The sequence below is a fragment of the Dromiciops gliroides genome, chromosome 2 (genome assembly GCF_019393635.1).
Source record: "Dromiciops gliroides isolate mDroGli1 chromosome 2, mDroGli1.pri, whole genome shotgun sequence".
NCBI classification, from domain to species: Eukaryota; Metazoa; Chordata; class Mammalia; order Microbiotheria; family Microbiotheriidae; genus Dromiciops; species Dromiciops gliroides.
The window spans coordinates 373,551,483-373,690,336 of NC_057862.1; the positions used below are offsets into that span (position 1 = coordinate 373,551,483).

The window sequence follows — 138,854 nt, forward strand, 5'->3', positions numbered from 1 at the left end:
CAAATCTGAGTTCAAATCTGAGTTCAAATAATACTTGTGTGGCCCCAGACAGGTCATTTAATATCTGTCTGCCTCAGTTTCTTCTTCTATAAAATAGAGATATTAATAACATCTCCTGTGGTGAGATGAAACACAAAGACCTCAACCCCCAGAGAATCTTTCAACTTTCCCAAGAGAAAAACAACTCTGTTTCCCAGCTCAGGAATGTGGGTGTGGCCTAACACCAAGGACCCTGGTTCTGCAAGGAACAAAGATGATATATTGATATGGAAGGGTGCTATTCAAACTCCAGTTGTTTTGCTCCTCCCAGTTGTTTTGCTCTTCCCAGTCACTTCACATTCCCCTAACAGTTGTTTTCACAGCTTTTGTTTGTAAACATACAAACCCCCCAGCTCTTCTCTTACTCAGTTGAGGCAGTCTCCATAGTGATTCTGTCTCCCAGCCATATATTCCTCTCTCCTAATAAATCTTTTTATTTTACAAGATTCACTATGACCGTCCAAATCTTTGGGTAAGCTGCCCCCCCCCCAATCCATGTCACAAGTCCCCTCAACACTACCTCCCAGGGTCATTTTGAGGCTCCAATGAGAACCAGGGAGAGATTTTTGTGTCGGAGGCCTCTTTGACAATCTGGTGAAGCCTACGGGAATATAGTTATCAAAATACTTTTTAAAACTGTCATGGGGCTAAAACAGGGCCTGCGAGCCCCCTTTCTGGGCACCCACTAGCTGCACACTAGGGTGCCTCCTCCTCATGAGAAGAAAATAAAGAGACTTTGTCACCTCAAAAAAAAAAAAAAAGCAGTCATACTTTTACTCCTGATCTGATAAAGTCCTTTTTCATTTTTGCTCTAGTCAGTTTTAATTTTTTGGTTAAGTCTGTTCCATCTAGGCTCAAGGATTCATGGCACTGTGTCTACGGATCGCCTCTGGACCCTCTGGACCTCACAGCTCCACCTAGCCGCCCCAAGGGTGTAATTCTTTAAAGAGGAATTCCTAAGAACCCCAACCCCTACCCCTAACCCCGTACCCCATTTTCCACCATAACAAAACCAAGTTTCTGGACTCTGGATTAAGAATCCTTTAAAGAGAAAATACATAGGGGGCAGCTAGGTGGATCAGTGGATAAAGCACCCGGCCCTGATTCAGGAGTACCTGAGTTCAAATTCGACCTCAGCCACTTGACACATACTAGCTGTATGACCCTGGGGAAGTCACTTTAACCCTCATTGCCCCTCCAAAAAAAAAATGCTTAGATTAGAATCATTTAATAATTAAATTATTTCTACCAGATGTGCATAAATCATAAAATACAATTTTTCCCCTTTAATACCTGCATTTCTTCATTTGAGAACTGCCTGTTCATGTCCTTTGACTACTTTTTGGGGTGAGGGAGAGAGAAGGGAATGGCTTTTGTTTTTACTCTGTATGTCTTATATTTTAGAAATTTGATGTAGAAATGTTTTCAAAATTGTCTCCCTTTCTGACCTCAGCTATATCTCCTGCATAGAATCTTCCCTTTTTGTTTTGTTTTGTTTGGGGTTTTGTTGTTGTTGTTTTTCCTTCTGTGAGGCAATTGGGGTTAAGTGACTTGCCCAGGGTCACACAGCTAGTAAGTGTTAAGTGTCTGAGGCCAGATTTGAACTCAGGTCCTCCTGACTCCAGGGCCGGTGCTCTATCCACTGTGCCACCTAGCTGCCCAAATCTTCCTTTTTTAACAAAGGAAAATACATTTAAGCAAAATCAACCAATTAATCAATTACATACATACACCCATCCCACACTATTCATTCTTCACCATTACAATAAAAGGAAGAAGATACACTTTCTCATCTTTTTCTCTTGGGTTATTATAATCACATTGTTCTGTTTTACTGAACCTGTAGTATTTAACAAGACAGAACTAAACAAATTGACAAAAGGGAACAAAGAAAAGACTATCTTCTGTGTCTCTTTCCAGGTCTGCCCCAAGTTCTAGCACCTTTGTTTCTTTTTTTTCCCCCTGATTTCTATCCTTTTTTTCTTTTTCTTTTTCAGTGTAGTGTTCCTCTGGGTCCCCTTTCACTCCCCAAAAGTTCAATATCTGGGAGGAAGACTACCTCAGGTTTACAATGTTCTGTGGGACCGCACCCCTAAAACAATAGCTCATGGTTATTCTCATCAATCAGAGGACACAATTAGCTCCAAGCAAAATTGTTTACTGAAATGGCATAGTCAGAACAGTAATTCTACAATATCTCCCCATAAACCTGGGGCATACTGTTCCACAAATACACACAGCCTAAGTAGGAAGAATGGATATACAGAGTCCCTGAGTGCCTATATACATCTAAGAAACACAGGAGGTCAAGACACCTTGCACCTTTGTTACCACCCTCTGATGAAAAGATCCTAAGATCATACAATAATAGATATTGAATTGTAAAAGACTTTAGAGGTCATTGAGTCCCACCTCCTATTAAGGAAGTAATCTGATAATGCACAGAATTATCCTCAAGAACAAGTTATTTCACTGTGCACATAGGTAAGAGATCAGAAGGGTAAAACAGAGAATTTTCACCTCAAAGAGTAGTTTCCCACAAAGTTTTTTATTCATCCATAAGAAAAGGAAAAAGTGTGATCAATAAAAATAATTCTCAGCTTGTAGAGGGTATCTTCAAAGGAAAATAACATCAGAGATGCAGCTATCCTATCTTTCTGGAACCAAATCTGTATCCTTGCTTTATTAGCAAAGTCTTATACAGTTAAAACAAAGACTTTTGAACTTAAAATTACATTCTGCTCTCCCTCCAAAGTAAATCTTACTGTTCAATTGATAACTAGACCTTTTCTGGTCACTCCTCATTAGATAGTTGAGGAAACGGAGGCCCAGAGAGGTTGTAATTTGTCCGAAGTCATGTTGTAAAGAAGTTGCAGAACCAAGTCTCTTAAGTCCAAAGTTGGTCTTTCATTGTAATATGCTGAAGTGAAACACTCCATAATTTGGCTCAATCAACTTGATTTTATTACTTCAATTAACATATACACTCTTTTTAAAAATCATATATGGGGGCGGCTAGCGTGGCGCAGTGGATAGAGCACCGGCCCTGGAGTCAGGAGTACCTGAGTTCAAATCCGGCCTCAGACACTTAACACTCTACTAGCTATGTGACCCTGGGCAAGTCACTTAACCCCCAATTGCCTCACTAAAAAAAAAAAAAATCATATTATGTATTTATTATTTTCCAGTTACATGTAAAGATGGTTTTCAACATTTGTTTTCATAAGATTTTTAGTTCCAAATTTTTCCCCCTCCCTTCCCCCTGCCTCCCTAAGACAGAAAGTAATCTGATATAGGAGGTTACATATGTACAATCACATTAAACATATTTCTGCATTAGTCATAGTGTGAAAGAAGAATCAGAACAAAAGGAAAAAGTCCTCCAAAAAAAAAAAAAGCGAAAACAGTATGGTTCCATATCGCATTATGAATCCACAGTTCTTCTTTCTGGATGTGCAGAACATTTCCATCATGAGTTCTTTGGAATTGTCTTGGATCATTGCACTGCTGAGAAGAGCTCAAATCTATCACAGTTGATCATCACACAATGTTGCTGTTATGTGGCACAATGTTCTCCTGGTCTGCTCTCTTCACTCAGCATCAGTCCACTTAAGTCTTTCCAGGTTTTTCTGAAATTTGCCTGCTCATCATTTCTTACAGCACAACAGTATTCCATTATATTCATATAGCACAACTTGTTCAGCCATTCCCCAATTGATAGGCCATTCCCTCATTTCCAATTCTTTGCCACCACAAAGAGAGCTGCTAGAAATATTTTTGAGGGTACATGTGGGTCCCTTGTCCCTTTCCCATAATCTCTTTTGGATACAGACCTAGTAGTGGTATTACTGGGTCAAAGGGTATGCACAGTCCATAGCCTTTGGGCACAGTTCCATAATTGCTCTCCAGAATGGTTGGATCAGTTCACAACTCCACCAACAATGGATTAGTGTTCCAATTTTCCCACAGCTTCTCCAACATTTATTATTTTCCTTTTTTGTCATTTTAGCCAATCTGATAGGTGTCAGGTGGTACCTCAGAGTTGTTTTAATTTGCATCTCTCTAATCATTAGAGATTTAGAGCATTTTTTCATATGGGAATAGATTGCTTTGGTTTCTTCATCAGAAAACTGCCTGTTCATATCCTTTGACCATTTCTCAATTGGGGAATGACTTGGATTCTTATAAATTTGATTTAGTTCCCTATATATTTTAGAAATGAGGCCTTTATCAGAAGTACTGGCCATAAAAATTGTTTCCCAGCTTTCTGCCTCCCTTCTAATTTTGGATGCATTGCTTCTGTTTGTACAAAAATTTTTTAATTTAATGTCATCAACATCATCCACTTTGCATTTTATAATATACTCTATCTCTTGTTTGGTCAAAAACTGTTTTCCTTTCCAAAGATCTGAAAGGTAGACTATTCCTTCCTCTCCTAATTTACCTATGGTATCACCTCTTATGTCTAAATTGTGTATCCATTTTGACCTTATTTTAGTATAAGGTGTAAGATGTTGGTCTATGCCTAATTTCTACCATACTATCTTCCAGTTTTCCCAGCAGTTTTTGTCAAATACTGAGTTCCTATCCCAGAAGCTGGAGTCTTTGGGTTTATCAAACACTACATTACTAGTGTCGTTTACTACTGTGTTTCCTGTGCCTAGCCTATTCCATTAGATACTCCACTCTATTTCTTAGCCAGTACCAGATAGTTTTGATGACTGCTGCTTTATAGTAAAGCTCCAGGTTTGGTACTGCTAACCCACCTTCCTGTGAATTTTTTTTCATTATTTCCCTGGATATTCTTGATTTTTTGTTTTTCCAGATGAATTTTGTTATTATTTTTTCTAGCTCTATAAAATAATTTTTAGGTAGTCTGATTGCTATGGCACTGAATAAGTTGAATATTAAATTTCAAACTTGACAGTTTCTGATCATCCTCATTTGTACTTAAGCTCCATCTCCACTAAATTCCTGGGACATCAATTCATGATCAGAAGTGGTCACCTAGGCCTTGGGATGGACCGTATTTAGAGCAAACCTTACAGATCAGCATTTCACTGACATTATCAGTATCCAACCAATGGCCTAGATTATTGTGCCAATGTGCTAATACACTAATTTCACCACCTAAAGGGGATTATGACATATTTAGTACACATCTAATAGCAAGCTGGCAGAGTTGTTTTGAACAGCACAAAAAAATTTAGTTATTACAACTTACATGGTGTTAACATCTGTGTAAATCACCCTGTCAGAAAGGTTGGCATGTGTGTATACTTACTTCAAATTCAGAATTGAGTCACTCATCTAATATGTCTTCTAAGTACTGATTTATATATGTCATCTCCCCCTTTTAAATGTAAGCTTCTTGGGGGCAGGAACTATTTTGGCTTTTTCTTTGTATCCTCACTGCTTAACACTTATTAGTAAATAAATAACACTTATAAACATTCAGTAAATTGCGAGTTCATTGATCATGTCAAAATCATCCCTAGGACAAAAGGGATGCATCCTTACATTTCTTTGTCCCTGTTACCTGTATTCTGTAATTTCATTAACTGAATTGGGGTTACTCAATAGATTAGGAGCCCCCTGATCAATCCCCTGTGACATTAATATATAATGGTCAATGTCTTTTTGTTGTTGTTGTTGGGGGGGGGGATGGGATTAAGTGACTTGCCCAAGGTCACATAGCTATAACTGTCAAGTGTCTGAGGCCGGATTTGAATTCAGGTCCGCCTGAATCCAGGGCCGGTGCTTTATCCACTGTACCACCTAGTTGCCCCTCCTATCATTTAAAAAACACTATTTTCCAACTGTTAGAACTTAAGTTTATATGTGTGTGGGGATTTTCTTTTTGACTGTTACCAATAGAGCAGCTTTGAATTTTTGGTATACAAAGGGTCTTTTTTTCCTTTTTTACTATGCCTTTTGGATAGTCTAGCAATGGAATCATTGGATTTAAAAATACACTCCATTTCATGATTCCTACTACATAATACCATATTGCTCTTCATGGTGTTTTGCAGCAGTCTGTAGTCCAACCAACATCTTGGGCATTATATTTAAAAGGATTCTTGAGAGGACCTGAGGGCCTTAGAGAACCATGGAATGAGGTTCTAATGGCAAAATGGTGAGGTGTGGAATTGTATATTCTGAAGATGGGCTGTCATGGGTCTGGCTCTTGCTTTGCCCATATATAAAAACAGCCCTGGCCACAAATTAAATGATCTTGAATAGACTAACTCAGAATTTGGCACTTTTTCTCTTGGTGCCTTTTACTTGTCCCATTCTTCCTTGTTGTCTCCTATTGACCTTGTACAGAGTTGTATTGAGGAGCGTACAGAGAAGGCTCATCTCTAACTTCCAGGAGCTCATGGTCTGAAGAAAGAGACTAGAAGTATTTGATTCAGCTCAGTATTTTTTTAATTAATAAAGTATTTTATTTTTTCCCCGTTACATGTAAAGATAGTTCTCAACCTTTGCTTATACAAGCTTTACAATTTCAGATTTTTCTCCCTCCCTCCCCTCCCTCCCCCCACCCCTACACAGCAGGTAATCTGATATAGGCTATATATATATATATATATATATATATATATATATATATATATACACATATATATATATATACATATATATACACACATAATAACATTAATCCTATTTCTGCATTAGTCATGTTATAAGAGAAAAAAAATCAGAGCAATGATGGATAACCTCTAAATAGAAAAAAAACAACAGCATCAAAAACAAAAGAAATAGTATGGTTCATTTAGCATCTATATTCCGCAGTTCTTTTTTTTTTTTCCTGGATTTGGAGATCCTCTTCCATCACGAGTTCCCTGGAACTCTTCTGTGCCATTGCATTGGTGAGAAGAATATAGTCCATCACAGTAGATCAACACTCAATGTTAATGTTACTGTGTACAATGTTCTTCTGGTTCTGCTCATCTCACTCATCATCAGCCCACGCAAGACCCTCCAGGTTTCTCTGAACTCCTCCTACTCATCGTTTCTTACAGCACAATAGTATTCCATTGTATTCATATATCACAACTTGTCCAGCCATTCCCCAATTGATGGGCACCCCCTCAACTTCCAATTCCTTGCCACCACGTAAAGAGCAGCTATAAATATTTTGTACATGTGGGTCCCTTTCCCCCTTCCATGATCTCTTTGGGAAAAAGACCCAAAAGTGGTATTGCTGGGTCAAAGGGTATGCACAGCTTTATTGCCCTTTGGGCATAATTCCAAATTGCTCTCCAGAATGGTTTGGATCAGTTCACAGCTCCAACAATGGATAGTGTTCAATTTTCCCACAGCTTCTCCAACATTTATTATTTTCCTTTTTTGTCATTTTAGCCAATCTGATAGGTGTCAGGTGGTACCTCACAGTTGTTTTAATTTGCATCTCTCTAATCATTAGAGATTTAGAGCATTTTTTTCATATGGGAATAGATAGCTTTGGTTCTTTATCAGAAAACTGCCTGTTCATATCTTTGACCATTTCTCAATTGGGGAATGACTTGGGTTCTTATAAATTTGATTTAGTTCTCTATATATTTTAGAGATGAGGCCTTTATCAGAAGTACTGGCCATAAAAATTGTTTCCCAGTTTTCTGCCTCCCTTCTAATTTGGATGCATTGCTTCTGTTTGTACAAAAATTTTTTAATTTAATGTCATCAAAATCATCCACTTTGCATTTTATAATATACTCTATCTCTTGTTTGGTCAAAAAACTGTTTTCCTTTCCAAAGATCTGAAAGGTAGACTATTCCTTCCTCTCCCTAATTTACCTATGGTATCACCTCTTATGTCTAAATTGTGTATCCATTTTGACCTTATTTTAGTATAAGGTGTAAGATGTTGGTCCTATGCCTAATTTCTGCCATACTATCTTCCAGTTTTCCCAGCAGTTTTTGTCAAATACTGAGTTCCTAGCCCAGAAGCTGGTGTCTTTGGGTTTATCAAACACTACATTACTAATGTCATTTACTACTGCATTTCCTGAGCCTAGTCTATTCCACTGATCTACCACTCTATTTTTAGCCAGTACAGATAGTTTTGATGACCTGCTGCTTTATAGTAAGCTCCAGGTTTGGTACCGATAACCCACCTTCCTGTGAATTTTTTTTCATTATTTCCCTGGATATTCTTGATTTTTTGCCTTCCAAGAGAATTTTGTTATTATTCTTTCTAGCTCTATAAATAATTTTTAGGTAGTCTGATTGGTATGGCACTGAATAAGTAAATTAATTTAGGCCAGTATTATCATTTTTACTATATTAGCTCTGCCTATCCATGAGCAATTGATATCTTTCCAATTATTTAGATCTGATTTGATTTGTGTGAAGAGTGTTTGGTAGTTGTGTTCATAGAGTTCCTGGTGTTGTCTTGGCAAGTAGACTCCAAGTATTTATATTATCTACTGTTACTTAAATGGAATTTCTCTTTCTATCTCTTGCTGCTGGACTTTGTTGGTCATGTATAGAAATGCTGATGATTTATGTGGATTTATTTTATATCCTGCTACTTTGCTAAAGTTGTTAATTGTTTCAAGTAATTTTTGAGTTGATTCTTGAGTATTCCTTAAGTTTTGTTTCCTCCTTGCCTATTCTAATTCCTTTCTCTTCTCTGATTGCTAGAGCTAACATTTCTAGGACAATATTAAATAATAGGGGTGATAATGGACATCCCTGTTTCACCCCTGATCTTATTGGGAAGGCCTCTAATTTATCTCCATTGCATATAATACTGCTGACGGCTTTAAAGTAGATACTGTTTATTATTTTAAGGAAAGCCCCCCTATTCCTAACTCTCCAGTGTTTTTATTAGGAATGGGTGTTGTATTTTGTCAAAAGCTTTCTCTGCATCTATTGAGATAATCATATGATTTTGGTTGGTTTTCTTATTGATGTGGTTGATTATGTTAATAGTTTTTCTAATGTTGAACCAGCCCTGCATTCCTGGTATAAATCCCACCTGGTCATAGTGTATTATCCTGGTGATCACTTGCTGTAATCTCCTTGCTAATATCTTATTTAAGATTTTAGCATCAATATTCATTAGGGAAATTGGTCTATAATTTTTCTTTCTCTGTTTTTGCTTTGCCTGGTTTTGGTATCACCACCATATTTGTGTCACAAAATGAATTTGGTAGAACTCCTTCTTCACCTATTTTTCCAAATAATTTGTATAATATTGGAATTAATTGTTCTTTAAATGTTTGGTAAAATTCACCCATCTGGCCTTGGGAATTTTTTCTTAGGGAGTTCATTAATGGCTTGTTCAATTTCTTTTTCTAATATGGGTTTATTTAAGGATTTTATTTCTTCTTCAGTTAACCTGGGCAGTTTGTATTTTGTAAATATTCATCCATTTCATTTAGATTGTCAATTTATTGGCATACAGTTGGGCAAAATAATTCCTAATAATTGATTTAATTTCCACTTCATTGGTGGTAACATCCCCTTTTTTCATTTTTGATACTGGTAATTTGGTTTTCTTCTTTCTTTTTTTAAATCAAATTAACCAATATTGTATCTATTTTATTGGTTTTTTTCATAAAACCAGCTCTTCGTTTTATTGATTAATTCTATAGTTTTTTGCTTTCAATCTTATTAATTCTCCTTTGATTTTCAGGATCTCTAATTTAGTATCTAATTGGGGATTTCTAATTTGTTCTTTTTCTAGCTTTTTAAGTTGCATGCCCAATTCATTAATCTCCTTTCTCTTTTTATTCATGTAAGCATTTAGAGCTATAAATTTTCCCCTAAGCACTGCTTTGGCTGCATCCCATAGATTTTGGTACGTTGTCTCATTATTGTCATTTTCTTGGATATAGTTATTGATTGTTTCTATGATTTCTTGTTTGGCCCATTCATTCTTTAGAATGAAATTATTTAGTTTCCAATTGATTTTCATTCTACTTTTCCCTGGCTCTTTCTTACATGTAATTTTTATTGCATCATGATCTGAAAAGGATGCATTTACTATTTCTGCCTTTCTACATTTAACTATGATGTTTTTGTGCCCTAATACATGGTCAATTTTTGAAAATGTGCCATGTACTGCTGAGAAAAAGGTATATTCCTTTATATCCCCATTCAATTTTCTCCAGACATCTGTCATGTCTAACCTTTCTAGTAATCTATTCACCTCTTTCACTTCTTTCTTATTTATTTTTTGGCTAGATTTATCTAATTCTGAGAGGGGGAGATTCAGATCCCCCACTAGTATAGTATTACTGTCTAATTCCTCTTGTAACTCATGTAACTTCTCCTTTAAGAACTGGATGCTATACCACTTGGCACATACATATTCAATTTGATATTACTTCATTATCTATAGTACCTTTAAGCAAGATGTAATTTCCTTCCTTATCTCTTTTAATGAGATCTATTTTTGCCTGCACTTTGTCTGAGATAAGGATTTGCTACCCCTGCTTTTTTTACTTTAGCTGAAGCAAATATATTCTACTCAGCCTTTTACCTTTACTCTGTGTGTATCTCTCTGCTTCAAATGTGTTTCTTGTAAACAGCATATTGTAGATTCTGTTTTTTAATCCACTCTGCAATTCACTTCTGTTTTATAGCAGAGTTCATCCCATTCACATTCACAGTTATTAATACTGACTGTCTATTCCCCTCCATTCTATTTACCCCCTTTGTACTTTCCCCCCCTTCTTTCAACCCTATTCTCCTCACCGACGTTTACTTCTTACCCCTGCCTCCCCCAATCTGCCCTCCCTTTTTATCACCCCCCTCTTTTCTTTACCCTTTTCTCCCTTGCTTTTGTCCTCCCTTCTTATCAGTCCCCCCCTTTCCTTCCCCCTTTTGATTCTAAAGAATGGAGTTAAGTTCCTTTATCCCCAATGAAACGTATATGTTATTCCCTCTTTGAATAAAATCTAATGAGAATAGGGTTGAAAACAATGTTCACCCCTCCTTTCTTTCCCTCTATTGTAATAGGTTTTTTTTTCACCTCTTTATATGATATAATTCACCCCCTTCCACCTCCCCTTTCCTCTCCTCCCCATAGACTCCCTTTTTAACCCCTTAAAATTTTTTTTGTATCATCACATCAAAGACAATTTATATTTGTACCCTCTGTGTAAAGTCCTTCTCTCTGCCCAAATACATTTACAATTCTTAAGAGTTATGAGTATTATCTTCCCATGTAGGGATATAAACAGTTTAACCTAATAGGGTACCTTTTTTTTTCTCCCCCTCTGTTTACCTTTTTAAACTTCTCTTGAGTCTTGTACGTTGAGATCAAATTTTCCTATTCAGTTCTGGTCTTTTTCACCAGGAAAGATTGAAAGTCCCCAATGTCATTAAATGTCCATCCTTTTCCCTGAAAGAAAATGCACATTTTTGCTGGGTAATAGATTCTTGGCTGCAATCCAAGCTCTTTTGCCTCCCGGAATATCATATTCCAAGCCTTGCGGTCCTTTAATGTTGAAGCTGCCAGGTCCTGAGCAATCCTGACTGTGGCTCCATGATATTTAAATTGCTTCTTTCTGGCTGCTTGGAGTATTTTCTCCTTCACCTGATAATTCTGGAATTTGGCTACAATATTCCTTGGAGTTTTCCTTTTGGGGTCTCTTTCAGGGGGTGATCGGTGGATTCTTTCAATGATGATTTTATCTTCTGATTCTATGATATCAGGGCAGTTCTCCTTAATAATTTCCTGGAATATGGTGTCTAGATTCTTTTTTCTGGTCATGGCTTTCAGGCAGTCCAATGATTCTCAAACTGTCTCTCCTCAATCGGTTTTCCAGATCAGTTGTCTTTCCAATGAGGTATTTCACATTTTCTTCTATTTTTTCATTCTTTTGATTTTGCTTGACTGATTCCTGGTGTCTCATGGATTCCTTATCTTCCAACTGTCCAATTTTAATTTTTAAAGCATTGTTTCTTCAGTAAGATTATGCACCTTTTTTTCCATTTGGCCAAGTGAATTTTTTTAAGGCACTGTTTTTTTTTCAATGAGATTATGCACCTTTTTTTTCCATTTGGCCAGATGAATTTTTTAAGGCATTGTTTTCTTCAATGAGATTATGCACCTTTTTTTCCATTTGGCCAACTGAATTTTTTAAGGCATTGTTTTCTTCAGTGAAATTATGCACTTTTTTTTCTATTTGGCCAGTCAGTCTTTGTGCTTCCTTTTCCAAGCTGCTGATTCTTTTTTCATAGTTTTCTTGTTTTGCTTTCATTTCTCTCCCCATTTTTTCTTCTACCTCTCTCAATTGATTTTTTTTTCTTTCTTATGAGATATTTTATTTTTTCCGTTTACATGTAAAGATAGTTTCTCAACTTTTGTTTATACATGCTTTACAATTTCAGATTTTTCTCCCTCCCTCCCCTCCCTCCCCCCTCCCCTAGACAGCAGGTAATCTGATATAGGTTATATCTATATATCTCTATACATATACATATAGATATATATATACACACACACATATATATACACATAATAACATTAATCCTATTTCTGCATTAATCCTGTTACAAGAGAAAGAATCAGAGCAGTGATGCAAAACCTCAAAATAGAAAAAAAAAACACAACAGCACCCAAAACAAAAGAAATAATATGGTTCAATCAGCATCTATACTCCACAGTTCTTTCTTTCTTTTTTTTTTTTCTTGGATTTGGAGATCCTCTTCTATCATGAGTTCCCTGGAACTCTTCTGTACCATTGCATTGGTGAGAAGAATATAGTCCATCACAGTAGGTCAACACTCAATGTTGATGACACTGGTACAATGTTCTTCTGGTTCTGCTCATCTCACTCATCATCAGCTCACGTAAGACCCTCCAGGTTTCTCTGAACTCTTCCTGCTCATCATTTCTTACAGCACAATAGTATTCCATTGTATTCATATACCACAACTTGTCCAGCCATTCCCCAATTGATGGGCACCCCCTCAACTTCCAATTCCTTGCTACCACGTAAAGAGCAGCTATAAATATTTTTGTACATGTGGGTCCCTTTCCCCCTTCCATGATTTCTTTGGGCAAAAGACCTAAAAGTGGGATTGCTGGGTCAAAGGGTATGCACAGCTTTATCGCCCTTTGGGCATAATTCCAAATTGCTCTCCAGAATGGTTGGTCAATTGATTTTTAAAATCCTTTTTGAGCTCCTCCAGGAAGGCTTTTTGTTCCTGAGACCAATTCACCTTCCCTTGTGAGGCTTCACATATAGGCAATTTGAGGGTATTGTCCTCATCTGAGTTTGCCTTGGCTTCTTCCCTATTGATACAGAAGCTCTCAATGGAGAGGGCTCTTTTTTGCTTCTTACTCATTACTGCAGCTTATTTATTTATTTTTTAAGTTGAGGTCTGCTCTCGGGGCACCAGAGTCCCTGTTTTGGGCTTCTTATGCAGGGGTATAGGTGCTGTGTGACCGGCTTTTTACTCTGAGGCCTTTATGGTGTGTGGAGATCCCCCGCCCTGCACTTCCTGTCTGGGTGCACTCGGCCAGCCAGGCGCCCGCTCCTGGCGTCTGTTCCCGCCTGACCTGTTCTGTCGCCCTCCCGGCCGGTGCAGGTAGGTTTTTCCACTGTCCTTCTTGGCCACCAGATTTTTGAACCAGGTTCCAGGGGCCTCAGTTGTTTGACTGTGGCCCGCAGCTCCTGCTGACTTGCCCTGACCCCCTCGGCCCTGGGTTGCTGCCCTGCGCTGGGCCTCCCTTTTGTCCGAGTCAGACCAACCTTTTCCTGAAGTCTTCTAAATTGTCTCTGGTTGGAGGACTGTGTCTCTTTCCCTTTGCAGGTTCTGTAGTTTCAGAATCCGTCCAGAGGCTTGATTTAATGTTCTTTTTGAGGGAACAGAAGGAGAGCTCAGGTAGTTTGCTGCTTCCTCTCCACCATCTTGGCTCCGCCTCCGATTCAGCTCAGTATTAAGCACCTACTATGTGCATAGCACCAGTGGGACACTGGGTATTGAACACAAAAATGAAAAACAGTTCCTGCTATCAAGGAGTTTAAATCTCACTTGCATGGGGACAGGGACTGGACCTGCATTATCATTAGTCTAGGGAAATATCAAGAAAGGAAAATCTCTCCACCAATGCAGGTCAGCACCTTCTCTTAGTTACCTGGGGACACTGAGAGATGGAGTGACTTGTCCAGGGTCACAGAGTCAGGATGTGTCAGATAAGACTTGAATCCAGGTCTTCCTGGCTGTGAAGCCAGATCTCTATTCACTATGACATGCTACCTATCTTCCATGCAACATACAAACAGATAAGTATGCAAATGAGAATTGTGGGTGACACTAACCACTAGGGGGATCAGAAAAGGTTTCCATAGGAAGTCGCACCCAATCTGAGATTTAAAGGAAAGTTGGGTTTTTAAGAGACACAGAATAGCAAAAAAGGTGTGTTCTGGTCTTCAAACTTCAATTTGCTCTAAAATAGACAGGCAGGGAGATTGGGGTAGAAGATATAATCTCTCTCCTTTCCATAGCAGAGCCTGGAAGAACTCAATCATGGGGAACCTTCAGTGCTTCAGACCAAGAACTGTTCCAATTGGCTAAGCATCTAGCCATGCCCACTCAGCAAAAACAATAAGGGCCGGTGTTCTGGGCCCAGTGGCCAAGGGGCTCTATTCCACGCTAGCTCTGCTGTCCCTTTTCTTTGGCACTAGCCCCACATCCCCACCATGAAGCTCCTTCTCCAGCTCTTCACCATATTTGCATTCCTAATCCAGAGAAGCCCAGGTAATCCCAAACTCATTAGGGGAGAGGGGATGAGGAATTCCTCCACACTCTAGAACATAGAAAAACAACCCATTCTGACTATCCCCATGAGAAGAGATGGACCCAGAGAATGATAAATGCAGCTACCACCTCCCTCAGGCCTACTGTGTGCTTGGTCCTCCTCAGATTAGGGACACAGAGGTTTGGAAGAGGTCAGAATTGTCTTTGGTGGAATCACCCCCAAAGTGTCAAGCTGATGGCCTAGCCAACACAGACAAATACCAGTCATAGAAACCTAGGATGGGGGTGGCAGGAATGGAACTGATGGGGTAGACAGAATTCTTACCATGGAAGAAGCATCAGGACTACTGCGACTGATGGGGTGGGGAAAGGCAGAAGGTAACAAGGACTCGGAGGTTTTGAACCCGAGTCAGAGGGACACATGGTTTTTAGAGAAGATGAAGAATGATGTATTAAATCAAATTAAATTAAATGTATTTAAATGTATTGAGTCTGAGGAGCCAATGGAGTATCTTGATTGAAATGTCCCTATGAGTAGTTGTTGGAGGTATAAGACTTGGACTGGGAATAGAGATTGAAAGGTGAGAAGTGGAGGAGAATAGCAGATTTCCCAAGAAGAGAACTAAAATATTCACATTTAGAAAGCCGGAAGAAGATGAAGAATTTTAAAAGGTAGAGGGTGTGGTCAAAGAAGTGAGAAGTGAACAAGCATGTTTTAACACACAAGTCAAGAGAAGTCATTACTATTAATAAATATTCTTTCTGAAAGGCCTAACTACTTAGGGCAGATCTCCAGGATGGTGTCCCCATGACTTTGAAAAGGGGCCAGAGCTTGGGGCAAGTCTATCTTCCTTATGTCTATTCCCTTATGTCTTCCCCTCTCTTCAGCCCCCATCCCCCTGCCTACCTTTAGGTCCCCTGAACCATTCTAGTCCTGTCAATGCTGTACCCAGGACTTCAGAATTCACAGGACAAAATTAAGTCTCTCTTCCTCCCTAATCCCCACAGCAGGGCACATTCCTCATCGCCAGAGAGTAACCTTGGCCAAATGATCATTCTTTCTTCTCTGTAGGTGGCTTTTGGTCGACAAGATGCTGGGATTCTCAAGGTCACTGCAGGGTCAGATGCCAGGGTAAAGAAGTGATAAAAATGCTGTGTCAAGATTATACACGATGCTGTGTCCATCCATTGCATGATGCAGGCGATGAAGCCTATGACACTAGTAAACCTTCCCCCACTGTGTTTACTCGCTCCTTCTTGCCAACATTCCCACTATTTCGAACAACTACCACTGTATCGAGAAGAACAGTACCTTCATTTACAATCATCCGGTTACTTTAGAACAGCTCAGGCCCAATTTCTTCAATCACTTTAACCTCTATAACTTGTCCTTACTGGACTGAATGAGGACTAGAAACCATGATTCGCTCCCCACGTTCTGAATCCATTAAATAAAGCATTTGGACTCATCTCCTGTGGCTTCTCTTCATCATATTTTTCTTAGGCCAAAAGTCTTGCACTCATACACAGAAGGTTATGAGAGGTCATAGGATGATAGATTTCAAGCTAAAAGGGCCCTTGCTAGCTGATCAGAAATTCCCCTGCAGGTTTATTCAGTGATCCCTTCAGGAACACAAATGTCCCTTCATTTCTCAATCTCCAGGTTCTTATTTTAAACAATCTTAAGTTCCATGTCTTCCAGGTAGATGACCCAAGATCAGGGTACACCCTCAGTAAGTTTTCCCTTTTGGCTCTAGTGCCCACTCTCCCCCTTCTCAATGCCATTTTGTTTTCCTTGCCCCACCTCCCCAACCTTCCCTGATACCAGGAAGGGATTTTATACCAGGCATTAGCCTATAACTGTGACTATGACTCCCTGTGGTCCCCTTCCTAGGAGAATTTGCATTCTCAGCCTCCTTTCCCATTGGGGAGTGAAGGGCTTTCTATGCAATGAAATGAGACAGTGGAAAGAGCACTGTCCTTGGAATTGGAAAACTTGGGTTCAAATTCTCACTTGATCACTTAAGAGCAATGTATATCCATAGACAAACCACTTCATTTTTCAAGGGCTCATTACAATGAGGTGATTAGACTAGATAATCCCTAAGATCCTTCGCAGCTCTAACATTTTGTGAATCACAAGCCTCATTGGTTTGTTGTGGGGTTTTTTTTTGGGGGGGGAGAAGGGTAGAGAGGGCATGGAGAGGAGGAAGAGAGAACAGTCTTTCCTTTGCCAGTAGAACTGTATCACAATCATTGTAACTACCAAGACTATAAACCTGCCCCATTCTCTTTCTTCCCCCTTCTTATTCATTTTTGAAATAACAGATGCATTTTTTTTTTTGGTGAGGCAATTGGGGTTAAGTGACTTGCCCAGGGTCACACAGCTAGTAAGTGTTAAGTGTCTGAGGCCGGATTTGAACCCAGGTACTCCTGAATCCAGGGCCGGTGCTCCATCCACTGCGCCATCTAGCTGTCCCCCCCTTTTTTTTTCAGATGCATATTTTAAATATTTTTTGGAAATTCTTGGTTTTGTGCACCCAAGACAAATATCTCACTTGCTTCATCCCTGTTAGACCTCAAGCTCAGGGTTTCTTAATTTTTGTGTGTCTGTTTTGACAGTTTGGTGAAGCTGATGGACCCCTTCTCAGAATAATGTTTTTAAATATATAAAATAAAATGCACAGGATTACAATCATTTTGAAATGCTGTTATTAAAAATAATTTTTTTTTAAAGCAAAAGAGGTCATTGACCCCAGGTTAAGAACCCTTGCTCCAAAGGCATACCCACATAAAATTCATGCTTTGCCAAGAGCACAGTACCAACCTTGCACCCATCATCATGACTGACCAAGTCACCATACACTGGGGACAAAATGGGTTAGGCAAGAGAGTGAGAATGCTTTCAAAGCAATCGAAACCAGTGGAAAATACAAACCAGGACTAATAAATATCTGACTTGCTACAGGTCATCAATAGTATTGCAATTCTAGAAACCTATTAAGAGAAAGGACACAAAGAAAGAGGGCACTCAATCCTGGCAACGGTAACATGATGGCAGATGATCCCCCAATGTCACTGAGACTAATTTGGCAGATAGGGGAAGGGCAAGGGGTATTCGGTACCAGGATAATTGCAAGCTATGCCAGGCCTGAATGTAACTGTGGAGGTCATTCCACGGGCTGAAGGTGGAGGAGGAATACATAAACATCGTGTATTCTGTGTCTCTGGCCACTGGTCACAGGGAGTTATAGAGCATCACAAAGAATCCACAGTACTTTTCACTCTGTCCTCCTAAAAACTGGCCTTTGATCGTTGCCCAGATCTACCTGGAATCATGCATATTCTCAGGCAGCCCAGAAAAAGCCAAGTCTGTCTTTGGTACTCTCCTACTTCCTCATCCCAGCTTGGCTGAGTGAGTATCTGGCTTCCTCTATCATAAATCCGTTTATTCAGCACTCAAAAGAGATGGCATGGGGGCAGCTAGGTGGCTCAGTGGATAAAGCACTGGCCCTGGATTCAGGAGGACCTGAGTTCAAATCTGACCTCAGACACTTAACACTTACTAGCTGTGTGACCCTGGGCAAGTCACTTAACCCCCATTGCCCCACAAAAAAAAAAAGAGAGAGAGATGGCATGGAGCAACGGACCCTTGAATTGGCAATCAGGAGACCAGGAGACTTGGGTTCTGCTTCTGGCACTACTACTTGGTACCAGTGTTATAGGGTTGATCACTTAATTTCTCTGGACCTCGGTTCCCTTTCTTTCTTTCTTTCTTTCTTCCTTCCTTCCTTCCTTCCTTCCTTCCTTCCTTCCTTCCTTCCTTCCTTCCTTCCTTCCTTCTTTCCTTCTTTCCTTCCTTTCTTTTTTTTGTTCCCTTTCTTTAGAAAAGGAAGATGTTAGAGTTGCAAGGAATCTTAGGGCTTATCTAATCTAATCATCTCATTGTAATGAGTCCCTAAAAAATTAAATGACTTGCCTATGGGCACACTGTTCTTTTTGGGGGGTGGTGAGGCAATTGGGGTTAAGTTATTTGCCCAGGGTCACACAGCTAGTAAGTGTTAAGTGTCTAAGGCCAGATTTGAACTCAGGTACTCCTGAATCCAGGGCTGGTGCTTTATCCACTGTGCCGTCTAGCTGCCCCTACACTGCTCTTAAGTGAAAGAATGAGGATTTGAACCAAAGTCTTCGAAGGGTTTGGTAGTAATGTGGTACAGTGGATAGAGCACTAGGTTAGGAATCAGGAAGACTCATCTTCCTGAGATCAAATCCAGCCTCAGACACTTACTGGCTGTGTGACCCTGGGAGCCCTGTTTGTCTCAGTGTCCTCATCTGCAAAATGAGCCGCTCTAGTATCTTTGCCAAGAAAACTCCAAAGGGGATCATGGAGAGTCAAACACAACTGAAAAGGACTGAACAACAACTTCCAAGGGTTGGACTATATGCTCTCTAGGGATAATTCTACTTGCAACATTCTACTGTATTCTAAACCTACCAGGTCAGAATATACTCCAAACTGCAAACACTCCTTTGATATTGGGAGTACCATACTACTCTAAAGTGGATGAAAGCTTGCTAGCTAGGGATCCTAAATGCAAAGGTTGTCCTCCTTGGAACTAGAGTTTTTCTGTTCTGTGTCTGAGGGGATTCTCATTTTCAAATGACTCAAGATGGCCCTGGATGTTTGAGGCAATTGGGGTTAAATGACTTGTCCAGGGTCACGCAGTAGTGTCTCACCTCAGAACAGTCCAGTATGGTGGCTTTGGAACACATGCCAAGTTTGAGAGGCCCAGACTCCATATGGGTGGGACTTTTATGTCTTTAAGAGACCAAGAAGCTGATCCCAGGTACGGTTTTGTCATCTTTTAGGGAAAAATAATCCCTGTGGGGTTCAGGGGGAAGGGGAAGGCACAAATCCAACCCATATTATGGGGAGCAAAGGGAAGATGTATAGTAGGCATTAATAAACATTAATAAATGTTTATTGATTAATTATTCAGGAGACTTCTAGACAAGGTGGCTGCCAGAGCAGGAAATGGAGCACCTAGCTCTCAGCAAAAACCTGGAGCAGCTAGGTAGGATAGTGGATAGGCCAGGCCTGGAGTCAGGAAGATGAGTTCAAATCCAGTGTTAGACTCTTTCTAACTGTGTGATCCTAGGCAAGTCATTTAACCTCTGCCTTAGTTTCCTCATCTGTCAAATAGGGATAATGATAGCCTCTCCCTCAACAGTTGTCATGAAGATCAGATGAGCCAATAATTATAAAGCACTTGGCAAGGTGAAAGCACTATGTAAATGTTAGCTGTTATTATTTGCACTAGATCAAATAATGCTCATGCTATCTAATGATTAGAGTAAGTAATGTCTTTTACCCCAGAACTGCAAAAAAAAGTCAACCAGAAGCCCATGGCAATAGGGGACCCTAACAAGCCAGTACCAGGATAGGCAAACAAGCCCAGGCTCCTAGCCCAAGCACGAAATCTGAAAACAAGGCTGTGCTGGAGCCAGCTTATTGTTGTTAGTCCTTCGGTCTGGAAAAGAGCTGAAGATGTCATAAGTATGCTGAATTGGAGTGAGGAAGAGCTGCACAAAGTTGTCAGCCTCTTACACATGTGCCTCACTACTATAATCTTTAAGTTTAAGCCTACTTCTCTGAGCTAGCTCATATGGGCTTCAGAGAGCTGGTTGTTAAATTTTCAATGTATTTTTGTTGTTGATTGTCTAGACTTAGGAAAGTGATGGAGAAAATGCTAATAATGCATATCAAACTTTAAAAGAATGTCACGTATGCTTTTGGGGGGGGCGGGGGGCAATGAGGGTTAAGTGACTTGTCCGAGGTCACACAGCTAGTAAGTGTCAAGTGTCTGAGACCAGATTTGAACTCAGGTCCTCCTGAATCCAGGGCTGGTGCTATATCCAGTGCACCACCTAGCTGCCCCTGTGTCATGCATACTTTTGAGGGCTTTTTTTTTTGGGGGGGTTGGTTGTTAAACATTTACCAGCACAGTCTTTCCTGAAAGGTTAGGTACCTAGAGGTAGCAGGGGTGTAAGACCTGAAAAAGTTCATTAGATATCCTGAGGAGCAGCAGCATCTTGAGTGATACTGCAGTGCTCTGACCAGAACAACCCAGGCATCTAAAAGTTCCAAGGTCCCTAGCATTTTGTCCTGAGATGACATTATAAACTAATGAAAACTGGTTTGAATGGCATAGTCACAGTACCCCATGTAATGGGGGGAAATAAAAGGTTAAATAAATATATTTTAAAAGAAAAAAAAGCCAAACTACTTCCTTTCCCTCATACACTTACCAGCTGTGTGATCCTGGGAAAGTCACTTAACCTCTACCTCAGTTTCCCCAACTGTAAAATGAGAATAATAAATAATATTGCCTACCTTGTAAGGTTGTTGTGAGGATAAAATGAGATCATATTTGTTATTTTTAAAAAGTGTTTAGCTGCTATAAGAAATGACAAGGAGGATGCTTTCAGAAAATCCTGGGAAGATTTACATGAAATGATGCAAAGTGAAGTGAGCAGAACCAGGAGAACGTTGTACACAGTAACAGCAATACTGTATGATGATCAGCTGTGAATGACTTTGCTATTCTCAGCAATACAATGATCCAAAACAATTCTTAAGGATTTATGATGAAAAAGGACTATTTATTATGAGAAAGGACTGATGGAGTCTGAATGCAGATCAAAGCACATTTTTTTACTCTCTTTATTATTTTTGGTTTTGCTTTGGTTTTAGGGTTTTGGGGGTCTGTGTTTTCTTTGCAATATGGCTAATATGGAAATGTTTTTATGACAGTACATGTAAAATCTATATCAAATTGCTTGCCTTCTCAGGGAGGGGGTTTGGGAGGGAGAAAGAAAGAGAATATGGAACTCAAAATTAAAAAAAAAATCTAATGTTAATTTTTGTTTACATGTAATTGAAGAAAAATAGAATAAAAACTAAGTGTAGGGGCGGCTAGGTGGTGCAGTGGATAAAGCACTGGCCCCGGATTCTGGAGTACCTGAGTTCAAATCCGGCCTCAGACACTTGACACTTACTAGCTGTGTGACCCTGGGCAAGTCACTTAACCCCCATTGGCCCGCAAAAAACAAACAAAAAACTAAGTGTAAAAAAATGCTTAGCACAGTGCCTGGCACATAGCAGGTACTATATAAATGTTTATTCCCTTCCCTTCCCTCCCTTCCTCTTAAAACATAATTACACTCTTAAATTCTCAAAAAGTTCTACTTGTTATCCTAAATCAGTATCTAGCACTGTGGTTTACTATGTAATATGAAAATTGTTCTATTTGTTGCAAAATTCTCAAAAAATTCTAAAATTCTCAAAACATAATTACAGACACAAAAGATCCTGAAGATACAGCATTCTGAACTTCAGAGATCCAGAACGTATAATCCCTGGAGGTGAAAGTCATTCCAGGAACCCAGGAGACTCAGTAAGTTGAAGAAAGCCAATTACCCCATCCAAAAGAGCAGCAGAGAGCAGAGCTTGGCCCTGGCCCAAAGCCTCAATTAAGGAACTAAATCTGGAGGGATGAATAAATAAAAGAAAACACTGTCCAGTATAAAAGTTATCATAGATTTGGAAATCTCTGCAAAGGCAAGTTGTTGAGGACAACAACTATAGAGGCAGGATTTGAACCCACATCTTCTTACTTGAGTCATGCCCTATTCCAGGACTTCTTAAACTTTTTCCACTAGTGACCCCTTTTTGCCCAAGAAATTTTTATGCAACCCTAGGTATATAGGAATATAAAATAGGTATATATAACCTTTTGCTGTTGACAAATTTTTCATGACCCCCACATTCAGTTATGCAACCCCATATGGGGTCGTGACACACGGTTTAAGAAGTTTTGCTCTATTCCACCATACCTCATTATTTCCTGTCTTTGTACTAACGGATTAATTCAGTAGACTCCAAATTTTGACACCTAGTTGCTTGAAATAAGCTAAATAGGCTGTATTTGGTCTTTCCTGCATGGATTACAAGGCCAATCTCTTCTCAGAGAAGGAAATCTCATCAAAGAAGCTCTTTAGTATTTGGGTGATTGACGTAGCCTCTCAAGGTCGCAGCCTGCCACATCTAGAGCAAAGCTTCTTAAACTGTGTGTCACAACCCTGTACAGGGTTGCATAACTGAATGTGGGGGTCATGAAAAATTTGTCAATAATAAAAGGCTATATATACCTATTTTATATTCCTATATACCCAGGGTTGCATAAAAATTTCTTGGGCAAAAAGGGGTCACTAGTGGAAAAAGTTTAAGAAGCCCTGATCTAGACAACCTCATCTTCTAGAGGAAACTCCTCTTCTATTTGGTTTTTTCAAGGACTACCTGTTAGGGCAATGGTGGATGTCTTTCTCAAGCTTTGGCATTTGAAACTAGAAATGGGACAATAAATAGAAAATATAACAGATTTGCCAATGTTTCTATAATAAATTATTTTCATCATCTGTAATGCCAAAACCACTACATTAGGGCTCTAACATTTCAGTACCCAAAGTGTTATGCAAGCAAATGGAAATGACACTTAAGAAAATAAATTCAGGAATCACAGTTGAAATATAGCAAACTTACCTAGAGGAAATCCATGTCATAGGCAAAAATCATACTGTAATACATCTTAGGGAGAATTTGCCAAAAGAATTGGGAAAAAAATCACGGAAGATATTATTACCAAAAGAAATGACCAAGAGGTCATCATGACTATTGGGATCCATGGGTACTTCCTCATATTTATAAAGTCCTTATGAAAATTAGTGCTTGCTGGGCTAATGTGAAGAAAATTCTTTGTCAGGTATAAAGTATTATATAAATGTTATCTATTACTGTTGTTGCAATAATCAACTTCATGAGTTTATTGTAAGGAAATTTCCCTTTACAGTACTATATAAATACAGTTTACTATATTAAAAAAATGATGAGCAGGATGCTATCAGAAAAACCTGGAAAGACTTAAATGAGCTGATACAAAGTGACATGTACAGTGTGAACATATTTTCTAGTTTAAAACCCTTTTGATTAGATTTTCAAGACATCTGACAAATCCATCTACAGAAAAAGAACTGATGGTATCGGAATACATATTGAAGCATATTTTTTTTGTTAGTTCCTTTATCTGAAATTTTGTTTTTATCTGTTTTCTTGCACAACCTGGCTAATGTGGAAATGTTTTGCATGACTACACATGTATAACTTATATTGAATTTCTTGAGTTCTTAAGTAGGGGTGGGGAGGGAGGGAGGAAGAGGATTTGGAACACAAAGTTTTTTTAAAATTGATGTTAAAATTTGTTTTTATGTGTAATTTGGGAGAATAAAAATTCCAAATGTTTTTTATCAGCCTCTGCTTGAAGACCCTTTCAGTAATCTTGATGATACCCATTTTATCCACCCTATTTCTTTAGAATAGGGTGTACTCCCCCAAAGTCATAATCTAGTCATGGGTTTCATTGTACCAAAGCTCAATTTTACCCATGAGATCAAATTTACTGTCTTATGTTAGGAAATCTAGTTCCTTTTGTTGGTTGCCTAAACTGTGGTCATTTGTGTATAGATACTTGAGGTCACATGCTTCTGCTGGTTTGAGTTTTTGGATTTAGGTGGGTTTTATTTTGTTGATTTTTTTAGATTAGTTTTTTTTTATATCACCTAGGCTGGAAGTACAGTGATCCCTCATGGGCTTAGTCCCACTATTAATCATCAGGAGAGCTTTGACCTGCTCTGTTTCTGACCTGGGCTGGTACCCCCTTTCTTAGGCACCTGGTGGCCCTTGGCTCTCAAGAGCTCACCATATTGGTACTAGACTTAGTGTGGACATGTAATCAGTTTATCTCACAGCAGCTCAGAACTCCTGAGCTCAAGCAATCCACTATCCTCAGGCTCATGGGTAGGAAGAATCAAAGGCATATCCTATCACGGTAGGCCTACCAATTCTTTTCTTCAATTTTTGTCTCCTTTGAATTCGGCAGTGTCCCAGTGCAATTTCCCCCCCCCTTTTTTTTTTGTGGCTGCTCCCTATAGTACTCGCTTGGTAAATATAATATAATTGATCTTATTCTTCTCTCCCATATTTTCTAGTTTAAAACCCTTTTGATTAGATTTTCAAGACATCTGACAAATTCTTACCAGACTATCTAAAGTATACTCCATCTCTGGTTAGGAATCTGCCAACTCCATATTATAATCTGTGATCCAGAAATCCAAATTCTGTTCTCAGACATTACCTTCTTATTCATTTGTATGCTTCCCAAAGTAATTTATTTTTGTCTTCATCCCTTGCCTTCAAAAGGCAAGAATGAGGCACACACCACTTATGTCCTTATGGTCTTAAGTTTCTTGCCCAAGAAGACTTCATTGACAATACCTTTTAGGTTCCTTCTGGAAATGTCATTCTCATGTGAATTGCCGGAAGTGGGTAGTGGTTCATTTCGACATGTCTTGGAAGGTTCTATGTTATGTGTTAATGCTTCAGGAAAACCACAGACCTCTTTAATTGTTGATGTCAGGTTGATAAAATGCCTCAGTGCCCCTGAGCAGGGGAATCCATAATTCCTAATCATCTTTTCTTCTTCCTCTGGCCTTTACTGGATAATATCTCACATGACAGTGTCTTTGACTCTGTCATCCTTGGGAGGGCTGGTAGCTTCTTCCTCTTCAGAGCAATGAGCTCTCTCTGCTTCCTAAGAAAAGCTTCAAATCTAAGCTCTTATTGTACATGTGCCCCAGTCTTTTCCTTTCTCCTTTGTATAACGTTTCCATTCTCTATTATCCTGATGAGGATCAAGTCTTTCCCCTTCCCCCTCAGAACCCTTTCCTTCCTGTTGAAGCCTTGCTTCTGTTTCCTTCAGAATAAGAATAGCTGGCATTTATATATTGCCATTTGATCCTTACAGCAACACCGGGCAGTAAGTACTATTATTATCCATATTTTATAAATGAGGCAGATTGAAGCCAAGTGACTTGCCCAGGGCCACACAGCTAGAAGGTATCTGAGGCTAGAACTGAATTCAGGTTTTCATAACTCCAGACCCAGAAATCTATCCACAACATCACATAGCTGTCCTTCATTCTCCTTAAAACCTGGAGTATAGAGAGACTCCCTTTACCCTCTCTCAAGAAGAGAGATTAACCTACCCTTGGACAACAGAAAACAGTTACTTTACCATGGCAAAAATACAAACATTGCCCACCTGATGCAACTCATTCCACAATATCTTGATCTGTTATGGTTGAGATGCTCAGTCTTATTTCTTGAAATTACTTATGGGTATCACCACTTCCAACTTAAGCATGTAGCACAGTGAATTATTCACTTTTAAAAGTTCACACTTTTTTTCTAGCTGATTTCTCCCACCTCTCCAATTCTCTCTTAAATTCTTTTTCTTTTTCTTTCTTTTCTTTTCTTTTTTTTTTTTGGTGAGGCAATTGGGGTTGAGTGACTTGCCCAGGGTCACACAGCTAGTAAGTGTCAAGTGTCTGAGGCCGGATTTGAACTCAGGTCCTCCTGAATCCAGGGCCTGTGCTCTATCCACTGTGCCACCTAGCTGCCCCTTAAATTATTTTTAATTCTCTATTTGTTCCACTTACTTGCCTCACTTGTCTTGCTTTATCCTTGAGTCTTCCTCTTTGAGTTCTACTGCCAATCCTCTGTTATCTAAATCTCTGTAATCCATTGATATCCTCACTAACTGCCTTTGATCACACTTATCTGGAACCTAGACATCAAATCTGGGTGCAGAGATTGTTCTCCTTCAAATTTTCTTCAGTTTCCCCCAAATTTTGCCAAATTTCTCCTCCACAGATTTAATAATAGCTAACTAGCATTTATATAATAGTTTCAGGTTTGCAAAGTGCTTTAGACAATAAACACCTACAGTTAGGAAACTGAGGCAAACAGATTAAGTGACTTGTCCAGAATCACATAGCTAGTAATTGTTTTAGTTCAGATTTGAACTCAGGTCTTTTTAAAAATTATTTTTATTTATTGCATATTTATTGCAATATTTCCCAATTACATGTAAAATTTTTTTAACAATCTTTTGAAAAATTTTGAGTTCCAAATTGTCTTCCTCTCAGGGGCAGCTAGGTGGTGCAGTGGATAGAGCACCAGCCCTGGATTCAGGAGGACCTGAGTTCAAATCTGGCCTCAGACACTTAACAATTACTAGCTGTGTGACCCTGGGCAAGTCACTTAATCCCAGTTGCCTCACCGCCCCCCCAAAAAATTAAAAACTAAAAACAAATTGTCTTCCTCTCTTCCTGAAAGCAATTTTATATCAATCATACATGTTGAAGTCATGCAAGACAATATTTCCATATTAGCATATTCCAAAAGAAAACAAAATAAAATAAAAACAAAGAGAGTAAAAAATATGCTTTGCTTTGCATTCAGAATTCATCATTTCTCTCTCTGAAGGTGGACAGCATTTTTTATCACAGATCCTTTGAAATTGTCTTGGGTCATTGTATTGCTGAAAATAGCTAAGTCATTCACAGTTGACCATTGTATAATATTTCTGTTACTGTGCACAATGTTCTCCTGGTTCTGCTCACTTCACTTTGCATCAGTTCATATAAGTCTTCCCAGACTTTTTGGAAACCATCCTGCTCGTCATTTCTCACAGCACAACAGTATTCCTTCACAACAATAATATACCACAATTCATTCAGCCATTCCCCAATTCATGGGCATCCCCTCAGCTTCTAATTCTTTGGAACTCAGGTCTTTCTGACTCTGAGCCCAGAACTCTATCCATTGTGTCACCTAGCAGTCTGCTAGACACATAATGTTGTCTTGGTCAGAACAGTCCATAGTGTCAGAGACTCTAGATTGGATAGTGGTCCATATGTGGGACAAGGGATCATAGATTAATCCTTAGAAAATTCAAGGCCTAAACTTCTCAGTCAAATTTTGGATGATGTAGGGAATTCAGGACACAGTTCAGAAATTATTTACCCTTGCTTCTTCTCTAAAAAGAAAGCCCAGAGGTATATTAGATTCTGAATTTTGAAGAAATCATTTCTCCCACCTGATGTACCTTACTTCCAGAACTATCTACAAGTGTCCCTCTGGGCCCAGACCAAAATACAGTCCTGAAAGACCTTCAGTGAGCTGTCCATTAATCTCTCCCCCTGGGCCTTTATGACTCTGGAGCACATAGTCTTTGGAAGTCTCTGTCCATAAAAACTAGGATGAGTAGAATCTTTGACAGGTACCTGTGGGTGGTTATAACAAGTGATTGTTAAGCTTCTAGAGCTATGTATGACTGAGGGGAAAGGTCTTTACTGATAATTTGTCTTATATTCAACAGAAAATTGATACAATATATAAGAACAAGAACCATTCCCAAAAAGAAAAATATTCAAAGGATATGAATATGTACTTTTCCATTTTTTTTTTTTTAGTGAGGCAATTGGGGTTAAGTGACTTGCCCAGGGTCACACAGCTAGTAAGTGTTAAGTGTCTGAGGCCAGATTTGAACTCAGGTACTCCTGACTCCAGGGCTGGTGCTCTATCCACTGTGCCACCTAGCTGCCCCCATGAATATGTACTTTTCAAAGGAATGGCACCCACGCTACCACCAGTCATATGACAAAAAAGGCTCCAAATTAGTAAAAACAAGAGAAATTAAAGCAATTTTAGGTTCTACTTCACCCCCCCCTTCAGATTGGCAAAAATGGAACAAAAAGAAAATGGCAATGGTTGGAGGGACTGTAGGAGGACAGGCACACTCATGTACAGGCACACTCATGTAGATCCATGAAGTGTCCCAACCATTCTGAAAAGCAATTAAGACCTTTGATTTAAAACAACAACTAAACCATGCCTGTCCTTTGACCCTGAGATGCAAAAGAAACCTAAGTTCAGAAGGGAAGGAGGAAGTGAGAATGGAGGTTAGACATAGGAGCTAAACTGGAAGGGTAGTGAGGCTCATAGCCTAACCTCGATCACAAGCCCCCCAAATGGTTAGATAAGGAAACTGTAGCTAAATAAAAGGCCAGCTCACAGATTCTCATAGGCAGGGATACAATTACAAAGAAGCAACATAAAGACATCAAAGAGGGCAGCTAGGTGGCAGTGGATAGAGCACCGGCCCTGGAGTCAGGAGGACCTGAGTTCAAATCTGGCCTCAGACACTTAACACTTACTAGCTGTGTGACCCTGGGCAAGTCACTTAACCCCAATTGCCTCACTAAAAAAAAAAAAAGACATCAAAGAGATACAAGATGTGAAAAGGAGGTTGGGCAAGTGAGGAATATCAGATGCACACCTTGTATGTTGGTATATCACATTAAAGTTGGGGAAACACTGTGGAGGAGTGAAAAGTGTTTTGATCTAAAGTTGAGAATCTAGTGTCTAATCTTAGGTGTCTCATTTATTGTGTAACCTTGGGCAAGTTGATTAACCTCTCAAGGCTATGTGTTCAACTCCTTTGGGGCAGAGAATCATAGGCTCATGGGGTCAGAGAACTAGAGCTGGGAGGAATATTTTTTTTTCAGGCAATGGGGGTTAAGTGACTTGCCCAGGGTCACACAGCTAGTAAGTGTCAAGTGTCTGAGGCCAGATTTGAACTCAGGTACTCCTGAATCTAGGGTCGGTGCTTAACCACTGCGCCATCTAGCTGCCCCTGGGAGGAATCTTAGAGACCATTGAGTCTAAACCCCTTCTTTTGACACATGAGGAAACTGAGGCACTGAGAGATTTAATTTCCCTGGGTCCGTCCCACAGCTAGTGAGTATCTGAGGAGGGAATTGAACTCAAGGCCTTCCTCACTCTAAGTCCAGTGTCCTAGCCACTGTGTTTTACAGCCTTTCCAAAAGAAAAGAGAAACAGATTAGGGGTCATGTTACTGGGGCTCTAGGGCAGGTTCTGATATTAACAGGCTGTGAGACCTTGGACAAGTCAGTTATAGGATCATAGAATGTACAATTTATTTAACTCTCACAAGGAAATGAAGGCCCATAGAATTTAAGTGACTTGCCAAGGACCAGTATAACAATAACAGCTCACATTTACTTGTCACAATGTAGTTTGCAAAATTCTTTATATACACTTGATCCTTATAAACAATAACCCTATGAGGAAGGTGATATTATTATTCACATTTTCCAGGTGAAGAAATTCAAGCTCAGAGAGCTGAAGTGCTTTGTCCAGTGTAATATAATTAGCAAGTATCTAAAATTATTTGAGTCCAGGTCTCCCTGGACATATGTCTGGGGCTCTATCCACTACTCTACCATACCTACCAGTAGATTGCAGAGCCAAGATTCAAATTCAATTCCTCTGTGTAGCCAGAGGTCTTTATCTCAACTCTCACTCATCCTGGCCAGTCAGATCCTCAGAGAAGATATCTATTTCTTGCTCAAGGTCCTAGGGGTATCTCTGTGGGTTTATGAGGTTTGTCTAATGCTATCTGCCTGAGCCCCCATTCTGGTATGCATTTTTCCTAATATCAATTGCCAATGATTCCTGCTTCAATACAATCTAGCCAGTTAATGCCAATTAACTTTATTTTATTTTATTTATTTATTTATTTTTTTTAGTGAGGCAATTGGGGTTAAGTGACCTGCCCAGGGTCACACAGCTAGTAAGTGTAAAGTGTCTGAGGCCGGATTTAAACTCAGGTACTCCTGAATCCAGGGCCAGTGCTTTATCCACTGCGCCACCTAGCTGCCCCACCAATTAACTTTTACAAAGGAACATTTATTGAAAAGAGATAGCAAGAACAGAAGATAACATGCTTCCAAACAGAGGATACACACTGTCTTCTATCTCCTATCACTCACTGGGGAGAGTGGGCTCAAGCCTCAAACACTTGCCAGAAAATTCATTTCTGGATACAGCATAACTACTGGATGAGTCATTTTCTTGCTAAAGGTCATGTTGTCTTGGCTATAGGGTTGGTTCAAGTACATCACTCCTCAAGGCTGCGTTGGTATGTGGGGGTCAGCTTCCTGCACACTCCGGAAAGGACTCTGGTCACTGGACTTTTGAAATCCCAGAAATCCCTGTCTCAAAAGAAAAAAGTCTGGGGCAGCTAAGTGGCCCAGTGGATAGAGCACCAGCCCTGGAGTCAGGAGTACCTGAGTTCAAATCTGACCTCAGACACTTAACACTTACTAGCTGTGTGATGCTGGGCAAGTCACTTAACCCCAATTGTCTCACTAAAAAAGAAAGAAAGAAAGAAAGAAAGAAAGAAAGAAAGAAAGAAAGAGAGAGAGAGAGAGAGAGAGAGAGAGAGAGAGAGAGAGAAAGAAAGAAGAAAGAAAGAAAGAAAGAAAGAAAGAAAGAAAGAAAGAAAGAAAGAAAGAAAGAAAGAAAGAAAGAAAGAAAGAAAGAAAGAAAGAAAGAAAGAAAGAAAGAAAGAAAGAAGTCACAGACACAACCTTATCTAGCACTCCTTACACTCAGAGACTGTCCCAGAGAGGGGAAAAGGCATTATTACCACATCAGTCATCCAGAGGCCAGAGACTTGTCCTTAGGTCTCATGACAAACAGAAGAGAGAGTGTCTCCACTGGAGCGGCCCCATACAGTAAGTGGACAGCAAACGGTCACCAAAATATCTCTGCATGCTCTGAAAGAAAGGGCTGGACTTCTCCATTCTGGTTCATGTGAATCCCCTGTACATATTCCCAGGATTTGCCCTTCACTGCCCAGTGTCCCATTAAATGTCATTCCAAATCCTCTGTCTTCTCCATTATGACTCTGAATCTCTGCTTCCTCTTCTATTAAATGAAGGATGAGGCACTCGGGTTCTTAGGTCCATTCCATTTGAAATGTCCTTGTAAATATGCACATTCTCCTTATGGTGGGAATACAACCCCTTCCTATCTGGCACCCTGTCTGCCTTATTTACCCCCCAGTCCTCTTCTATGGGTTTTTCTCTAGAACTAGCTTTCATTTCATTTTTACAGCCTCCTGAAAGAGAAAAAGCTGCTGCCTATTAATGATGGCTCCAGGATATGGCACTTTGTAGTCATTCTTAACATGTGAAGAACTTGCAACTTGCTACCCCCTGGGCCCAACTTTCTCTCTGTGCGGGTCCAGAAGGGAACTCACTGTGCTTTCTGCTTGGTGATCTTCTAAAGAACAGGCCTTTGATAGCTATCCCCGGGAAACTTCCCCCAGGGCCAAGTTTGCCTTTGAGGAAAGTCACAGCTGCCCACATCAAAATTGCAAAAGAGGGAGATGGTGTTAGAGACCCATCCAGAGCCTGAGTCTCAGTTCCCTATTACACGACTTTGGACTATGACTTGACCAACCAAGAACCTAAGGATGAACTCAAGTGCTTAAAGGTGTGTGGTATAGTAGAAAGAATGCTGACCCTGGAAACCCCTTATCTGGGGCTTGGGTTCAAATCCTGATGCCTTACATCTCAGTTGTCTGGCTTTGGGCTGAGTTAGATGACATCAAAGATCTCTTCTAGGACGAAATCTCTGATCTGATCCTTTGAAGAGCTAACGCCCCCAGGAATGATTATATTTTAGATTTTTTACAGGGCCTGCGGGAAACTAAAAAGTCTTCCAAAGGAAAGACACATAGAAGGGTTTATTGTTACTACTCCAAAGTCCTCCACAGAATCCTCATCACCTACACCGTCCTCACACTGAAGCTTGGGTTGTCTCATATATAGGGTAGTTGAGTGGTCAGAGTGCCAGAAGAAAGAGAAGACACAAGTTTGAATTCTGCCTCGGAAACTCACTAATTGTATGATCCTGATCAAATTAGTCAACCTCTTTCTGTCTCAATATTCTTATCTATATATATTAAAAAAAAAGAGTACTTCCCTCACAGAGTTGTGGTGAGGATCTAATGAGATAATACCCGTAAAATGCTTTGCAAGCCTTAAAGCACTGTGTAAATATTAATTATTATAATTATGGAACAAGGATGATATCTGGAATTGGGTTTGCATGTTGACCTCATGCTTAAGGCCAAGCTTGACTGAGATAATGCCCTAATTCCTTCGTGGATTCCATGCCTAGAGGGTGCATCGAAGAGAATTAGTTGCTGAGAATTATGGGGAAGGGTTTTTGATGAAGGAACCTCCCCCACCTCAGTAAGACAGTGAAGAGAGGAGGAAGAGAAACTGAGGAATAGATTTGCCTCTCTTTTTCCTCTTAGGGACATATCCAGGGCCAGCTTTCCCTCAGACTTCCAATAAAGGGAGGCAAGGATCCACCTCCTCCTTTACCCTCTCCCCCTCCACCCAGTGGCACATGATTCTGAAGATCAGAATGTGCTTCCATAGGTGAGCCTGAGTCCCTGGGGGTCTTCCTATGGTCTTCTTGGATTGGAGATCCAAGCAACCCGTGATTCTGAGAGACAGTTGTTTCTAGCCTTGGCAGCTACCTCTTGAGTTCCAGAGTTGGATTCCTAAGTCAATGCAAGCCTCAATGGAAAGTAATTCCTCCCCCACAATATAGCACCCTTCTGGGCTACCTCATCTTGCCAATTCACACTGGTAGCTCAGTTCCCCAGGGAGACAACTACCCTTGGTTTAAAATATTGCCTTAGAAAAAAACAAATAAAATAAAATAAAATACTGCCTTAGGTCTACATCCCTAAAACTATATAGCTTATGAGCCTACATCAATGTGTTTACCTTCAGTCAGCCAGTAGATACAATTAACTCAAAGGAAAGATATATACTTAAATGACATATTAAGAACAACAATCACCCTGGGGTATACCCAGCTTCAATGAGGTTATGAATAGAAAAGTATGTATAAAGAGATCCAAACAAATGCATTTATTTCCTATGTGTGAACAGTGCAAAGAAGTATGTTCTTCCTCATTATGCAGCCAGATAGCAGGTATCTTTGCACTGCATCTGTTGTGGTGGACAGTGCTCCATAGAACACAACACGCTGATCTACCACAGTCTACACTGCCTCTAGCTCCTGGCTCAGATAAAATCCTCGGCTAGAATACTGCTATGCTCCTTTAGAAGAGTAGAAACTCTCTTGGACCCAATGACCATCTATAGTGTCTCCTGTTTTGCTCCCTTGTAGCCTGGGCTCTGATGGTCTTCCATCTCCCAAGCAGAAAAGTTTCGGTTTGGGATGCCAACCTCCTCAAAACAAAGATAAGGGTCATCCCAGAAAACTAATTCCCTGCAGCTGTCTTTGCTTTTTACCTTCTTACACGGGGGTGAGTTCTCCCCATCAGACTTTTGAGACAGCTAAGTGGTGTAGTGGATAGAGTGCTGGAGTCATGAAAGCCTGAGTTCAAATCCAGCTTCAGACAATTACTACCTCTGTGACCCTGAGCAAATCACTTAATCTGTTTGCCTTAGTTTCCTCATCTGTGAAATGGGGATAATAACAGCACTTACCCCCCAGGGTTGCTATGAGGATTAAATAAGATCATATTTAAAGAGCTTAGCACAGTACCTAGAACATAGTAATGTTAATTATTATTATTATTATTATTACCCTAGCCTATAGTGACCATCCAATATGCTTTCTAAATTCATACCTCTATAGACCACTATATAAACCAATCAATGGTCACTTTCCTAATGACCATGAGACAGTTCTGGTGTTGGAGATTACCCCAGTTTTTGCCTCAATATTTCTTCTTTCCTTTCATGAAGATGAAGAGGTGAAAGAAAGATACAGAGTGCAAGTCTATGCCCCAAAGACAAAGTCACTGCCTCTGATAACTGCTTAAGAATCCTTGGGCTTTCCACATACAAATATTAACACTCAAAATCTGAATGGGGCTTTGCCTCAGAGCCTTCCTTAGGAAGTGGGAATAATAATATTCGCATAACTTTTAGAAAGCTCCCCACACTCCTCATTCCCAACCCAACTTACCTCCTCAGCCACACTCTCTGACCTTCTCCATCCTTGCCGTAGTCTTGTGCCAGTCACAGGGATAGATCATCCCCCACCTTGCCACCCCACTGCCTTTTCATCCCCAAACCAAAAGGAACCTTTTGTCCATTCCTGGCAGAGATGAACCTTGGCCCAGGGTTTTTTGTTTTATCATGTAGGTGGCCAGCACTTCCAAAGATAATGCAAGTATGAACCTTACGCCTACATATACGTGATGAAAATGAGGGATTGATGTATGAAAGCTCCATTTCAATTCAACACAACAAACATTTCTCAGGCTCCTGATGTGTGCAGAGCTCTGAGCTGGAAGAGATACAGACTTTAAGATAAGTTATGGCCCCTGTCTTCATGTTAACTCATGGTCTAGTAATGGGGAAAGACACATTCACTGGTAGCTGAAATGAAAAATAAAACTTAGGCATTGGAATGATTGGAATGATGCCACCTACTGGAGACTTGCTGTGGGAAAGCTCCACCATGAGGAAAATGCCTCAGAGACATTGTGGCTTTTCCTTGGCTTCAGGAAATGACGTTTGCTCATGGGTGCTGTCTATCAAGGCTACCAGCCAATCAACTTGAGGAGCCTCCTATGGTCTGGGAGGAGACAGGAAGGAGGAAAGGGAGCCAGCGCGGAGAGCTCTGGGGCTTTGGGTTCCTGACTTGGTGGTGGTGGCAGCAGAGGACTTCACAGGAAATTTGAGGAAAGATAGGAATGCCAGGCTGTTGGAATTCTGTTCTCAATCTTTTTCTTTCTATTTTCCAATAAACCCTTAAAAACCTAAACTTGTTTTATCAGTGATTTTAGTCAGTTTCCCCCAAAACTGGGGGAACAGATTAGAATCCACATTTAGAATCTTAAATTACACGGTATCTATGGCTATGTCATGGAATATGGTTGGGTGCAGACCTGGGCCCAGGTTACTTCTGGTGACACCTTTTCCTGGCTGGTCTACTTTCCATGGAGTTCTGAGCCTGTACCTAGATACTTTGGAGGAAACACACATCTGTTCTGTTTCTGACCACTGCCTTCATTAATCTGCCTTATCTTTTGTCACCCCTCCCCATATTTCTTATCCCTTTCCCTCCTCTTTATTTATTGATAGATTGCTATACCCGATTAAGTAGACTTTTTTCTTTTCTATTTTTCCCTCTGGTTCTAAAATATCTGAACAGTTTTCCTTTATAATTTCTTGAAATATGATGTCTAAGCTCTTTTTTTGATCATGACTTTCAGGTAGTTCAATAATTTTAAAATTATCTCTCCTTGATCTACTTTCCAAGTCAATTGTTTTTCTGATGACATATTTCACATTTTTTTAAAAATTTTCAAAATTCCTCTGACTTTTATCATTTCTTGGTGTCTCATGGATTCATTAGCTTCCACTTGCCCAATTCTAATTTGTAAGAAATTATTTTCTTCACTGAGTTTTTGTACCTCTTTGTTCATTTGACCAATTTTTAAAAAAGAGTTATTTTTGGTGCCTCTTTTACCAACCTGTTCTTTTTTCCCCACAATTTTCTTGCATTGCTCTCATTTCTTTCCCCAATTTTCCCCTACTCTTCTGATTTGATTTTTAAAATCATTGTTTTGCTCTGTTTTTATCTTTCTTTTGCTCTTCTAGGAATTATTGTTGGGTTTGTGTCTAATCTGCATTTTTTTGAGGCTTTGACTGAAGCTGTTTATTATGTTTACTAATCATATCAGATTATTTTTTATCCTTGTTCACTTTTTCAGTTTATTTATTCACTTTAAATGTTAGAGGTGAGCTCTGCTCACTTGCATGTGGGGGGGGTGCCTCACTGTTCTAAGCCTCAGGCTTTCTTTATTGTTTTTATAACTAGTTCTGGGTGTCTTTAAGTTTTTTGTGCTTTCAAGATGGTATCATGTGGGGAAAGGTGTGTTCACTGCTCTCTTGGCTGACATTCTGAGCCTTACCCAGGGAGGGCCCCTGCTCAGTTTTTTGGTTTTTTGGGTTTTTTGCAGGGCAATGAAGGTTAAGTGACTTTCCCAGGGTCACACAGCTAGTAAGTGTCAAGTGTCTGAGGTCATATTTGAACTCGGGTCCTCCTGAATCCAGGGCCTGTGCTTTATCCACTGCCCCACCTAGCTGCCCTCCCCTGCTCACTTTCAACCAAAAGTGCTAGTGCTCTTCTCTCCACTCTGCTACAGCTCCCTGGAATTAAGACCCTTGCTCTCTCTTTGCACTGGAACTATATCCAGGGCCCCTGCTTTTTTATGACCACAAGTGCTCCTCTCCACCCTGGAAATGCAATTCAGAACTGGATAATGAGCAATGGAGTTGCAAAGTAGCACCTGGTCCTGTGCCGAGTGCTCTCAGAGGTTCCCTGTGATCTCTTTCCTGTTAGTTGTCTAATCCCCTTACTGTCTCTGGGCAGTGAGAGCTCCTGGAACCATTGCTACTGCTGCTGCTGCTGTCCCCACTGTAGCCTCTAAAGCCTACAGCTGCTTGCACCCCCTTCCCCATGCTATGTTCCAGGTTAGCCCTACCCCAGTGTCATAGACCTCTCCTTCCAACCTCCTAAAGTTGTCTTGGGCTGAAAAAACCTTTTGTTGGCCATGCCACTCCAGAATTCAAATTGATGTGTTATTTTAAAGTTTTCTGGAGGGGAATATTGGGAGAGTCTGGCTGGAATGCCCCCTCTACCCCTTCATCTTGGCTCTACCAAAAAGATAGATTTATTTTGAAAACAACCATTTGTCCCAGGGTCATGGCTGGTCCTCATCAGTTTCCCTTTGGTGATGAGCAGTCATCTCCCCCATTTGAGGTACACTGTATCCCTGTACTTCCACAGTCTCCCACTCTGCTATGATCCAGGGAAAATCTAACATTAGATACCACCACCACCTCAACTCAGTGCAGATGTGAGTACCTGCCTCCCTCTCCTATTGGAACTGGAGCCCCCTCAACTTCTTTTTTTCCTACTAAAGGACTTTTAGACCTCATTGAGTAGGAAGGCAAGAGACTTTATTGGGGGACAGCGGAAGGGATGAGCAGCTTTTCCCCATGCCTCCCATAGAAGCAGGTAAGGGATTACCTACTCTGCCATCCACCCCCCAGAATTCAATTCTTGCCTAAAATTAGAGTACTTTGCACCTGTTATCCATTATTATTTATATCTCTCCACTGTCCAACCCACCAAATAGTAGAGACCAAGTGAACAAGGGCCAGGAGGTGAAGGTGCCTCCATGGGAACCACACTAATGAATGGAAAACATGAAACAAAGCAAAAGGCTGATGGACCGTGAATTATCCACACTCTAGTTACAAGGTAAAGGGGTGTGAAGGGAATGGAGCAGCCATCTCAGGAAAATTAAAGGGGAGGCCCTGGGGCACTGGAGGAGACATGAAAGCCTCCAAAATTCTATAGCACATTTGGGGAGGTGGAGAGTGAACAACAGCAAGTGTTCAGCTGTGCTGAATCAGAGGCACTGAGTGGTCTTTTTTTTTTTTTTTTGGCAGGGCAATGAGTGTTAAGTGACTTGCCCAGGGTCACACAGCTAGTAAGTGTCAAGTGTCTGAGGCCGGATTTGAATTCAGGTCCTCCTGAATCCAGGACTGGTGCTTTATTCACTGCGCCACCTAGCTGCCCCCTTGAGCATTCTTTATCTTCTCTAAGCATAGGGAAAGGACACAGTAGTGTGCATTGTACTTTCTAATCTGTGCCCTCCTGAAGTCTACCATTGGTTCCTACCCCAGAATTACTCCTCAGAGTCATTCCTCAGTGGTGCTAACTCTCACGTGCCCAGGATTTTATGAAGTCATATCAAGGAAGAGGCCATCTTCTCTGGCTACACATAATCCAGGCCCTGCCCAGGGAACAGGATCAATGCCCATTTTCATACTCCTCCACTGTACACGTCATCATACACATTACAGTTAAGATGAGTGGAGCCAGGGAGTTTGGAAGGTTCTGGGGAATTATCCCAAACAGTGGAACACAGAATTCAAGATTCACATCTAACTCACAGCAAGTCATTGGCTTAATCACTGTAAGGGAATTAGATTAACCAGGAAAGGAGGCTTAGGGAGTGGTACCCAAAAGACCCTTTCAACGGTGCTCTAAAGAGAGATATATTAACCCCAAGCAGTAAATCAAGTGGAGGAAAGATTTCTGGCCTGGTGTGCTGGTCAGAAATAGTCCAAGCTAATCAAACCCATGGGAAGGTTGTTATGAGGTTTGTGGGAAGAAGGAGGAAGAGCAAGCACACTGTATTCTGTATCTCTACCCTCCCTCCCTGATCACAAGGAAGCAGGGAGGATCCCAAGTAACTCACTGTACTGTCTGCCCTGTGCCTGAAAGGCTTTGATCTCTGCCCCAGAACATCTCCCAGAGTGATCCCTTTAGGCGCCTACATCAGGGCTGCTAATGGCATAATAGGGAAGGCAGCCAGGTTTGCCCCACAGGGGGTACCCCCTTTATTCTCTATCAGGGCCCTCTTCCCTAGGGCCCTTTCTAAGGTGAAGCTCTTTCTCCTGAGTTTGACTGTTCTAGTCTTTCTGGCCATCATTTCCCTAGCTAACCTGGAAATCTCCATGGATATACTGTAACTCCAATAGCATAAAGGAAAAATGACATTGAAAGATTTCAAGATATTGATCAATGAAGTGATCAAGTAAACATATCTTTCACCATTCACTTTTTTGTTTTGTTTCAAATTCTCTCCCTCTCTCCTGCCCCTTCTCTACTCATTAAAAAGCCAAGCAATATGATAGCCATTCATACATGTGAAGTCATGCAAAATATATTTCCATGTTAGCTATGCTGCAAAAAAGAGAAGAAAAATAAAGAAACTAAAACAATATATGCTTAAATATGCACCCAGAGTTCACCAGTTCTCTCTCTGGAAATGGATATCATTTTTCATGAGTCCTTCAGAATTGTTGTGGATCATTGTAATGATCAAAGCAGCTAAGTCTTTCACAATTGATGTCATTGTAATATTGCTGTTATGGTGTACAATGTTCTCCTAGTTCTGGTCACTTTGCAGCATAAAGGTTTTTCTGAAACCCTCCCCTCTGTCATTTCCTTCACCACAACAGTATTCCATCACAATCATATACCACAACCACAACTTGTCCAGCCATTCCGCAATTGATGGGCATCCCCTCAATTTCCAATTCTTTGCTGCCACAAAAGGAGCTGCTATAAATAGTTTTGTACATATGGGTCCTTTGCTTTGATCTTTTTGGGATACAGACCTAGAAATGATATTGCTGCATCAAAGGATTTTATAGCCCTTTGGGCATAGTTCCAAATTGCTTTCTAGAATGGTCATAACTCCAGCAATAGTACATTAGTGTACCTGTTTTTCCACATACCCTTTTCTGTTGTTAACCAATCAAGTGGGTATGAGGTGGTACCTTAGAATTGTTTTAATTTGCATTTCTTTAATCAGTAGTGTTTTAGAACATTTTTCCATATGCCTATTGTTAATTTTGATTTCTTCTTCTGAGAAATGCCTGTTTATATCCTTTGACCATTTATCAATTGAAAAAGGGCTCTTATTTTTATAAATTTGGCTCGGTTCCCTCTTTGAGAAATGAGGCCTTTATTAGAGAAACTTGTTATAAAAAAGTTTCCCCCCAGTTTCCAGCTTTCCTTCTAATTTGGGGCTGCATCAGTTTTGTTTGTACAAAAACTTTTAAATCTCTTGTAATCAAAATTATCCATGTTAACTCCTGTGATTCCCCTCTATCTCTTATTTGATCTTAAATGCTTTTCTTTTTTTTAAATTTATTTTAGGGGCAGCTAGGTGGTACAGTGGATAGAGCGCCCGGTCCTGGATTTGGGAGGACCCGAGTTCAAAATCTTGCCTCGGACACTTGACACTTGCTGGCTGTGTGGCCCTGGGCAAGTCACTTAACCCCAATTGCCTCACCAAAAAAAAAATTTTTAATTATTTTTCCAATTATATGTAAAGATATTTTTTTGAGTTTCAGATTTTTCTCCTCCCCCTTCTTTCCCTCCCCCCTCCCAAGGACAACAAACAATTTGATATAGGTTATACATTGCAATCATGTTAAACATATTTCTACATTAGTCATATTGTAAGAGAAGAATCAGAACAAAAGAAAAACGCAAGAACGAATAAACAAGAACAATAACAAAAAAGTAACAACAAAAGTGAAAAGAGTATGCTTCAATCTGCATTCAGACTCCATAGTTCTTTTTCTGAATGTGGAGAGCATTTTCCACCATAAATCTTTTGGCACTGTCTTGGATCATTGCATTGCTGAGAAGAGTTAAGTCTACCACAGTTGATCATCACACAATGTTGTTGATTCTGTGTACAATGTTCTCTTGGTTCTGCTCATTTCACTTACCATTAATTCATGTAAGTCTTTCCAGGTTTTTCTGATATCCACCTGCTTATCATTTCTTACATCACAATACTAAAAATCTTTTCTTATTCATATATCTGAAAGATAATTGTTCTATGTTCCCCTAATTTTACTTATGATTTCACCCTTTATGTCTAAATCATGTGCCCATTTTGACTGTATCTTGGTATACAGTGTGGTATATAAAGGTACACTGAACAATTGGCTTGGCCTTTTGGTATTCTGCTCCCTTGAATTTCCAGATGGAAGTGCGCCAAGTGCAGGTGGGTGGGAAGGATTTGAGGAAGACGGGATTTCTCCTTTCCTCCACCAGATGGTAACTGGCAGGAGCAACAACTAGCAAACAACCTATGCTTGCCCAAGTGACCCAAGAGGAGAGTTTGTGGATTTTGAGTTCCTGGATGCCTTTCAGCCTTTGTTTCCTTTTCTGGGCAGAGGTCAGAGGCTAACGCTCCTGAGAATGCTCTCTTTCCATGCAGGTTTGAGAGGTCCCAAACAATCAAGGGTTTCTGAGTTTGATGTTCCAGCACCGGCCTCCTAGAGGAAAAAGAGGGTCCTGAACAAGGGACCAACTTGAAACGACAGCACCAAAGCTATGCTACAGGGGAACAAGAGACCTAGATCAAGCCAAGCTTGCTTTTGTCATGAGTTGCTCAGACAGGCCAGTTCCCAAGTGAATGGCGAATATTTATTCAGTAGTGTCCCCAAAGTATCTACATTCCAGGGGAAATCTAGTGAAGCTAATGGATTATTTGAATCTTCTATATTTTTTTGGCTGTTGTTCATGGTTCCCTGAGAGTCCTTTGCATCTTGGGCATTTCCTACGATGGTAAAATAGAAGCATACTTAATACTATACCTGATACCTATATTGTAGACACTGAATTCCTGTGTTGGGAGTTGGGGACACTGTTACTCACTTTTAGGGAAACCTGACCACAAGCCATATCCAAGCTTTGTTCAGTAAAATGAGCAGGGGTATGAGCCACAGAGAAATTTACCCCTTTGGGTAAGGTTCTTATTATCAAACGTGGTCTTGTGAGCCCCTCAGTCCTTGGCTGGGGGGTGGGCAGAGGTGGAGAGGAAGGGAGACAAGGAAGTCACTCCCACACATGGATTATAGAAGACAAAGTTTAATAGAGGATAACTGTAGAAGGCTATACTTTGAGTCCTAAAAATCAGTTTCAATAATACAATATGTGTGATTAGAATGCAATCATTGTGAAAAAGGGCTGGGGATGTTAGCCAATTTCAAGCTCACAGAATCAGAGTCTGGGAGCTGGAAAAGACCTCAATAGCCTGAAAATCCACCCTATACGGGCATAGAATTCTCAGTGTAGCAAACCTGACAAATGGTTATCTGCCCACTGCTTGAGCACTTTCAAAGAACAGGAAACAGCCACCTCTTCAGGCAATCATTTCCACTTTTGCACAGTGCTAATCGTTGGGGAGGTTTTCTTAATAACAAGCCTAAAACTGCCTGTTTGCAACTTTCATTCACCGATCCTGGTTTTGCCCTCTGGGGCCAAATGGAGCAAGTGGAATTCTCCAACTTTCAAAGAAAGCTAAAATGCTCTCTTGGGCTATATGGAGTGAGACTATTGATGAGAACATATCTAGAGTTTTGTGTGCATCACATTTTCAAGAAAAACACAGATAAATTGGAATATGTACAGAGGAGAGCAATGGGAAATATGCCATACAAAGATTGGTTGAAGGAACTGAGGGTGCTTAGCCTGGAAAGAGATGTGTTAGCTGTCTTTAAACATTTTAAGGGTTTCATTCAGAAGAATGATTAGCCAGCAGTTTCGAGCATAGCAAGCTGGAGATACATGATGGAGACTGCTAGCTCCTGTCATGTCTTCCAAGAGTCTTTTCCTTCAGCAACCTGAAGTGGGGTGGGCCTCTTCCATCTTCCCTCACGAAGCTTCAAGCCAAAAGTGCCCACAGTGAATTAACACTTGAAGAATCCCAATGAAGACTTGAAGTCTGAAGAGTCACTAAGGACATTTGAGGAAGCCAGATGCTTAAAAAGTAAAGGGGACTGACTGGCTGAGAACTGAAGCTGTCTTGACTCTTGGCCAACTCTGTCCCACTCCTCACACAAGGCAAGTCATTTGCCTCTACCAACAAGTTTCAAGTTCCATACCAAATTACTCTGATACAGGATAAAGAAAAAAAAAACTTCCTAAGAAGTTAGAGCTATTCAAAATGAGAACAGGTTGCCTCAGGAGCTAGTGGATTCCCCTCACCAAAGGTCTTCAAGTAAAGGCAGGATGACCACTTGTCAGATGTGGTATTGTGGGGACTGGGGATCCATTCCAACGCTTCAATTCTTCAGGTTAGGTGCTGGTTCAAAAGGTCTCCCTCCTCTCATCCTACAACTGCAGACTCTTCCTTATAGGATCAGGTGTTTGTGGCCACCTAGTGGCCAAAGCCAGGGAGGAACATTTACCACTAAGCAAGTGAAGGAAATGACCAATAAGCCACAATGAGAGTCAGGTGCAGATCCTGAACTCAAGGCAGGTCCTTCCTTTCAGCAGCACATGTAATGGGAAGACCAAATACCTGCACCTGCACAAAAAACAAAACCAAAACAAAACAAAAGGGGAAGCTAGGTGGTGCAGTGGATAAAGCAGGGGCCCTAGATTCAGGAGGACCTGAGTTCAAACACTTGACACTTGACACTTACTAGCTGTGTGACCCTGGGCAAGTCACATAACCCTCATTGCCCCACAAGAAAACAAAACAAAACAAAACAAAGTACCTGCACCTGGCAGGGTGGAAGGAGTCTAGGAATGTGGCAGGGAAGGGGTTGAGGACCCAGGTTGGCAACTTTAGTGTTACACCTGGAAGGCACCTGAGAGAGCATCTCTCCTATCATTCTCTCATTTTATTGTAAACCAAGTCCCAAAGCCCATATGTATAAAACTCGATGTTCTGTGCTGGCCTGCAAAAATGGAACTTGAGCCTGGCTTTACATTACAGACAGGGAAATGAGGCTCAGAAAAGGGAACTGACATGCCCAAGGTCACTAGCACTAGTACCAGACATGGTACTAGGTCTGATTGCTCACCCAGTGTTCTTTTCACTCACCACAGTACATTGCTTCTGTGTTCATCTCTTTGATGTGCTATGTAGGGATCCTGGAGAACTTCAAGAATATTAGCCTGGTCCCCCTCAAAATGGCACTGAAAGGGGGCAGCTAGGTAGCTCAGTGGATAGAGCACTGGCTCTGGATTCAGGAGGACCTGAGTTCAAATCCGGCCTCAGACACTTGACACTTACTAGCTGTGTGACCCTGGGCAAGTCACTTAACCACAATTGCCTCACCAAAAAAAAAATCAATGGGACAAAAAAACCCCCCAAAAAATGGCACTGAAAGGGCTGAGAAATATACTCTAATTTGGTATTTGGGGGAATAGTGGATGCTTCTCTCATAAAACTGAGTCTAAATGAACTCATCAGCAAGGACGGAAACCCCCATTTACTAAGCCCCTGTGTGAAGTACTAAGTGCTTTACAATATTACCTTATTTAATACTCACAACAACCCTAGGAGGTAGGTGCATAATAATTTTGCCCATTTTACAGTAGAATAAACTGAGACAAACAGAAGTTAAGTGACTTGCCCAGGGTCACACAACTAGTGTCTGAGATCAGATTTGAACTCAGGTCTTCCTGACTCCACATCTAGCACTCTATCCTCTGAGCCACCTAGCTAATGGGCTCAAATATTTTTTTGGGGGGGGGGGGAGGGCAGGGCAATGAAGGTTAAGTGACTTGCCCAAGGTCACACAGCTAGTAAGTGCCAAGTGTTTCAGGTCGAATTTGAACTCAGGTCCTCCTGAATCCAGGGCTGGTGCTTTATCCACTGTGCCACCTCAGCTGCCCCAACCCCCCCCCCTTTTTTTTTGGCAGGTCAATGAGGGTTAAGTGACTTTCCCAGGGTCACATAGCTAGTAAGTGCCTAGTGTCTCAGGTCGAATTTGAACTCAGGTCCTCCTGAATCCAGGCCCCGGTGCTTTATCCACTGTGCCACCTAGCTGTCCCATGGGCTCAAATCTTTAACAAGTATGTATGAATACCAATAATGCTTGTTTGGTTCGGACCTGTGATTTCATCCAGGTAGGGAATTCCTGGTAGAGAAATCTTCCCTACCAATGTAAATCAATAACTTCTCCACAATTTATATTCTTAGATACTTTCTCAGGGGCACTAGGAGGTTAATGGTTTTGTCCAGAGGCACACAGTCAAAATGTAAGAATCATGAAGACTTGGGCCCAGGTTATCCTGACTCCTAGGTCACCCTGATATCCACTATCCACCATGCTGCCTGTCATGTACTTAGTAATAGTTCACATTTATAAATCATGTTATGTTTTAGGAAATGCTTACAATTCAATAAGACATAACTAATGCAAATATTCTTGCTGTCTCCTTTTTAAAATGAAGAAACTGAGACTCTATAAGGTTAAATAACATGCCAGAGGTCACATGATTACAGAGCACGGACTCAAGGCCAGGCTAACCTGCAGATTTAGCACTGCCTGTTACTTGCTGGGAGCCCAGCACCATGAAAATGCACTGTGACAGACACAGAGTATGAGATGAGCTCCCTGCCTTCCAGAAGGGACTTAATGGTCAAGTTGGAGAGATAAAGTATATACATATATGAGAAGAAAACTACAATACAAAGTATTACATGTTAAGTGGATGGTATAGATAGTGAATTTATTCAGAGGAAGTATAGATAGGCTAAGGTGGTCAGGGAAGTGACTCCCATACTCACCCCTCATACATGCATTCCTGGTCAGCCTCTGGTTAAAACTTACTTTGGGATTGGGGGTAGAGCCAAGATGGAGGGGTAAAAGCAAGGACTCAACTGAACTCTCCCAAATTCCTCTCCGAACAACTTTAAAATAACACCTCAAAACAAATTCTGGAGCAACACAACCAAGAAAAAGATGGGATAAAACAATATTCTAGCCCAAGACAACTTAAAGGCCGGCAGGAAAACTATGGGGTGAGAGTGAAACACAGTCCAGCTCAGTCCACATCCTGACAAGTCAGCAAGCAGTCCCTGGAGGCACCTGAATTATCATTGGGGGTTTCTGGAGCTCTCAGCCCACAGATAGTAAGAGGGTCTGACGATTGGTCAGAAGGGGACCTTTGCAGGTACTGGGTGCAGGACTCTGTTGCATTGCCCATTCTGGGTCATAGTCCCAGGATAAGGAGAAACATTATAATACTAAAGTGTATGGTTGTAAAAGAGCAGGGGTCCTAGTCACAGTTCCAGGGCAGAGGAGAGTGCTTGTGGTTGCTCACAGACCAGAGCACAGACCAGGAGAGCAGTGACCATACCTCTCCTCAAATCACACCACCTTGGAATAACTAACAACTTACAGACCCCCAGAATTAACTCTGAAAACAGTAGCATGAAAAACCTGAAGCTTGGGAAAGTGTCACCTCTACCCCCAAAGCAGAACCCAACTCTAACATAAAGTTCAAAGTCAACAAACAGGCTGGGAAATGAGCAAATGATATTAAAAAAGAACCTGATCATAGAAAATTACTCTGGCTACATATACTCAAAAAGAGACAACAAAGTAAAAACTGCTACATCCAACACCTCAAAGAAAACTGTGAATTGGTCTCAGGTTTAAAAAAAAAGAATTTCTGGGGGCAGCTAGGTGGTGCAGTGGATAGAGCACCGGCCCTGGAGTCAGGAGTACCTGAGTTCAAATCCGGCCTCAGACACTTAACACTTACTAGCTGTGTGACCCTGGGCAAGTCACTTAACCCCAATTGCCTCACTAAAATTAAAAAAAAAAAATTTCTGGAAGAGCTACAAAAGGATTTTAAAAATCAAGAAAGAGCAGGGTGGCTAGGTGGCGCAGCGAATAAAGCACCAGCCCTGGAGTCAGGAGTACTTGAGTTCAAATCCGGCCTCAGACACTTAACACTTACTAGCTGTGTGACCCTGGGCAAGTCACAACCCCAATTGCCTCACTAAAAAAAAAAAAAATCAAGAAAGAGAGATAGAGAAAAAATTGGGAAGAGAAATGACAGCAATGTGAGAAAATCATGAAAAAAGAGTCAATACCTTGGTAAAGAAGACACACACAAAAAATACTGAAGAAAATAACACTTTAAAAAACAGAATAGGCCAAATGGTAAAAGAAACACAAAAATCCACTGGGAAAAAAGACTCCTTAAAATCAGAATTGGCCAAATGGAAAGGAGGTACATACCCTGCAATCGAGCCGACACGCCAGACACCCGCCAGAGGAATTTGTCCCAGTGCCTCTGAATCGGCTGCAGCACCGGCGTCTTCTGGAACCGAGCGTACAGTCAGGCTGAACGGCTGGCTGGGGGGGGGGGGTAAGTGCAGGGGTACCAGTGGACTGGGGGGAAGGACTCAACTGTCACACCCCAGCGGGGAACCACGAAGAAATCCTGAGTGGCAGGAGACCCAGGTAGGGGAGGGGAGCAGGGGAGCAGTCTCATCGGAAGCTGAGAACCACACCATAGAAAGCTTTGCTGGTTGGTTGCTTAGTAAAGTAGGCCTGAAGTTATCTCCAGACCTGAGATGAAAAAATGCTATCCATCCCCAGGTGAGATTAAAGCCTGACCCCCCCTCAACCCAAAATACCTGGGACCCTCTGAAGCTGAGAACAGGAGCGGAGCCGAGAAGCAGTCCCACCCCCAACCCCCAGGGGAGAGTTTAAAATCAAATGAAATCGAGGCCAGGCAGGCTTAGAAGAAGCCCAACCATCCCCCAGGCCACGCTGTAGCTTGAACAGTGTGTCCTGGAAGCAGCACCACACTTTGAGAAGGAGTTAAAAGCCAAGAAAGGGGGTACAAAAGCTCACAGAAGAAAATAATTCCTTAAAAATTGGAATTTGGCAAGTGAAAGCTAATGACTCCATGAGACATCATGAAACAAACAAAAAAAAAATCAAAAGAATTTTTAAAAATATAGGAAGAAAGTGAAATATCTCTTTGGAAAAACAACTGACTTGAAAAATAGATCCAGGATACATAATTTAAGAATTACCAAACAATTTGAAAATTATGATTTTTAAAAAATAGCCTATGAATCACATTTCAAGAAATTATCAAGGACAACTGCCCTGATACCCTAGAACCAGAGGGTAAAACAAAAATTGAAAGAATCTACCAATCACCTCCTGAAAGAGATCTCAAAATGAAAACTCCTAAGAATATTAAAGCCAAATTTCAGAACCCTCAGGTCAAGGAGAAAATACTGAAAATGGCCAGAAAGAAACAATTCGAATATCATAGGTAGTTTTCAGAAGAAGAAATCAAAGATCTCTATAGTCATATAAAAATGTTTTAAATCACTATTGATGAAAGAAATGCACATTAAGACAACTCTGAGGTACTACCTAACACCTATCCAATTAGCTAATATGACACAAAAAGAAAATGACAAATGCTGAAGGGGACATTGAAAAACTGGGACTCTTAATGGACTGTTGGTGAAGTTGTGAACTGATCCAACCATCTTGGAGAGCAATTTGGAGCTATACCCAAAAGGCTATAAAACTGTGCATACTATTTGACCCAGCAATACTATTACTTACTCTGTATCCTGAAGAGACACCCCCTCCCCCCAAAAAGGAAAAGGTCCATATGTACAAAAAATTTTATAGCAGCTCTTTTTGTGGTGGCAAAGAATTGGAAATTGAGGGTATGTCCATCAATTGGGGAATAGCTCAACAAGTTGTGATATATTATTGTGATAGAATACTATTTTGTGCTATAAGAAATAATGAGCAGAATGCTTTCAGAAAAACCTGGGAAGACTTACATGAACTGATGCAAAGTGAAGTGAGCAAAATCAGGAAAACAGTGTGCACAGTAACAGCTATATTGTAAGATGATCCAAGATAATTCCAAAGGACTCATGATGAAAAAATGCTATCCATCCCCAGAGAAAGAACTAATAGAGTCTGAATGCAGAGTGAAGCATATTTTTTAAAGTCTATAATTTTCTTTTTTCCCCCACAACATGATTAATATAGAAATATGTTTTGCATGACCGCACACGTATAACCTATATCAAATTCCTTGATTTCTCAATGAACAGCGAGGAGAGGGAAGGGAAAAGAATTTGGTGCTCAAATATTTTGAAAAATGAATATATGTAAATGTAAAAAATGAATACACATAAACATAAAAAATGAATACATGTAAAATTGTTTTTGCATGTAATTGAAATAAAAGGTTTAAAAAACTTATTTTCCCTGATTCCTATTTCCTCAGAATCTCACATTAAGAGACTGACAAGTAACCTAAGAACCCAGTCACATATATCAGTGGAAGCCGTTGGTTAAACTCCCTGGAAGATATGGAAAGCAATGCCTTTTCACATGGTCCTAAATGCTCTTTTGGTCCTGGAGACACTGCTTTAACACAAAGGTATGACTCTAAATCTGAATTCAAACAATCAGAAGAGATATTTTTAATTAAGGGTGAGGAGTCTTTTAGTGTCCCTTAGATCATGGGATTATAGAATTTAAATCTGGCAGAAAGCTTTATCTGGTCCAGATTATCTAAATTATCTAGTCTAAGTCCCTCATTTTACAGGTGACAAGACTGGCTCAGAGAAGTTGTTGCCTGGACTCTACTTGCCTAAGTCAGCCATAACATTCAGCCAGCATTTCTTTCCCTGATATCATCACTAGAGTTCATTTTACTAAAGACCACCTTCAAATCATGTCAACAAATAGATTTGAATAATGCTAGCCAATTAGATTTGTTTGCTATATAATGACCTAATTAGCTTTGATCAATGTATAATGCCCTGCCTCTATCAAAAGAGGATAAAAAAGCCCCTGGAAGACCACAGGAGGGCTTCTGGGGCATCTTCTGGGTCTCTCTTGGTTCTCTGAGACCACATAGGTCTCTTGGGGGGTTTTCTCCCACTGGAGCTAACTGGCATGATGAAACTCTCTCCATCCACCTGGCACCATGAGAAATTAGGGAGACGTGGTCAATCCTTTACTGGTATAATATTGATAAATTAATAATATACTTACAGAAAGCTGGTGTCTTTAGTAATTATTTAAACATTACAGTTTCTTTATGTTTAAGTGTCTTATCCAGGAAGAATACACTGGAGGATATAGCCTAAAGTATAAGTTTTAAATCCCCTTTCCACCAGATTACACATCAACATTCCTTATCTATGCTTGTTAAATGAATCTTTTCTCCAGTTTTATTTTCTTTCTTTCTTTTTTTTTTTTAAGTGAGGCAATTGGGGTTAAGTGACTTGCCCAGGGTCACACAGCTAGTAAGTGTTAAGTGTCTGAGGTCGGATTTGAACTCAGGTCCTCCTGACTCCAGGGCCGATGCTCTATCCACTGCGCCACCTAGCTGCCCCTCAGTTTTATTTTCTATAGATTTGTCAAACATTAATCTTGAATATACGGTTGGTTAGATGTTGGTTTCCTAGATGTTGGTTTCCTTGCATTGATCTCTTTCTTTATTTGGTTTTTATTTTTTTGCTACTACCTAGCTCTGATGAGAAGTACTTTATAATGTTTTAAAGTCTGAGACTATGACCACCTTCACCAACTTTCCTCTTTATCATGGTCCTTGCCTTCTTTTTTTTCCATATAAATTTCATTATGACGATCCAGTTCTATCAAAGATATCCCTTGGTAATTTGATTAGTATTGCATTTAATGTACAAACTAACTTTGGGAACCATTGTCATTTTTACTATAACCACCCAAGATCACTGAATGAACCACCATGTAGCCTTGTCCACAAACACTATCTCAACAATTGTTTAGGTCTGCCTTTATTTTGTTCATTATAGCTTTAGAATTATTCTTATGCAGTCCTGTGTATTTTTAGATATGTTACTATCTGGATACTTGATAGTTTTTGTCATTGGTTTTTTATTTTTGTGGGGTTTTTTGGTGAGACAATTGGGGTTAAGTGACTTGCCCAGGGTCACACAGCTAGTAAGTGTCTGAGGCTGAATTTGAACTCAGGTCCTCCTGAATCCAGGGCCAGTGCTCTATCCACTGCACCACCTAGCTGCCCCCTATAGTACTTGAAAGAAAGATTTCCTTACAATAAACCCATGAGATTGATTATTGCAACAACAGTTATAGATAACATTTATATAGTACCTTATACCTGACAAAGAATCCTCTTCACAATAGCCCAGCAAAGTAAGTACCATGTTTTATCATCATCACTCCATCTACATCATCATCCGCAATCTATCCTCCTCATCAATCAATCATCAATATCATGTGATGAAGTTTCTAACAAAGAAGTATGTCACTGAAACACATCCTCTGTGATGAAGTGTCTCCAAATGGTTCCCTGGATTCATTTGTATGTGGGTACATAGCTATGTGTAGATGGCCATCCAGATGGAATGGAGGCAAGGGCTGTGGACAGGCAGATGGCTGTCTGGACCTTAGAAGATGTCACAAAATGATCCCATAGGGGTCACAGGTTTGAAAGAGTTGGGACACACCAGCCTTAGATAACAATCTTAACGGGATCCCTGGAGTTGGTTCCCTTGATCTTTTCCCTTGTCCACCCGACACTGGGAACCACAGGGACTAGTTGTGCACATGGTTGTGCCAGGGAGGAGGCCGACATTCCAGTGCCAGAGGAGGAAGAAACTAAAGTGAAGTTACTTGTCCAAAGTCACACAGGTGGCAAAATACAAAGTTATCATTTGAACCCAGATCTCTTAACTTCAAATCTACTTTCTGTTACACCAAGTTGTCCCAGTAGAAATGGAGCAGTGTACCTACCAGAGAACTGCTAAGTCCTCTGACATACAGGGAGAGGACCGTGCACCTGTTGGCCTATTGGTGTTCCTTCCTCCCTGGATACCACTCCCTCACCTCAGAGACCAGAAAATGAGCCTGGGATCTCAGAGCCCACAACCACCAATAGAGAGGCAGAGAAGTCAGAACAACTATTGGGGACACATGGTCATTGGCCACCTCAGAACACCCCCCACCCCAACGGTTGTAAATCACATGCTGGCCAAATAAACATCTGATTTTATTAGTTAAAATGAGAGGGTGGCATCAAGTGAAAAAGAGGTGAAAATCAGGATGGAAAAGCTGATGAAAACTCGCCTGGATGGATGGACTATGATGTCCTACCTGAAGCTGGAAACTCAGCTCCCAGGATGGAGAACAAAGATGACTGGGGGAAATACAAGGGATCGAGGACATGACCAGCAGGCCAGAGTCCTGTCCTGTGTGAGTCTAAAAGGGAAGTATTTCTTCCCGGGGGATGTTGAGGATGATATCCATGTCTGGAGGACACCTGGTAGAAGGCCGAGGGAGGAAGGAATGAGAGAATGAGCATATTATGGTGAGAAGAACTGTAAAGTTCAGTGGTTATCCCTAGAACAAAGCTCCCACAGACAGAGGCCTCAGGAAGAGGGCCAGGTTGGGCCACTTGGGTGAGGGGCCTTCTCAAGCAGTTCCTTCAAAGAAGGCTGGCACCAAGAAAGTAGGGGGGCAACAGAGGAGAAGCTTCATCCCCAAAGGCTACATCCACTCCAAGAACTATCCAAAAAGCCCAAACCCCACACCACATGACTCCACAAATGGAACAATGACTTTAAAAGAAAATCTAAAATCTTGGGAAAAGTGGTTTGCTAGGTTTCAACATTCCCCCAGAACAGGGACAAGACTTAGATAGGATGCCCATGAAGCCATGAGGAGCATGGTGCTGCCAGTGGGATAACTAGAACACTATCAAATTCCTAAGTGCCCATGGTATGGCCTCTGCATCTCCTCCAATCTAATCCTGCCCCTTTCCTGTCCTTAGGCCTTTACTTTACGGTGCTCTCTCCTGTGCTTGGTATGAACTCCTCTCCCCAACTCCATCGGCTGGAACCTTTTCTATCCTCCATGTCTCAGATGAGGCAGCCCTTCTTCTAAGAACAATTAATCCACCCACTCCCCTTCTCTTTGGGTTCCTCAATTTTTTCTACCTCAAGATCACCTGACCAGTTAGTAGAAGAGCTGAGAATGAATCCCAAGGCTCTTGATTTCCCTTCTAGAAGTCTTGCCCCTATGTTCCACTACTTCCCTCAGGATAGTGAAGGATCCCACTCTGGGGCAGGGCTCCAGAGCAAATGTACCCCAGGTCAGATCACATACTTGGGTTTCCGAAGCAGGACATTGGCAAAGACCACCTCCCTCGAGTCCTTTCTCTGCATCCGGAGATCATCCACCTGGGCCTTCAGCTTGGGAAGTTGCCTCTTCATATGGTCAATGTGCTGAAGGGGCAGAGAAGTGGGAGGAAGGGGATAGCAGAGAAGGGGTAGAAAGGAGACTGTTTCCTTTCCAGAGGAGAGATTTAGGTCCCCCAGAAAAAGGAAATTTTTAAAAGTAGAAACAAAGGAATGTTTTTTTAAGAAGGGGCTGTCAGGGCAGCTAGGTGGCACAGCAGATAAAGCACCGGTACCTGAGTTCAAAACCGACCTCAGACACTTGACACTTACTAGCTGTGTGACCCTGGGCAAGTCACTTAACCCCCACTGCCCCGATAAAAAGGGGGGGGGCTATCACTATCAGTCTGTATTCCTGACAGTGTGAACTCCCTCAGGGCAAGAAGGTAAAAGAGTTCCCAGGTGGTCATGGATGGTGATGATCCTGACAGGTGATTGGGGAGGGGAGGTGCTGGGGGGTGGTAGCTAATGACAGATAGTAAACTTTAATGATGAATCTCCAATATACTCCCAAACATGTGTTCATTATAATTCAGAGGTGGTAAGAGTGATGAGGAATGCCCTGAGTTAGTCAGTCAGTTCCCATCATCAGAGGGCCAGGATAGGATTCTTTCCTGAAGTCCTAAGTATCGCCCCAAATCCTTCAAACATCCTAATCCAAACAGGACTCCAGTCAAGAGAATTCTTCCATTTCTAGAATGTTTCCAGTAGACCTTTCTAGGCTTATTCACTCTCTCTATAACCCTCAGCCTTGGGAAAATCAGAGCCTGGGTCATTTGGTGTATGACCCCTCCCCCAGCTAACCTGTTTTCTCTAGGATCTCACTCACCACTCTGAACTGAACCATCTGCTTCAACAGTCGCTGGTTGCTTAGGGTCTTCCTCATCAGAGCAGCTTGATAGGGAAGGATGGTGCTCTGTGGAGGTGGGAGAGATCAGCCAGATGCAAAAGCAGGTGGCAACTAAATGCCCCTCCCACAAGCAGCGGGCACGTCTCTGATGCAAGGAGGTGGGGAGGGAAGGAGAGGCCTCTGTGTCTTATAGATGCACTCCTGCCAATGGGTGAGGACCCTACTGCTCACCTTGGCCATGACATACAAGACCTTCTCTGCCTTCACCATCAGCTTCTTGGACAACGTCTGAAGCACATCCTTGCGAACTTCCTCCAGCTCCTCTAGTTCATCCTGGTGACCAAGAGGAAGAAGTCACATCCTGACCCCAGGGCCTCCCTTTGGGAGGTGCCTAGAACAGAGGGGCAGGAGAGCTCTTACCTGATTGCTATCTTTCACATCCTGGATCTGGCGCAAGAGGTTGGCAATCTGCACAGACTTAATCGGGTACTCGTGATCCATGTAGGTGTTCAGGAAATTAAGCTCCTCTTGGGCCTTATGAATCTTTGCTTTCACCTTTGTCAGCTGCTTCTGCAGTTCTGGGGAAGGGTGGAGGAAGAAGGGAGGGAGGGAAAAGGGAAGCTCCCTGCACCAAAGGTCACACCCTTCAGCCCTAAGTCCACTTCCCTAAAGCTGTTAAATGACTTGTCCAAGATCTCACAGCAAATTGGTGGTAAAATGGACTAGAATCTGATTCCTCTCCTAGGGATTTTCTCTCTACATCATGCTAACTCCATTGCAGAGATGGATAGGTTCTGTGGCCCAGGGCCTGACCAGTCCTCCTTCCCAGGGAAGGGGAGTCTTGGCATAACCTATGGGCCAATTCCACTCTTGGCTCCAGAATAGTCCTACTGCTTCTTTCAGCAGACATTCATTCATCTTCTACTGTGTGCCAGGCATTATGCTCGGCACTAGGGATGCAAAACCAAAAGTGAAACAGGCCTTTCCCTCAAGGAGTTTACATCCTAACAGGATGTAACTTCTATTTCCTTGGTCCCCCGGCAGTGGGAAGTGGGGTTCTGGTGGAGAGGGGACCTTCAGTGCAGGTGATCTTCCTCTTTCTCTCTCCCCTCTTCCCCTACCATAGTCAGGTCTGAATTAACCTAAGTTTTTTAAAAATCCTGTCTCACTCTGTTGAGAGCGTCTTTCTGGAACCTCTAGTCATGAGAAGGCCTCGATCACCTAAATCAACTTGTCTGTCTCTTCTACATTGCTTCTCCTCTTAGGGAGGTAGAGGGAATACTGCATTTAGTGAACACAAATCGATGAAGCATCTACTGCACACAGAGTTATGTCCCCACGTAGTCCCATACTCTGCTCTTATTAAGAGGAAGAACTGTCCATTTTATTTATCAAATAGTTCAAGTAGGTTTGGATTGTTTTCTTTTTAACTATGAAACATGGGTTGTAGTAAGCAATTCTCCTGGGGATGGAGACATGCCAACAACTTAAACAATGGAACACAGGTTGACTTGAACACAGGGAGACAGGGAGATGAAGCACAAAGTCCACTATTTCATGGCCCCAGTGTCTGCTGGTGAATGCAGTCCCATTGAGGAGTCGAGAGCCTGCTCTATGAATAGAAACAATAATGGCATCAGTCTATATAAAGTAGAGACGGCATGGGGGCTTAGAGCTCAGGGAAAGGAAAAGAGAACAAGACTAATGGTCTCAGAGGCCACACAGCTTCCACAGAGAAAGAAAAGGCCTGTCTCTTCTGCAGGCCAAGCTGGTGTGCTGGGTTCATCTCAGAAAGCACATGTGGGGAAGCAAGGAACCAGAAGAAAGTGACATCAGCAAGTTAAGTTCTGGGACATGTTGGTAAAAGAAAGAAAAGGGTTCACATTTAGGATGCCAAAAAAAAAAAAACCCAGAAATCACAGACTTTGCATTCAGGAAATCTGTTTAATTGTAAAAGATGAAACATATAAGATAATATGGGGCAATATAAATACAATTAGACTAGCAATCAGAGGCCTGCATAAGCTCAAGCTCTGCCAACAACAGGCTGTGTGGCCTTGGGCAAGTCACTTCCCTTTTAGAGCCTCAGTTTCCTCATATAAAGTGAGAAAGTTAGATGAGCATCCTTTCCAGCTGACATCTGTTCTAAGTTCGAAGGGCCTTTCTGGCTCCAAAATTCTATTTTCTCTTATTCATTCTAGGTTTGCAGGACTTAGCTCATTGCTTTGCATACAGTAGGGGCATGATACCTTGTTGCCTAATTGAATTCTATGCTCTAGAGTTCTTTCTGATTCTGATAGTATAGGTTCAGATGCCTCCTTCTAACTAAAACCACAAGTCTTTGACCACAGGAGACCACCTAGAGCCTTTGGCCAAGAGTCCACCACTCCCATGGGGCACTCACCGTTCACTTTGGCCTTTGCCTGTACTTCCCACTTCTCTAGCTTGTTCTTCATGTCTTGCATTTGCTTATGGTTTGCATACTCCAGAGTGCCAATGAGAGTCTGTGTGCACAGATACCAAGGTAGGGGTGGGTGAGGAGGCCCATGGCAGCTGGCTGCTTGGGCCCCACCCCACAGTTTTCCCCATGGCTCTACCAACACCTTGCCCCACGGGATGCCCTGGGCCCCTCCCCATGGTGAGTCATCCAGGTCACAACACACTCTCAGGTCATGTGAGAAAATGGGTAGTTGTCTCCTCTCAATGAGGATATAACAGTCAATTATACTCCTCCTGACCTGTTTGTAGGATAAAGGTATCAGACCCCTCCTCCCCCTCTGGCTAACAAAATCACATGGTTCAAAGAGCCCTGGTCTCAATAAGGTCTGCTCAGGAGTTGTGTCCATATAAGGAAGTATATGGTCCATTCCTGAGTTAGACCCATATAAGGAAGAGGGGTGGGAATACTGCATTCCAATTAACTAGTTTTTGCACATAGATTGTAACCTTTTAGTAATTGGACCAATGATGAAAAAGGGGAGGGTCCATTTCCCCGCTAGAGACTAGGGTATAAAACAGGGCCTGCAAGCCCCCTTTCTTTGCACACACTAGCTGCACACTAGGGTGCCTCCTTCTCATGAGAAGGAAATAAAAGAGCCTTTGTCACATTGCTGCTGAGTTCCCGAGAATTATTGAGAAGAGGATTGTTTTCCCTCACAGGTCAGCACTCCAGAGTGCAGCAAAAGTTAGTTTACCATAGGCAATAGCAACAATATGGGCGTAGACAATTTACAGGTAAGGCGATCTCAGGACAGGTCCCAGAAGAGGCTAGACAGTCACTTGGCAAGTGTCTAGTGTGCCTTCCAACTGAGAGGCTCCGATGATTCTAGAACACTGGCTTTATCCAGGTATGGAAATAGATGTACCCTCACCTCACGTCACTAAATGGTTCCATAAAAACACGCTGTTAGGAGAAATGTTACCCAGGCCTGTGAGGGTGCAGGGGAAAGGTAACTAAACTTGGAGTCAGAAGACCTTGAATTTGAGTTCTGGTGGTTCTGCAGTTTACTACAGTTCATCTCAGTTTCCTCCTCTGTAAACTGTAGCTCCTATTGGGGCTGCCCACCCAAAGGGCTGTTGTGAGAAAAGTGTTTATGCAAATAGGAACTTTTATTATGATTATTATGGTTGTTATTCACTTCATAGGATCAGTGATGTAAGCGGGACTGTAAGCAGACTGATCCTTGGGAGAGTTCCTGTTGCTGGGGGGCTGAATATTTTAGCAGAGAGGGCTTGGTCACATGGACTCATCTTGTGAATTACTTTGAAAAGCTTTCAAAGGAAGAAGTGGGGGCAGCTAGGTGGCACAGTAGATAGAGTACTGGCCATGGTCAGGAGGACCTGAGTTCAAATCTGGCCTCAGACACTTGACACTTACTAGCTGTGTGACCTTGGGAAAGTCACTTAACTCTCATTGCCCAACCAAAAAACAAAAAACAAAAAATCAAAGGAAGAAGTGCTACAGAGGGTTTGCCTTGACTAGCTCAGAGGATTGGAGGTTTAGTTCCTCCTGGTGCCCTTGGTCTCAATAACTCTATCCAGTCTCTCTAGTCTAAGCCTCACCCTGCCCTGCTCTGGGGTTCCTTATGCCTCATTTCCTAGCAAACCCATATTCTGGCTTCTTTCTCCAAGCTGAGGGCAGCTTCCCAAGAGGTTTCTCCTCCTCAGAAGACAAAACACTTCTCTGACTGAAATATTCACTTTTTTTCTCACTTTTTTCTCTCTCTCCAGCTCAAATTCCTCTCTGCTCTTTGACCTTGTATTTCTCTAACCCCTGAGTCATCTAGACTTCTCCCAGAGGAGACAAAAAAGGTCTTCTAGCTTATCCACAAAGAGTTACCTAGTATAGTCAATAAAGAGAAACACAAGTAGATATAACAATGGGAATGAAGAATTTACTTGTCAATCAACAAACATTCATTAAGTACTTACTCCATGCCAGGCAATGTCCTGAGTGCTGGGGTAACAAGAAAGGAAAAAGACAGTGCCTGCCCTCGATAAGCTGCCAATGTAAAGATGATAAAAGCCCCTGTGGGCCTGGGAGCAGGTGGCTCCCAGTCTAGCCCCAGCCTGGTTCAGGCCCTCAGTTCTCCAGAGGAGAGCTAGCTTTGACACTACCAGCTATGTAAACCTGGACGGGCCATTTAACTCCCTAGAGACTATTTCCTTATTGATAAAGTTGAGCTAACACTTGCACTACCTGGGTTTTTGTGAAAAAGCCTTTGTAGGGGCAGCTAGGTAGAGCAGTAGATAGAGCACTGGCCCTGGAGTCAGGAGTACCTGAGTTCAAATCTGGCCTCAGACACTTAACACTTACTAGCTGTGTGACCCTGGGCAAGTCACTTAACTCCAATTGCCTCACTAAAAAAAAAAAAAGAAAGAAAGAAAGAAAAGAAAAGAAAAGAAAAAAGCCTTTGTAAACCTTTAACACTGAGGAAATGTAAGTTGTTGTTAGTAAGGCTGGCTCAGCAGGGAGGGTATCAACATGGGCACCCAGGAGGAACAACAGTGCTAAGGTTAAGGGGAATACGAACTCTCCTGTTTTTAATCCCAGTACCTTCCAATTCCAAGCACTGGTTCCCGAGGTGACCCGCCCCCCCACCAGCAACTCAGTAATATAGAAATAGAACTCAATTTCTTCACTAGTCAATGGGTAAAATAATTCCTGTCCTTTCTACCACAGGGCAGCTGGGTGGCTCAGTGGATAGAGTGGCCGACATGGAATCAGGAAGACTCATCTTCCTGAGTTCAAATCGGGCCTCAGACATTTACTAGCTGTGTGACCCTTGGCAAGTCACTTAACCCAGGCTACCTCAGTCTCCTCATTTGTAAAATGAGCTGGAGAAAGGAATGGCAAACCACTCCAGTATCTTTGCTAAGAAAACCCCAATGGGGTCGCAAAGAGGTGGACACAACTCCTCCTCATCCTCCTTCTCAACAACAACCTGTTCACCACTCATAGCTATTTTGATGAAATGGATGCAAAAGTCACTAAGCAGTAGATAAAATGCTCTTCTATAGAACAATTAATAATGACATTTGTATAGCACTTTTTATATTTGCAAAGGGTCTTACAACAAGTCATTTGATCCTCACAACTCTTCCAGCCAGAAACCTCTCTCCAGTGCCAGGCTGAAATACAGGGGAAACACATCCTCTCCTCCCATGTGCCCAATAGATTCCCTGACTCCAGCCTTGCTTTCCAGCTCCCACATCAGTCAGACTCTATCCCAGGACCATCTCCAGCACCCACCATTCTCTGGGGACAACATCTCTTCTATCTCCTATCCCCCAATGCCTACTTCAAGGCAAGTAAAGCACCAGAACCTCCTAACCAGGCCAATGTCAGCTCCATCTGCTGTTGCTGGCTTCTGAGGAAGGCCTGGGGCTTCGAAGGACAAAGCATCACCATCTGCTGCCAAGCTGAACTTGGAGGGAGGAACTATAGAGTCTAATCTCATGCCTCCCTCCTGCAACTTCTCTCCAATCCCTGATGCTGTGCCTGCACTCACTCCTCAATTGCTAGCACTCTTTCATTCCCCTGTACTTGGCCCATTGCAGGGATTCCGAAGCCCCTTCCCACATCCTTAAGTCCCTACTGATCCCTCACACTGGCCCACCTTGAGCCCTTCGATGCATGGTCCTGCCCCCTAGATCTGCCCCAATCTTCTCCAGTGCTATTTGGAATTTCTGATCCACGTTCATCAAACTTGCCTTCCTCTTAAACCTCTTCCTTCCCCACCCTCCCGTCTTCTGGCTCTCTCTGAAACCTGGCCACTTCATGATGCCGGTGCTTCCCTGGCCATTTTTCTCTCCCACACTCACAGGTTGTAGTGGGACACTTGGAATAGGCTGTTGTTCCCCAGTGCCACCTCCGGACTCTGCCTCTCCCACCTTCACTGAGGTTTGTGCCACACAAACTTATCACCCCATACAGATCTTGGTGGCTGCTATCTACCAACCCCCAAGACATTCTCCTCCTTTCCTCAGTGGGTTCAGTCCCTGGCCTCTCCTGTACTCATAATAAGGTAGGTATATATTGATGCCACCTCAAGAATCCTAACTTCCAAATCCCTCAGTCTTCCCCATTTCCATAATCTACTCCTCCACCCCACAACATCTGCATACAGAGATGGTCAATTTTCTTGGTCTCGCTATCATCACCCTCTGGTGTTTCACTTCCTGGTCCACAAATTCCAACATTCCTCGATCAGGTCATAATCTCTTCTCATTCCATCTTTCACTATGTTTTACAACCCTTAGTTCTGTTCTGCAACTTCAGCTTGGTGTCCATTCTCTCTGTGCCTCCAATCCTTTCCTCACACTGACTACCCTCTCCTCTCTTTCCTATCTCATACCCCTTGGTGAACCAACTCAACTCTACACTAGCCTCTACTCTTAAATCCCTTGCCCCCCTGACTTATCACTGATCGTGCCTCTCCAAGTCCTACCCTGGCTTACTCCCAACATTTACCTCCTTTGCTAGTATTTGGGTGTTGCTGAATATGAACTGGAGAAAATCAAGAAATTGCACTGATTAGAGTCCCACAATTGATTTATGTTATCTGACCTCAACTAGGCCCTCACTGTAGCATAACAAACATTCTACTCCTCTCTCATTTACTATCCTGGGGGCAGCTAGGTGGCACAGTGTATAAAGCACCGGCCCTGGATTCTGGAGGACCTGAGTTCAAATCCGACCTCAGACACTTAACACTTACTAGCTGTGTGACTCTGGACAAGTCATTTAACCCTCGTTGCCCCACCAAAAAAACAAAACAAAACAAAAACAAAAACAAATTTACTATCCTACTCCTCACAGTAACTGCTCCAAACCTTCTTGTCCTCCCTCAACCCTCCCAGAGGACCTCTTTCCTTTACTCTTTCAGCTAAGAACCTTGCCTCATACTGCACCAAAAAAAAAAAAAAAATGGAGAACCTTTGCCAAGAGCTTTTCCCTTCCTCTTCATATACCTTCTACAGCCAGCTTGCAGTCCCATCATTAAAATGAAACTGATCTTTCCAAAGTTACCAGTGATCTCTCTCTCTTTTTTTTTAGTGAGGCAATTGGGTTAAGTGACTTGCCCAGGGTCACACGGCTAGTAAATGTCAAGGGTATGAGGCCAGATTTGAACTCAGGTACTCCTGACTCCAGGGCCGGTGCTTTATCCACTGTGCCACCTAGCTACCCCTCCAGTGATCTCTTAATGGCCAAACAGAATAGCCATTTACCAATCCTTATTCTTCTTAACCTCCCTGAAGCATGGAGCACAGTGATCACTTTCCCTTTTTGCCAATTAACTTTTGACTTTTCACTGCCTCCCCACCCCCTCTGCCCCTCTCCTACCTGTCTGACTTCTCTTCGTCCTTTGTAGGTTCTGTACCCATACCTACTAACCATGGTTATCTCCCAAGGTTGTTCGCTGGGCCTTCTTCTTATCTATAGAATGTCTGGCTTGGTGATCTCATCAGGTCCCATGGGTTAAATTATCATCTCTATGCAGATGATTCCCAGATCAATAGGTCCAAAGTGAGATCATGATGGTTCTATTATTTTACCTTTAGAATAATCCTAAAATAGGAAGAGTTCCTGTTTTGCAGCTGGGAAAAGGTCCAGATCCCCAGTCCCAGATCACCCACTGCCTTTTGGAGAGGCAACTGGTAGCACAGTGAATGGGACACTGGGCCTGGAGTTAGGCTAGACCTAAGCTCACATCTGGCTTCAGACACTAAATCTCCACTTACCTCAGTTCTCTCAGTTATAAAATGGGGATAATAACAGCAGTGACCTCGTAGGGCTGCTGCGAGGATCAGCTGATATGATATTTGTAAAAAGTGCTGGGCAGAGTAGGTGGTACAGAAATGTTCATTCCTTTTCCATTCCCCTTTCTGAATATCTTGAATTAGACATCCCATAGGTACCTTAAACTCAACATGTACAAAACAAAACTCATTATCATTTCCTCCAAACCTACCCTCTTCCCTATTTCTCTATGACTATTCTCCCAGTCACCCAGCCTCACAACCTCAGTGCCATCCTTAAATCCTCACTCTCATTCACCTCCATGTCCAAGCCTTTGCCAAATGTTACAGTTTCACTCTTCACAATATCTCTCATATATATCCCCTTGTCTCCACTCACAGCCACAACCCTACTTCCGTCCCTTATCACCTCTCACCTGAATTACTGCTCTGCCCTTCTAAGTGGACTCCCAGCCTCAACTCTCTCCATCTTCCATTCAGCCAGCAAGAGGGTTTTTCTAAAGCACAGACTTGGCCCCCTTCCCTCCTCCTTGCTCATGAGCTCCCTTAGTCCCCTATTGCCTTCAGAATCAAATATCATCTCTTTTCACTGGCATTTATAACTCGTCCTGACTTGTCCCCTTCCTACCTTTCCAGTCTACTTACAACACCTTCTTTTTCTCTAAGATTCAGCAGCCCTGGTCTACTTGCAGTTCCTTGAACAGAACACCTCATCTCTTATTCCTGTACCCATGCAATCATTGGCCATGCCCCTCTGCCTGGCATGCTCTGCCCCCTTCACCAGCACCATTGTTTTCCTGACTTCTTTAAGACTCAGCTCAAATTCCTCCCATTTCAGGAGGCCTTTCCCAGTCCTCCTAGCTCCTAATGGCTTCTCCGCTCTAATTACCTCCTATCTATTGTATATATTTTGTCTCAATCTAATGGTATACATGTTGTCTCCCCCATTAGAATGTAAATTCCCTTGGGGGCAGGTAGGTGTCAAAGTGGATAAAGAACCGGCCCTGGATTCAGGAGGACATGAGTTCAAATCCAACCTCAGATACTTACTAGCTGCGTGACCCTGGGCAAGTCACTTAACCCTCATTGCCCCCCACCCAAAAAAGCCATGAGTGAATATTATTTTACCCTTAGAATAACCCTAAAGTAGGAAGAAGTGTCCCTGTTTTGCAGCTGGGAAAAGGTCCAGAAATATGACAGGTCACACAACAAACTGTAGATGGGGCAGAGGGGTAGTAGGCACCTTGGAAAGAAGTTCCCAAGGGCTACAAGGTTCTCAGTGTCACTCATTCTCACCCCAAACATGTCTTGCTGCTGCAGAAGCCTCCGCACTTTCTCTGCAGTGACGGCTTCTATGTCCTGGATCTTTTTTGCCAGCTCCTGGTTGCTGAGAGTAAGGGAGGCAACTTGCTTTCCAAGTTCATCTAGTGAGGCCTTCCTGAACTTAAGCATTGCCTGTGGGAGTCAGAAAGGAGAGGAAACAGAATGAGTCAAGACCTAGACAGTCTCACTGGAGTTCCTGGGCTTGCTGATTGCCTGCTAGACAAGTAAGTGGTTCTTAAGCTGGAATCCATGAACTGTTTATTGTTGAGTTTTGGTTTTTAACTATTTTGATGAAACTGGTTTCTTTTGTCATCCTTTGTATTTTACTTAATATGTTTAAAAACATTGTTATGATAAGGGGTCAGGAGTCTATGATACAAAAATGGGTAAGAACTTCTACTGAAAACTATCCTTTGATGCTGTTTTTGTCCAGAGGGTGCCAGGGAGTGATCATCTGGTGGTTATCCTGCCCCCTTGTGGCCTTGGCTGGAAATTGTATTATGATAGAGAAAAAGATCTCTCTTAGCTGTGCAACAGAACAGCAAAGAATATACCTCCACCAGCTGGTCAGCAAAGTCCCACTGGACCACTGAGGCCTAAAAGGCCTCTGAGCAGGCCACTGAGTTGGCCTGAAATTTCCCATCTGTTTCACATCTCCTCCTTGTCTATGACAGGCTTGTCTCTTGAGTTCTCACCCCTGCCTTGCTCTCAGATGCACTCATAACCATCCTTCCTTATTTCCAATGTCCTTGGCCTATGGTTAATCCTGATCTATTCTCCCTAATGTGTTTCCCGGGCTAAATCTAGAAACTCAGGGCTCTGCTGCTCTTCCAAGTCTCTCCTACCCCAAAGAAGGATCCATGGTGGAGTCCCTTCCCAAAGCCTTTGAAGGCCCACTTCCCTCAGTAGACCTGCAGCATTATTCCCTCTTGTCCAGTGACCGTCAGTTGTACATTTCACTGTGCTAGCTAGTTTCCCTTGCCCTCTCCTGCCCACAAACCCACTTACTCTGAGTATTCGGACGTTGGTTTGGATTTTCTCTGGCTCATTCTCATTCTCAATTGTCTTCTGTGACTGGTTCTTCCCCATGCTGGTGGCAGACACTGATCTTGTTGTGGATTTTGTCCTGGTAAAATCTGAAAGAAAAGGATTAGGCAAAAAGAACTAAATTCCCATGCTTTGGTAATGATGGACAAAAGATAAGTTATCAGTTGGGCTCCTGGCTGACCCCTCACATCTGTAATGACTGGAATGATGCCACCTGCTGGAGACTTACTATAGGAAAGCTCCACCATGAGGTGAAGGTCTCTGAGGGCAAGATCATGTGACGTTTGCTGGTGGGAGGAAGAAGGGAGAGACTGGTGCTCTGACTCGTGCTCTTTTGTGTGGACTCTGGTGGAGAAGGGAGCTAGGAATGCTCTCTCCCTTTAATAGATAGAGGAATCTAGGCCTTTCTCTCTCTCTCTTTATCAAATTTTTATTCTCCTTAATAAATGCTTAAAAGTCTAACTCTTGGTAAAGCTTATAATTTATTGGAGACCACTCATTAGATATTTTAGACAGTATAGCAAGAATTTTAGCCTTAACACATCCTTCCTTTTGTGTTTCATGATAGGCAGGAGATAATTTCCCTTCCTAAATTACCTGTAGAGCATTTTACAACAGGGCTTCTTAAACTTTTTCCACTCTCAACCCCTTTTTGCCCAAGAAATTTTTATGCAACCCCAGGTATATATAGCCTTTTGCTGTTGCCAAATTTTTCCAGGCTCCCACATTCAGTTATGAGACCCTATAGGGGGTCTCAACTCACAGTTTAAGAAACTTTGTTCTACAGGATGAAAACAGAAAATTCAACATCTTTGCTAACATTTAGAGGTTTTTGAGATTTGCAAAGTACCTTACGTGTATTATCTCATTTGATCCTCACAACAACACTTATGTTGTAGTTCAACTGTTTTTCAGTCATATCTGACTCTCTGTGACACCATTTAGAGTTTTCTTGGCAAAGATATTGGAGTGATTTGACATTTCCTTCTCCAGCTCATTTTATAGATCGAAGAAACTGAGGCAAACATGTCTGAGGCTAGATCTGAACTCACAAAGATGAGTCTTCTTGACTCCAGGTCTGGGACCCTATCCACTGACAGCTAGCTGCTACAACAACATCATGAGGTAGGCGCTATTATTATCCTCCTTTGCAGGTGAGGAAACTTAGCTGCCCCAGGGTCACACAGCTAACAACTGTCTAAAGTGGGATTTGAACTCAAATGTACCTGCTTCCAGCACTCCTAGCCACTGTACCTCCCAGCTGCCTCATAGAATCTGGACAAGTACTAAACTGTATGTACCATTGTGGGCAGCATGCTGCAGCAAAACACAAGTTTCAGCATATGTGAAAGCGAGTGTAGACACCACCTAACACACTGCCAGCCAGCTCCAGAGTACTCAGATTGCCTTGGTGAAGGAGTTTATGGATCCTGTCTATATTAGCTCTCCCTGCTCATCCTCCCCACCTCAGATTTCATCCTGTCTTGTTGTCTATCCAGTCATCTACTCTCTGTAGCATTCTGGAGCCACTCAAAGAATGGGGCTCTGATTACCCTAGATCCTCAAAGGACATGAAAAAGAGACCCCTCCCCATTCCCAATCCAGCTTCATTCAGTGTAGGGAAGGAAAAGGACTTTAGGGTGACTCACAGGTACCCTGCACCTCTACCCACCTGATCTGGAAGATCTGGAACTGGTCTTCCACTTTGACACCCACTTTCCTGAAGTAACTTTGTCTTTAATCTGAGGCAGGTTCAACCTGGGCCTCTTTGACTGCTGCCATCGACCATAATTCTAATTTCCAGGTGGAAAAGAAAGCAATCAAAAAAGATGCCAAGCTAATGTGGAAATCTGTTTTACATGATTGCACATGTATAACCTATTTCAGATTGCTTATCTTCTTGGGGAGAGGAGAGGGGACAGAGGGAGGGAGAAAAATTTGGAACCCAAAATCTTTCAGAAAAGGAATATTCAGATCATTCTGAAGAACAAAAGGTGAGGAATTTCAAAGGGGGGGATGAAAAGAAGGAAAGTCAGCAGTATCAGCCCTTAAACTATAAAATGAGAGCATTATTGAAGTATAAAATGGATAACTGATTAAGTTAAAATTTTCTTGTATAAATAAAACTAATGTAGCCAAGAATAGAAGGAATGCAGAAAATTGGAGGGGGGGGATCTTTCATAGATAATCTAGGATATGATTGTATTGGAATATTGCTGTGGTATAGGAAATGATGAGCTGGCTGATTTTGAAAAACATGGAAAAACTTGGCCTTATGAAGGAAGATACTAGCCACTTTCAGAGAAAGAGATCACAAGTAGAAACATGCATAGTGTGGTTTTACATTTATGTGTATGAGTGTATATGTGTATGTTTACTGATATGTGTGTGTGTGTGTGTGTGTGTGTGTGTATGTAGTCTTCTTGGTGGGGAGGAAGGGGAAAAGTAAAATATACACAGCAGAAAGCAAAAGAAAACCTACCAGGAAGAAAAGAAAAGCTGGGTACCTTGGAAAACAATGTGTAATATTTATTATATAGGTTTTCTTGCAATGGAAATGTATTGTTTTATATTGAATCCTCGCTTATGTTCTGCTGTGTACATGGCTGTTCTTTTTCTTTTCTCGTTTTTTATTTAAGTTTTAAATGAATTAAAATTTTACCAAAAAAAAACTTTCAAAAAAGATGGGGAAATGAATGCTGGAAATTGTCTTTATGTGGTAATTGGAAAAAACTAAAATACTATTTAAAAAAATATCCAAGAAAGGGTGTCAAGCATCCCATCCAGAGCGATGCCCATGCCCAGCGGGAGGCTAGATGATTTGGTTAATAGATGAATACAAAGAATCAGAGGATAAAATCCATTCCCTTTGTGAATCCAGCCTAGCTGGAGAGAAAATAATGGCACTGGGAGTAGCATCCAGTCTGAACTGGAAAGAGTCCTCATCCGGTCAATCCCCCTCTTTTTACAAAGTTCTACAGCTAGGAAGGCAGAGCCAACACTTGAACTCCGGTCTCCTGGCTCCAGACCCAGTATTCTTCCCATTCCACCAATCCCACTCATGAAACAGTCCTCCGGGGCTGAATTCTGGTCCCAGCTGTATGTCAGGGCTCAGAAGGGAAGGCTTCTTGGAAAAGGCAAGAGTTCAATCTAGTGGAGCCCGCCCGCAGTGGGTACCAGGTGGGTGTAGGTGAGTAATAAAGAGTGGCAGGTGAGATGGTGAATGGGGCGAGATGTGACTCTGGATCAGAATTTGGGGCAATACAACCTCCCTTGTCATGACCACTGATCACTTCACAGCAGCAGCCAGATCCACAACTCACCGGGGGCTGGTATCTGGGGATCCTGGGGATGACGTGAACTTCCTTTCTGAAAAGAGCAAGCGAACTCATATGAGACGATCAGCTGCCACATGCAGCAGACAAGTCTCAAAAAATGACTGCGGCTTCCCAGGCAAACACGGGAGTTTCAGGCTCGTGGCGCGGACCCAGGATTCGAACCCTTGGCGAAGAGAATGCGCGCCACCGTGTGGCTGAGGGGAGAGGGGATTGGGGGAGAAGGGGCAAGGCCGTGGGAACTCGCCCTTCCCCCCTCCTCATCCCTTCTGGAAAGCGCTCGGCCTTGGAATATAAACGTGAACGCGGGGCTGGGGATGGGAAAGAGGCTTAGCCCGTGCGCTCTAGCCCTGGGTGGAACTGTGGTTACCGAAGTGCACCTAGAGGTACTCGGAGCTTTGGAGGCAGAGGTAGGAGAGAGTGGCTGGAGCTATGCGCACGCGCACGCGCACTCGCACTCGCTCACGAGCGCCCCTCCCTCTCCCCAGGTTAGAATGAAGCAGGGGCCCGGTAGGGAGGAGGGAAGCAGAGGTAGCTTAGTGACGACCCGGCCGTGGGGGTGGAGGCGGCGGCTTGTAGCCCACGGCAGATTCGGCTGCCGCAGCTGCGGAGGCCTAAGGAAGTAAAGGAGAGCTCACTTTTCCTGTGGCTGCATGGCGCAGGCTCTTTTCTCCAAGCGTCGCCAACATTAGTGGCGTTTCCAAGGAGACAGTACCGGTGGTGCTAAGGGCCGCCGGAAGGGACTTGCTGCGCCAAGGGCGCAACTGCACCAAGCAACGCCCGTGGTGGCAGAGGTTCCCCGCCTTCCAGGCTCCAGACACTCCCTGAATTTTGCCCCCAACTATACCCCTGCCTCAGAACCATGACGGGGAGTTTTTGCATCTAGAAAGGAAGGGAGAAGGACGGGAGAAGAGAGACAAATCATAGGACGGATCATCTTGTAGCTTACACGCATTCCTTGATGTCAAGGAGAATACAACACGTATAGTTGGGAGAGGGATCAGGAAAGGTGATAGGTTAAGTGAAGCTTTGAAGGAATCTGCAGGATGGTAAGAAGTTCAATCCTGTGCAAAGACATGGAGGTGGGAGAAGGGATACTAAGTTGGGGAAACAGCAAATAAACCAAGTAGGCTAGAATGTAGAGTGCAGGAAGGGGAGGAATGTGATATGAGGTGGTTAGATTTGTGAAGGGCTTTGAAAATAAAACGGTGAGAGGGCAGCTAGGTGGCACAGTGGATAGAGCACCGGCCCTGGAGTCAGGAGGACCTGAGTTCAAATGTGGCCTCAGACACTTGACACTTACTAGCTGTGTGACCCTGGGCAAGTCACTTAACCCCAATTGCCTCACCAAAAATAAACAAACAAACGAAAATAAAATGGTGAAATGAGAACCAGGAAGGCGTTGTACACAGCAACATTGTGTCATAATCAACTATGAATGAATGACTTTGCTCTTCTCAGCAATACAATGATCCAAGACAATTCCAAAGGACTCATGATAGAAAAGAACTGATGGAGTTTGAATGCATATTGAAGTACACTGTTTTCACTTTATTTGTGTGTGTGTGTGTGTTTCTTTTGATGTTTCTTCTTTCACAATATAACTAATATGGAAATGTTTTACATGATTGCACATTTATAACCTATATCAAATTGCTTACCGTTTGGGGGAGCAGAGGAAAGGAGAAATTTGGAACTCAAAAAAAAATTTTAAATGAATGTTAAAAATTGTCTTTACGTGTAATTGGAAAAAACAAAATGCTATTTTTAAAAAAAAAGTAAAATAGGGAGTTTTGTTTTATTCTAGGAGCAGAAGGAAACCAGTAAATATTTTTGAGCAAGGGGAAGACAGACAACTGTGTGGAGGATGTATTGGAGAGGGGAGGGAGGGAATGCAGAGTCCATTTAGTGGGCATGGGGCAGAAAGCTGAGGTCTCCCTTATATTCATTCCTCATCACAGATTTAGGCAGAGAGGGGCCTTAGGAGTTCATTTAGTAATTTTACAGATAAAGAAACTGAGTCCCAAAGAGGTTAACTGTCTACCCCAAAATCACAGAGACAGTAAATGGCAGAACTAAGGTCCACTGACTCCAAACCCAGCATTTTCTTGCTGTGCTTTTTTGCCTCTCCTAGCGTGGCTGGGGTCAAAATCAAGGGACTTGGATGAAGGTAGACAACCTAAAACCTGTCCTGTGCACATATGGCCAAAGGTGCCTTCAGATGCGTAAATGTAACTTATCCAGTGCCAGAAATAAAGGTAGTGGCAGAATCAAGGGACAGGTGTTTGAATTTGTCATTATGCCTGTATGCATACAACTCTCAGTGTGACATTCAATTCAAAAAGTATTCTTACTATGTGCTAGGTATTATGCTAGGCACTGTATGATATATCATATGTTAATAACATATATTAAGTACCTACTATGTGCCAGGCACTGTGCTAAACACTGGGGATTCAAAGAAAGACAAAGAGATCTGTACCTTAGGAAAATGATTTGGGCAGCTGTGAGAAGAATGGATTAGAGAAAGACTGGAAGCAAGAAGACCCCTAAAGCTATCCCAGTACTTCAAGAATGAAATGATAAGGACTTGAAGTAGAGTGGTGACTATTAGAGTGGAAATAAGGGAATGGACTCAGGGGATGTTGAGGAAGAAATTAATTAATAAGATTTGGCAATTGATTGGATGGAAGGGTTGAGGGGAAAAGTCAAGGATGATTGAAGTGGTGAAGCTTGATGACAAAGGATGGCAGTTTCCTCAATAGATAGGAAAATTTGTAGGAGAGGTATGTTTAGGGGGGAAGATGAGGAGTTCTGGTGCTACTAAGGCTCTACAAGGCCATGCAAAAACTCTGAGAGTGAAGGAGAAGGAAGTAGGTCCTCTCCTCTCTGTCATCACCATTCCTGTCCACTGGCAGGCTCTTGCCAGGACACATAATGATGATAAGTGAACCCGGCACCAGGCAAGGGATGTCAAAGGACTGGAACTTCCCAGGAGGTTCAAAGGCAACGGGAGCAAGAATATACTTGTTGACCTGATTTAGGCCAAGAAGATAAATGCTCAAGTGGTAGGGGCTGGGGGTAGAGGAGGTGGGAGGGGAAGGATCAGGGAAAGGAAGTGGTGGCAAAAGGCTGAGAACCTCTTTCCTCTAACCAATCTTCAGGGAAGCCCAGAGAAGAAAAGGGCCCAGGATTCTTTAGTCAAGAGAGCAGGAGCTTAAGGCACTTGTCCCCAAATACCACTAGGATGTCCCCTCCCTCCTTGCCACTAAGCAGGGCAGCCACACCACTTCTACAGCAGAGGTTAGGTCCTGGACCCTTGCCCAATCTAGATTTCTAACACAGGCCAGATAGGGGCAGATAAGGTAGGGTGACTGACTGCCCAGGCCCTTTTGAAGTGACAGGACAACTCTAAGTTCATCCCTACCCATCCCTGCCCTGTGCTGTTACCCAGCTTGCCCTTCAGATGAGAGGTGTAAAGATTGTAGGCCTATTAATTCCCATATCCAAGATTCCCCTCCTAGCCTGACTTAGGTAAGAGGCTCCCAGGTATTAAAACTATACCTGCATCCCAAAGAGATCATAAAAAATGGAAAGGCACCCACATGTACAAAAATATTTGTAGCTGCTCTTTTTGTGATGGCAAAAAATTGGAAATTGAGGGGATGCCCATCAATTGGGGAATGGCTGAACAAGTTGTGGTATATGAATGTAATGGAATACTATTATGATGTAAGGAACAATGAGCAGGTGGATTTCAGAGAAACCTGGAAGGACTTACATGAACTGATGCTGAGTGAGATGAGCAGAACCAGGAGAACACAGTATACAGTAACAGCAATGTTGTGTGATCTACTGTGATGGACTTGGTTCTTCTTAGCAGTGCAATGATCCAAGACAATTCCAAAGGACGCATGATGGAAAATGCTCTCCACATCCAGAAAAAAGAACTGTGGAATCTAGATGCAGATTGAACCATACTGTTTCTACTTTTTTGTTTTTGTTTTTTCTTTTTTGAGGTTTTTCCCCTTTGTTCTGATTCTTCTTTCACAACATGACTAATGCAGAAATTTGTTTAATGTGATTGTACATATATAACTTATATCTGATTGCTTTCTGTCCTGGAGACGGGGGAAGGAAGAGGGGAGGGAGGGACAAAAATTTGGAACCAGAAATCTTACAAAAACAAGTGTTGAAAACTATCTCTACATGTAACTAGAAAATAATAAAATACTTATATTATTATTTTTTTAAATCACCTATACCTGGCAAAGAGGTAATGGCTGACTCCAACATCCCAGAGCCTACAGTACCTTTAGTGGCAAATAAACACATTTGTCAAAAGAACCGATCGAATCTTGACAACTTTTACCCTTGTGATGTTTAAAGTCTAATGTGTGGGGGCAGCTAGGTGGCGCAGTGGATAGAGCTCCTGCCCTGGATTCAGGAGGACCCAAGTTCAAATATGATACTTAACACTTACTAGCTGTGTGACCTTGGGCAAGTCACTTAACCCCAACTGCCTCACTAAAAAAAAAAAATCTAATGTGTGATCACCTTATCTGCCCCTCCCCCCACCAATGGGGTGGGGGAGAACTAGCTAAGTTTACTGATAAATTCGGCAAGAATTTAGGCTTTTAAGCATTTATTAAAGTGTATTCGGAGTTAGCAAAGAGAGAGAGGGAAAGCCACCTTCACCTAGCTACCCACGCTTCCAAAGAGAACATAGGAAGTTCTGAAAGTTAGAAGATCTGTCTACTCTGCCTGCCCCTAGCACCACACAGTTTTTTCCCCCAATGAAAGAGCGAGATCCTCATTCCCTTCCAGTGGAAGCTTCCTGTGGGACGGAAGGGGGATGTTCCCCACGCACAGTTCCAAACTAATTGGATGGTCCATTGATTGACATGACTTACAGGTGGTCTATGAATAGACGTAACTTCCAGATGCTAGTCATGTGCTTTCTTTTCAGGGGGCGTCACCCTGGTTCTCACAGTGTCTTTCTCAGCAAGGGGTTGCACCCTGATTCTCACACCCTCTTCAGTGTGTATGTCTCTCCCCACTTCACACATATAGTATTGTGATCAATTAGGTGCCCTCTAAGTTCAATAATGCCCTGTAACCAAGCCTTGCTTTTCCCACCCTGGTTATGGCTCTGCCCCCATCCCTTAGTTATTATGCTTGTACTGGTGTATCAGCTGAAAAAGTACTCTCCACTTCTCATAGTCTCCAGATGCCTCCTCTTTTCAGGCCCCCTGCCTTCTGCCCTTTCTTCAGCTCCAAATACACATCCTTATTCCTGAGCTCAGTGCCCCACAAATACATCCCTCAGTTCAGTGCCCCCCAAAATACACATCTCTGACTCTTTCCCTCCCCCTCAAAAAAAATCTGTTTTTACCCACCACTCAAGTTCCTAAAACAGTTCCCCTGCCTAATACCAAATACCAGCAGACCTTGACAAAAAGGCCAGATGGCACCTTTCAGTGCAGGTGGGTGAATGAGAGACATTTTAACTGTGATCCTTTTCTTTGGGAAGTAGGGGCCTAAACTGAATGAGCTATCCATTCTATTAGGAGGTGTCCTGGGAGAGTGGAAAGGATGAGTTGACCTAGGTTCCAATCTGCTGCAGCCCTTACTAGCTATGTTCCCTAGGGTAAATCAGTTCACTGGACTTCAGTTTTCTCATACACAGAGTGAAGGTTCTGGTCTACATAATCTCTCAGGTCTCTTCCAGCTCCAGCATTCTATTGCTTTTCTTTGCCTTCATATATAAAATGGAGATAATACATACAGTAGGAAGCATTTGTAGCATCATAGATATAGGGCTGGCTGGCTTTAATCTCATCTTTGACATATCTGAGATGACCTTGAGTAGATCACTTAGCAACTTTCTAAAGCCTAGACTATAAATGACAAAAGATGTTGATCTGCCTCAATGAAGGAAGTTTTCATAATGGGAGTTCTCTAGGGTGAAATCCCAGGTCCACACCCTCCCCTCCCAACCCCCCCCCCCAAAAAAATGCACTACCAGCTTCACCAGGTTGCTATAAAGTGTTCTGTAAGACTTAATGGGGGGCAGCTAGGTGGCGCAGTGGATAAAGCACTAGCCCTGGATTCAGGAGGACCTGAGTTCAAATCCGACCTCAGACACTTGACACTTACTAGCTGTGTGACCCTGGGCAAGTCACTTAACCCCCATTGCCCCACAAAAAAAAAAAAAAAAAAGACTTAATGGGATGGGGCAGCTAGATGGCGTAGTGGATAAAGCACCTGCTTCAGGTACTCAGGAGTACCTGAGTTCAAATCCGATCTCAGACACTTGACACTTAACTAGCAGTGTGACCTTGGGCAAGTCACTTAACCCTCATTGCCCTGAAAAAAAAAAAGACTTAATGGGAGCTGGTGTTAGTAGGAAAACATTTTTATATTTTGCTTGTTCATTGGTTTTAGAAAGCATCTGTATTTTGATGCCTGTTTGAATTGATTTGCTTTGTCTTGGGTTGTGGTTTTTCAAAAAAACACACCTTGTTTTACTGTTCAAATTTTTTAAAATAGAGATTTGGTTGGGTATTCAACCAAGTTTATGTGGTTTGCTATATTTTTTGACTCATGGTTTGCTTTAAGACCACAGTGGGCAAGGATCCCAGCTCATCTTTCCATTTCCTGTCCCCCCTCCCAACCCTAAACAATCCTCTGTGTTGTTCTTTTTTTTCTCACCTTTCAAACAAAGCCTAAGGATAAATTCAAAATATCATGAAAAGAGCACTGGGTTGGGAGACAGAGTAGAAGGCTCAAATTCTGGCTCTGCTACCTACTGGGTGACCTGTCTCACCTTTTTCTGTAATAAATACATCATTGATTCTGAGCCGGGAGGAACCTCATGGGCCATCTAGTTCAATGCCCTCATTTTACAAGTTAAGAAACTTTAGGCCAAGGAGATTTAAGGAAGTGGCGTGCCCAAGATCACACAGGAACTAGATTAGATTATCTTTATATTCCACTATACCTCTAAATCCTGCTAAAGCTAGAAACTCTTCCATGGCCCAGGTCACCCTTTACGGATTCTCTTTCCTCCCTTTCCATGAAGCTCAAGTACAGATGAATTCATGAAATAGCCCAGGTTCTTAGTGACTCTGTTTACAGCAGGCATCCCTAACTCCATAGTACCCCAGCCACTCCTGTTTCCCACCCCCCCAAAAAAAAAACCACACCAAGAAAGCATGTTTTAAAAGTGAATATTTAATTAGGATCCAATCCCGCAGAAAGGCTGGTCTGTTTCTTATTTGTTCCAACAGTCTAAACTATTATGGCATCTAGAACTACACAAAACTGCCTCTCATTTACATTTGCATCTTTTGGAGTCACACTTTTCAGTGCAAGAGCACTTTGTATATCTTTCTCTCCCTCCCACTGATGGTTGTCTGGATGCCACGCTGGGCAATGTTTGCTCTTTCTGGTGAGCACTGCCCATAGTAATTAGATTTGGAGGGGCAAACTATTAACTGGCTCCCCACAAAATGATGCTTCAACACACTCATTTGGGACCAGGTTTGTATGGCCCTGCCTCTACTGATCCCACATGGGCAGCTGGTGTCATGGACTTTGACTGTTTGATCATTTTGGAAGCCGGGAGAAGCAAGCTGCTGTGAGTTTCCATCCGGTGTCTCCTTATCGTGTTGGCCTAGTGGCAAAGAGTACAAACAACCCTCGCCCTATAGACCTGACTCACTACCAGGCAACAGCACAATTTTCATGGATGGATGAGTCACACTCAGGGCAACAACAGATATCCAGGCAGTTTGGAAGACCCAGGTCCCCCTTTGTGGGAATGATCTGTCCAGTTGATTCAGGATTTGCCTCAAGGTGCTCCTCAAGATCCCAGCTGTCCCTTCCAGCAATGCTGCCTTTGTCTTTTTTTTTTTTTTTTAGTGAGGCAATTGGGGTTAAGTGACTTGCCCAGGGTCACACAGCTAGTAAGTGTTAAGTGTCTGAGACTGGATTTGACTTCAGGTAGTCCTAACTCCAGGGCTGGTGCTCTATCCACTGCGCCACCTAGCTGCCCCTGCCTTTGTCTTGTTGACCTTGAAGACTATTCTCCAATTGCCTTTCAGCCCTTTCTAAACCTTTCTCTGTTCTCAGAGCAACAACTTCTTTGAGTAACTTAGAGGTAGCCAGGCCAATTTTGGCTTCATAGCCAAACATAACTTCATAGGGACTTCTTCGGATGCTTTCATGATAAGCCTGAGTTTTCATCATGTAGATGAAATGCAAAAACCTCAGCCCAGTGCTGGGTACTGTTGATCTGCATCCACGTGGTCAGCATATTCCAGACATCTTGGTTAGTTCTTTCCACAGAGTCCTGGCTATGACCATGGATCATTTTCAACTCCGGCCATATCTGTATGAGTTCTTTGACTATCTGGATGGAAAAATCTTTGCCATTGTTATACTGTAAAAAACTGGCATCCTGGGGGCAGTTAGGTAGTGCAGTGGATAAAGCACTAGCCCTGGATTCAGGAGGACCTGAGTTCAAATCTGACCTCAGACACTTTACACTTACTAGCTGTGTGACCCTGGGCAAGTCACTTAACCCTCATTGCCTTGCAAAAAAAAACAAAAATAAAAATACTTATATACTGTCTTACCCCATAATGTTATTAAAGCCCTTTGCACATAGCAAAAGAAAAGGAAGACGGCAGACCAGTGATGTCATCAATATTGGGAACTCTTAATATGGAAGCTGTCTCTACTGATCTCAGAAGCCTGCCAGAGGTGATAGGCCTTGGACCCGGGCCTACCTGACCCCAAGGCTGCCCCTCTCTGCCACATTGCCAGTCAGTAGGTACTTGGCAAACATGAATTGAATTGTACATTTTAAAGCACTATAGATCTGTGAGATATTTTTATTAGATCTCACTGCCTCTGCAGCAATTGATCTATGAGTATATATGAAATGACTAATATGTGCCGGACTTTGTGCTGAGTGCTGGGGAGACAAAGACAAATGAAATAGTCTACACCCTCAAAGAACTGACTCTATCAGGACAAATAGCACATACACATCTAAATAGATACAGAATACATAAAAAGCAAATGCAAGATCATTTCTTTTATACTAGCAGCTGGGAGGGGGCCAGGAACACATCTTTCAGGGGAATTGTGAAGGTCTTAAAATGCTCAATATGGGGGGGGGGGCACAGCTGGGTGGTGCAGTGGATAGAGCACTAGCCCTGGATTCAGGAGGACCTGAGTTCTGATCCAGCCTCGGACACTTGACACTCACTAGCCGTGTGACCCTGGGTAAGTCACTTAACCCTCATTGCCCCACCAAAAAGAAAGAACAAAAATGTTCAATATGTATATGATCCAGGGCAGCTAGGTGGCACAGTGCACTGGCCCTGAAGTCAGGAGGACCTGAGTTCAAATCTCACTTCAGACACTTTCTAGCTATGTGACCCTGGGCAAGTCACTTAACCCCAATTGCCTTAAACATTTGGGGCCATCTCCAGTCATCCTAATGTATATCTTGCCACTGGACCCAGATGAATCTGGAGGAGAGAGTAAGGTTGGTGACCTTGCACAGCCCTCCCTCACTTATATCTAATTCAGGTATTAAGGGCTAAAATTCTAGCTAATGAGTGGTCGCCAATAAATTATAAGCTTTAGCAAGAGTTAGACTTTTAAGCATTTATTAAGGAGAATAAGAATTTGGTAAAGAGAGAGAAAGGCCTAGATTCCTATCTATTAAAGGGAGAGCACATTTCTAGCTCCGCTCTCCACCAGAGTCCAAAGGAAAGAGTGAGCCCGAGTGCTAGTCTCTTCCTTCCTCCTCCCACTAGCCCGCGTCACTTCTTGACGCCAAAGAAAAGACTCCTGGTCTTGCCCTCAAAGACCTTCGCTTCATGGGCGGAACTCTTCTACAGTAAGTCTCCAGCAGGTGGTGTCATTCTAATCGTTACACAGGACAAGTCATGACATCACCCCAATGTCATGGTCTTCTTTGAGAATGAAGGACAAACAACAACACTATAAGTGTATATGATCCTATAAGCAATAGAAAGCCACTCACATTTCCATGACCAGGGGAGTGACATAGTCAGACCTGCGTTTAGCAATATCCCTTTGGCCACTTGATGGAGCATGGATTGGAGAGGGTGACAGACTAGGAGGCTACTAGAATAGCCCAGGGGAGAGGTGAGTGTCTGAACTAAGAGTGGTGACACTGAGTGGAGAAAAGGAGATGGATTCAGGGTAAAATCAACAAGATTTGGCAGCTGTCTGGAAATGAGAGGCAGTGTGCTCCAGTTGGGTCAGAGAGCACAGATTCAAATCCTGCCCCTAATATTACTTATGGATAAATGTTTCTTCTTGGGGTGTGACCTTGGGCAAATCACAGAAGCTCCCTGGGTGTTGGACAGACGGTCTCTGAGGTCCCTTCCAGCTCTGGTTCTTTGATCCCTATTGGAGGTGAGGTAAAATGACCAGCCCATTCTACTTTTGGACAGCAACCTTGTTTGGAAGTTCTTTCTTATAGGCTGAGCTGAAATTAATGTCCTAGATACTAAACCCGGGTAGTCCTAGTGCTGCCCTCTACTGGCAAAAAGAACGGCTCAGCCCTCTTTTACATGATAACCCTTCAGAGGTTTTCAAAAAAACCTATCCCAGAGCTGGGAGGGTCCTCTGAGGTCCAACCTGAGCAGGGATCCCCTTCACAACATCTCACACAAGTGGTTACCAACTACCTCCAAGTGAAAACCTTCAGGGATTGGAAGCCCACTCCTTCCCAAGGCAGCCCTTTATGTGGTCAGCTCTAATTGTCCTTTGCATTAAGCTGAAATTACCTCTCTTTGGTTTACCCCCTCCCCCCCCCCAAGGTCCCCTGGGCTAGAGCTGTCTTATGGGGGAAACTGGGACAAGTCCAATCCTTTGCCATATGACAGAGTCTTTCGAATACTTGAACCCTTACCCACAGTGGAGAGACTGACAAACAAAGGGTGAAGAGCTAGAGAACCTAAGGAATTCAGGAAAGAGGAAGGGGGAAAAGAGGTTTGCTACACACCCATTTAGAATAATCTCTGGCCTCTGCCTAGTCCAATCTTCCCCAGTTTCAAGCCCTACCTTCTCCAGGATCTCTCCTGACTTCTCTCTCCTTTGAACTTCCACAACACAGTCTATAGCTCACAATTTACCTTCTAACCTTAGGCTGCTCACAGTTGTTTTATGTCAGCTTCTGGAGAGCAGGGACCTGCATTATGTTGATTCTCTGTCCCTCACAATATCAAGCCAGAGCTAAGCACACAGTAAGAGTTCCACAAATCCTTGTTACCTGAATGATCAAAGGGAAGAAAAGAAACCAAGAAGGAAAGGAGAGGAAAAAGCTCCTTGTGTGGGCCATACCCTTCTGTCCATGTGGAGCTTCAGCCTCTAGCAATTGGGTAGTGATAACCTCTACATCTGGTCCTCCATCATTTCCCCAGCCCCATATGAAAGAGGTTCCTCCCTACTCCCCAACTTGGCTCTTAAAGGACTTCTCCCCTTTTCCAAACTTGTCAAATATTAAAGCTAAAAGAGACCAGAGAAATCACTGAATCCAACCCCTTCCCTTTGAAAATCAGGAAACAGGCCTAGAAAGGGAAGTGACTTACCCAAGGTCATACAGAGAGTAAACAATAGAGATGACATTTGAAAGCAGACTTTTTTACTATAAGGCCAATGCTCTTTCCCTTATACCACACTATCTGTGCCTGTGTCTCTCTTTCATACACACACACACACACACACACACACACAGAGCCAACCTTAGAACCCAGTCAGCTGCCATATGTTCAGTGAACTCAGAGACCTAAAAAAAAATTCTTTCTTCCCTAAGAGATTATTTGTGTGCTGTTCTGTTATTAGAAAGCTCTTGCTCCAACAGGGAGAAGGGAAGAGGGAACCTTCAGCCTGGCCTTAGTTGCCTGTGACTGTGTAACTTATAGAACAGGAATACAGACTATCAGAGCAGCAAACCCCTCATTTTATAGATGAGGAAACTAGATCCCAGAGAAAGGACTTGCCCAAGGTCACACAGCTAGTAAGTAACAGAATCAGCATTCGAACCCAGGTCCTCTTGACTCCAGACCCAGGCTCTTTCCACTACATCAATGATTGTTTTTGTTACAGGGTTAGGACTATTAAAGTTTAACCTGACCAGCTGACATGGGTCTTCTCCTTGAGACACACCTTGAAGCAAGAGAGATAAGCCCATTAGGTGTTGCTGCTGCCTGAGTGACTTGAGGGGGATGCCCAACTTCCCCCAGCCACCACCAGTGGGGGATGGTCCTCCCTCAAGTGATTACCCCCAATAAGGGAACTTTCCACACTCAGATGATCATCCCATCCAGTCCTTCCACCATCAGTCCCCTATAAAAGTATTTGCCTTTCTCCTGCTTGAGGAGATAGGTATCTCAGAGAACCATGCCTCTGGATCTACCTCCCCTTGAGACAAGTCTCAAGGTTTCCTTTCTCTAGAGCCTAAATAAAATATCATTTTCTTCTGACTGGATTTGTGTGCAAGAGGGTGTAATTCTTTAAAGAGGAATTCCTAAGGACCCCAAACTCCCCACCAATTTCCCCCATAACACTTTTTTTTTTTGGCGGGGCAATGAGGGTTAAGTGACTTGCCCAGGGTCACACAGCTAGTAAGTGTCAACCCCATAACACTTTCATTCCACCCTTTGACCCATTACTTCCAGCAGCCATTGAAAGAATTGTACCTCTCTTGCCTCCTTGCCTAGTTGGTTACTTAGCCTCCTCAATAGCTTTTGCACTGTTCAATCTCTTCCCCTGCACTGGCTTCTTCCCCTCATGCTATGAATACGCTCATAGCTCATATCTCTCCTTTTCTAAAAATAATCTTCTTTCAACCCTGATACCCTCCCCACCCCATAGTTATCTCCTCAGGCTTCTTCCCTTTATGACAAACTTCAAATAGTCAACACACCCTGTTTCCATTTTCTCACCACCCACTTACTTCTCAACCTCTAGCATATGGCTTCCACCTCCACCCCACTGCTAAAACTGCTCCCTCAAAGGTCACCAAGGACAACATTAACTGCAAAATCAAATGGTCTTTTCCTAGCCCTCATTCACCTTGGCTTCCCATTAAGCAGGCCCTGCTGCTGCTGACCAACCCCTCCTGCTTGGCACTCTCTTGGCTTCTGACACAGGGTGGACAGGACTCTTGTTTTTATCCCTCCCTCTGGTTTCTCTGATTGGTCTTCATGTTTCCTTCCATGATTCCACTTTTTGTTCCAACTCCCTAAACATATGTATTCTCCTGGGCTGTTTTTACTTCCTTCTTGGTAGGCTCTACCCCTTCTCCCCTGATCATCTCATCTACTTTGGTTCCAAGTCCCTTATGCAGATAACTCCCAGATGTACAACTCAATAAGCATTCATTAGGCACCACCTGTGTGGGCTATGTGAGGCGTTCAGGGAGGACTGACACCGTTGATGTAAGGGTTTGCAGAGCCCTTTTCAGAGCTGCTCATCCATCTTTGGTGTAACCCTACTCTCACTTGTGGCTCCAAGAAGCTAAAAAAGCACATACAGTGGCCACACCCCAGTAAACCATCTCAGCAGATGGGCTAAACCAGGTTAAGAGTAACAGGTCTTACAGGTTAACAGTAACAGGGGGCAGCTAGGTGGCGCAGTGGATAAAGCACCAGCTCTGGATTCAGGAGTACCTGAGTTCAAAACTGGCCTCAGACACTTGATACTTACTGGCTGTGTGACCCTGGGCAAGTCACTTAACCCTCACTGCCCCACCAAAAAAAAAAAAAAGAGTAACAGGTCTCAAATTAGGCAAATTAGGGGGATGTCTACCCAAAGCATGTGAAAATTTCTCCTGGTGAAAGTGGTCGATGAAGACAAGACCCCAAAGTTATATACTAAAACTTCCCAGGCCATCAACAATCATCCTGACTTTTGCCTAGTCACTGGACTCCGATGACTCTGGAAGAGAAAGTGAAGCTGACAACTTTGTGCAACTCTGCCTCACTTAAATCCAGTTCACCCACAGGTCAAGACATCACCCTGTGATGTCATTGGTACTCTTTGAAATAAATGAAGGATGAACAACTATGTGCCAGGCACTGTCCTAGATGCTGAATATACAAAGGTCAAAATGAAACAATCTTGAAACATTGGGGGGGGAGGGACTTGCGACCTGGGGGAGGGGCTAGCTCACCCAAAGGACTGGAGGCTTATCACGAATCTTGTAAAATAAAAAGAGATTTATTAGGAGAGGAATATACGGCTGGGGAACTGATCATCTTGGTGACTATCCCACTGGAGTAAGAGAAGACCTGGTCTTTTGTAGCTTTACAAAAGTCCACCCTATGTCAGAAGCCAAGAGAGTGCCACAAAACAAAGAAAGGCAAGGGACTTACAAAGCAAGGGGAAATACAAACACTGTAGCCAGATAACTCTTTGATAATGGGGTATCAGTCGGAAATGCAGCATCCATCCATATCCCACATATCCTCTTGCAGACCTTAGTATTGCTTCAGCATACTGGGGTCATGTCCTGCCATAAGTCATACCTGAGGTGGGAGAGAGAGCTGGTTTTCTCTTGGCTTTGGAGGTTGGGATCTTTAGATTTCTTAGGGTCCCACGGTATGACCACAACATGCCCACCAAGATCTTATATTTTATTGTGGAGTTTGAAACATATTGGTAGAGAAGTACAAAATACATGCAAAACAAATTTAAGGTAAGTTGGGGAAAACTAACAACTCAGGGAAATAGAAGAACCCTTTATTAGGCGGTAGCAATTTAACTGAGCCTTGAAAGGAGCTAGTAATTCCAAGAGGCCAAGGTAAGGAGGGAGAATATTCCAGGTATGGGGGCCAAACCTTTCAAAGGTTTGGAGGTAAGAGATAGAATGTTCTGTAAGGGAAACAGTATGCATGCCAGTTTGTCTGAAGCACAGAATGTATGAGGGGGAGTAATGTACTGTACAATGTAATCATCCTAGAAAATTTGGTTAGAGTTAAACCACTAAAGGCTTTCAGTGACATAGAGAAGAATTTGTATTTTATCTTAGAGACAGTAGGGAGCCACTGAACCTTCTTACAATCTAAAATCTCTCTCCTAAATTTGGGATTCCTGCTGAATCACTCTACCTGTTCATGGGACAAGATATTTAGAGGTGGAGGAAACCTTAAAAGTCACCTAGTACAGGGCAGCTAGGTGGCACAGTGGATAGAGCACCGGCCCTGGAGTCAGGAGGACCTGAGTTCAAATCCGGCCTCAGACACTTAACACTTACTGGCTGTGTGACCCTGGGCAAGTCACTTAACCCCAAATGCCTCACCAAAAAAAAAAAAGTCCCCTAGTACAACTTCCTCATTTTATAGATGAGGAAACCAAGGCCCTAAGAGGTAAAGTGATGTGCACAAGGTCACACAGGTAGCAAGTAGAAGATCTGGGATTCAAATCCACTAATTCCAGACCCAGCACTTCTTCCACCAGCTTAGGCTCCCTTCCATATCCAGATGTACAAAGACTTCAAGTTCAAAATGACCAGCACTAAACTCTTCAACTCTCCTCCCAAACCTGACCCTCAGTCTCAATGCTTTTCTTCTGTTAATGATACTACCTTTTCCCTCCTTAGTCACCTAAGCTCTCAGTCATCTCTGATTCTTCCCTCTACATCGTTGTTCAGTTGTTTTACAGTTATGCTCAACTCTTCATGACCCCATTGGGGTTTTCTTGGCAAAGATTACTGGAGTGGTTTGCCATTTCCTTCTCCAGTTCATTTTACAGATGAGAAAACTGAGGCAAACAGGGTTAAGTGACTTGGCCAGGGTCACACAGCTAGTAAATATCTGAGGCTGGATTTGAACTCAGGCCATCCTGACTCCAGGCCCAGCACTCTACCCATTGTGCCATCTAGCTGCATTCTTCCCTCTATAGTCTTCCCTTTATTTGAAAGTCAGGACCATTTTTGCCCTTTGTAGAACCTCAAAGACCCACTCATGGTTCAACCCATTTGTAAAAGGAGCCCCTACTTTAAGATACCTGACAAGTGAATATTCAGCTCCTGCTTAAAGACCCTTTTGGCAACCTCTATGATGATTATTGTTGGTAGGATGAAATGGAAATCCTTAGAATTGCCCAAATCCATCTAGTGTAGTTAACTGCAAACAATATCATGGTGGGCAAAGGGGAGGGGAGAAGGAAGGCAGGGTAGACAGGAACGAGAAATATTTCTTTCCTAGAAATGGAGATGAAGGATGGAGTACTTAGCTAAGCCAACTCCCCTTATAATATTGACCCCTTTGTGGTCCATGAGGAAGACAGATGGTGCCTGGGGGCTTAATACAGAGAGCTGTCCATTTCTGATTTCATCAACATGGTAAAATTGGTAGGCTAGGCTCAGAGTGAGTGGTATGGCATTATCAACGTGGCCAGTCTACTTTCACTATCCTTCCCTGAGCTACCTGAACTTTCCCACATACTACCACAGTCTAGGGGGAAGGAACTTAGAAAAGGCTTCCCTTCCTAAGAGCACTGATGCCCACCACTACATTGATAACATAAGGTTGACCAGGCCAGATAAGACCATGGTGGCAGAGCCCCTAGATTGGATAGTGGCCCATTTGAGAGACTAGAAATGAGAAACCAACCTTAATAAAATACAGGGGCCAACCACTCAGTCAAGCTTCACAGAACACAGTCTTCAGGGAGCACTTAGTTCCAAATATGGTCCAGAATAAGCTATTGACAGTCTTTTCTCCACAATCTAATAAGGAAGCCCTGAGACTTATTGCACTTGGGTTTCATAGAATCCATATCCCCTACCTGGATATCCTGTTGGCTCATGTTTGTTGAGTCACCCACAAGTCCACGTCTTCAGTGGAACTCAGAATAGAGTACAGCCCTGGAAGACCTAAAGCAGGCCATCCAACAGTTTATCCTGGGTCCTGATGATCTCATAGGCCTCTATTTCTGTAGGTCTCTAAGACCAAGAGGAGTGGAATCTTTGGCAGATACCTAGGGTGGCCAGACCAATAAACACTAGGCTTCTGAAGCCACAAGCTCCAAAATGCAGGCGATTATTATACCACTTTTGAAAAGCGGTTACTGGGGCAGCTAGGTGGCACAGTGGATAGAGCACCGGCCCTGGATTTAGGAGGACCTGAGTTCAAATCCAGCCTCAGACACTTAACACTTACTAGCTGTGTGACCCTGGGCAAGTCACTTAACCCCAATTGCCCTGCAAAAAAAAAAGAAAAAGAAAAGCAGTTACTTTTCCATGCCTTAGCTGCTGCTGAGTGGATATCAATCTCAGTGTCATTAATAATAGAAATAATAACAATAGCTAATGCTTATAGAGCACTTACTATGTGCCAGACAGCATGCTAAGTGCTTTACAAATATTATCTGATTTGATCCTCAGAACTATCCTGGGAGGTAGGTGTTATTATTATCTCCATTTTACAGATGAGGAAACTGAGGCAAATAGGGTTAAGTGACTTGCTCATAGTCATAGAGCTACTCAGTGTCTAAGGCCAGATTTAAACTCAGGCCTTCTTGACTTCAGGCCTGGCTTTCTATCTTCTCGGACACTTTGCTGCCCTCAGTTACATAATCCTTTGACCAGAGTTGCTTATCATGAATTAGGTGATGCCAGATGATACTGTTGACAAGATAGGTAGGACACAGATTAAATGGAAATGGAAGATTGAGGATGGAGCTCTCCGGAGTGGCTTGGAGATTAGGTGTTCCTGCACTTTAAGAACAGTTTGTAATTCCACTAGAGACTGGAAGCTCCATGCCAGGACCCAAACCCTACCTCCCCTATTGGCCCAATGGGCCGCTGCCTAGAAGGACCCAGCTCCTGAAGAATGCCATTTTGCCAGGTTTGTCAAGGGTTCTACCTGCTACCAGAGAGATATGCATAACTGGACTTCAGTAGGCAGAAATCTAGTAGGAAGGATACCTTGAGGGATGATCATCCTTGTCAAGTCCTCCCAATGGACTGAACTCCTGGCCAAATAGCTGGTGTGACAACCAATTGGGAGGAGTAATCTAACCCTACAGGAAAGTAGGAAGGGAAGAGGATAAGGAGGGAAGGGTGAAAGAAGGGAGGGCAGAGCAGGGGAGGGGGAAGGCAGAAGTAAAACACTTTTGAGGAGGAATAGAGTAAAAGAAGATAGAAAATAGAGTAAATATCATGGGAAGGGAATAGAATGGAGGGAAATAGTTATGGTGATTGACTATAATGGCAAAATGTATGGTACCTACTTTGCTGGGCTATTGTGAGGAAAATTCTTTGTCAAGTTTAAGGTACTATATAAAAGTTATGATGAACAGGATGCTATCAGAAAAACCTGGAAAGACCTACATGAGCTGATGTAACGTGAAATGTACTGTATACAAAAGAACAGCAACAGTGTAAGATGATCTGCTGGGAAGCATGTAGTTATTTTCAGCAAGGCGATGATCCAATATAACCCTGAAAGACCTATGAAGATTGCAGCCCATCTGCAGAGAAAGAATTGATAGTATCTGAAAACAGATTGAAGCATAATTTTTTTGGACAATTCCTTAATCTGAAGTTTTGTTTTTTATCTATTTTCTCTCACAACCTAGCTAATGTGGGGATGTTTTCCATGACCACTCATGTATAATTTATATTGAATTGTTGAGTTCTTGGGGGTGGGGGGTGGGAAGGGAGGGAGGAAAAGAAATTGGAACACAAAGTTTTAAAAATTGATGTCAAAATTTGTTTTTACATATATTTTGGAAAATAAAATTCTAAACAGAAAAAAACCAAAAAATAGCTGGTGTGAGAGAGAGCTATAAGGGACTGGAGAGATAAGAATTTCCTTTACACTCATTCCTGAGCAGTGGCCATGGGCTGGCCAAGTGGACTGGAGTCTAGAAAGAACAGGAATGGACAACCAAAGGCTCTCCCCTTTGAGCACATGACCAAGAAAGGAATTTTGCTGCTTTGCTACAAATATCTTATTTGTAGGTCATGTCAACGCCCATCAGAGTCATCACAAAGCCTCTGGTGAACTGAACAACCAAGCTGATATCCTTATGGAAACAGGAGAGGTTGGGGAATGGGACTATCACCTACCTGGACATGGGGACCACAATGCCATGTGTAATGGACATGAGACACTATGATTTTCCTAAGAACAAAACGGCTACTTTGGCTTCAATAATGTTTCTTCTGCAAATTGAAGCACCCACCTCTGGAAAGACCAGTCTGGTATAATCCTATGTGGTTCCTAACCTGCCTCCCACCCAGTGGATTATATTGCCCTCTTTTTTTTTTTTTAATGTATGAGGTATTTTATTTTTATATTTTTATTTTATTTTTTCCGTTACATGTAAAGATAGTTCTCAACTTTTGTTCATATATGCTTTACAATTTCAGATTTTTCTCCCTCCCTCCCCTCCCTCCCCCATCCCCTAGACAGCAGGTAATCTGATATAGGTTATATCTATATATCTCTATACATATACATATAGATATAGATATATATACACACACATATATATATTGCCCTCTTCTTACATCTCAGGACAAGAAGGTTGCCCTTACTGCATTTGCTACCTATTCCATATAAGACGTTGCTATGCTAGACAAGTGTGCTGCCACAGCAGCCACCATCAAAGTTCTCATAGAACATACATTTCATGCTTATGGTCCCCTGCACCATTATTTCTGATCAGGGTACTCACTTCACCTCAAAAATGATGCCTTTGCATATGTCGGGTTCTTCACCTCCCAAATCATCCTCTGGTAGTGGGCACTTAACTCTGGAATTGCCTTGGGAAACAATGATATTGCACCATACCCCTGACTATCATTCCACCCTAAGTTACCATTTCTCTATAGTCTCTTCCTATTAAGGGAGTCACCATATATCCTGGGGAAACTGCTCAGGTCCCCTTTAAATGACAGTTCTTTTCCCAGTCTTATTCAAACAACCCCTTCCCAAAAAGCGTTTGGGGCACTATGGGTAGAATTGTTGGGAGATGACATGAAGGTGGTGAAACTATCTCAGTATAACTGTTGTTCATTCTTCATTTTTTTCTTTCTTTCTTTCTTTTTTTGGTGAGGCAATTGGGGTTGTGACTCACCCAGGGTCACACAGCTAGTAAGTGTCAAATGTCTGAACCCGGATTTGAACTCAGGTCCTCCTGAATCCAGGGCTGGTGCTTTATCCACTGTGCCACCTAGCTGCCCCTTCATCCTTCATTTTCTTTTTCTTTTTTTTTTTTTTTTTTTTTGGTGAGGCAATTGGGGTTAAGTGACTTGCCCAGGGTCACACAGCTAGTAAGTGTCAAGCGTCTGAGGCCGGATTTGAACTCAGGTACTCCTGACTCCAGGACCGGTGCTCTATCCACTGCGCCACCTAGCTGCCCCCATCCTTCATTTTCAAAGAGGACCAATGACATCACAGGGGCACTTGTGAATGAATTGGATTTAAGTGAAGCAGAGTTGCACAAAGTCACTGGTCTCACTCTATTTTGCTAAGTCATCGAAGTCTAGTGGCAAGACAAAAGTCAGGATGACTGGCCATGGCCCAGGATGACCTTGGTGTCTTCAATACCTGACCAAGTTCTAAGCTCTCCACAGAACCTGCTTCTGCCACCTTCATGGCCATTGGAACAAATTGTTCTCATCCACCCATTCCGCCGGAAGAAGTCTTCACATCCCCCTGACTCACCAACAGCTTTGAGGCCTGTCAGTTACCCTCAACCTGGTTTAGACCATCTACTGAGATGGCTTTTGACCAGGCAGTGGCTGATGCTCTTGCTTATAGATTCTTTTTTTTTTTTTTTTTTTGGTGAGGCAATTGGGGTTAAGTGACTTGCCCAGGGTCACACAGCTAGTAAGTGTTAAGTGTCTGAGGTCGGATTTGAACTCAGGTACTCCTGAATCTATGGCCGGAGCTCTATCCACTACGCCATCTAGCTGCCCCTTGCTTATAGATTCTTAAAGCCACGGGTAAGAGCTGGATGAATAGTGAACACCCAAAGTGGAAGGGCAGCCCTGAAAAGGGAGTGGCAAGCTCACACACCAGAGGTACTTGTCCTCCCTGAACACCTTGTGGTGAATGGAGATTCATCTGGAAGAAAGGGTATCCCTTAGCTAAATTAGCAGTAATTCTGAGCCCCTGGATGAATGTGAGGGGCAATCCTATCTAGCTGCTGCCGCAGTAGGCAGCCCTCAGGAGAGGCCTCTGAAAAGGCAAATGTGTGTGATCATCCCCAAGATGGGGCTCCCAAGGAGGAGGAGGGTTTGGCTGGTGGGCCAGGACTGATGGAAATATAATGTGTCTCAGTAACCACTCATCCCAACACAGACTGCACGAAAGAGACTTTGGATCTCTTGGCTACTTTACTCTATAGATAACCTTGACCTTAATAATAATAATGAATGTGAGGGCCCTCTGTTCTATGGCCCTAATGTTGCTAGTGTTATTCCTGCTCAGGGTGTCACATGCCTGGAATGTTCTCCACCCTCACCTCTGACTTATTGCTTCCCAGGATTCCTTGAAGATTCAACTCAAATTGGGGACAGATAGGTGGTGCAGTGGATAGAACACCAGCCCTGGATTCAGGAGGACCTGAGTTCAAATCTGGCCTCAAACACTTGACACTTAGTAGCTGTGTGACCCTGGGCAAGTCACTTAACCCTCATTGACCTGCAAAACAACAACAACAACAACAACAACTCAACTCAAATCTCATCTCTCATCTTCTGCATGATGCCTTCCCAGGTCTTACCCCATTGCTAATTGGTTCATATTGTATATATCTTGTAAGTACTTATTTATTTATGTGTTGTTTCTGACATTAAAATGTAAGCTCCTGGGGGCAGCTAGGTGGCACAGTGGATAGAGCACTGGCCCTGGATTCAGGAGGACCTGAGTTCAAATTCAGCCTCAGACACTTACTAGCTGTGTGACCCTTGGTAAGTCACTTAACCCTCACTGCCTCACAAAAAAAAAAAGAAAGAAAGAAAGAAAAGAAAAGAAAGAAAAAAGAAAAAAGTAAGCCCTTGAGGACAGGAGCCAAGCTTTTGCCTCCCCTTCCCTCCCCCTCCAGTATTTAGCACTGTGCCTCGCATAGTATGAGTGCTTAAGGAATTTTTTTTACTTAATTGTCCTTAAGAAATTTTTCTAAAAGTTGTGCCCTGCCCCCTTGCAAAAAAAATAAAACCAAAACAACTTGTCAAAACACTTTTAGGAGGAGAATAAATCTGGTAAATCAATTTGATATGGAAACTACCAAGAGGCTAAAAATCAATGCTTTAGAACATATAAATCTTATAATATTCCATAATGTGGATATTATATTAAGGTACATATTCCTTAATATATATGGAACATATAAATCTGAGAGTGAAGGTCTCAAAGGCCATCCTAAGAGAGATTGGATCCTCCAGCCATCAGTCTCAGATGCTGTAGCAGTTGGGGCCACTCCAAATATACTTCAAAAAACATTTATTAAGAAAATGCTAGGCAGCTAGGTGGCGCAGTGGATAGAGTACCAGCCTTGGAGTCAGGAGGACCTGAGTTCAAATCCAGCCTCAGACACTTGACACTTACTAGCTGTGTGACGCTGGGCAAGTCACTTAACCCCAATTGCCTCACCAAAAAAAAAAAAAAAAAAGATCCTTATTGCTTTTTTTTTTTTTTTGGTGGGGCAATGAGGGTTAAGTAAGTGTCTTGCCCAGAGTCATACAGCTAGTAAGTGTCAAGTGTCTGAGGCTGGATTTGAACTCAGGTCCTCCTGACTTCAGGGCTGCTGCTTTATCCACTGCGCCACCTAGCTGCCCACAATTGCTTATTAATGTGTAATTATGTGTGTTGGGCTGGAGAAGGTATAAAGTTTAGACCAGCCATGCTCCCTAACCTCATGGATCTCATAGTCTAAGCGGGAAGAATAAAATACTTTTGTCATGATCAGAGGTTGTCAATATTGTGTGTCATAAGCTGTGTGACCCTGGGCAAGTCACTTAACCCTCAGTGCCCCGCAAAAAAAAAAAAAACCAAAACAAAACCAAAACATAACAGCTAGTGCATTAGAGAAGCAAGTATGAGCAAAGTTCAATAAAAAGTCTGAATAGGAAGATGAGACCAAAGAAGGCTTATGGTAGGAGGTAGTGTTTGAGTTACACTTTTTTAAAAATGTAGGAACTCAACAGGAAAAGAAGGGGAGTGAGTAGAAGCATAGGGAACTGGATGAGCCAAGACAGAGGTGGGGAGTACAAGGCACATTTGAGAGAAATGGTGAGTAGTAGTTCGGCTTGGCTGAAGCCCAGTGTGTAGGGGAGGGAATTATATGCAATGAGGCTGGAAAGATGGATGGATGCCAGGTTGTGGAAGGCCCTGGGATGCCCGCACGGCAGAATGCTATATCAGCGAGGGAGAACACGCTGGCATCTGCCAGCTCCAGCTATAACCAGCAGGACATCTTCCTCGCTGCCTGGCATAACAACACCAGCCCCCAGCTTACTACTCGGGCATCTGGGCTGCTCTTCAGTCCACTACCCTGGGCTGCAGACTGCTTTGGCAATGGCAGGCCCTTCCCATCAGCTGACTCTCACCTTTCTGACAATTTCCCTTCCCTGATGGGTTGAGATAGCTTCCTAATAATAACAGCTCATATTTCACTCACTCTCTAAGGTTTGTGACCTTGCAAGACAGATGACGCAAATACTGATCTACCCAAATTTTGCAGACGAGACTGATGCTGAGACCATCAGTTCAGTGATTTGCCCAGAGTCACACGAATGGTAGAGCTAAGACTCAAACCTAGGCTTTCTAAATGTAGGGCCAATGTTCTTTCCACTAATTTAGGTGGTTATGTGAGGAGTATCTATCTTTCCCAGACACAGGGGAGAGGTTGGGTGGTACACAGGTCCAGTGTAAACAAAAAGAAACCAACAAACTCAAAACCTTCCCAACAATTAGAGCTAAGCCAAAGAGGTTGGTGTGAGATACTGGGAGACTGGATGATCACTTTTCAGGAATGCTACAGAGACACTGAGTTACAGTAAAGCACACTGCCCTTGGAGTCAGGAGGATCTACGTTCAAATCCTGCCTTTGGTACCTGTGTAACTTTGGGCAAGTCATTTAACTTCCCGGAACTTCCACTTCAACCTTAAAATGAAGAGTATAGTACCCGCCTCACCAGGTTGCTGGGAGGATGAAAGGAGATAATACATATAAAATACTTTGCAAACCTTAAAGTGGGACCTCTCAAACTTCTTAATGTTTGTGCTTCTCCTATTTATCCTGTATATATCTTATTTGCATAGCTGTTTACATGTTGTCTCCCATATAAGAATGTGAGGTACTAGAGAGCAGGAACTGAGTTTTTACCTTTTTTTGTATCCCCACTGGGCATGTGCCAGTGCCTGGCATATGGTAGGAACTTAATAAATGCTTGTTGGGCATAGCTAGGTGGCACAGTGAATAAAGCAGTGGCCCTGGATTCAGGAGGACCTGAGTTCAAATTCGACCTCAAACACTTGACCCTTACTAGCTGTGTGACCCTGGGCTTAACCCTCATTGCCCTGCCCCCCCAAAAATGCTTGTTGATGTCTAAGTGCAAATCATTATCATTATCAGCATTGAATTTATTCCTGCTCAGGTTCAGATTGGACTAGATGATTCCTGAGGTTCCTTCCAATTCAGGGATTCTAGAATAAAACAGGTGAGTCTGTACTAAGGATTTTGTTTTGCTTTTCTTATTTCTCAATGGGGGTAGGGTGGAATGGGAAGGAGTGGGAGAGAGAAAATGGTAGATATTCTTTTGAAAATAAAAGAAAGGGGAGCAGCTAGGTGGCACAGTGGATAGAACACCAGCCCTGGAGTCAGAAGGTCCTGAGTTCAAATCTGAACTCAGACACTTAACACTTACTAGCTGTGTGACCCTAGGCAAGTCACTTAACCTCAATTGCCTCACCCAAAAAAAAGAAAGAAAATAAAAGAAAGGGGGGCAGCTAGATGGTGCAGTGGATAGAGCACCAGCCCTGGAGTCAGGAGGACCTGAGTTCAAATCCGGCCTCAGATACTTGACACTTACTAGCTGTGTGACCCTGGGCAAGTCATTTAACCCTCAATGCCCCGAAAAAAAATAATAATAATAAAAAAACTTTTTAAAGAAAATCAAACAAAAAGCAGGATAGGACAAGGCAGGATTACAAAACGGAGTCTAATCCAGTCTGGCTGAAACCTAGAGTACATGAAGTAATATTAAGACTAGGAGGCTGGAAATAATAAAGCTAGACAAAAGGATTTGGGATAGGGAAGGGCCTTAAATGCCAAGCAAGAGAAGGAGTTTGGGATTAGAGAGAAGCAAGACTGGAGGCAGGGAGAGCTTCCAGAGGACTATTATCATCTTCTATAGCCAAGCAAGAGGATATGACGTATGGTGACAGCCATTGGAGTTCAAAAGGAAGAAGGAAGAAATGATATGCTATCAGAAAGAACCAATAGAATTTAGCAAATGATTCAACGTGGGGGGTGAGGTTAGAGAACAGAAATGATTTCAAGGTTTCAAATCTGACTGACAAAGAAAAGCGAGCAACTGTGCCAGCAACAGAAACAGGAAAATTAGGAAACCTGATTTCCATTTTTGACAATTACTAAGATGAAGGTGATGCCATAACAGTTTATCTGGCTCTCTGCAAAACTGTTGACAACATCTCATGCTGCTATTTTGTAGAAATGAAGAGATATAGATTAAAGATTTTTAAAAATCAGATGGATTCAGAACAATTGAAGGCCAGATTCAGCATAGTTGTTAATAGTTCGATGTCAACATGGCAGATCATCTCCAGTGGAGTGCCCCAAGGGTCTCCATGTGGCCCTGTGCTGTTAAAATTTTTTTGTAGGGGCAGCTAGGTGGCGCAGTGGATAAAGCACCAGCCCTGGATTCAGGAGGACCTGAGTTCAAATTTGACCTCAGACACTTGACACTTACTAGCTATGTGACCCTAGGCAAGTCACTTAACCCTCATTGCCCCACAAAAAAAAAAAGAAAAAAGAAAAAAGAAAAACATGGAGATACTTGAATCTATGAAGGAAGATTCTACCCACCTCCAGAGAAAGAGATCACAAATAGTACAGTCTTACATATATGTGTATGTATGTGTTTATAGATATCTATGCATCTATGTATATGTATACATAGATACATATACATATATGTATGGGTGTTTATGTATCTATTTTGATAGAAAGATTGATAGATAGATAGGATAGAGATTTTAAAGAAGGGCCTTGGCTTCTAGGAATAATGAGGGGCTAGTGCCTCTGTCCTGGTTAGAGCACAGGGATCCACAATTTAGGAAGACATTGTTAAGCTGGAGTGTCAAAAGGAGAGCAGCCAGAGTGGTGAAGGGCAGTAAGATCATGTTATAGGATTAATTAAAGGAACTAAGGGTTCTTAGTGTGCAAAAAACTCAGGGAGACATGATAGCTACATCCACATAATAGAAGGGCTGTCATGTGGAAGAATCCTGTTTAGCTGCACAGGGGCCAAATTGAGGGCTTATGCCCCAAGAGAAATTGGTTGGAAGTTGCCAGTTTGGATTTGATGTCAGGAAAAATTTCCCAACAGTTAAAATTGCCCTAACGTGAAATTGACTGCTTTAGGAAGTGGTGGGTTCCCGTTTCTTAGAGGAAATCACTTGTAAGAGATGCTAGAGTGAGGACATCTTTAAGTATGAATTGTAGCAGATGCACACTTGGGTCCCCTCCAACTATACCATTCTGTTATGTTGTAATTTTACAAATGAAGAAAATGAGGCTTTTTGGTTTTGGTTTTTTTTTTTTTTTGTGGGGCAATGGGGGTTAAGTGACTTGCCCAGGGTCACACAGCTAATGTCAAGTGTCCGAGGCTGGATTTGAACTCAGGTCCTCCTGAATTCAAGGCCAGTGCTTTATCCACTGTGCCACCTAGCTGCCCCTAAGGCTTTTTAAATAGAACCAAGACTTGAACTCAGTACTTCTGACTCTAGATCCTTTCTCATGATGCTATGAATTTTGGCCAGGGATGAGCAAGAGTTTCATCTTGAGGGTGAGATTTGAGCCTGGCCTTGAAGGTTGGCTCTTGAGTGGAAGAGAAGAAGGGAGGGACATTCCAGGCAAAGGGAACTATTTGAGTAAACAGGCCCAGAGAGACTCAATGATTTTACTATGGTCACATGGGTAGTTCATAACAAAGCCAAGATGGAGTGAAACTAGTGTTTACATAATTATTTTTAAAAACAAGTCTGGGGGCAGCTAGGAGGTACAGTGGATAAAGCACTGGCCCTGGATTCAGGAGTACCTGAGTTCAAATCCAGCCTCAGAAACTTGACACTAGCTGTGTGACCCTGGGCAAGTCACTTAACCCCAATTGCCTCACTAAAAAAAAATTTTTTAAAACAAAACCAAAACAAGTCTGGTCAGCCCAATGCTTCCAATTCTAACTGCTTGTTCCAATGTCACCAAAATCTCAACATACTCCATGACACTGCAAACTTGTTGCCAAACTGAGTTTTAGCATTATTGTATCTCCCAAGTAAAAAAACGTAGATAGTAATAGAGTCAGTTTTGGGGAAGGAGAAAGTAACTATTTTACTCCAGCAAAAGAATGTTAGTGCAAATAGAAATATAAGATATACAAATGTGGTTTCACACCTACCCCTGACCTATGCCCCTCTTCCTTTAAATCTCACACTAGAGGAATACTAGGTTTGGACTCAACTGACTGAGTTTAGCAATTCAGCCACTGTCAGTGATCTCTAAAAGATCAAGGAGAATGAGAGAAGAGAAGGACTAGAAAAGCACAGTCCAGATTTTCTTTAAAAAATAAAAAAGAGGAGGAGTCAGGCTGCTAGGTGGCACAGTGGCTACAGAGTTGGCCCTGACAAAAGAAGGAAGGGCAGAGTGGGGGAGGGGACAGACAGAAGCAAATCCCTTTTGAAGAGTGATAGGATGAAAGAAGATGGATAATAGAATAAATATCATGGGGAAGGGAATAGGATGGATAGTGATCATGAAAAAGAAAAAAGGGGGGGAAATGTACAAAAAATATTTATAGCAACTCTTGGTGGAGGCTAAGAATTGAGAATCAAGGGAATGTCCATCAATTGAGGAATGATGGAAAAAGCTGTGTTATATGATTGTAGTGGAACGGTCTTGTGCTACAGGAAATGACAAACAGGATGATCCCCGAAAAACCTGAAAAGACTAATGAACATCGATGTATAGTGAAGTGAGCAGAGCTGAGAGGACATTGTGTGTAGTGACAGCAGTATTGTTCATTGAGCAATTGTGAATGATTTAACTACTCTCAGCAGTGCAATGATCCAAGACAATCCCAAGGAAGTAATGAGGAAGTTTACTATACACTCCTATAGAAAGAACTGATAAAAAGAACACTTGTGTCCTGTACATATAGAACCTGATTGTGATCTTGTGGAGGGGGGAAGAAGGGAGAAAAATTTGGAACTCTAAATCTTATGAAAATGAATGTTGAAAACTACCCTTACATGTAACTGGAAAATAAAATAAGTTTGTTGCAGAGTTGGCCCTGGCGTCAACAGTACCTGAGTTCAAATCTGGCCTCAGACACTTACTAGCTGTGTGACCTTGGGCAAGCCACTTAACCCCAAGAAAGAAAGAAAGAAAGAAGGAAGGAAAGAAAGAAAGGAAGGAAGGAAGGAAGGAAGGAAGGAAGGAAGGAAGGAAGGAAGGAAGGAAGAAAGAAAGAAAGAAAGAAAGAAAGAAAGAAAGAAAGAAAGAAAGAAAGAAAGAAAGAAAGAAAGAAAGAAAGAAAGAAAGGAAACAAGGAAGGAAGAACCAGGAGAGCATTATGCAGATTGAACCATACTATTTCTACTTTTGGACTGGTTTTTTTTTCCCCTTCTTTTTTGAGGTTTTTCCCTTGTGCTCTGATTCTTCTTTCACAAGATGACTAATGTAGAAATATGTTTAATGTGATTGTACATATACAACCTATATCAGACGGCTTTCCATCTTGAGGAGGAAGGAGGGAAGGGAGAGTGAGAGAAAAAAAATTTTGGAACTAAAAATCCTGTGAAAAAAAATGTTGAAAACTATCCTTATATGTAACTGAAAAATAATAAAATGCTTTTTTTTAAAAAAGAAGGAAGGGGGGGCGGCTAGGTGGCGCAGTGGATAAAGCACCAGCCCTGGATTCAGGAGTACCTGAGTTCAAATCCGGCCTCAGACACTTGACACTTACTAGCTGTGTGACCCTGGGCAAGTCACTTAACCCCCATTGCCCTGAAACCCCCCCCCAAAAAAAGAAGGAAGGGGGGCAGCTAGGTGGCAGAGTGGATAGAGCACCAGCCCTGGATTCTGGAGGACCTGAGTTCAAATCCAGCCTCAGACACTTAACAATTACTAGCTGTGTAACCCTGGGCAAGTCACTTAACCCCAATTGCCTCAAAAAAAAAAAAAAAAGAAGGAAGAAGGAAGGGAAAAGGGAAGATGGAAGGAGTGGCAACTATAAACTGTAGACCAGTGAGCCTAACTGGTTGCTGGAAAACTTAGAAAAGTATTACAAAGAAGAGGGTAGAAAAAGATCCAGTGATTACAGAGTAGCAATATGGTTTCATTAAGAGCAACTCATGAACAGATCCAAATTTATAAGAGCCATTCCCCAGCTGATAAATGATCAAAGGATATGAATAAGAAGTTTTCAAGGGAAGAAACCCAAGCTATCTACAACCATATGAAAAAATGCTCCAAATCACAGCTCTCAAACCTTTTGGTCTCAAAACCCTTTAATACTCTTAAAAATTATTGGGGCAGCTAGGTGGTGCAGTAGATAGAGCACTGGCCCTGGATTCAGGAGGACCTGAGTTCAAATCCGGCCTCAGACACTTGACACTTACTAGCTGTGTGACTCTGGGCAAGTCACTTAACCCTAATTGCCTCACCAAAAAAAAAAAAATGCTTTGAGTACCATCTGAGCGAATATGTTCATCATCCAAGGACTGCAAAGATGCTCATTATCAGGATTAACTACAGACTCATTTAGTTTTTACCTGCAGCAACTCATTAATAAAGAAAAGACCTATACCTAATGAAATCACAAATTATTGAAGTACTGAATATAAAAGCATATTGTACCCTTATCAAATCTGCTAATGACATCAAGCTAGGAAGGACAGCTAATACACTGCAAAAAAGAGTCAGTTTAGGTGACACAGTGGATAAAGCACTGGCCCTGGATTCAGGAGGACCTGAGTTGTAATAGAATTTATTAATTTGATCATTGACAATGCTGTGCTAAGGTTTAGTAAAAATGTAGCAATTCAAACAGTTAAAGAAGAGAATCCAGCTTTCCAGACCAGAGTCCAGAATCCAGTTTTTCTAGTCCAGAATCCAGTTTTCCAGACCAGAATCCGGTTTCCTCCTGATGACATCTTACCACTTGAAGAAGACAAGAGAACTCAGAGACTTTATATGAACTGTTTTGTTTTGTTAGTTTTTACTATCTCCTTTCTGTTATAATATACACCATCTGTAACATATACTCTCTGCAGAGGTCCTCCCTTTGCAAGACCAATGTCAAAGCGTCGGTTCATGAGGACAAAAAAAATCGCCCCTCTGGACAAAACTTTCCTCTCTTCCTTTTCTATGTTGTTGTTCACATATTATTAGTTAGCAATAGTTATTATATTCTTTTTACTGTTCCATCAAGGAAACATTCCGTTTCTTGAGGAATCAAAGGGGGGAATGTGGTAAAAAGGACGCCAGTTTTTGAAGGACCACCCTTTTGGGGAAGAGACTTCCGGGGTGCGAGCTGTGCAGCGCAGTCATCGGACAAGGAGAGCGGAAAAGAGATCTCACTTCCGTTCTCTCCTTGCCTTTTAAGCTCGCACCCCGGAAGTGGAGTGCTTAGCAGCCGGACCAGCGTGCTTAGCCCATGCACGGCCGTCAGTCTCCTCCCTGAAAGGGTGGTCCTTCAAAAACTGGCGTACTTTTTACCACAGAGTTCAAATCCGGCCTCAGACACTTGACACTTACTAGCTGTGTGACCCTGGGCAAGTTACTTAACCCTCATTGCCCCACCCCCCCAAAAAAAAAACCAAAAAAACAACACACAAAGAAAGAGTCAGTTAAATTAAAAAATTAACAGGATACAATGTTGGGGCCAATCTAATAACATGAAGTAGAGATTTTTAAAATGGAGTAGAACCCTGGGCAAGTCACTTAACCCCCATTGCCCTGCAAAAAAAAAAAAGGCAATAATATAAAATGGAGTAGAAATAAATTCTCATACCCAGGTTCAAAAAAATCAGCTTTGCAAATACAAGATAGGGAAGGCATGGCTAGATTGCAATTCATCTGATACAAAGGTTTTATGAAACTGCAAGTTCTATATTGTCAATAGTCAAGTATAATATGGCAACAACAACAACAAAAAAAACCTCCTTTGAGCTTTTTGAGAAGCACATTATCTAAGACTAGGGAGGTGACATGCCTCTAGTATTCTGGACAACTAAATCAGACAACATTCAGATTATCATATTGCGTTCTGGGAGGCCCATTTTGGGGAGGGCATTGATAAGCTGACTATTGTTTCCAGAAGGGTGATCAGGCTTTTCAAGGGTCACGAGATCATGCTATCTAAGAAGAACTAGAGATGTCTAGCTCAAGAAGAGAAGACTTAAGAGAGATATGAGAGCTGTCTTCAAGTATCTGAAGGCCTGTCCCATGGAAGATTAGACTCATTCTGCTTTGTCTCAGAAATCGATGAAAGTTATAGAGAGACAGATGCTGATGGTAAGGAGAAATTTTAGTGAGAACTTCCCCAAAGTGGAATGACCTGCCTCAGAAAGTAATAATAACTAATATTTATATAGTATTTTAAAATTCTAACTTCACAACCATTTCAAGCAGCTACAATAGGCATTATCCTCATTTTTTAGATGATGAAACTAAGGTTCAGAGATTGCCTATGATCACACAACTAATCAGTGTCAAAAATTAGACTTTAACCCAACCTTCCTTATTTCAAGGCCAGCACTCTAACCATTATGGAACACTGCCTCTCCAGGTAATAGGTTCTTCCTCACTGAAGTTCTCCAAGTAAAGACTGAAAAACTCTTGCTTCAGTAAGAGAGGATCCTTATTAAAGTATGATTAAATGGGGTGTGGACAGTGCACCCACCCTGGAGTTGGGAGGACCTGAGTTCAAATTTGACCTCAGACATTTATTAGCATTGTAACCCTGGGCAAGTCACTTAACCGTGATTGCCTCGGGGAAAAAAGGTATGATTAAAGGAGAGGTTGTGGGAGGTCCTTTTCAACTCTGAAAGTCTAGAATTCGCCACAAAAAAGAAGTAAGAGGCCCTATCCCACCTACTGGCCCTCTTTTCCCATACTCCCTGCCTCACATGAAAAACAAGGCATTTGACAAGGTGTATAAATGTGAGTTCTAAACATCCCTCTACTCTCCACTATGTAAACACTTTGCTCTTGCTATCTGTGCACTGGGTACATTCAGGTTCTGGTTCCTTAAGTACTGAGGTAAAAATCAATCAGCATCTGGGACGCCTCATCCTCTGAATTTTGCTAGTGGATTTTTGTAGTTTTGTACCCAGGTCAAACTCAAAAGTGGAGGTCAGAGTCCGTGAGAAAAGGAACCTTTTAAGTCACGAGATGGATTTTCTGGAGTCACATCAGCGCTTACGCACTCCCCACAATGCACCTTTTCCGAGAACTCCCTTCCCCAGTCTGCGGCAGCATAGCGGACTCAGTTGGGGCCATACTCACGCCTCTGGCCGTAATCCAGGCCAGTGCCCAGCACTGCCCAGCTCCGTGCCACTCCCACGCCTTCTATCCAGCTCTGCTGAGCAAGGTCGAAGAAGGGGCGGGTGAGAAGCAACTCTCAACCTGCTCCTACTCCCGCTTCGGAGTGTGTGCGACTCGCGGGGCGATTCCCGAGGAAATTTTTGTGCTCCCAGCAGAGGGAGGGCGAGGATTTCCGGTCCGGAATGGACCCTGCCAGGTCCATGCTGCAAACCTCTGAGCGGCAGCCGGGCGTTGAGCACCTTCTAACAAAAGGAAAGAAGACGCTACGTGGTTACATCAACTCCCTGCAGCTCCTGCCTCCCGCCTATGGAGGATCGCCCATCCGCTCATCAAACCCGGTCACCAAACGTGGTGGGGGGGTGGGGGGGGGGTGTTGAGTTGACTGTCGCAGCAGGAAGTGCCCAAACGTAAAGCGGCGACCATAAGAATTAGAGCTGGACACCTCTTTCGAGATCACCCAGCCAAAATCTTCTCCTTTTGCATATGAGGAAACAGAGGCCAAGACAGAGCTAGAGACTTAATACAGGTGTAGTAAGATGATCTAGTTTTTCCCACCACCTCCTTCCGATACACCCAGTCTACTGAAGAAGAAATTGACCCGGGCCAGCTAGGTGGTGCAGTGGATAGAGCACCGGCCCTGGATTCAGGAGGACCTGAGTTCAAATAAGACCTCAGACACTTGACACTTACTAGCTGTGTGACCCTGGGCAAGTCACTTTACCCTCATTTCCCCGCCCCCCAAGAATTAAATTGACCCCCCAAAAGAGGAAGGGTTTCACAAATGGAGTTCACAAGGGGTTCCAATCTCAGATCTACTGTATGACGGCTCTCGGGGCCTCAGTTTCCCCCAATGTAAAATGAGGAGGGATTGGTTTAGGTGATCTTCAGAGCTCCTTCCAACCAACATGGGAAGAGTTAGACATCTGGAGGGGGTAGATCTGCCTCGACCCTGAGAAAAACACTCTCCCTTCCTGGTTCACCTTCCCCTTTCTCTAGGGCAGGGATTCAACCCTTTTTGGTGTGTCATGGACCTCTCTGGCAGTCTAGTGATGTCTATAGACCCTTTAGTATTATCTTATGATGATAAGGAAGTTTTAAAATCATAATTGAATGAAAGGCTAAATTCCACTTCGAGGTTCTTAAAAATAAAGATGTAATTGTCTTCACCAAATTCACAGACCCCTTAATCACCTCTTTCTCCAGGTTAAGAACCCTGCCCCCACCCCAGAACACTTCCAGTTATAGATCCTATGATCATTTGAGAGGTGTAAACCTGTTTTAGAAACAAAAGGCAGAACTTTGTCTTTACTTGTAAAATTAGGGGATTGGAATAAATCTAAATTTGTAGCTGGACAGGATCTTAGAGATCGCTTAACCTGATCCTTCTCAATTGATCAGTAAACATTTATTAAATACCTATTATGTGCAGGCATTGTGCTAAGCCTGGACCTTACACACACACACACACACACACACACACACACACACACACACACACTCCTTTTTGATGTCCATATATGTGTAGCTATTATGCTGAGTCATGGTGCAAATTGTGCTGAAGCTAAATGAAAATTAAAATGACCATGCCTGGTATACATATGGATTATTTTTAGACCCTTGCAATAACACTGCAGTCCCCCAAAGATCTTCTGCCCATGAATTGGGAACCACAGATATAATCCAAACCCCTCATTTTACAGATGAGGAAACTGAGGCCAAGAGAGGGGCAAGGGCTTGCCCAAAGTCATATGGGTACTAAGTAGCACAGCCCAGTTATGAACTGAGGTCGTCTGCCTCCAAAACCAATGCCATTTTCACTATACTTGATAGATTTAGGAGGAAAGAAGTTAACCTATAATTTCTTTTCTATGTGTGTGTGTTTTTCTTTATATAGTTTTGGGGGGTTTTGCTGGGCAATAAGGGTTAAGTGACTTGCCCAGGGTCACACAGCTAGTGTCAAGTGTCTGAGGTCAGATTTGAATTCAGGTCCTCCTGAATCCAGGGCCAGTGCTTTATCCATTGTGCCACCTAGCTTCCCCTAACCTATAATTTCACAGGGACAGTTTCCAAGGCCTTAAATGTTACTCAGAAAAGAGCAAGAAAGTCATAGTAATTCTGGTGCACTTTGATACTGGTGCTTTACAATCTATAATAAAAATAATCATTTAATGCTGAAATTCTTCACAAAATTACAGGATTTGGGAGTAGGAAGGGACCACCAGGATCATCTGGCAAAAGCCATATACAAAAGGAATCCCTACCTTGAATCCAAGATCTTCTTGAAGCCTTCCAAGGAGAAGGAGGCCACCACCTTTTATATCAGGCCACTTTACTTGTAGAGAGTTCCGTCAGGAATGCTTTCCTGACATCAAGCCTGTCACAGGGGGTTTGTGGTGGTTCTTAGGTATTTCCTCTGTAAAGAATTACACTCTCACACAGTCCAATTAGAATTAAAGTGGTCTTTTATTTGACACGAGAAAATGACCAAGTGGGAAATCAAAGACTTCACAGGACTTAGAAACATTCTCCTCCTAGAACAGAGAGAAGGTAAAAGCTTATATAGAGGATACATGAGGTGTCCGCTTGAAAACTGGAAAGTTCCCTTTTGGGGTGGGATGGAGAAAGCTTGGATGCTTGTCATATTCCTGAGAGTTGAGGGGGATTTTTTTTTTTAAATGATGGTCCTGACCTTTGGGGTTATCTCTGTCTGCTAGCCCAGGTCAAGTAGTAGCCACACCTAACTGACTTTCCTGCTATAGAATTCTTTCAATATGTATTGACCAATCTAAACTTTAATCATCCCTTGATTCCTTGATATGGCTGTCCTGTTATCTGGTCATCTCTGGTTTGGCTTCTCAAAGGAGAAACTTCTGATTTATCCTGAGCCCCATGTCAAAGCCTAAACTTTCCTCTTCGGGACTTCCACCCATCATTCTTGGTTCTTCTCTGTAGGGATAAATCAGAATAAATCTAATCTGTGTACCACATAAAGATGACTGCCATAGCGTCTTTTCTTCAAGCTAAATGTCTCTAGTTCTTTCCATAGATCCTCATAGGGACTTAAGGCTTTCTGCTATCCTGGTTGTCCTTCTTTGGACACTCACCAGTTTATCAGTGTCCTTAAACTGTGGAGTCCAGAACAGAACAAAGCACTCCAGATAAGGGTACAGTAGGACTATCACCTCCCCATTCTTTGAAGTTCTGCTTTTTTTTTTTTTTTTGCAGGGCAATGAGGGTTAAGTGACTTGCCCAGGGTCACACAACTAGTAAGTGTTAAGTGTCTGAGGTTGGATTTGAACTCAGGTCCTCCTGAATCCAGGGCCAGTGCTTTATCCACTGCACCACCTGGCTGCCCCCAAGTTCTGCTCTTTTTTTAAAAAATTATTTATTTATTTAAGTTTTCAACCTTTCTTTAGATAAGATTTCCAATTTCAAATTTTTCTCCCTCCCTTCCCTCCCTCCCCCCCCCTCCCCTAGACAGCAGGTAATCGGATATATAACATTAAACATATTTCTGCATTAGTCATGTTATACAATGTAACGATTGGAATGACGCCACCTGCTGGAGACTTACTGTAGAAGAGTTCCACCCATGAAGCTAAGGTCTTTGAGGACAAGACCAGGAGTCTTTTCTTTGGCGTCAGGAAGTGATGTTTGCTAGTGGGAGGAAGAAGGAAGAGCTGGGTGCTCTGACTCAGGCTTTTCCTGGGGTCGCTGGTGGAGAAGGGAGCTAGAAATGCGCTCTTTCTTTAATAGATAGGAATCTAGGCCTTTTCTTCTCTCTTTACCAAATTCTTATTCTCCATAATAAATGCTTAAAAGTCTAACTCTTGCTAAAGCTTATAATTTATTGGCTATCACTCATTAAATATTTTAGACAGTTTGGCTAGAATTTTAGCCCTTAACAACAAGAAGAATCAGAGCAAGAAGGAAAAACCTCAAAAAAGAAAAACAACAGCACCAAAACCAAAAGAAATAGTATGGTCCAATCAGCATCCATATTCCACAGTTCCTTCTTTTTTTCTGGATTTGGAGAGCCTTTTCCATCATGAGTCCTTTTGGAACTTTCTTGTACCTGTTGGATTGGTGAGAAGAATCTAGTCTATCACAGTTGATCAACACACAATGTTGATGATACTGTGCACAATGTTCTCCTGGTTCTGCTCATCTCATTCATCATCAGTCCAATGCAAGACCCTCCAGGTTTCTCTGAACTCCTCCTGCTCATCGTTTCTTTTTTGTTTTGTTTTGTTTTGTTGTTGTTGTTGTTGTTGTTTTAATTAATAAAGTATTTTTTCCCCATTACATGCAAAGATAGTTCTCAACTTTTGTTTATACAAGCTTTCCAATTTCAGATTTTTCTCCCTCCCTCCCCCCTCCCCTAGACAGCAGGCAATCTGATATAGGTTATATATATATATATATATATATATATATATATATATATATCCATAATAACATTAAACATAGTTCTTCACCAAAAACAAAAGAAATAGTATGGTTCATTCAGCATCTATACCCCACAGTTCTTTTTTTTTTCCTGGATTTGGAGATCCTCTTCTATCATGAGTTCCCTGGAACTCTTCTGTACCATTGCATTGGTGAGAAGAATATAGTCTATCACAGTAGATCAACACTCAATGTTGATGATACTGTGTACAATGTTCTTCTGGTTCTGCTCATCTCACTCATCATCAGCCCACGCAAGACCCTCCAGGTTTCTCTGAACTCCTCCTGCTCATCGTTTCTTACAGCACAATAGTATTCCTTTGTATTCATATACCACAACTTGTCTAGCCATTCCCCAATTGATGGGCATCCTCTCAACTTCCAATTCCTTGCCACCACAAAAAGAGCAGCTATAAATATTTTTGTACATGTGGGTCTTTTTCCCTTTTCCATCATCTCTTTGGGAAAAAAGACCCAAAAGTGATATTGCTGGGTCAAAGGGTATACACAGTTTTATAGCCCTTTGGGCATAATGCCAAATTGCTCTCCAGGATGGTTGGATCAGTTCACAGCTCCACCAACAATGCATTAGTGTTCCAATTTTTCTACAACTTCTCCAACATTTATTATTTTCCTTTTTTGTCATTTTAGCCAATCTGATAGGTGTCAGGTGGTACCTCAGAGTTGTTTTAATTTGCATCTCTCTAATCAATAGTGATTTAGAGCATTTTTTCATATGGGAATAGATAGCTTTAATTTCTTCATCAGAAAACTGCCTGTTCATATCCTTTGACCATTTCCCAATTGGGGAATGACTTGGATTCTTATAAATTTGATTTAGTTCCCTATATATTTTAGAAATGAGGCCTTTATCAGAAGTACTGGCCATAAAAATTGTTTGCCAGCTTTCTGCCTCCCTTCTAATTTTGGATGCATTGCTTCTGTTTGTACAAAAAAAAAATTAATGTAATGTAATCATGCTCTTTTTAACATAAGCCTAGATTGAATTAACTTTTTAGCCATATTCCAGTGCCAATTCATATTGAACTTGTGATCCACAAATACCCCTTGACACTTTTCAGAACAACTGCTATGTCTATCTATGCTTCCCCCATCTTATAGTTCTAATTTTTTTGTACCCAGTTGCAAGACCTTACATTTATCCCTTCTGAATTTCATCTTATTAGATTCAACACAATGCTCTAGCTATCAAGATCCCTTTGGATTCTGACTGTCTTAGCTATCTTTCCCACCCTTGTGTCATTGACAGATGTGGTGACCATGCCATCTCTTTATCCAAGTCATTGATTAAAATATTAAACAGCACAGGACCATGAACAGATTCCTGAGACACTCCACGGGAGACTGACATTGAACCATTATCACTTAATCTTTGAGTCCAGCCATCCAATCAGGTTTGAATCCATGTGATTGTATTATCATCTAATCCATATTTCTCCATCTTCTCCATAAGAAGAATATGAGATACTCTGCCAAAAAACTTTCCTGAAATTTAAGTAAACTCTACACAGTTTTCCTTTAATCTACTAAGTCAGTAATTGAGAGAGGGGGAAGGAAGGGAGGGAAGAAGGAAGGAACGAAAGAAGAAAAGAAGGAAGGAAGGAAGGAGGTTAGCCTGGTGTGACCTGTTTTTGGTGAAGCCATTCCAGCTCTTTGGAATCACCACTTCCCTTTCTAAATGTTGTACAACTGTCTCTTTAAGGATCGGCCATAGAATTTTCCGAGGCATCAAAGTCAAGCTCATTGGACTGCAGTTCAAAGACTCTATTCTCTTCCCTTTCTTGAAATTTAGGACAACATTTGCCCTTTTTCAATTTTATGGTACCTTTCCTATTTTCTATAATCCTTCAGACATCACAAGCTCAGCAGTCCCAACTGCTAGTTCTTTCAGGACCCAAGGATCTGGGCCAAGTGATTTGAATTTATCAGTGACAGATACGTGTCCTCGTACTATCTCCTACTCTCTGTTAGTCATTGCTATTTGGTCATATCCAGTATAAAGGTTATCCTACTTTCAGAGGAAGCAGAAAAAATAAAGATTGACCAGTTCTGCCTTCTCTCAAGTGTCAGTTATCACCATGCCCTCCACCCTCCACTTCAAGCCAAGATCCTATCCTCTCTTTGATTCTCATTTTTCTCTCAATATAGGTTTTTAAAAACTTTGTTTTCCTTAGTTTCTCTCAGCAGCCTTAGCTAATTCAGAACTCCAGCAGCTCTGAAACTTTTTACAGGACTCTTATGTTTGTTATGTTATCTGACCTTGCTTCCACCTTCTGTACATTTCTTTTGAAAATCCAAATGGGGGATGGGGGGTGAGTTCCCTGAGCCTCCGTTTCCATCATCAACGAACCTGTGATCTCATCAATACGGGTACTCCCTCTGTAAGTACAGAACATACTCATCTACTCTTTCTTACCTGATCCATGCACTTCTGGTCTACCTCCTTCCATAGTTCCTCCAAAGATCAGCTGATCATACTAGGTGCCTTCCTCTACAGGCAGCTAGGTGGCATAGTGGCATAGTGGATTGAGTGCTGGGCTTAGGGTCAAGAAGACCTGAGTTCAAATTTGACCTCAGACCCTTACTAGCTGTGTGACCTTTGACAAGTCATTTAAGCGCTGTCTGCCTCATTTCCCCAACTGTAAAGTGGGAATAATAGTACCTACCTCCCAAGGTTTGGAGGAAGATCAAATAAGATAACAGTCACAAAAGTACTTAGTGCAGTGCCTGGCACATAGGCACTACCTAAATGCTTATTTCCTTCTTCTCTAGGTCTTTTTATGTTTTGAAAGTACCAATAGAGCACTAAAGCTTGTCCATTTATTAGCTCTCATTCATGCCACACACTTTACCCACACCCTTTTTTCTGATCTTCCATTTTCTTGCTATCATCTCTAACACCACTTCTTGGGCATTAAATGATATCCTGAAGCTTACTTGTGTCTGCCTGGTTGGTTGGTTGTTGTCCTTCTTTCTCAAAGAGGACCAAAATGATATCACTATGTTAGAGTCAAGTTACAGTGTGTCTGACTGTGGCTGATCAGATCAATACGAGCTCAGAAGGCTCTACCACATGGCAGGCACAAATGATCCATGTGAACATTTGGATTGGATTTTTTAAATGTGTCTGCTCTCATCTCTCTGTTGCTCTCTGGGTCACCAGCAGTTTTGATTTCTCATAGGTTGTGATGTTTCCAAGATTTGCAACCATAGAGCATCACCAAAAAAACATTTGGGCTGAAAAAGATACATCTTTGCAACAGGGAATATCTTGAGATCAATAGAAAGCATTACAAATTTTTACAGCCATTTACTTCCTCCAATCAATTCTCTACCCATTTCATTGTCCATAATATGGCAACAGGCATGTTTTACCCATTTAGTTTTTCTTGTATGGATTGTTAGTCTGATTTTTAAAAAATAATCCTTTTGAATAATCATCGTAACATTTTGGTGCATGTTACGGTCAGCACAATGTTATCTGAAAACAAGAGCACTTTAGATGGAATCATTGTTTTCACTTTATTTTTCTTCTCTTTTTTACAATATGACTAATACAGAAATGTTTTGCAAACCTTCACATGCATAATGAGCATCATGTTGCTTGCCTTTGTAATGTTTGGGGAAGGGGCTTGAGAGAGTGAGATTTTGAAACATAAAATAAGGAAAGTTTTTTAAAAGTAAATGTAAAATCCTGCAAAAACAAAACAAAATTAAACAGGAGCATTTGGAATTATTAGGAATGCCTCCTCCATATGTACCTCATACCCATAATAGTGGTGAACAGCTTTGGCACATATGCATCTCTCTTTATCACATTAATGAGAAGGTCATTGAGGGTTATCTCTATGGTCACATTTGTCAAGTAATCCTGTATGGTTTTTAATTTTTTTTTTAGTGAGGCAATTGGGGTTAAGTGACTTGCCCAGGATCACACAGCTAGTAAGTGTTATATGTCTGAGGCCGGATTTGAACTCAAGTACTCCTGACTCCAGGGCTGGTGCTCTATCCACTGTGCCACCTATCTGCCCCCTGTATGGTTTTAATATACACATAAAACTCTTTGTCATGGAGATATTTATGTAATATCTTAAATACATTCTCTTCTTTGAATTTTACAAGATTTCTGTGAAATAGGTGCTGCAATTTTAGCCCCATTTTACAGATAAAGAAACTGAAGTTCGGAGTGTTTGCTCAAAGATGAACAAGTTGTTCTTCAGTCATTTCAATCCTGTCCAATTCTTCATGACCCCATTTGGGATTTTCTTGGCAGAGATACTGGGAGTGGTTTGTCATTTCCTTCTCCAGCTCATTTGACAGAAGAGGAAACTGAGGAAAACAGGGCTAATTGACTTGCCCAGGGTCACACAGTTAGTAAATGTCTGAAGCCAATTTTGAACTCAGGAAGATGAGTCTTTCTGACTCCAGGTCTGACTCCAGGTCTAACCACTTCACCACCTAGTTTCCCTCCAAAACTCAAAATTCTGCATTCATTCCATTACACCATGCCTCTGCTGTTTCACCAACTTTGTAAGGTAGATAGGGGAAGTGTCTTTACCTTCATTTTACCAAGGAGGAAACTGAGTCTCAGAAAAGTTGAATAACTTGTCCACTGTCAGAACTAGTACTCAAACCCAGGTCTCAACTCATCAGAACCATGGACAGAGCCTTGCATGTACTAGATACCCAACTGATGTTTACTATATTGAATTGGATAGACCTTCTTTTGGTGCTTACTATTGTATTTAAGAGCTGGAAGACCCTGTATTTAGAGACCTTATGCTTAGAGAAATGAATTGACGTGGTTACAGTCAGACAAGGAATAAGTAGCAGAGCTGGCATTTGAACCCAGTTGCTCCAATTGTAAATCTACTGTCTCTCTTACAAAATTATATGATGCTCACTCTCTTGTTTTCCCTACCTTCATTTCTATAAATGTTTTTCTTCTTCCTTCTTTACTCTTCTGTGATCCTCAGACAAATTGGTTTCTTCTGAGGCAAACCTAACCTGTCTCCTTTCCTGAGCAAGAGCTCTTTTCCCTGCATACCCCTTGTTCTTCCTAGGTACTTAATCTGTGTTCCTTACCATTTCCTCTTCATTTTGCCTGAAATCTATCTTCTACCCTATTTCCTCTGGGAAGTTTCTCTTGATAACTTCTCATTGTTTTGCTGTTAAGAATCCCCTCCAGCCACCTGGGTCACTGAGGATTCTAACTTGAGGAAGTGAGAGTCCTTTCTAAAGGACCAGAATTACTCCTTTCCAACCAGTAGAGCCCCTGGAAGATATGGAAGCCAAATCTTGATGCAGTATCATTGATGCTTGGCTGCTAAAGGCTCCTAAACTCAAGGAAGAAAGGGATGGACTTCACCTCCCAGCTCAGTGCTTTGTATACAGTAGGTATTTTTAAAATGTTAACCAAACTAATGAAAAGGACTTCTCACTCTTAGGAGACCTACACTTGTTCTAGTTAATAAGAATAACTAACACATATACCTTGATTTAAAATATGATCTTCTCCAGAACCCTGTGAAATAAATACTACTATCTTAAAGATGAGAAAACAAATATTAAGTGACTTACCTAAGGTCAACCAACTAATGGCTGTTAGAAGCAGGCTTCAAACCCAAATCTTTCCTGACTCCCACTGTCTAGCTCAGAATTCTACCCAGAATGATCTTACCCTGCCCCTTACATGAACTCCACCCTATCATTCACACCAAACCTTTAAAATCTTCCCTTCCACTTAACTTAGTTTCTACTTCCTCTATGGAACCTTCTCTGATCCCCCTTGCCCCATCCTTCTATATTGGAAATAATCTTTCCTTCCTCAAATCTCTCAGAGATATGCTTGGATCTGGAAGATCAAATGGTCAAGAAAATCAAAGGAATTAATGAAAAAATGCAAAGGAAGGTAGCCTAACTAAACCAGATCTACATCTATATTATAAAGTTGCAACTATCAGAACTAGTTGGTACTGGCTAAGAAATAGAGTGGTACAGCAGTAGCATAGGTTAGGCACACAAGACTGTAGTAAATGACTATAGCAATCTATTGTTTTATAAACCCAAAGACACCAATTTCTGGGATAAGAATTCACCATTTTACAGAAACTACTGGGAAAACTACAAAATAGTATGGCAGAAACTAGGCATAGACCAACATCTTACACTGTATACCAAAATAAAAATGGGTACATGATTTAGACATAAAGGCAAGGGGCAGCTAGGTGGCACAGTGGATAGAGTACTGGCCCTGGATTCAGGGAGGACCTGAGTTCAAGTCCGACCTCAGACACTTGACACTTACTAGCTGTGTGACCCTGGGCAAGTCACTTAACCCCAATTGCCTCACCAAAAAAAAAAAAAAGTTCAGGGAAGGCTCTCTGGGTCTCATAGACATAAAGGCAAATTAGAAGAGGAGGGAGTAGTTTACCTGTCGAATTTATGGAGAGGGGAAGAATTTATAACCAAAGATGAAATAGAGGACATTATGAAATACAAAATAGATCATTTTGCACAAACAAAATCAATGCAACCAATATTAGTAGGAAAGCAGAAAGCTTGGAAAGAATTTTACAGCCAATAGTTTTTATAAAGGCCTCATTTCTCAAATATATCGAGAATGGAATCAAATTTATAAGTATATAAGTCATTCCCAAATTGATGAATGGTCAAAGGATATGAATGGAGGCAGCTAGGTGGCGCAGTGGATAAAGCACTGGTCCTGGAGTCAGGAGGACCTGAGTTCAAATCCGACCTCAGACACTTGACACTTACTAGCTGTGTGACCCTGGGCAAGTCACTTAACCCTCATTGCTCCACAAAAAAGAAACAAAAACAAACAAAGGATATGAATAGGCAGTTTTCAGATGAAGAAATTAAAGCTATCTACAGCCATATGAAAAAATGTTCCCAATCACTACTGATTAGAAAAATGCAAATTAAAACTACTCTGAGGTACTACCTCACAGATTGGCTAATGTGACTAAAAAAAAAAGGAAAATGATAAATGTTGGAGAAGATATGGGAAAATTGGAACACTAATGCATTATTAGTGGAGTTGTGAACTGATCTAACTATTCTGTAGAGCAATTTGGAACTATGCCCAAAGGGCCATAGAACCATACATATCCTTTGACCCAGCAATACCATTACTCAGCCTATAACCTATAAGGTCATAAAAAAGGGAAAAGAACCCACATGTACAAAAATATTTATAGGGGCTCTTTTGTGGTGGCAAAGAATTGGAAACTGAGGGGATGTCCATCAGTTGGAGAATGGCTGAGCAAGTTGTAGTATATGAATGTAATGAAATATTATTGTGCTGTAAGAAATGATGAGCATCATCAGAGCTGCCTCAAGGAGGGACTAACAGACACACTCAACTGGGTGGAGTAATCTGTTTAATCTGGGTAGTAAATGAGCCTAACACTCATGAGAATTGGCTCAAAGACCTCAATCCCATTAGAATTGGCTCAAGGAGGGAATAATGTACACACTCAATCGGGTGGAGTAATCTCTCTAACCCTGCAGGAAAATAGGAGGGGAAGGAAATAAAGAGAGAGGGGCAAAAGAAGGAAGGGCAGAGTGAGGGAGGGGACAGACAGAAGCAAATCCCTTTTGAAGAGTTATAGGATGAAAGAAGATGGATAATAGAATAAATATCATGGGGAAGGGAATAGGATGGAAGGGAAACAGTTAACAATAGTCATCATGAAAAAGAGAAAAGGGGGGAAATTGTACAAAAAATATTTATAGCAACTCTTGGTGGAGGCTAAGAATTGAGAATCAAGGGAATGTCCATCAATTGAGGAATGATGGGAAAAGCTGTGCTATATGATTATAGTGGAATGGTCTTGTGCTACAGGAAATGACAAACAGGATGATCCCCAAAAAGCTTGGAAAGACTAATGAACATCAATGTATAGTGAAGTGAGCAGAGCTGAGAGGACATTGTGTGTAGTGACAGCAGTATTGTTCAGTGAGCAATTGTGAATGACTTAACTACTCTCAGCAGTGCAATTATCCAAGACAATCCCAAGGAACTAATGAGGAAGCTTACTATTCACCCCTATAGAAAGAACTGATAAAAAGCACACTTGTGGATTGTACATATATAACCTGGTTGCGATCTTGTGGAGGGGGGAGGAAAGGGAGGGAGGGAGAAAAATTTGGAACTCTAAATCTTATGAAAATGAATGTTGAAAACTACCCTTACATGTAACTGGAAAATAAAATAAATGTTTGTTGCAAAAAACAAACAAACAAACAAAAAGAAATGATGAGGATGGGGGCAGCTAGGTGGCACAGTGGATAGAGCACCGGCCCTAGAGTCAGGAGTACCTGAGTTCAAATCCAGCCTCAGACAATTGACACTAGCTGTATGACCCTGGCCAAGTCACTTAACCCCAATTGCCTCACCAAAAAAGAAAAAAATAAATAATGAGCCGGCAGATTTCAGAAAAACCTAGACTTACATAAACTGATGCTCAGTGAAGTAAGCAGAACCAGGAGAACATTGTACACAGTAGCAGCAACATTGTGGGATGATCAACTGTGACAGACTTAGCTCTTCTTAGCAATACAATGATCCAAGGCAATTCCAAAAGACTCATGATAGAAAATGCTCTCAACATCCAGAAAAAGAACTATGGAATCTAAATGCAGATAGGATCATTCTATTTTCATTCTTTGGGGTTTTTTTGTTTCTTCTTTCTTGTGCTTTTCCTCTTTTGTTCTGATTCTTCTTTCACAACATGACTCATGTGGAAATATGTTTAACATGATTGTACACATATGACCTATTATCAGATTGCTTGCTGTCTTGGGGAGGGGGATGGGAATGGAGGGAGGGAGAAAAATTTGGAACTCAAACTCTTACAAAAATGAATGTTGAAAACTATCTTTATGTGTAATTGGAAAAAATGAAATACTATTTTAAAAAAAGAGGTATGCTTGGACCTCTTAGACCATTGAGCATAATGTAATTTGTATCACAATTAATTGTATATGTCTTATGTATTCTATTTTCAATACTAGGCTCAGTGAGAGAAGTGAAAGTGTCTTTCCACCATACCACCAAATATGGCTTCTCAGAGGATAGTTGGCTATTCTTTAAGGCCTACATAGTATCTTACTGTGGGACAATGGCAATTGGCTAACCCATAAATGCTTGGGGATTGATTCTTCAGAAAACAGTGAAAATTTGTAAATAGTTGTATATTTATATAGCACTTTAAGAGATGAAACACTCTCACTTCCCTCACTAAGGCTACTAATGGAAACAGAACAGATAAGACATAATATACAGTTAACTGTGCTACAAGCTAAATGCACATAAGATGTCCAGACACAGCTCTGTAAGAGATTTGAGGAAGGAGAGATCATTTCCAGCATGGAAGGGTGGGGCAGAGGGGATCAAGGAAGATTATATGGAGAAGGAAGGGAAGGATTCCAGAGGCTGGATTGCTTAGGGGGTAGAATATGGGGAGTTTTAGACATTCTGGGCATAAGGAAAGGCAGAAAGATAGGAAAGGGCAGGGCAAGGATCAGAGGTAGTGGTGAGTGACCCCCCCCCACCCCCGCCTTTTTAATTGTGTACAGTGCATGAGATAAGGTTAGAAAGAAAAACTAGAACAGGTGATGAAAGATTTCAAATGTCAGGTTAAGATGTTCTCATTTTTCTTGCAGAATCCCAAAGAGCCACAAGGAAAATTACTCAAGTAAAGAAAGAGTGTCATAGAGCCGGGGGCAAGTGCATGGGGCAGAAAGATAGGAGGCAAAAAGGGAAAGAAAAATGAGGATCTCGAGGGACCAAAAGCATTGAAATTCACAGCAATATGGGTGAAATCCAGATTCTGAAAGTGGCAACATGTCATGGGAATAGCCGAAGAGAAAAGACATACTAGAGATGTAGCCCACTGTGGCTGGGGGGGGGGGGAGGGGAATGGCGTATCTGGGAAGAAGATCTGAAAAAATAGGGGAAGAGAAATGAATGAAAATAGGAGTTCCTTATATTTATCTGAAACTGAGGTATGTTTATAAGGGTTTGCTGAATGAGAGTTTATCTAATAATGGACTGGAGATAAATTGTCCATTCAAAGTACCCCCAAAATGCTTTTTCTGCTAAAAAAAAAAAAAGCCAGTGGGGCTGAAATGAAATCTCTCCTTCCCTCTTGGCAGTCAGTAGTGTATGCTGGGAAAGAGGTAACATGGCTACTGCTGGTGGGGAGGAGGGGGGGGGGAGGTGGAGGAGAAGGAGGAGAAGGAGGAGGAGGGGAGCGGGGGACTGCAGCAGTTGCCGCAGCAACCCAGGCAGGCAGCCAAGGAAGTAGGGGAGGCAGACGAGAAGAAGAGCATGGTGTGAGCTCAAGTCATCCAGAGCCTGACAGAGAAGGACTGAGAACTGCTCAAAGCCCAACAGCAGAAGGAGCAGACCTGTGGGAGTTCAGAGATGCCCAGCCCAGAACTGTATTCCCCTGGCTTTGGCCAGGGGCATGGTGAGTGTCAGCCGCCCGCTCCAAGCCAGAGTGTAGAAGGAGAGGGCCGGCAGGGAGACGCTGAAGAGTTAGGGAAGGCTGGTGGCAGGGAGGTGAGAAAGAAGAAGAGGGAGGAGGAAGGGGGGAGAAGAAAGAAAGCAGATGCTGCTGGTTTTTCTGTTTTGTATTCCGTAAGGGCTATAGGAGGAGAGGAGGAGAAGAAGAAGAGAGAAGAGAAGAGGATCGGTGTAGCCTCTGTGAGGGGAAGAGGACAGCAGGAGGATGCCTTCAATGGAAGATTCATCCTGAGGCTCCGATTCCAAGGAGAGGACAACAGCTGCCCAACGAGAGACTATGTAGTGGGCACCCTGATCATCAAGTCGATTGGGATGAACCCAAGAGACATCTATGCAGTCATTCAAATTCCAGGCAGTAAGGAGTTTGATGTGAGCTTCAGATCAGCAGAGAAATTGGACTTATTTTTGAGAAAGTATCAGGAGAAAAAGGGTCAGGACTGCTGGGAGAACTTTGTGCTGATTCAGCTGACAAAACCAAGGCTAAAGACCCTGTTCATCCTCTTCAGGAATGAAACCGTGGATACAGGAGACATTGTAACTTGGTTAAAGAGACATTGTGATGTGTTAACCACCCCGGTCAAAGTGGCTGATCGGTTTGGGGTCTGGACTGGGGAATATAAGTGTGAAATCGAACTGTGGCAAGGGGAGGAGGGGATTGACCACCTGCCAGGGGCCTTTTACTTAGGCACAGAGAAGGGCTATAGCTGGTATAAGGGACAGCCAAAGACCTGTTATAGATGTGGTTCCAAGAATCATATGAGTTTAACATGTAACCAGGAAAGGTGTTTCAGGTGTGGAGAGCAAGGACATAGCACCAGCTTCTGCAAAAAGGGAATTGTGTGTAACCTCTGTGGGCAGAAAGGACATATCTATGCAAGCTGCCCCAGAGCAGGCCATTCATCTGGAATCACTGGGGAATGAGGTGTTTTGAATAACTGAATGTTCCAAACCACTGAAGCTTACCCCTCCCCCCTTGAAGTGCCAGACTCTTGTGTTCATTTTAGCCATTTTAGTGGAAGTGTTTCTAAAATATGTTACACATGTGTCTCTGCCTCCTTAAACAGAATATATTGAAGACAAGTCAGCCTTTTCTTGATGACTCAAGGTCATCGTTGTGACAATTAGTAATTATCCTGTGCTATAATAGAGTAATTTCTTCTGTCTTTACTGTTGTCATGCTGTCAGCTGTTACTTTGATTGTCAGTGTGTCTACCCTTTTACCTCTTCCCCCTTCTAATTTGCTGCTTCTGATCTGTTGTGATCTGAAAAAAATTAATGTAGCTGATGTTGTTAGAATTATATGTAAATTAAGAGTAAATAAGCTCTGAATGGTGGCCTGAGAGCCCCTCCTACAGAACAAAGTGCATGGGCTTTGTGACAGCTATTTCAATAGCCCCCAAAATTTATGTATCAATATATAGATAGAAGTAGAGATCTTTTCTTACAGAATTGTGAAATATCAGAGCTTAACAAGACTTTGTGGATTATTTAGCCACCCTCCCCCTCATTTTTCATATGGGTAAACTGAGGCCTAGAAAGAGGAAATGACTAAAGTCACACAATGAGCAGGAAAGCTGGGAGTAAAACCTAAATTTCCTGACTCCCAATCCAGAGCTCTTTCTATTATACATACTGCCTCTTGAGGGGGGTTTTCTTTGTTTTTCTGTTTTGGTTTTGGGTTTTTGGGCTGGTTCTTCATTATGTTCTGAGAACTGAGGTCACTAGAAGTTGGCTCTCCAGTAACCAGATAAGTTGGGTATTACAAAAGGGAGAGAGGGAGGCTCAGCTAGACAGCATCTAGAACCCTAAGCAAAAGGGTCCAGCCAAGCTGGCCTAATGAATATAAATGGACAAGGTTCTAGAAACCCACTTGGGGACTTTAAGTCAACTGGAATCCCATAAGCAGAAGCTTCAGGAAATAGAAGAGAAAGGAGGAAACAAAAGAAGAAGATGGATTTCAGGTGAAAGGCAGGGAAGGAAAAGAGAGGAAAACCAATGATGTTACAAGGGATAGGTAAACCCACCTATCACTTTCTGTAGGTTGGAGTATAGTCCAAAGGGATTTGGTAGGTCCAGTCTAGACCAAACCTTCCCCTGTTTACCACCATCACTGGTGAATTGATGATGGCCAGCATAGCAATATAAATGGGAGCTTTAGGCTTAATGCTTAAGAAACTCCAAAAGGGAAACTGACATGGGGCATTGCTGGACTTGTGGTTCCCAGACTGATGAGTAGAAAAGCATAGATAATAATCATAAACACCAACATGAGGATATAGTGCTTGAAAGATAGCAAAGTACTTTGTATTCATTATCTCACTGAGTATTATCTTACAATAGCTCATGAGATAAAGACATAAAATTTAGAACTCGAAGGAACTTTAGAGATCATCTCATCCAACCCCCTCATTTTACGGAGAGGGAAATTGAGACCTAGAGAAATGAAGTGACAGTATTAGCACTGGAAGTATGAGCAAATTTTGTCTTAAAGAAAAAAGGCCAGTTGTGAATAGGGAGAGAGAGAGAGAGACAGAGACAGAGAGAGACAGACGAGACAGACGAGACAGACAGAGAGACAGAGACAGACGAGACAGACAGACAGACAGAGACAGAGACGGAGACAGAGAGAATGTCACCTTGTGAGAAAGTTGTCCCAAAAGATGATAAGCTGCTTGTGTGTAAGTTTTGTTTGCCTTTTCTTTGTTATGTATTTGGCATTATTTTGTTGTGGTTTCCAAAGTGAATTAATGGCTTGGTTTTGTTATTGTGAATAAATATTTATCTTTTATATAAATGACCTCAGAGCAGTATTTTTCAGTCATTTCAAAGCACTCCATGAAGATATAGTCAGACACAATCTAGGGGCACACTATCACCCATGTGCTCAGCCAAAAACTCTATCTTTACATACATATTTATATTGATCATGGAAAGGACCCTATCATTCATCTAGTCCATGGCCCAGAGAAGGGAAAGAGCTTACCCAAAGTTGTACAGGCACCAAGTAGCAGAACTGGGATTCAAACTCACTTTTTGTTTTGTTTTTGTTTTGTTTTGTTTTTGCAGGGCAATGAGGGTTAAATCACACAGCTAGTAAGTGTCAAGTGTCTAAAGCCGGATTTGAACTCAGGTCCTCCTGAATCCAGGGCTGGTGCTTTGTCCACTGGGCCACCTAGCTGCCCCCTCAAACTCACTTTGCTTAGGGTCCTTGATTCTGTCTAGCTGAGTCACTATGCCACAGTTAGCTCTCTCCTATATGATCAGCCCATCTTCCCTTCCAATTACATCCATCTTTGAGAGTGCCTTTTATCCCATGTCTGCCATTCAAATTACTACTGGTAATAAACCACAGTTCACTTAAACCTACCATGTACCTTTCTGCTGGCCATTGGGTCACCTGTCTCTTTCATTAATTGTTCTGAGACCACAGTGTACCATGATTTGAAACCAGAGCATCACATTAATACCAGTGAGAAAGATGCCTCCCATATTCTACAAGGAAATGTCTCTGTGAACCTTCAGATGTTTGGGTGAGATTATATAATCATAAATTTAGAGCTGGAAAGTAAGTCATCTATCACAACTACATTTCAAAGATGGGGATACTGAGACCCAGAAAGGTTAGATGACTTGCCCAATGTCACACAGGCTGGGTCTGAATCCAGATCTTCTTCCTCCAAATCCAGAATTCTTTCCCCGAACTACCTCCCATTACTGTTAGGATGCTTTATGATGTGCCCATGTTTAGAATTGGTTAAGAAAGAAGGCAATGAAAGAGTTACTGCCATTACTTGGGTGTGTGTGGGTGGTGCTAAAGAAAGACTACCTTACTGATTGGCTCAGGAGTGCTGCTGTTTCTATCTCTGCCAATGAGCTAAGTCCTGAGAGTCAGGAGCTGAGCAAAGCCCAGGCTTCAGGAGCATCCTGGGAGAAAAGGCTGCTGTCCCATCTCTGAAGGAGATTGGGTGGGAGCAGGTATGAGGTAGGCAGCTCCAGTGTAAGGCCAGAACATGCCAAGTGTAATAACAGCTTATGTTGTCTATAAACCTTGAAGGCTTCGGAGCCACTTTCCTTGAAACTATGCTGTGAGGTAGAATTATTATTTGAGAAGTCATTTGTCCAAGGTTACAAAGCTAAGTGTCCAAACCAGGGTTCAAACCTAAGTCCTCTAGTTCAAAATCTCATGTTGTTTTTTTCTATTATGTCACCAGGGAAATTAAAATCAATCAGATTAGGGTAGATTCGAGAAGTATGAGAGCTGTCCAAGTATGCACTGGGCAGACAATTTTAATATCCTGGTTATCTTATCTTCCCTCTATGATGGGTGAATTTAATGTTCTTGCCAGCCAACCCCAATCCCCCAACAATACTGGTGATGAAATAACAGAATGGTTTGGTTTGGTAAAGGGAAAGGAAGGAAGATGCTTGAAGCTAAACATAGCCATGTAGTAGCATCCAGTTTTGTCATATGTAAAAAGGGGTTAATAGTACTCCTACCAGCCACCTCAGAGCATCGTTCTAAGCAAAGTAGTTTACAAGAATGCAGAGACTGGAGTGCAGACTATCATTGCATTTCTGGGGCCATTTTGTTGAATTAATACCTAAGCAAGAATCTGCTCTACCACATCCCCAACAAGTAGTCATCTTTCTTTCACTTGAATATCTCCAATATGGAGGAACCACTACCTTCCAAGGAAGCCTATTTCATTTTCAGATTGCTCAAGTTGTGAGGAAGATTTTCCTTTCAGTCACATACAACCTACTACTCTGCAGCTTCCAATCTTCATTCTAGTTCTGCCCTCTGGGTCAAGCCAAACAAGGTTAATCTCTCTTCCTCCTGACAATCTTTCCCCAATCCCCCACCTATCCTCGTTTTAAAAATAGTCCTGGGGGCAGCTAAGTGGTACAGTGGATGGAGCACCGGCCCTGGATTCAGGAGGACCTGAGTTCAAATCTGGTCTCAGACACTTGACGCATACTGGCTGTGTGACCCTGGGCAAGTTACTTAACCCACATTGACCCGCAAAAAAAAAAAAAAAATTCCTGGAATCATTGAACTTATGAGAGAAAATGAACAGGAATCACATGCTATGAGTAGGAATGGAGGATTTGTGATCTGAATAGTTACATCTCTTCATGGTTGTTGTTCAACCATATCCAACTCTTCATGACTCCATTTTGGGACTTTCTTGACAAAGATACTGGAGTGGTTTCCCATTTTCTTCTCCAGCTCATTTTACAGATGAGGAAACTGAGACAAACAAGATTAAGTGATTTGCCCAGGTTCATACATTGAATAAGTGTCTGAGGCCAGATTTGAACTCATGAAGATGAGTATTCTAGATTCCCAGACCAGTTTATCACCGTGCACCTAGCTGCCCATCTCATCACATATGAAAATACAGACTGAGAGGGGCAGCTAGGTGGAGCAGTGGATAAAGCACCTGCCCTGGATTCAGGAGTACCTGAGTTCAAATCTGGCCTCAGACACTTGACACTTACTAGCTGTGTGACCCTGGGCAAGTCCCTTAACCCCCATTACCCCGCAAAAAAAAAAACCACCCCACAAACAAACAAACGAAAATACAGACCAAGAACTGGGCTCTTTCTTATGACCTGAGAGATCTATTTCTTTAAAGGGTAATATAGGGGGCAGCTAGGTGGCGAAGTGGATACAGCACCAGCCCTGGAGTCAGGAGTACCTGAGTTCAAATCCGGCCCCAGACACTCAACATCTGCTAGCTGTGTGACTCTGGGCAAGTCACTTAACCCCAATTGCCTCACTTAAAAAAACAAAACAAAACAAAAAATTAAAATAAAAGGGTAATATAGGATGCTAAGTCTTTAAGCTTTATTTTTTAAAAATATGAATGATAACCAATCACTCATATCCTTTAACAAATAGCAAGGTAGGGAACTAGCCCAGGACATGATAAAATCTTTTTAACTAATGATGCTGAACTCAGTACCTAAAGCAAGGATCAGGACAAGGCTCATACCTGGGGGACCCCATCCAAGAACTTTGGTGCCGTGATGTGTGGCACACACAGCCATGCCCAATCAACAAAAAGGACTTGAAAATTTCATTGGCCACTACCACTTCCTCTGTGATTTAGAGGGAATTTGCAGCCTGGATTTCTAAAGTTGATCATATCATGATCAGCATCATTTTAGAGTCACACAGTGATTTGTATTGCCACGTTTGAGTCTTAAAACAATCATTTAAAGCAGTTAGGGGAAGATTTTTTTTTTAAGATAGGATTTTTTTAAAAATCCCTAACTTACATATTAGGAATTCAAGGGTCAGAGACATGTAGTAACTTGTACCAAGGTCACCCAGCTAGTAGGAGGCAGACCTGAGACTCTTCCCTGAATTTGTGACTTTAAATCCAGTGAACTTTGCCCCATACCAGGCAGCTTCTCAACACTAGGAATGTTTCATCACTGGGGGCTGTCCTCTCTTTGTCTCTGTGTCTATGTTTCTTTGTGTGTGTCTCTGTTTCTGTCTCTGTCTCTCTGTCTTCTGTCTCTGTCTCTGTCTCTGTCTGTCTTCTGTCTCTTTGTTTCTCTCTATCTCTGTCTCTGTGTCTCTGATTTGTCTCTGTCTCTCCTACAACATGGCAATTTAGAATAGTATTTTCCTCATCCTATCCTGAGGACATCGAGAGCATCTTGTCCTCCAAGCATTGAGGAGTGGGTTCTGCCCTTCACACCCTTTTGTGCAAAAGCAAGAAAATCCTTTCTCTAGTCTAGATATCTAAAAGAAACATGGGGGGCAGCTAAGTGGCGCAGTGGATAGAGCACCGGCCCTGGATTCAGGAGGACCTGAGTTCAAATCCGGCCTCAGACACTTAACACTTACTAGCTGTGTGACCCTGGGCAAGTCGCTTAACCCCAATTGCCTCACTAAAAAAAAAAAAAAGAAAAAGAAACATGGGACCCCCAGCTTCTTAGCATATGAATCATAGAATGTCAGAACTGGGAGGGGCCTTAGAATACAGAACAAAAAAAAACGTTAAGACTGGGAAGGACTTTAGAACAAAGAATGTGGAAATTAAAAAGGACCTTAGAAAGTTTAACATAAAATGACAGAACTGGACAAGCTGTTAGGGATCATCTAGTATAACCCCCACTGTTTTAGAAATGAAGAAACTGAGACCCAGAGAAGAAAAGTGATTCACCCAAAGTTGCACTGTTAATCAATAACAGTCAGAACAGTACCCAGGTTTCTAGACTTTTCAATCAGTACTCTTTCCACTATATAAATTTCTCTCCTTCAAGAAACCTATCCTAATGAATTACTCTTATCTCCATTCCATTTCTTAGTCTTCTATAACACATTCAGGATGGACTGAAAAACTTACAATTCATAGTGAATAGTTCTTAAATAGTCCTTTCTCACTGTATCTCTTTCCTGGGTCTCATGTCATACTCTCCTATAAAATGTAAACTCCCTGAGGCCAAGGAACTATTCTGTTTCCCATCTTCTCTCTTGCCCATGCCCAGTATAAAGAGGTACTTAATAGCTAAGGTCTTGAACCTATAACTTTCTATTGTTCTAAGATTATGTCTCTCACTCAATCTCTCAATTCCTCCAAGGAAACTCTCTAAACTCTAAATTGCCGAACCTTTGCCCAATCTGCACTGTTGGAGGGAGCTTCCTTTCCTGTGAGCTCTCTTCTACACCCATGAAATCACCAGTCCAGTCCAGGTTGTTGGTATTTTTAATTCTAAATTTCTATGATTCCAGTACATTCCCAATCATGATCATTTGGGGCTTAATAGGCTCCTTTAAGAATGCACCCATAGGGGGCAGCTAGGTGGAGCAGTGGGTAGAGCACCAGCCCTGGATTCAGGAGGACCTGAGTTCAAATCTGGTCTCAGACACTTAACACTTACTAGCTGTGTGACCCTGGGCAAGTCACTTAATCCCCATTGCCCCGAAAAAAAAAAAAAAAAAAGAATGCACCCATAGGGGGCAGCTAGGTGGAGCAGTGGGTAGAGCACCGGCCCTGGATTCAGGAGGACCTAGGTTCAAATCCGGCCTCAGACTCTAGCTGTGTGATCCTGGGCAAGTCACTTAACCCTCATTGCCCGGAAAAAAAAGAAAAGAATGCGCCATCATGATGGAATATTATTGTGCTATAAGAAATGACAAGCAAGATGATTTTAGAAAGGCCTGGAAAGACATGTATGAAATGATGTATAGTGAAGTGAGCAGAACCAAGAGAACATTGTGCACAGATACAGTAATATTGTTTGATAAAGAACTGTGAATGACTTGACTTTTCTCAACAATACAATGATCCAAGACAATCCCAAAGGACTATTGATGAAACATACTATCCACCTCCAAAGAAAGAACTGGTATTGACTGAACACAGACCGAAGCATGCTATTTTTCACTTTCTTTCATTTTTTAATCAATTTTTCTTGTACAAAATGACAAATATTGTAATGTTTTGCATGATCATACATGTATAACCCATATCTGATTGCTAAGTGCCTCAGAGAGGGGGAGGGGAGGAAGGGAAGGAGGGATAAAAATTGGAACCAAAAACTATAAATAAAAGTGTTTATTACGTTAAAAAAAAGAATGTGCCACCATGAGACACTGATTTCTTAGGCCAACCCTGACTTAGCCTTTCTCCCCTCTTCCCTTGCTCAGTCTCCTCCCCCTTCTTTTATTCCCTAGCTAAGCTGTTTTCTTTTCTATGTAATGCTAAAGTCAAAGTCAGGGAACCAGCCTTTATCTAGACCCTATTCCCTCCCCCCAATCCTCATCACTTCTCCTTTTTTCAAAGCAGGGCACACAATTAATTTCCAGCCAAGTGGCTCCCTCTTAGAATAAATAAATATTGCCTCCCCCCCACCCCTGGGCCAGCTCCCCAGTGGGATAAAGGGGAAGTAACTGGCAGAGAGCCTAGCTACTGATGTAAACCATTGCCAAGACTTCTGGCCAGACTCAGGGACTGAGTGACCAGACTCTGGGATAATAACAAGCTTCTCTTCTTCATTCTTCCCCCAGAAGAATCAACCCAAGATGCCCTTATCTTAGTCATTAGTAGATTTGTAGAAATGAGAATAACTAGGTTGATGAAGAAAAAGAGGGCAGGAAAACTGGAAGTGGGGGTACAAAGGAAAGAGGGAAGGGTGGAGACAGGATAGAGAAGGATTTCCCATCAAATCTAGTTCTTTATTTGGGGCCTCCAAGATGGCAGAGTGGAAACTGCCCTGGCTTAGAAGTCAGAACATCTGGGTTCTTTTGCTTTCCCTACTACTATCTTGCTGTGTAACCTATAACAAGTCACTTTCCTTCTCTTGGACTCGGTTCCTTCCTCTATAAAATGAAGGGGTTGGATTAGACAACTTCTGAGATACCTTCCCATTGTAACATCTTGTGTGTGTGTGTGTGTGTGTATGTGAGGCAATTGGGGTTAAGTGACTTGCCCAGGGTCACACAGCTAGTAAATGTTAAGTGTCTGAGGCCTGATTTGAACTCAGGTCCTCCTGACTCCAGGGCCGGTGCTCTATTCACTCAATTGTAACATCTTATGAATCTATGAACTGGGACTTACCCAAGGTCACAGAGTAAGTTATAGGTCTAGTCCAGTGATTTTTCCACTGTAGCAACTTTTTTGAACACTACCTCCTCCATGAAGCCTGCCTGGTCCTTTCCCCATCTTCCCTTGAATTCTCAAAGCACCTACTCTATCTTATTGATTGGGCACTTAGGATGCATAGCCTTCTATGGTGAGATACTTCCCTAAAGTATGCTCTGATGCCTTATCCATGGTTAAGAGGTCATCCTGGGGGGCAGGTAGGTGGATAGACCACTGGCCCTGGATTCAGGAGGACCTGAGTTCAAATCCGGCCTCAGACACTTGATACTTACTAGCTGTGTGACCCTGGGCAAGTCACTTAACCCCAATTGCCTCACACAAAAAAAGAAAAGAAAAAAAGAGGTCATCCTGGGGGGCAGCTAGGTGGCGCAGTGGATAAAGCACCAGCTCTGGATTCAGAAGGACCTGAATTTAAATCTGGGTTCAGACACTTGACATTTACTAGCTGTGTGACCCTGGGCAAGTCACTTAATCCTCATTGCCTCACCAAAAAACAACAAAAAAGGCGGGGGGAGGTCATCCTGTTCCTGCTGAGTGAAGTGAGCAGAGCCAGGAGAACATTGTACACAGTAACGGCAACATTGTTTGATGATCAACTGTGATAGACTTAACTCATTTCAGCAATACAATGATACAAAAAAGTTCCAAAGGACTCATGATGGAAAATGCTCTCCACAACCAGAAAAAAGAATTGTGGAATCTGAATGCAGATTGAACCATACCATTTTGACTTTTTTGTTTTTTTCTTTTTCTTTTTTGAGGTTTTCCCCTTTTGTTCTGATTCTTCTTTCACAACATGACTAATGCAGAAATATGTTTAAATGTGATTGTCTTGGGGAAGGGGGAGGGGAAGGAGGGAGAAAAAATTTGGAACTAGAAATCTTATAAAAACAAATGTTGAAAACTATCTTTATATGTAACTGGAAAAATAAAATATTAAGATTGAAAAAAAAAAAGAGGTCACCCTGTTCCTTGAACTCAACCCGCTAATTTGCTGTTTCCTGAACTCAGTATTCAGATAGTCAGTCCCCATTGTCTGGAATGCACTTCTTCATTCCAATCTCCTAAAATTCACAGCTTCCGCCAAAGCTCAGCTTATATGTTACTTCCCATCGTAAACTTCTTTATGATCTCCCTTATTGTTGGCACTTTCTCCCTCCTCCAGTTAGCTTATATTTTCTTACCTGGATAGAAAAGTCTTTGCCATTGTTGGACTGTTAAAAACTGGCACCCTGGGGGAGCTAGGTGGTGAAGTGTATAAAGCACCAGCCCTGGATTCAGGAGGACCTGAGTTCAAATCCAGTGTCAGACACTTGATACTTACTAGCTGTGTGACCCTGGGCAAGTCACTTAGCCCCCAATTGCCTCAAAAAAAAGAAGAGTGCCTTCTATGAGTGCAAATTTGGCACCTGCACTGAAACATCATCAGAGACTTTCCTGGGGCACTGAGAAATTAAGTGACTTGTCCAGGATCACACGACTAACATGTCTGAGCCAGAACATGAACTCGGGGATCCTTAACTAGGAGGCTGGTTCTTTCTCCCCTCACTACATTATCTCATGTGATCCTCACAACAATACTATGAGATAAGTGCTATTATAATCCCCAGTTTAGATATGAGAAAACTGAGGCTGAGAAGATAGGTGGATTGCCAAGGAAGGAAGGAAGGAAGGAAGGGACGGAGGGAGGAAGGGAGATAGCCTGGGGGAGGGGACAGAGTACTGGATTTGGAGTCAGAGGTCATTGATTAGATCTGGTTCTATGACAATACTTGAGAAATGACAAGTGCTTCCCCCTTGGAGGTCCTCAAGCAAAGGCCAGGCATCCAATTGTCAGGTATATCATAGTAGATATTCATTTCATGTATGAGATAGCCTAGATATCCATGGGGTAGGTTTTATGGTAAACTGACCAACACTCAAATTCTGAGATTCTGTCATTTAACTTCTGTGGTCCTCAATCTCATCTGTAAAATAAGGGGGTTGAAATAGATGCCTTCCACAGTCCCTTCCAATTCTAAATCTATGCTCTTATGATAAGTTTTTAAAGCAGATGTAAAGCTTGGTCTTCCTAAGCTCCAAACTTCTAAGTTCATCACTATATCCCATTGGCTTTCAAAGGGTGGGATAAAACACTGAGAGAAAAAAGGAGAGGAAAGGAGATGGGGAGAGAGTATAAGGAAAGGATGACCAAGGATGGGGATCTTAGGGAGCCCTTGCATTAAAAGGAGATGTGCCTGCAAGGAGGACAAGGAGTGGCAAGAGAAATCACAAAATCTGAGACGTATGGTGTCTGGGAAACCAGCAGAGGAGAGAGAGTATCAAGAAGGGACTTCAGGTGAACTGAGTCTTATGGGGTTCTGACTCTTGTGGACTGAGCAGTTGAACCTGTAAATGGGGTCCATGTACCCTTATCTCTCTTCTGGGAAGACCTCACAACTGATGGCGTCTGTCCCAGGTCTGGGTGCTCTGTCCTAGGAAAAGGAGGAGGGAGATGTCTATCACCCAGCCTCTCAGCGGTTTTCCTTTCTAGACACTGTTGCTACGGAAACTGGTTCCCAGGGCCGAGACTGTCCACTAAGCCAGCTGTCCTCAAAGCAACCAATGGAAAAGGAGAGCCAATGGGAAGCTGGATTCCGCCCAGTTTGGGAGGGGGTGGTGTATGGGGAGAGAATGCGGAAAGGGGGGGATGGGATTCATCCAGTCAATGGGGCAGCCTCCATTTGCCTAGATCTCCACCCTGGACCCAGAGATGAGCCAATGAGCAATGGCCTCGCTTTCTCTCCAGTTTCACTGTAGCAACACGACTCTGTTTAAAAAAAGAATTCTCTAAGTTATAAGTAATTAGCAATAACACATCTGTCTGTTGCTACCCACATTGTCTGTCTCTCCCCATAATCTCCTACTGATACCTCACTTACAGCAAAAGCTAATATGGTACTGAAGTCATTTGGTTAAAAAAGAAAAACCTGAGGTATCTATGCCTGTCTCCTTCTTGTCTTATAGGACAATTGTTGATACAGAGAAGTCATGTTCTAGGAGAGCCAGAGGCTAATGGAATTGGAAGTCAGGTTAGGAGGACTCCCCAGGGAATCAGTTGTGCCAAAGTAGGGCCAGCTTGCTAAATTGCAAATGAAGGGGAACTGGGCAGGGTCCCCCACTCCAAATGATCCGTCTTGCTGTTTGCCATTTCATGCATTCTAGGGAGCTGAAGGCTTTTCCATTTTCTAAAATGTTCCTAATACTGTATAATCTTGGGAAAGTTACTTCCTCTCTCTAGACCTCAGTATCCCTCCTTTATAGAATTAGATATTGGATGAATGGATCCCTAGTGGCCTTGACGCAATGTTAGTAAAGAACACTGGGCCAGGAGTCAGAAGACTCAGACCTAGCTCTACCACTAAGAAGTCCCTTCTTCCTGACCCTCAGATGCCATATCTGTAAATGAAGAGGTTGGATTAGGTTCATTTTCCAAATGTTTATTACATGCCTAGAGCTGTCAGGTGAATTTCTAAGGTCTCTTCTGGTTTTAAAAATGCAGTGATTTTGTAGTTCCAACTCTGACATACTGTGAGCCTGAAAAAACAAATACTCCCTGGGAGTGGGCCATACTTTTAATGGCTATCAGCTCACACTTCAGCTGGGATGAATTGCTATCACAGGAGACCAGGACTGGGAATATGCTCTGGAGAGTAGGGGATAGGGATGATAGGAGAACATTTAAGACTGGGAGAAAGGAGAAGTCTCTTAATAATAGGGGTAGTGGGAGCTGACAAAGACAAATTTTACCCACTTCACAGTTTTGACCAAGCAGTGCTCAGGGTCTGTTGGGGATGTTCAGGAGGGGAAGTGGAGAGAGGAAGCAGCAGTGTCCTGAGACACTATGAATTCATACTGCCCCATCAATTGATCCATTTGAGGAATTTATTTCACCTTATTCAACATCTGTGCAACCAATCAAGTGTTCCCCCTCAGTTTACCATTTTTCAATCCAGTTTGGCTTCCTGAGTTCTGAGTCTGGCCTAAAATACACCTGAGGTCTGAGCCCTTGGGAAGTCAGAGACCCATTGGCTGATGTTTTGTGTGCCACAATTAAAAAGAATAATAACATGAGAATAACAATAACGAAAACTTACATTCTTTCCAGGCTTTTAAGGTTTAGAAAGCAAATTCTCCCACAGCAATCCTGGGATGTGGATAATGTAAAAGGAATTTTTTTTCTTTTTTTTCTTTTTGGTGAGACAATTGGGGTTAAGTGACTTGCCCAGGGTCACACAGCTAGTAAGTGTCAAGTGTCTGAGGCTGAATTTGAACTCAGGTCCTCCTGACTCCAGGGCCAGTGCTTTATCCACTGTGCCGCCTAGCTGCCCCAGGATAATTTTTTCTTGACAGATGAAATGGTCTCTGCTTAAATAATTAGCCTTTCAGTCCAGCATTGTTTCCAATATATGACATTGCTTCTCAGTCGGTGAGGCCACCTTCACCCCACACCTGAGTGCTTTCTCTAGACTTAGACTTGAGATAAAGGAAGCACATCTATTGCACTTGATACACCATTTCCAGAGCTGTGTCTGCTTTTGTCTTAGAAGAGCCCTGTGTTCTTCGGAGGGTTCTAAGACCTCAAGGTTCAATTCAATTGAATACAAGCATTCATTAACTACCTATATTCCAGGCACCGGGCTAGGCCTTGAGGATACACACACTGAGAGAGACACAGACTGAGCGATAGAGACAAAAAGAAACAGAGAGGGAGAGAGAAGAAGGATAGAGAGGAAGTGGGATAGGGAAGGAAAGGACAGAGAGAGGGAGGGAGAGAGAGAAAAGGAAAGGGAGGGAGAGAGAAGGAAAGGGAGAGAGGGAGAAAGGAAGACGGAGAGAAGGGAAGAGGGGGACAGGGAAAAGGAGAGAGCAAAGTGCCTGCCCTGTAGATTTCTTTCTACTTGTGAGGAGGAGAGGAGAAATATAACATGTTCAGAGATAAATATGAAATGGATGAAAAATAAATGTAAAATATGCAATCTGAGTGGGAGGTACTAGCTACTAGGGTAATAAAGGTCCTTAAAGGATGAGATGAATAACTTGAACCTTGAAGGAAACTAGGGCTTTCAAGTGCTGGAAAACACCAGGCACCAAAGCTAGAGATGAAGTGCAAAGAATGTACAGATAAGGAACAACCTAGAGGCCAGCTGTGCTGCATCATAGAGTTCATGAAGGGGAGTCTTGTGATTAGCCTAGAAAAATTCTTTTCTCTTCCACCAATTTACTATGTGACCTTGCAGAGTCTATAGCCCGGCTGGACTTAAAGAGAAGATGTCAAAGGAGCTTGTAGCTAATACATTAATAAGGGTGGGTGGAGGGAGGCTGTGAGCTAAATACTGTATTCCTGAGCTAGAGCAAACTTGCTCTCAATGGCATACTTTCCAGCCTGGTAATCCAGCAGTTTGGTGGCAGAAGCACTATAGACTCCCAATTTTGGAAAGACAAATTTGGGGCTGGAAAACACCTTAGGAAAAACACCTAGTCAGATTCCTCTCCAACTCCCATTTTACAGATGAGGAAATTGAGGCCCAGGTAAGTGAAGTGATTTGCCCACAGATACTAAGCAGCACTGAAATTCAAGTCCTTCGATTTCAGAGCCAGCATTTTCCCAGGCAATGGCGGGGGAAGGGGGGGTGGTGTGTTCATAGAGCCATGTTTTAGAGCTGAAAGGGATCCCAAAGACCACCTGGTCCAACCTCTTCATTTTAGAGAGGAAGAAAATTAATTCCAGAGGAGGAAAGTGGTTTATCCAAGAGACTTATCAGGGACTAAACGGTAGAAACCAGTCTGGAAATCTTTTGAGTCCAGGGTCAAAATGTAAATTAAATTTCAAACTACTGAATTGGTGCCAGAAGGGTGATCTTTCCCCAAAGAGAATAATAGAATCTAATTGGTTTTAGAGCTGGAAGGAACCTTAGAGATCTCTCCTGGACCAGTGAACCCCTGTATTTCATCCTTTCTCATTTTAAAGGATGATGACCCCTCCTAAGATACAAGTAAAGGGACAATCTGCCTTCCAGTGGCCCTAGTTCCAACAATCTCTGCAGTCCCTTTATCTTTAAGAGCCGGTGTTTTCCCCTGTGCCTGTTCCCCCCACCCCCCACCCCCACCCCCGACCCGCTTCTCCTTGTGCTCACAGAAATGGCCCACCAGACCCAGGCCAGTTCTAGGATGCGCTAATTAGGATCTCTAGCTGAGTCTGAAGCAAAACACGAGGCTTTTGCTTTTCTCCTCCTCCAAGCCTCCTTTCAGCCCTTCCCCCACCTCACCCCACCCCCTCTTCTTAGCATTCGGCTCACATCCCTTTGCTCCCACCCCCTAGGGAGGCTGGGCGGCCAGAGCTGCACCTCCCCTTGGCCTTTCTTCTTCCACCCAGACACCCCGCAGGTCCTGATCGAGTCCTCCTCAGCCTTGCTCTACTCTTTCCTTTCCTTCCCCACCCCACTGCGCATCTCTTCCCTAGAAGCTGCCCCTCCCGCTCCATGAGGCACGCGCGCGAGCGTACACTTCACACACACACACACACACACACACACACACGCACACACGCACACACAGGCACACACACACTCACTAGCCTTCGCCCACAGCCCATGGAGGGAGTGCCAACAACACTATGAAGGTGACCCACTCCCTGGGGCCCGCCCCCGCCCCGCAATGTCCTCACTGGATGGCAAGTGGGGGAGGCGCAGGACACGTGGCCCAGGAACCCCCCCCCAACCCTCCAGCCAGGCGCCACCTACCGGTGCGCCTGCCGTACCTGATCCCCATTTCTCCGCCACTCCTCTCTCCTCTCCCCACCCTGTCCCCAGCTCCCCAACACTGACCCAAGGATGGAGCCAGGCAGATACACTGAAGGGGTCAGTGACTTCCTCTAAGCTTCCCAATCACTTGGAGCTATGGAGGAAGGGACATAGGGGTCTTCTTCGACCCTAATCAAGCTCTAGAGTCATACAAAGGCTAAATGCCCGCGGAGACACTTTAGGGGAGGCCCAAAGTGGGTGAGGAGAGACCAGCAGGACAGCACAGAACACCGTGGGGGCGGGGACTGACACCTAGCGTCTCTGCAGCCACTTCCACTAAAAGCAAGCAGAAGAGCCCAGTGAGAAGGGGCTCCCGAGAGACCCAGTGACTCCTGGCCCCCTCTACCACCTCTATTACCAGGTATTCAACAGTTTCCCTAGGGGTTAGGGGACTGAAACTAGTCCCCGCCCCCATCGTGCCTAGGGCTAGGTTTAAAAATGAATCGAGCCTTTTTGGTAACCGCACTCGACCTGCCAGCAGGAGAGTAGGCGACAGGAAAAGCTCCCGAAATGATTCTCGCCAGAGTCCCAAAAAGGTTACCACTTCATCCCCTCTCTCTCTGCATCGAGCGCTTTGGGATCAGGGCTTTGAGATCAAAGGACTCAAAGGAGCCATCCCTCTCCACCCCACCTAGTCCTAGTACCTTGGGATGGTGGTTGGGGTGGGGGAAGGAAACTGACACCCGCTATTGCCAACCTTCCCCAATAAGAGCCTGGGGCGGGGGGCAGCCCGGAACCCCGCCCTCCCAACAGAAGTCCTAGCTGCTAGGGCAGCGATTGGGGGATGCAAATATTCCCTCCCCTGCCTGGCAACCTTGGTCTACCAGATCCCCTGAGGTGGGCGGGGCTAGGCAGCTGACAGAAGCTGCACCTTAGCTGGGGCTGACCCGGGGCGGTCCAGCGTGCAGGACTGTGCCCGGGGCCCGGGCGCGCGTGAGAGGGCGCCGGGCGCGCGCGAGCGGGGGCGCGCGGGGAGAAAGACACTGGGAGGCGGCGGCCGAGGGGCGGGGAAGTGCCGAACGGCCCCGCGCCTGGCTGGGGTGCGTGCAGGCGGCAGCCGCTCGCTTAGGAGTCCCGCTGACTGGGGAACCGAACGGCGTGCACCGGGAGAAGGCGGCAGGCGCCAGCAAGAAAAGACAAATTCTTTGCATTAGAAAACGTCAGTAATGGATTTGAAATAAACTTGAGGAGGGGGCTGTGGGCGCGCCAAGCCCGTATGGAGCCCCGGAGCTGACCACGCGCGCCAGCCCGTCGGGGGTCGGTGCGTAGCCCGCCAAAGCCCATCTTCTCTACCAGGTGGCCCAGCGAGTTTCCCGGCCCTAGAGGATCGGACAGAGCCGAGCCGGTTGGCTGACCGCGCATCCCTTCTTCCCTGCCCCGGGCCGGTCTGGAGGATGCCTGGGGCCCCCGCAGCCGTCTAAGTAACCGAGGAGTGAAGGAGGGCAAAGTCCCGGGCGGGATGGTGCAACAGAAGAGAGGTCGCGTTGGCGAAGCCAAGCGGGAAAGCTGCCAGCCGCCGGCCGCGGGCGAGAGGGCGCGGCTCCGCCGGGAGACCCCTGGTGAGCCGGGCTGGTGCAAGACCCCCAGCGGCCACATCAAGCGGCCCATGAACGCTTTCATGGTGTGGTCGCAGCACGAGAGGCGAAAGATCATGGACCAGTGGCCCGATATGCACAACGCCGAGATCTCCAAGAGGTTGGGCCGCCGCTGGCAGCTGCTGCAGGACTCCGAGAAGATCCCGTTCGTGCGCGAGGCTGAGCGGCTGCGTCTCAAGCACATGGCTGACTACCCAGACTACAAGTACCGGCCCCGTAAGAAGGGCAAGGGGGCGCCCAGCAAGGCGCGGCCCCGCCTCCCCAGCAAGACTAAGCCGTCGCTGTTGGGCCGCGGGGGTGGGGGGCGCAGGAAGGCGGCGGGGGAGTCTGGGGAGCAGCGCGGGGGAGGCCCGACTCTAGGGGAGGAGGTGGAAGCCGAGGACGAGGAGGAGGAGGAGGAGGAACTGTTGGAAGTGCGGCTGGTGGAGACTCCCGGGCGGGAGCTGTGGCGGATGGTCCCAGCGGGGCGGGCTGGGGGGCGACCCGGGGAGCGGGCAGGGGGGCCGCGCCCCGAGCCGCAGTCGGAGGAGGCGGGGTGCACCCCCGAGACTTCGAGATCCTCACAGAGCGGAGTGACCGCCAGCTCGCCCGTTGGCTCCCCGGCGCCCTCTTCCCTGGTCCCTTCGGATGAAGAGCGCGAGGAAGAAGAGGAGGGGAGGGAGGAGGAGGAGGAGGAGGAGGAGGAGGAAGAGCGGGAGGAGCCTCTTGGGTTCCTGCCCCGGCAACTCCCAGGGGCCATGGGCCCTGGCCTAGACTGCACCGCCCTCGACAGGGACCCGGACCAATTGCCTCCCGCAGGGACCTCGCACTTCGAGTTCCCGGACTACTGCACCCCCGAGGTGACCGAGATGATCGCTGGGGACTGGCTCATGTCCAGCATCGCGGACTTGGTCTTCACCTACTGAGCCAGGCACTCACTAGGTGACTCGGACTCCACAAATCAGGTCGCACTCAAAAACCAGCTGTTTACATACAGGAATCAGGTATTTTTGGCCTTCAGCCCCATCAAAGGCAAAGGCTTCCGCTGTCACCCCATCCCCGACTCAGAAGCCCTCAGCCATGCCCCCACACTCAGCTTCCCCTTCAACCCATCCCCTCTGGACACACCCCGCTTTTCGTGACTTGCACCCAGACACGCCCCTCTCTCCATCTTTCTAGACACACCCCTCTCTCCATACTCCTAGACACACCCCTCTCTCCATCCCTTAAACACAGATACACATGGGTTGTGGCTCCTTCAGTCCCCTACACACTGGCATGCTCCTTTCTCCATCCCATATACACACCCCTTTCTTTGTGGTGGAAGCATAGGGTAGTGGAACTGGATAGGAGAAAGATGAACCCCCTTCGAGTTCCAGCTCTTCCCCTAACCAGCTGTGTGACCTTGGGCAGGTGATTTGACTTCTCTCTGCCTAAATTTCCTGATCTATAAAATAAAGTGGTTGGAATAGATGACCCCTAAGGTCCCTTCCAGCTCTAGCAATCTATGAATCTCTCCCTTATACAGACACAGACACAGACACAGACACGTCCTTCTCTCCATCCTTTTTAGAGATACCATTCTCTCCATCCCTTAGGAAGGCAGTATAATGCTGCTCTGGATTGGGAGTCAGAGGATCTGGGTTCAAATTCCAGATTAGAATCACTACCTGTGTGACCTTGGGCAAATCCCCTTCACCTTTTGGGGCCTCAGTTTCCTCATCTGTAAAATGAGGGGGTTGGACTACATGGCCTCCTAAGGGCCCTTCCAGCTCTATATCTATGATCTTATAAAGCTCTCTCCATCTCTTCCATAAATCTATTTCTATCTCTTATACACATAATTTATTTTCCCCATTCTTTCCATATATGTCCTCCATCCAATTCCTTGGAAAGAACCCCCTTTCTCCATGTCATACACACACACACACACACACACACACACACACACCACCCTTATCCACTCCTCCCTCTTCTTCAAAGCGGAGGTCTCATCAGGGTGCACAAGCCCACCTCACTCAATTTCCCTGGCTGGGATGTGTTCCACCCATCACCCCATCCTGGCTCAGGGTTATGAGAGAGGCTGCATTGGCCTCTGCTCTAGTGATTCTCCCTGGAGCCTAGCTCCTCCTTATCCAGCTCCATGACCCCTATTCCTGTTCTCAGTTGTTCCCATAGTTTCCCCCTCCCTTCTTCCCTTCCCCTTCCTTCTGCCCCCTCCTACACTATCCCCCCAAACCTCTTCCTCTCAGTGACCAAGAGCTGAAGTTGTGACCTTGTTTCCTCCTTCCTTCATGTCCTGGACTTGCTACCTTTGAGGACAACCTGGGGTGCTGTCCGGTCACCAACCAGACCAGGGCAATCCACTCTGGACAAAGATAGAGGCAGAGGACACTCAACCTCAGCCCGTAACCACCTTATCAACTCTAGGTGACCTCAAAGCTCTGCCTTCTAAGAGAAACATTGGTGGGATGGTGAATTCCCTGGTTCTAAAGAGGATTTTTTTTCATTCTTTTGTTGAGAGGAGTCTGGGGGTACCCTTCAAGACACCCCTGAGGAATGATAACCCCTTTTTCCCTTCCTGCTTTTCATTTGTCCTACTGACTACCCTTTCCCAGGTGCACCTGGCCCCAGTCATCATCTGTAAAATGATGGGGTTGGAACAGATGACCTTGAAAAGACCTAGCACCTCATCTCTTAGCAGGATAGTGCTGCCCAAGGGAACTCCACCTGTGGGCCTTTCCTAAGGATGACTTTGTCCATCAGGTTCCCCAGAATAACCCAGGTCAGGCTGAAGCTTCAAGATCTAGACTCTGTTGACCTCAGCAGCTATCCTGCCTACACTCAGAGTGACAAGGTCTCCTTTACTGGTGGGCCTGGTGGCACCATCAAACCCTATTCTAGTGGCCAAGCCCCTTCAGGGGAGTCTTTTGTCTGGAACTTGGGGGGGTGGGGGTGGAGGGGAGGATGGCAGTAGACCTTCCCTCCCATTAAAAGCCTACTCTGAGAGTCATCCCTTCAATGCTAGGTAAGGTGGTGAAACAGATCAGAAAGCAGGACTTGCTGTTTAAAGCCCTACCTCCTCCACAGCCCTCTGGGCCCCCTAGGAAAGCCCCCCCCCAATAAATCGAGTACTTCCTGAGTACTCATATCCCCCCAAGAGGAGAGACAGCTAATCCCCAGATGAGGAACAACTAAGAGTGAGCCAGGCAGATTCTGCCTCTGCCTGACCATGGAATTTAGGGCCCTGCTGGTTTCTCCCTGCTAAGGATTAGGCCCACTGGTCAGGCCCTATTACCCTTGGCTATCTCTCAGCCATCCTAACCTCCTCCCCCTGAGTGGGGACTCAGTTCTCAGTGCCAAATGCTTTGATCAGTGTTATCATTCAGCTGGGGAAAGAGGCATGGAGAGGGCTTGGGGGCAGTGGCCAAGTCAGCAATCATTCTGCAAACTCCCTGGGGCATTTTCAGCCTCCTGAGTGGCTCCCCTGGGCTAAGAGGAATCAGCTGCAGGTCAATGGTTAAGCTTTGGCTTGGGGAGTCCAGAAGGAAGTGATGGGGATGGTCAGAGCATTGGAATTAGAATGAGTAACCTAGCACAAGAAGCCCAAGTTTTTGTCTTCTATGCTGTGCCACTGACCCTCTGTGCCTCAGTTTGCCCATCTTTGAAATGGGGACAGGTGCCTTTTCCTATGCATTTGGAGTATCTGGTTATGAAGTACAGTGCCTGGGGACTATTCCTAGCATATGGCTTTCCTGGGCTAAATAGAAATGCTAGCCAGGTCTGTCAAGGCCTGGATGCCACCTGTATCTCTTCCTGTCAGAGGGTGTCCGTCCTCTCTGTTGGACAGCCCACCCCCACCCTATGCTCTGCTCTCTTCCTTCCCCCTTACTCTGGCTTCCTGCCGTTTGCCTCCCTCAGCTATCTGGCACTCCACAGCCAGCCTCACTGGTTCCCCTCGTCCACTGCCCTTCCTCATCCCCTGTCTGCCCATCTCCCATCACTGCCCAGACCCTGCTGACATTGTGTGCCCCCACTCTGTCATAGGTTTAAATACCCACATACACAGATCTCTCAGGAACAAATGGGGACCCCTGGTCCCTCCACACCTCCTTCTGTGCCGTTCCCCACACAGGCCAGCATCTCTACAGGGATATCCTATCCCAACCCACCTACCAGCTACCCCCCTGTATGTGGTGCTCCAGTTCCAGGCCTCCTTTCTATCTCTTTCTTTTTCATTTCCTTTCTTTTCTTAATGTTGTATGAGTGAAGAGGTATCAATGTGTGTTGTCTTGGAGAACTAGTCTCATAGCTGAGAGGAGGATGGGAACAGCCCCCTCTCTGTGTGGAAGGGGCTGGAAGCCCTGGGCTCCAATATTGCTGCCCAATACCAGGACTGAATAAAGTATATGTGCCCTGAGCCTGTTCAGCCCCCTGCGTCTATTTCTCTTTCTCTCCTTTCCCCTACTTCCTCTATCAAGTCTTTGCTGAGCATCAGGTCTGCCCAGGAGAGGTATGAGAGAGCATACATGTCTCCTGATCCTTGGAAACCTGGCGATTAGTTGGGGAGACAAAGCCAGACCTCAACAATACACCTCGCCTCTAGTCAGAGCCTCCTGCTCCCCAAATTCCTCCCCATCATGATATATGGAATCCATTTTGAGGAGATAAAACTTTGCATTTACCAAATCATTAGATTCTGGCATTGGACAGGCCCGGGGGCCATCTGGTCCAATTGCCAACTAAAAGCAGGAGACTGCTTCACGTCAGCTCTGACAAGCAATCAGTCATTCAACCTGTTTGAACTCTTCTGGTAACAGAAGGCCCACTCCCCACCAAAGCTGCCTGTT

At 43.0% G+C, this 138,854-nt stretch overlaps 3 protein-coding genes across 8 annotated transcripts; 2 read left to right on the top strand and 1 right to left on the bottom strand.

The window, feature by feature from the left end:
* Nucleotides 1–40,972: 40,972 nt before the first annotated feature.
* C2H20orf96 (chromosome 2 C20orf96 homolog) lies at nt 40,973–101,024 on the bottom strand. Of its 6 annotated transcripts, XM_043990249.1 has the most exons (11): nt 68,714–68,794; nt 68,064–68,109; nt 66,413–66,533; nt 64,702–64,829; nt 63,667–63,825; nt 56,513–56,612; nt 54,529–54,686; nt 54,340–54,441; nt 54,088–54,174; nt 53,188–53,306; nt 40,973–41,541 (listed from the first exon to the last, which is right to left on the bottom strand). In XM_043990249.1, the coding sequence occupies exons 1-11, from the start codon at nt 68,728–68,730 to the stop codon at nt 41,139–41,141; spliced, it is 1,440 nt and encodes a 479-aa protein (XP_043846184.1). In that variant the 5' UTR covers nt 68,731–68,794; the 3' UTR covers nt 40,973–41,138. The 6 variants fall into 6 exon arrangements, with proteins under 6 accessions (XP_043846184.1, XP_043846183.1, XP_043846187.1 ...); XM_043990248.1 differs by lacking the exon at nt 68,714–68,794 and having other exon boundaries at nt 68,064–68,444; XM_043990253.1 differs by lacking the exons at nt 40,973–41,541; nt 68,714–68,794 and adding an exon at nt 42,080–43,577 and having other exon boundaries at nt 68,064–68,444.
* A 14,675-nt stretch (nt 101,025–115,699) lies between these two features.
* ZCCHC3 (zinc finger CCHC-type containing 3) lies at nt 115,700–118,763 on the top strand. Its single transcript, XM_043989676.1, has one exon. It carries the CDS (start codon nt 115,864–115,866, stop codon nt 116,884–116,886), a length of 1,023 nt encoding a protein of 340 aa, XP_043845611.1. The 5' UTR covers nt 115,700–115,863; the 3' UTR covers nt 116,887–118,763.
* A 14,980-nt stretch (nt 118,764–133,743) lies between these two features.
* SOX12 (SRY-box transcription factor 12) lies at nt 133,744–135,736 on the top strand. Its single transcript, XM_043980439.1, has one exon. The coding sequence runs from the start codon at nt 133,890–133,892 to the stop codon at nt 134,928–134,930; it is 1,041 nt and encodes a 346-aa protein (XP_043836374.1). The 5' UTR covers nt 133,744–133,889; the 3' UTR covers nt 134,931–135,736.
* Nucleotides 135,737–138,854: the final 3,118 nt, after the last annotated feature.

Excerpts from the sequence above, each read along its gene's own strand:
- ZCCHC3 (XM_043989676.1), top strand. The coding sequence starts at position 115,864 with ATGCCCAGCCCAGAACTGTATTCCCCTGGCTTTGGCCAGGGGCATGGT.
- SOX12 (XM_043980439.1), top strand. The coding sequence starts at position 133,890 with ATGGTGCAACAGAAGAGAGGTCGCGTTGGCGAAGCCAAGCGGGAAAGC.
- C2H20orf96 (XM_043990248.1), bottom strand. The coding sequence starts at position 68,132 with ATGAGTTCGCTTGCTCTTTTCAGAAAGGAAGTTCACGTCATCCCCAGG. Across the intron at positions 63,826-64,701 it reads CCAACGTCCGAATACTCAGA|GCAATGCTTAAGTTCAGGAA; the intron begins GTAAGTGGGTTT and ends TGACTCCCACAG. Across the intron at positions 53,307-54,087 it reads AGATGGTTCAGTTCAGAGTG|CACATTGACCATATGAAGAG; the intron begins GTGAGTGAGATC and ends CTGCCCCTTCAG.